This window comes from Sardina pilchardus, chromosome 8, assembly GCF_963854185.1.
Source record: "Sardina pilchardus chromosome 8, fSarPil1.1, whole genome shotgun sequence".
Taxonomy (NCBI): Eukaryota; Metazoa; Chordata; class Actinopteri; order Clupeiformes; family Clupeidae; genus Sardina; species Sardina pilchardus.
Window position 1 is genome coordinate 13,678,206 of NC_085001.1, and position 106,618 is coordinate 13,784,823.

Below are 106,618 nucleotides of genomic sequence, written 5' to 3' on the forward strand. Positions count from 1 at the left end.
TACAAACAGCAGGTCATGGGAAGCATTTTTTCATGGACAGTGGACAGTCAGCTCAGCAGGAAGTCTGTTAGTGGCATTATTTTTTGTTGTTGTGAATACTAGGCCTATAGGCTAAACTGACTACCAAACTTACTTAATAAAAAAGCCTTTATTCTGTAGCCATTATAGTAGATTGGTGGTGTTGCCATAAACTACAAAGTCCAAAATGGTATTTGGAAATACAACTTCAGTTTGATGAAATGCAGAGGTAGACTAATAGCCTACATTACACCACACTACACCAACATTTTTAGGCATGTTTTTTTCATCCTGTGTTTGCACATTTAATGTCTGGGTCAGATCTAAAGAGGTAATGACAGAGCACTAGGATTCATTTATCCTCAGCCAAAATCTCATAAATGTAATTGTATTATCTACCCCCCCTTTTAGCTATCCTTGCCACTTCTAATACAAGCAGCCCTCCCACTACTCAAGTTAATTTCAAGTAATCATTCGAGTAGTAGGCCTATCATGTGATCCTCTTGGGACTCTCAAACACTGCTCCCCAATCAAAAACACATTTCACAAAAACACAAAATCATTCTGGTAGCCTATTGGTTTGAAGAGTGTCTTTGAAGAGTGTCTTTGTATGTCATATGTGTGGAGACATGTTTTATACACGTTGCTGGTGTAACGAGTTCAGAGTAGTCTATGGAGGTGAAGTGCACTAAAAGGTCGCACATGAAGCAGCTAATGGCAGTTTAGGAGTTTAAACAGAAGGCAAGAGGACTCCGACTCCAGACGACCGGGAAAAGCAACTGCATCTTGCCTTAACTGACTAAACAATGGCACCCTTAATAGAGGGATGGCTTGTGTGCAATTTCACTGAGACATAAGCACACACAAAGGGGAAAAACTACAATGGCGTACAGAGACTTCCCTTTATCTGCTACCCATCTTCCGCCATCAAGAGGCGCTCACAGCTCACAGCTGGCATGGGAGGAGAAATTTGGTTACAAACACAAAAGCTCTTCCTCACCAGCGAGACAAGTTGCTAAGCAACCTTGTGGGGACTATTAGCTGCACTAATTGCGCGGAGCCAGTGCAGCCAGTGTCTGGTTTTTTCAATGAGTCTCCTGGGTAAACGGAGCCCTATCACTGGAAATGAAATAAACCGCTGCAAACATGACATTAGATCCGCAGCTATCGGTAGCCCTGTGCAGCTGAGAGAATGTTATCACACAAGTAAATTGTCTTTAATTTCTTCCCATAGGGCAAAAAAAGTGAATTGAACCAGATGTGCCTATATTTCTGTGTCTTAATGTATGACTGAGTTTGTGCATCAGTTAAAACTCCCAGCCTCACAAGCCATATATTTTTGACTACTCTGGGGACTGCTCCCTTGAGATTCAGCTGCTGTCTACTAAAACATAATTATTATGGTTAAAATTGAAGCAATGTGTTGCAATTATGTCATAAGCAAAATACAGATGTGAAATGTGTCATGCCTGTTCAGATGAATGCAGGCTACAGTTTAGCAAAGACGTGTCTATGATTTAAAATATAATGTACTTTATTTCTTTTAATATATTTTTCATTTGTTTTTTTTCCTGTCCCTTCAAAAAGATTTAAAATGCACTGAGTTGCCTTGTGTAAAAGACAGCCTTGTCTTGCTTATGGTCCATAAGGAAAGTAAGCACTTTCAAAAAGCATCACATGGATTTGAACTCATAGACCAGACAATAGACCTCACAATTGGTTAAGTCTTATGATATATGAGGCAAGATGACCCAGTGCTTAGGCCTTTTGCTTTATATTCTATTCACTGTTTCTGATCACATTTGAAGTGCACTGTGTGGTCAGCAGCCACTAGATGGCGACATTGTAAAACTCTTCACCACATTTTGTCCATTTCACCTGCGCTGTTCAGCACAGGAGCCTCATTCAGCCATCCAACATTTAAGCTGCACGAAACCAACGCATAGCATGAGATAACTGCCATTTCCAGTCCACAACACACAATCTCTAAATGAGACCTCAATGTCATCCATTCATTAAGTACACACTGTGATAGTGGATACGTCTTGTCTTGGGCCCCCCGCGTCTTGGCTCGCTGAGGCGCTCGCCGGCCCCGAGGCTCCCGTCGGGGCACTAGGTGAGGGTGAGGCCTGCAGACCGGAGCTGTCAGGAGCATGAGCAAGCGAAAGAGTAGCCAGGTAATCCAAGATGACACCGGCCTCCAGAGCAGATCGAGAGCCGAGAGAGAAAGAGAGAGAGAGAGAGAGACAGACAGAGGGAGAGAAGATGTTCTGCAATGTTGATCTAACCAAGTGCCATCCATCTCTCCGTCTCTCTCTCTCCACTGCCAGCCTCCATCAACAGGCCGGCCGATGCTGAGGTGATTATGCGTGAGTATGTCGTCCAACACAAGACAAGGGAGCATATGCAGCAGATGGGATCACGTCGGTCTGACTGTTCACACGTTCGGCAGGAAGCTGGGCCTTTAGATATGTGCTATCTGACTCAGATTTGGAAAAAAATGGAGAAAAGCCAACGTTTCTCCCTAGTAATATCACCCATCACAGTGTTCAAGCGTCATTCTAGTGCAGCGCGCTGGCTCACAGGCTGGTAGGACTGTGGCGTGAAGGCATCAAGATGGCCACACACAAGAAATACTACACATTAAATGGCCAGCATTAAATAAGACATAGTCCTCTATGAAGGTCAAGTTATTGAATCTGTTGAATCATTATTGATTACAGAAAAATAAAGGAACCCTTTTTTTCAAAGGTATGTCATTTAAGATTTAAGATGTCGATTTCAGATCCAAATGAGGATATATTATCTGACTGTAGCTGTAGAAATGACTCAAGCAAAAAAAGGATTTTGGAGTCAGGTGGTTTCTTTGGTTCACCACATGAATTCTAGTATGAGGCCTGCCTTTGGAATTTTGCTTGATTTTCCGAGGTTTTGACTTCCTGTCATCCAGACAATGTACAACTGTGACAGCACATCACTTAGACACTCGGATAACATAACAAGTATCTCTGCAGTGAGAGTGTGTGCACTCTGCATTGAAGTGTGACCTATGAAATGCCATCTGAACATGGCTGTAACACATTTGCAGGGACAGACACCATTAGACACAACCCTGAGCAGAGGAACCTGAGTGAATATGCCAGTGTCTCCTTTCAAGTTAAGATAAATTTACCTCTAAGTGGAAGACACAAACGTCATAATCAGAATCAGAAATTTAATCACGTTCCCTCAAAAGCTGTCTGAGGCTTTCTGCATTTGGTGGCATCCATTGCCTTCACCCAAGCCCCGTTGCCCATTAAAACAACATTGCCATGCAAGGGAAATAGCCCACTAAAAGCACAGGGGTTGAGTTGGATTATGCTGATCTGATACCACTTTACAACGTAATGGCGGCAGTGTATCCACCATGGTAAAGTCTGATGGGCTCACTTAAGGAGTTGGAAAATGTTTTGTTTTAAGTCTCAGCCATCCCTGATATCATAACTCATATCAGTGTATGAATGGCCTGCCATTTTTGCAATTTGCTGATAACACAAGGCTTTGGTGATTTGTGTGATTCCAAGAGAATCTGAATACTAAGTAGGAAAGAGCATCTGTTAAATGTGAGTAAAACTGTAAAATTAGTCTTACAGGGGATCTTGCTCAATTACAAGTTGTTCCTGTGAAACTATGTACTGTAAATGTGGATAAAGTCATTGTGAAGAAAATACAGAAAAAAGATGGTTTGATGGAAGACCTTGATAATAAACAGAATAAACTAAAGAAATGAAGAGTTATCTTTTTGCACTTTCTGTGTCCACCCGACATGAGCTGATCACAATTACACAACATGAATTGCGTCACTATTCCAGCTGTCTTCGTGTCTGGACACTTGTCTGCATCCTCTCTTCCTCTTCGACCCTTTCCCCTGCTCACCTCTGGTAACAGATCCTTAGTCACAACCGAACGGGGAACATTCCCCATCTTACGTGACTCACACATAAGCATGTATTCGTGTTACAAAACGTGTTAAATGCCAGGACAAGGACTTCTGCTTGAGCTGACACTGATACAACCACTTCCTCACCCAGTGACTCATCAATGATAGTGGCCAAGACTGAGTGACCGTCCGTAACCCCCCCGAAAGCATCCCCCTCCCGGCCATCCCTTCCAAAAGACGACCGCAAACAAGACCCCTGAAGACCGAAAGCATCGGCCCTTGAAATGGCATCGACACTTGTCTGTAATCCTTCCCCGTGTTTAAGACTGAGGTGAAGCCCTGCGAATACGATCGCCTACGTGATGGAGAGGAAGTGTTTGAGGACATAGAGCAAGCGCAACATCAACCCCCCCCCCCCCCCCCCCCCCCCCCCCCCCCACACACACACACACACACACACACACACACACACACAGCCCTCATTAGAATGGACAAAGACACACTCACACAGGGCCACCACTACAAGTGGACACACAGCTGAGAGTGGAGACTTGGAATGCATTAACGTGGCATGGGGGGCAGGGTGGGAGTGAGGAGGAAGACCACAATGACGGTGACAAAGCATGACATGGATGGCAGGATGAAGTGAGTCACCGATTCACCGCCAAATGGTAACTCAGGAGGACAAGGAGCAGAGGGGAGATGATGTGAATGTGACAAGGGAGAGGAGCATACACGGAGGAGAGAGAGAGAGAGAGAGAGAGAGAGAAGCAGAGGACCAACAGAAGGAGGTGAAGGAGAGGAGGAAGGAAAGAACAAAAACAAGATGATGGGGATGATAAAGACGAAGATTGTGATGATGAGGAAGAAGAAGGGATATTCTATCAATAACTAGAAAAGCACTCAGAGGGTGCAAACCTCCACCAAGCGAACACATAACCGCCTCCTGCATCCAGACGGCGATACGGATCACTCCCAAAATATAATCGTTTCTTCATTGGGTCATTTCAGACCTGCCCTGAAATTTCATTGAAATCCATCCATAACTTTTTGATTTATCTTGTGAACAAACAAACAAACAAACAAACAAACAAATTGACAGACAGACAGACAAACCCCGATGAAAACATAAGCTCCTTGGCAGAGGTAATAAGTATGATCATAGGGGATATCCAACCATAGTTTCGAACCAGGAACTGAACAATCACTGTGTGATTGTGAGCTGTGCTCTGGCAGCCAAAAGTGCACCCTGGCATGCTTTTTTGGCACATGCAACAAATCTCGCTCTGTGTCCCCCCCCCCTTCCGCCGAGGCCTGGGTGCCCCTGAGTTGCGCGGGGCGGCGTGCTCAGGTTACTGTGTGATCCGAGTCGACAGCCTCTAATGGCTGCGCGGGCATGTGGAGCGAGGCGCCGTCACTCTGATGTTCCCTAGCCCGTGCTGCCCCATGCTGCCCCGGCGCAGATTGACAGCAGCGTTGATCTCAGATATGTGAACTGTATGCCAGGAGCAGGGTGGGTTTGCCGGGTTGGTTGGTTCAAAAGCTGAGGTTCCCTCGAGGGTTGGGGTGGGGGGGGGGGCAGAGGGCAGGGGGCGTGGGGGGGTCCTCTCGTATTCTCCTCTCCTCCTACACATGCACACACACACAGGCACACACACACACACACACACACACACACACACACACACACAGGGCCCATGTGTTTTTCACCCTGACTGGTCGTTTAGCTCACCAGCGGGGCAAATGGGGAGTGAGCTGAAAGAGCTTGTAAAAAGGTCGCGAGAACAGCAGTGGCACCACTCAAGATTACATGGCTGCTTGTAGCTGCATTATGTCAGCACTCTCATTTGGCAACACCACTAGCCTAGGCTGAGGTGGAAAACTCCAGCTTCAGAGAGTAAAAATCAAGTCATGTGTTGGTTCTACCTGTGCACTTACTGTAACACAGGTGATCTCGTCAATTAGCTGCTCTACCTGGCTGAACAGTTGTGATAATTAGAATTGGCTGGTTTAAGTGAGTGGTTGGCACAGATATGTTATAGGACTTTTACTTTCTGAAGCTGGAGATTTCCACCTCTGAGCCCAGGTATAGCCTACCCATACAAAGCTTTGGCTAATTTAGATTTTTGCCGTCCGGCTATGAGGCCATTGAACCCCATTTCCAATGTCCCTAAAACATGAGGATGAAGATACAATCGCTAATCTGGCATTAACACATTTCTTTGGATTTGACTAAACAACTGCATTAAAACCTTTGTTTACAAATTTGCTGCAGTTCTGAAACAATTTGGTGAGAGTCTAATGCACCAATTTAAGTTCAGTTTCACTGCTAGTTACGTCCCTGCTGGAAGTCAATGAACATTTTCCAGATGCACTCTCAATGGGGTCATCCCTATGTTCCCCGGGTCCTATGTTCCCCGGTTTTCCCAAAAAGGGCCCTATGTTCCCCAGTCGCAATACATACCGGGGAACATAGGACCCTTTTTTGGAAAAGCGAGGAACATAGGACCCAGGGAACATAGGACCTGGGGAACATATAGGTACCCTCCCCTCTCTTGAGAGGGTCTGCGTGCTAACAACAACATCACTGCAAAAACCTACAATCTTAAGAACTCCTCGGTCTCTACTCTGATTGATATAACCCTTATCCTTAACATCAAATGGAAATCATGTTTTTCTCTAATTCAGTCAATGTTATATGAAAATAAAGTTGGTGAGGCTAATGGAAGCACATTAACTGTGGAATTTTTGGAAGATATGAGTAACTTTTTTGCAGAAAATCCTCAATTAAACAAGCCTGATATTGCCAAAAAGAGTAATTTTTAAGGACATGAGGTTGCAGCACTGCTGTAGAAGACGGCCATTCATCCCTGTCCTGTTAACAGATCCATTTTCAGGAGCTAACTTTGTTTAGCTTCGTTTGTGCACTCTAGGTCCATTGACCCATAAGACAACTGCAGTCTGTAGATGCAGTTAGGACTTTTCAGAAATCATCCAGTGCTAAAAGCGGGTGGATTCAATTACAAACTCATTTTATTAGGTTCGGCTAACGAGCCCGGTCATAGCACATAGATGTTATTTTCTGCCTGGTCTCCACTGAAGCCTTGCAGGCACAGGGCAGGCCTGGCCTTCAGAGGACGCCGTTTACACATCATCAGGCAAAATGTCACAGGTTCACACGTGCTCTACACGCATGTCCCCGAGACACACAGCAAAAGAAGAGCTTTGGAGGCAAAGGCAGCCACATCAGGAGCTTGATCAGTTTGTCTGAAGAAGAAGCTGAGGATGATGAGATTTTTTTTTTTGACAAGATTTAAATTTAGGGCTGTAATGATTTTCAAAATGCCTAACAGAAAGATTTGTTCTGTTCTATGTGTGTACTTTCCTTCACACATACATTACATGAAACACATACATTTTGGAAGCAGTTCAGTAAATTATTTTTCTCAGTCTGATTCTGTGTATTTGAGATCTGGGTCACATGATGCCTCCTTCATTTCACCGTTGATTTCAGGACCTCCAGGACCTTAGAATGTTTCAAATGTGGTCCTCAAGAATGCACAAATTTTCTCAAGAAAAGTGACCATAGTCATAAAATCTGTTTGGGCATAGACTAGAAGGTTTCTGAGTTATGTTATGCACTTTGTGTCTTATCTATACAATCTAATGTCCGCCCGCTTATCTCGAAGAAGAATATTGCTAATGGTCTGAAACATAATCTTCGAGATATGAACCATGACTTTTAAGTCTATCTACCATCAAATGTAGCTGCTGATTTTTTTTTTTTTTTTTTTGACAGAAGTCACATTTTCAACCATTAAACGAACAAAAAAAGATGATTCATTATCCTATTGAAGGAAAAGAACCAAGAAGAACAAATAATCCCACAAGAGTGTGAATGCAACGAATGCAAAACAGAAATGGAAAGGGGAGAAAAGGGAAGAAGAGTAAAGAAAAGGGGCTTAGACCATGCCAATTTGATTATTCCGCCACTACTCTTGGATATCGGGGACTTTCGTATTCGGGTACAGTGTTTTAAGTCAGTTCCCTGTGCCATACTGTAACTTCACCAGCCTCTTTGACACCAACTGTTTCTGTACGTGTGTACAACTTTTTGCAGAGGGCATATAATCGGATAAAGACTGGAAAAGCACACTTCTGTGAAAGGCTCGACTGTGGACCTGCAAAAATGGAAGCGCTGTCATGTGCGTTCGCGCACATCTGACTCCGGTAATCTCATTCGTTTGCTGCATGTGCACTCAGGTGGGATTGAGTTCTCTCCTCCACCTTTGGACGGAACTCCAAAGTGCTGCATGCTCTTTTCTGCACACCTCTTTGTTAGTCTTTTTTTTATTACCTCTGCGGGTTGTAAGTTTTTTATTTGAATAATAATATAAAAAAACTTACTTACTTCTTCAGCTTCAGCTGTCCAGTCCACCGACGATGCCTCAACAGGACTCCGTGGCTCTCACTGGGAATCTCTGTGCCCCGGGTGCCTCAAACTCCGGATACAACACCAACCCAGTGATCACACAAACAGACAACCGGGACCGATGGAGCAAAAAGATGGATTTCCTTTTATCTGTCATTGGCTTCGCGGTAGATCTGGGAAATGTCTGGAGATTTCCATACATATGTTATCAAAATGGTGGTGGTAAGTTTTATTTTAAATAATTCAGAACTCAACATGTGGTGGTACTTGAAGGTATACTGGGTAGGCTATCAATTTAGTGTAATATAAAAGGTTGTTTGTTTTCTCTGTCTTCATTATTAATAACAAATTGGAAGATAACAGAAGACTTGCCCTCTAACACCAGGAGCTATCCATGGTGCTGACTGACATAAACGCAGCGACAGGAGCAAGGCGATGGAAACAAAAAAAACCCAACTCCTTAGCACACGACCTAAATTAATATATCCAGGGACGAGATCATTTAACAGAAAAAAAAATCATGTTAAATTAATTACTCAGTGGGCTATATAAGATATTACCGTAATCTGTTTCGAACATCCGTGTAATAATTTAATGTAGCCATTTACTGTCGCCATAATTGTTTAAATGAAGGCTAAACGCAAGTGTCACTTTTCCATGTTATGGAAAATAATCTGGGCTTGTCTGATATGTGATGGTGTTGTCTCCAGAAATGAACTATTTCAATGGTTTCTTCTTAGGGCTCCAAATAACATGTCTGCTCATAAAAGTAATATTTGAAGTGAAAGATCCAGCATGATGTTCTTATCTTAGAAATATTTATTAATGAATGTGATTTATAATTTTACGAACTGGTGCCATCTAATTTGCATGAACATGGATGAGAACAGCCATCATTACTTTTTGTGATTTAAGAATATCAGCAAGGTGTAAAAGCAAAATTGCAAAGTGAATTAACCAAAACCACATTATACAGAACACTCTAACTGTTGTCTCCTGAGCTCTTATGGTCTTATCCTCTACCCACCGCTTCACTCTACACTACCCTTCTCTCTCAACCCTTGAAGTTCGATATAAAGGTTCCCATCCACAATAGATGTAGCACTAGGTTTAAAATAACTATTAACAATGGTCTGAGGACAGGAAGAAAACAAAAAAAAACTGCTATCCGCTTCACCATGACGATGATGTAACCTTAGGCGGTGTATGATAATTCCCATCCGCAGGTGCGTTCCTCATCCCTTACATCCTCATGGCCATCTTTGGGGGAGTGCCTCTCTTCTACATGGAGTTGGCACTGGGACAGTTCCACAGGACGGGGGCCATCTCCATATGGAAACACATCTGCCCCATTTTTAAAGGTAGGCTACCTCATTTTGCATCTCTTCATAGTTGCTTTGCTCACTGCATGCTCATTATGGAGATAGAGTCTGATGTTTGCCATTCATCAGATGCAGCTGAGAAGGCACTCTTCTCTCTCTCTCTCTCTTTCTCTCTCGCTCTTTCTCTCAATCTCTGCTTAGAGTTTGAACTGGAGAGAGTTCCGTTGGCTGCAGGGAGGAAAATTGCATTTGCTCCGCTCACAACACTGTTTGTGCCGTGAAACTGACACCAAAATCATTGTTGATGTCAAAATCGCACTTGTTCTACTTGCCTGCACAGGGATAGGGTTTGCGATCTGCATCATCGCCCTGTACGTCTCGTTCTACTACAACACCATCATTGCCTGGGCCCTGTTCTACTTCTATTCGTCCTTCACCAGCACCCTGCCCTGGACCAGCTGCAATAACCCCTGGAACACGGAGAACTGCACCAACTACTTCGCGGGCAGCGTCAATTGGACCAACTACTCCCGCTCGCCCGCAGAGGAGTTCTACACGTAGGCGTGTGTGTGTCTGTGTGTGTGTGTGTGAGAGAGAGAGAGAGAGAGAGAGAGAGAGAGAGAATGAGACAGAGAATATGTGTGTGTTTGGAGTGTCCATCATAATTGTTGTTCACTTCACTGAAGTTTTACGTGGTGAAACTTTTTTACCATGGCTCCAGGAGAATGAATTGGTGAACACATTAATTGCAGACAGTCAGTATGAGACACAAGCTCAGTGACTTGTGTGTGTCTTGTGCTCCACAGGAGGAACGTTCTAGAGATCCAGGACGCCGACGGGCTCCGCAACGTAGGCGGCATTCGCTGGCAGCTCACACTCTGCCTCTTCCTCATCTTCACCATCGTCTACTTCAGCCTCTGGAAGGGCGTGAAGACCTCAGGGAAGGTGAGTTGAGAGCCAACAGTTCTGCACTAAATTATAGGTATGTATTTGCTGTATAGCTCATCAATCTATAATTGGAGTATTGCCTGAGTATCTACCTGTTAGGACACAAGAACCCTCCCAATCAGAGGACCAATAAGAATCAAGCTCTCCTAATCAGACGACCAATAAGACCCGAGCTCTCCTAATCAGACAACCAATAAGACCCAAGCTCTCCAAATCAGAGGACCAATCAGACTTAAGCTTTTCTAATCAGATGACCAATAAGACCCAAGCTCTCCCAATCAGACTCAAGATTTTCTGAACCGGCTCAACTCTCCCAATCAGACATCCAATAGGACTCGTGTGTGTAGAGGTGCGGTTGGACAGTGCCTGCATGTATGCCCACAGGTGGTGTGGGTGACCGCGACTCTGCCCTACGTGGTGCTGCTGATCCTGCTGGTGCGTGGGGCCACGCTCCCGGGGGCCTGGAGGGGGGTCAAGTTCTACCTGCAGCCCAAGTGGGAGAAACTTCTGGAGACCAGCGTGAGTGGTATCCGCTCTACACACATCTGTCCACATGTGTCATTATGTCTCTGTATTATTGGTTGGTGTTTTTTGTGTTAATGTATGTTATGTGTCCCAATCTCACTCTCTTGATTGCAGAAGGCACATTTCTCCACTTGGAGATAATAAAGGCTTATCTTATCCTACATCTGTGCCTGTAGAGCTGGGAGCAGGTTTATTGCATACTGTACAGTACGTCACAAATCAAAAGCACTATTGGAATGAAAGGACCCTATATGAAAGCACTATATAAAAACATGTATAACAAGTTTAACATGTATACAATGTTAAAGCCAATAGACAGATTTTATCTCAACATTAAATTTATCTGAAAACAAAAAGGATAGCAAGCTGGTGAGACTTCAGGAATAAAGATACAATAATAAATGCCATAGACTTATAAGCGTCACAAACACAAAAAAATATGTACGTATGAACCTATCATGGTCCAAAACCTAAATAATACTCTTAAATACATAAATAACCTAAATACCACTACTTGTATTTTCTTTACATAGGCGATGTATCATGTGACCGTGATATGCACATGCACACACACTAGTATGTATATTGCGGTGTTGCTGCTGTGCGATGAGCCCTGTAGCTCATGGCTGCTCATGGACGCCATGTTTGCCTTTCATGGCAGTGGGGATTAGATGCGTAAGTAAAGCTCAGGAAGCATAATGACATGCGTAATTAGTTTACTTTTGTGTTTTTTCCCTCATCATCAAAGACAGCCTCCACACCTCTCTCTCTCTCTCACACACACACACACACACAGAGAGAGAGAGAGAGAGAGAGAGACAGAGAGACATGTATATGCTATCCCCCCACAAACACACACACACACACACACACACACACACACATAGACTGTCTTCATTTCAAAACTGAGTATAGCTCTTCAGATGTCTTTGTGCTGTTTACTGTCAGTGGGAACAAATGTATGCTGTTTATTCAGTATTTCCTGATCTCTCAGTTAGATTGTGGTCCAGTTAAACCAGTTAAACGCTGCTGATTCCTGTTCGAGAATTATTTACCTCCGCCAAGGAAGTATATGTTTTCATCGGGGACCGGCGTTTGTCTGTCTGTGTGTCTGTCTGTCTGTCTGTTTGTTAGCAAGATAACTCAAAAAGTAATGGATGGATTTCGATTACATTTTCAGGGAAGGTCGGACATGACCCGAGGAAGAGACGATTATTTTGGGAGTGATCCGTAATTCCGTTGGTATTCCGGGGGCGTTTATGTATTTAGCTTAGTGGTGTAATGGCATGGTATGACCACGTGGTGGCGATCAAGGAGGACAATGCAGGCAGAGGTCTGCGCTCTCTGAGTGCTTTTCTATTTCATATATAAAATTTTATTTTATTTTAAGTTACCCAGTATACTATTTGACCACTAAGATCGGTAAATATCATTATAAGAAAGTTGGTAACACTTTGTATCCAAGTAATAAGTACACTGCATTAAAATCTATGATTTCTTAAAGAGATCTTACTTAAGACCTCTTAAAACAAAGGCTGGACCTTTTAATTATTTTTTTTAGATCGTGACTGAATTTAGTTACAGGGAAAATGAATATCATTGTCATTTTTAACTCATGAATCATGAAATCAGAAAGATTTGTTGCCTTTTTAGGACATGTTGCGTTCCTGTCTTTGCAGGTGTGGGTAGACGCCGCCACGCAGATCTTCTTCTCTTTAGGACCGGGCTTCGGCGTCCTTCTTGCTCTCTCCAGTTACAACTCCTTCACTAACAACTGCTACAGGTCAGTGGGCTCCCTGTTCTCGTCCCTCACTGGCCCATTCTCAACCTCTCTCCTCGGTCCTCCAGGCTCGTTCCCACTGATCTATAGCACTGGATACCCCATCATTCTTTATATAGATCAGTGGGAACGAGGACCAAGGAAGGAAGGGAAGGATATATAAAAGGACAAATGAGAAGGCACGACCTGTACAAATCCCGCTCGACGCGTTCGTCGATTTATTCCCCATCACACCCCACCTATGTGACCTGAGCAGCTCTTGTGTCACTCAAGTGTGGTGGGATTAAAGGTAGGAAGACAGGAAATTATGCAGATCCTTGCACGCTGCCTCCTGGTCTGATGTCTAACGGGGGGGGGGGGGGGGGGGGGGAGCAATGTAATGACTACTTTTAATTCCCGCGCTATCTATAGCAGGCCTCGTTCATTTCCATTCTGGTCTGTTGTCTGTACAAAGAAGGAAGAGACAAACACCACCACCCACCAAATCAGGCAGATTGAGCCGGCGAACGGACTGGCCACACAACAGATGCCCTAAAACTCTCAAAGGCAAATGCAATTTGGAGAAAGAGTGATGACGACGGTCTACGGAGACAAATGGGCCTATGGCCAGTCCAGAAGAATAAACGTCATTAAGCTTGCCACAATGCTGCGGTTTTTCATGTGGCTAATGTAAATGCAACTGCCCAGACACACACACACACACACACACACACACTCAAGGAAGTGCTCAGAATGAGCTTTGTGAGACGTGGATGAACCCTATCATCTGCCGTGGCTGTTGGGAGACTGCTGACCTGCTCCTTCTCAGTTTCTCCTGAAAGATCTGGAGGTCCTGGAAATGATGTGTGTACAGTCATGCATCATTCCACATAATGACCATAATATTTCCCCGAATTATGGACATTTTGGAACCAAACCCGACAAACCCGTGTTCGTAACAGTCCTGTTTTTCCTCAATTTACTTGGCATCCGCTTGGCATGGGATTTAGATAGTGGGAACTGGACCCTCGTGAATGTTAGATGTAATTTAGTGCAATGCAGACAGTCTGAATGACCGATGTACTTTAATTAACTTTAACTAGCTTTAACCAACCTACACTCTTGGATTTTGTAGTATTGGTCTCAGCACCCAACCTCTGCTGCTCATTTATTCTGTCAGCATTTCTGCAGTTCTTGTCTGCTAGAAACAAACTAAATCTGATGTTGAGAACCCACACCTGCAGAATGGTGTTGCCCTGATGGTATGCTGTAAGCCTGATAGTCGGTGATGTAGCAGCAGGTTACAAATGGATAAGGACCTTTCAATTTAGTGAAACTGCTTGCACCAGCACAGCTGCATCTAATGCGCACATCTGGTTACTGTCACCTTAACATTACACCAAGGGTTCCATTAATGCGATAGTGAAGGTAGACACTGATCCACAGAATCCGTAGACTTGGAATTCTAATAATTCAAGACATGAAACTGGGACGTTCAAGACATGAAACTCCTTTTCACTTGTAATGTTCAATTTATTTATTATAAACCACTTTTCGGTATGCAGAATTTCAGCAGATTTTTATTTTAAATCTGATGAAAGTCTGGACTGATACCTTGTTTATGGGCCAATTAAATGTAAAGTAAAGTAAAACACACAGAGAGCGTGCAGGAGGTTCTCCATTCAGTGCTCGTTGACCTGTGGTTCACTCCAACATTGTTGACCTAAGATGTGTGCAGAAGTTGAGTTCTTTGAATAAATCTTTAAGACATGGATATTACCAATTGTATATGCAGTTTAAAAGGCATCAGTTTCTTTTAAACACATCGTGATTTGTTCTCGCTTTTCAATTTCCTGTGTTGCAGGGATGCCATAGTAACCAGTTTGGTGAACTGTTTTACCAGTATAATTTCTGGTTTCGTCATCTTCACCGTGCTGGGGTATATGGCACAGAGACGGGGATGCAATGTAGAAGATGTTGCAAAAGATACAGGTGACATTTCTTTGACTCTTGGAGTGCCAAATGAATCAATGTGAGAAGAAGCTTCATTTTGGAAGACCATTAAAAACAATGATTCCTATGCTTTTTGCAAATGGCATCATTACATAAAGTAAGGAAGAAGGAGTCAGTTATGATAGAAACTCTTTTTTTTTCACATTTTCAGGGCCGAGTTTGCTCTTCATCACTTACCCAGAAGCCATTGCAAATATGGAGGGCCAAACTTTTTTTGCCATTTTCTTTTTCATGATGATGATCACCCTGGGACTGGACAGCACGGTAGGAGCTGCTCTATCTAATAACAGGAACACAACATGGAGGATCAGAATTATAATATTACACACTTGGTGTATGTTTCTATAACCAGTTGTTTGTGTAAAATCACTGTATGTACTGTATGCAATACATGTTGTCTCGTTTGTAAACTACATATATTTCCTTGTGATGAACTGAAGCATAATGAACTGTACTGAGTTGACAGGAGAGCATTGTCTTGATAGCACCTGGCAGCAGCAGCAGCAGCTTGAGCACGCACATTTCTAACCTCTGGCCGATCTGTTTCTCCTCGTCTCACAGTTCGGGGGGCTGGAGGCCATCATCACGGCCGTCATGGATGAGTATCCAGACTATCTGTCCCAGCGACGGGAGCTGTTTGTCCTCGTCCTTGTCGTGGTGTGCTTTATGGGCTCTCTCAGCACCCTTACTCATGTAGGTTTGCTAGCCCCTAGTCCCCTCTGCAGATGTGCTATAACTGTAGCATTGGTGAACTTGGTGCATACCTACCGTAATTTCCTGACTATTAGCCGTGGCGTACACATTGATTTAGCCCATTTTCTTCAGCTATGAGGTTAATACAGGGTGGCAGTTAATATGGTGTATGGTTTTGTTTCTTTTAACTTGCATAAAACGCTGTCCTGCGACTTATACACAATGCGGCTTATATGCGGGAAATTACTGTAATGTTTGCCCATGGTCAAGGTCAATGCCATTTTATAAAGCATTTTAAACAACAGAGGTTGTGCATTATGGTTAAAGAAGTGATTTGGGCCCCGGCAGTGGCGCAACTGGCTGGGGCACCTGCACCGTACGCTGGCGACCCGGGTTCGATTCCCGCCCCGTGGTCCTTTCCAGATCCCACCCCGACTCTCTCTCCCACTCACTTCCTGTCGTTCTCTCTACTGTCCTGTCCAAATAAAGGCATAAAAAAGCCCAAAAAATAATCTTAAAAAAAAAAAAAAAAGAAGTGATTTGGTATAGAGCAAACAGGGTATCACGCCAACGACTCAAGGCCTGGTGGGTGCATTAGGTCCAACAGTATCAGTCCTTCAGTCCAAAAGAGAACTCGCACGCCAGTGTTGCCGTTGCAAAGAGGACCGAAAAACTTTGCATCGGCAAAATTGGTGTGCGAGTTCTCTTTTTGACTGAAGGAGTAAAGAAGTGTTTTACCACTAAAAATGATATGGGACATGGGACATGAGCCATGGAACATCCGCATAGTGCATTATAGTGAATAACACACCATATAGTTATTCACTATATACTGTATAGTGCACTAAGTAGTGAAACAGTGGGTGCTCTGAACAGAAGGAAAGAGTTGTGTTTAGTGTTTCCCAAATCATCAGATTGGACTGAGGAGATCCTAACACTTACCATAAAAAATATAAAGAAAATAATTAGTTAGGAAATAAATCAGAGTCAGAATCAAATCAACTCATAATTGTACATACTGTATCTACTACCCTACTGGGTACCTATTCTAGTGTTAACTTACTGTAAAATTTTTGAAAACAGCCTAGCTGTTTCATGTACTCCATGAAAAAGGACAGTAAGCATCTGGGTTGATGAGTAATAGTTGTTTTGACAGGGGGGTGCTTATGTTGTGAAATTGCTGGAGGAGTTTGGGGTTGGCTGCTCCATCATTGCTGTGGGTTTCCTGGAGGCCATTGCTGTTTCCTGGTTCTATGGTGAGTTCATTTGTGTTGTTCAACCATTTCCACTTCATTCAATAACAATACATTCATCATGAAGGAATCACATTATCTTGAATTACAGTTTGAAGGTGCAGAAGAAGAAAAAAAGCATTAGTGTGAAACACAAGATGTTTTGTTTTTTGTTGTGTTCAGTGATGTGTTTTGGTGTCTCACTTGATTTTTTTTGTGCTGCTGTTTCAGGTATCCAGAGGTTCAGTAATGACATCAAGTCCATGTTGGGTTACAGTCCTGGGTTGTTTTGGAAGGTCTGCTGGGTAGCCATCAGCCCTGCCTTTCTGGCTGTAAGTTAAAACAAAAGACCTCTCTAGCAAGCAAGAACATGTACACACTCTCTCTCTCTCTCTCTCTCTGTCTCTCTCTCTCTCTCACACACACACACACACACACACGCACACGCACACTCACATGCACGCACACACGCACACACATGCACACACACAATCTGTCTTCATTAGTTGTCAGAGAGCTCTGGAGTTGCTCTTTTTAAATAGCAGCCAGGGTTTATGCGTGTCACTGAATAGCAGATATGAAAAGCATTTTGGAGTTTGGTTATTCAGCTTAATAATTCAGGTATCACAGAAACGTGTAAACATTATTGACCACAATGGCCCCACTGGGAATAGACTTAATCTCTTTAGTCACTTCCATTCAAAAGGCAACCTTTTGAATTTGTTCTGTGACAAATTTAAATATGGTCCTTCTTAATTTAAGAACTGGAAAACAAGGTACAAGAACAAGGTAATCCCGTTAATGTATTTGCGCACATAGACGTCGTGTCCTTGGCTCAGTAAATATGCGAGTTGCAGTGGAATTGCATGATGCATTGTATCTGCTTTACCCAGATTTCTGAACAGCGCAGTGCCGATTAATCACAAGGAGTAGTCACTCACCGGGATGTCATGCATACAAAGATGCGCAAAACCAAACTTCTCTCTTCCTTAAGCACCATATCCAAGGCTTTATATCCAAAATCCAAAGAATTATAACCAGGACGCTAAAGTCAATGTCAACACACAGAGTTTAAGTACGGTCAGAAACCCCATTTCTACTTCAATGTTTTTACAATGTTCAGAAAGTTTTGTTGAGTTCATTGTCATTTTATGATTCGTTCTGACTAACACAGTCCTAAAAGCGTTTTACTTTTAGAGGCCTGTCTGTCATACAGGAAAGAATACTCAACAGTTGGCAAATAATGGCATATTTTGTGCTCAAAGTGTAGCATTTTTTTTGTGCTAATTATACAAACTGATGATTGCAGTGCAAGAATCTTTGGTTTTCTATAGACAGTAATTTATAGCCATTTTCCACATAAGAGTGAGACATGCCTTCTCCTTCATGGCCATCTTTATTGCCTTTTCTCGATCCTCGTTTTTGCCCCTGTTCATATTCTCAAATCCCATCTGTGGAAATGTCAATTCTATTGCCCTGCATGATTTAATATTTCGGGCTCCACTTTGCATATATGTTTTCTAATTTCCCCTTGATAAACCACTGTTGAAAGGGCTGACATTTTCACTATGAGCTTTCTGTCACACTCCTGGGAGAAGAAAAACAGATCAAATATGTTTACTCTCAGCCTGCAGCCACCACACACATTGACAAACGCCCGGTGTGATTTTTCTTGGGTGCTCCATGATTGTTTAAAAATGTTGCCTTTGCATATTGTGTAGACAAAAGCCATACGTCTTATTGAGAGATGGAGAGGGGAACATGGGCTTCTATAAATGTCAGGAACATGTGTGGGGAAGCTACGGTTCTACAATTTTGTTTTGGAGAACCCCCGTTCTGGTGCCATTTGTACTCATGATTCATGTGTCCCCTTGGCTACAAGTGCAATTCTAACAGAGAGAAAACATTCACAAACCTCCCAAAAAAACAGGCTCCCCATGATAAAACAGAAATTTGAAAATATGGTCCAAACAAATTGATCAAGGCCATTAATTTCCACAGCTTTTGTCTGTGTATGTGTCTCTTTCTTTCTATGCATGTGTGTGTGTGTGTGTGTGTGTGTGTGTGTGCGCGTGTGTAAGATTTTCCCTGTGATATTTATCTACTGACATTTAGCCATTATGTGATGTAATTGTTTTACATGTACTCCCTTATGAGATATATCTTTATAAGTCAGTACTATCCTCTGTGTGTGTTAAGCTAAGATACCTAGAAAGCTTATATTGATTTTTTTATTAAGCGGAATTACTGGCCAATATTGAATAGATTCTTTAACTAAAACAGATGAAATCCCTATTTTAACCCCAACACTTTCTCCCCTCTTCCTCCTAGTACATTATAGTGAGTTCACTACTCAACCCTCAGCCTCTTACCCTGTTCGACTACAAGTACCCTGGCTGGACCATCTCAGTAGGATATATGATTGGTGCCTCTTCCTTTATGTGGATCCCCATTTACATGGTATACAAGCTGCTTTGGACTCCTGGCTCTCTGAAGCAGGTGCGATTTTAATCTTTTTATTGATTATCGAAATTGATGTGTATACATGATTTATCACTATAAAATGATGTGTTGAGGTGCTGGAGGGCATCCTGATATCTGACGCCTGAAAATCAAGCTCTTCAGAGAACATCTCTTCTGCACTACTTACAACTACTGTAGTCTTGCTGATCCTACGGTCAATTGCACTCATTGATGCACTTATTTTTGTTAGAATTGCTCTTAAAAACTAAAAACTTCAAACTTTTCACTACGTTGTAAGTCGCTTTGGTTAAAAGCGTCAGCCAAATGTAATGTAATGTAATGATATATGAGTGTGCAGGTAAACTATTGGTTTGACGATCAATGGAAAACTGAGTGAATTGATTATGTAAAAAGGTATTTGATGTATTGGATTGACCCACCCAAGATTGAACTTTGCCATCCGTGACCTTGCTGTCATTGTGAAACCTTGACAACAGTGTTTTGTTTTCCAGCGCCTTGCAGTGTGTTTGAACCCAGAACGGACATTACCTGATCTCCACGCAGACGCCCTTGGCATGGCCCCTGTCCCATAGTACCGTCCAGCACCGGGCAGTATCAGGCATTCTCCTGGGTCTCTACATGAGACATCAAAGCATTACGATATTGCATACATATCACATAATAAATACAGGCTAGGATGGGCTAAAAACTAGTGGAAAGAATTTTAAGATGTCAAGTTTTCTAAAATCGTGACTCAAATCCATCGACGACAATGAAATTACACTTGTCAAAAAAAACCTAGTGTTCCATCTCAGGTTTAAAAGTCTATTTTGACATGCAAGCAAGGTGCCACAAAAGATGCAGTAAGAAAAGACCAACATTATTTCTTTACCAAATGTTGTTAAGCTGTTTTAGAGTGAACTCAAAATTGAAGTGTTCCATGTAATCATTTTTGAGGACAAATTTTGTAAACTGAATTTTGATGTATTATGTTAGATGTGTCAACTAAACTAAGATTATGTTATGTGGCAATTACAGTATGTGTCTAAAACACTGTATGACAACACTTTTATAAATGTCATGATTAGGTTTTATTTTTGGGCTTAATTTGAAGTACTGCGGTAAACCTGGTCCCTAAAAATCACTCTTGATAAGATACTATTACTATACTATTGAATAAGAAGACAATTCAAGTGAGCTCCTTGTTCATTGTTCTGGAATAAAAGCTCCATTTTGAGCTCTAGCCAAAAATCAACTTCTAAATTGTTTGGTTCTGATGTAAACATGACCAAATCTGGGTTGTTCAATGTTGTTGAAGATGTATTTGTGTATCTTCATGGAAATTACAACATGACAAATTTGAGAGAAATACAAGAGCATATAAGTCTGATCCTATGCATGCATGTTGACATAGGATGAGGATTCCCTATAAATGACGTGCCAGTGAGCAGATTACCTCATCATTAACAACATACAATATAACTATGTCCATTTCTATTACCATTTTCCTGTTATTGAATCAAAAATATAATTATTTTCTGCCTTAAATGATGTATTGTAGATATGTCAAATAATTATAGCCTACTGTTCATTGATATTTTGCCTCTCCAGACTTACACAACTACAGTATATTGCTATTTTCACTATGTAATTTCACTATGTAATTACATGGAAAGACTGTTTAAAGGTTCTTTTGTCAGTTCAGAAGATACTGTTACTTAAATCTAAAAAGCCAAGCATGTATTTAAGATAATATATGTTCAATTGAATCAAACTCTTGCTAACTATGGATGCATACTTTACGTACAAATATATGAATGTGTTGTGTGAGAGGAAAAGTTTTATGTGTGTGTAAAGTATGTTGTGATTTTAAGAATTCCCTTCGTTAAATAATAAATACAATGAAACCAAATCAAATTTCTAGTGAATGAAGACAATGAACAGAACATGCATTCGCTGTCATATCTCCCCAGAGAGCAAAATACACTAACATGCATTTCCCTTCCAGTTGTATTGAATCCTGATGCAGATACATTCACACTTGTGGTTGACAACAGCTAGTTCTCCCTCCCTCTCTCTCTCTCTCTCTCTCTCTCTCTCTGCACTGTGGACACTTGAGCGAGCGCTCTTAATTAACATGTTGTTTTGCATCAAGCAGCACAACCCATAGTGCATCAATTTACAACAGGAGAAAAAAAAGAAAGAGCAGAGAGAGAGTGAGAGAGACATAGACACACACAGAGAGAGAGAGAGAGAGAGAGAGAGAGAGAGAGAGAGAGAGAGAGAGAGAGAGAGAGAAAAGAGCAGCTCGGCTTTAATGCTATAATGAGATGTTTTATTAAAGAGCAGCCCCCTCAGTTACTGGCCTGATCGCACCGGGCATCGGTGGACAGGACCAAGGACCTCAGGTATGGGGGTCAGGGTCCATAAAGGAGATAATGTAATCCCTTATTGAGCTACTTGTGATCAAAGCCCTTTGTAGTAGCAGGAGCAGCATAGGGAGCCTACCTCTGTCTCTGCCACAGCGGAGCCACATGAAAGGACAGGGATCTCAATGGATTCAGGTCCTTCTTCATTATCTACACCAGTAAATGGCTACGGCCACAGCCACACAGATGTATCAGTCCTTAGTCCTGGGATGCACACATGAAGATAGATGCATCGGGACCTAGAACAATACACGGCATAATCATAGTGACTAGTGGAGTGTTATCACTGGATGATTGAAATGCCACTGTCAGTTCCTCATTTATGGGGTGGGGTGGGTGATCAGCTAGGCATGTGGGTTAAAACTGATTATTCAGAATTTACATTTGAAACGCTAAACCAGACTGCTGTTGGGAAAACAAAATTAATGTTAATAGGCTGTTGTATCTGTACAAACATTTTTGTTTTGTTTGTTGGGCTATTCGCTTTTACTCTTCAGTCATAGGCCTTAACTACCTGCCTGTTATCTGTGGCGTATTAATATTGAACAAGGTTGGCTTTAGGACCCTGGGCAACTGAACATGTCAAAATCTTCCAGTGCGCCTCCTCCTGAGTGCTCCACACAGCCTTCCTACCCAAGCACACTCCCATCGTTTGGAATGCCGAACCTGCTCGTTGCGTAACCTGAACAATGCCTCTAATGCCTCCTAACACACTATTTCCACTCTTATTTCTATCCACCATTTGTAGCGTCGTGAACGGTCAACTGGGAGAATCTAGGCTGAGTGAAAGACCTTACGTCGTGTTTCAAAATCAAAATCTGGGTAAGGTAACGTTGGCACCGGAAACAGCAGTGCTCTGTTTTGGCCTATTCCGAAGATTGTATTAGGGCGACACAGCAACAAAATCAACATTTATTCTGTCTTTGACAATGACCTTATGATTTCTCTGTGTTGTTTTACAGTTCTGCTCGTGAGTGTGTTTTCCGTTCTGCTGGTGGTGATGATCGTCATGGCAGTGTGTGTTTACAAACCTGTGCGTAGACGGTGAATCAGGCAGCCATGCAGGAAGCATCATTTGGCACTGGAGGACACAATACAATGAGGGACAATCGCAAGTGCTTCATTCAGCCCCGCCTTTGTGTTATGCGGAGTTCTGCTTCGGAAAGAGTGAATGAAAGCAAGGCTAGACATACATTCCTCTTGTCTTAGTTAAGCCATAATCATGAAATCAGAATTGGGATCAATTGGTTTTACAAGTGTTGCCCTCTTTCTTTCATTCAGTTTGTAGGCCCACCCTAGCATTAATGCAGGCCTAATTTGATTTGTCGTTTCCTTTGAAAGATGTGAGATATTAATTTAATCGAACATATTAGGGAAGCAGACTAGCCTATCACGTAGAATACAGGCGAGATTTCTGTCATTTGATTTGCCAGAATTCTTATGCTGCTGTTCTCTCATTTTTATTTAACTTGTGCACTTTCACTACTTTGCGAGAAGAATGTAGCCTACCTGTTCTTTATCACTGTCTTATTTTGGTTTAAGTATTTATTGCTCAAGGTTTATTTTTTATTTATGAATACCTTGTGTTTGAATAAATGTGGGATGTGTTCTAAGAAATTGGTATAACTGATTCTCTGTATCACTCAGTATAAGCAAGTTAGTGAGGATGTGATTGAAGATGTGAAATTGTTTATTTGCAGGCAGTGTATCAGTAGGTTATAGTAGGCCTATTTTATGTTTATAGTTTGTAGTAGACACTTTTGTCCTAAGTGACTTTCAATGACATCAATAAACATGACATTAACATTGAAATGAACAGTTAAGGCCAAAGTGAAAAAAATACCAATAGGCTATTAGTAATAGGCTAAATGGAATTGAACAGAACAGTAACATTAAACATGAACATATAGCCTACACACTGCAAACTCTGTAAGACATAATTAGATGGTAAACAGCTGAGTCCTTTGGTAAGTTATTCCACCAATAAAAAATTATACAAGGAAAGAGTCCTGACTGTCTGTCACCTCAGTGTTGATGGAAGGCTGACACAGCAGACACTCATCAGAGGACCGTGGTTTGCGAGAGGGGACTCGGAGCTGGATCATGGAGTTTGGGTAGGCTAGTTATGGCCTCCTTACACCAAACATCTTTGACAAGATTTGGGAAAGATTCTTGAAAGATTGGAGTCTACTATCTACTGCCCCCCATTCAAAACTCACTCAAAAGACTGACATTTTTCAAGAATCTTTCCCAAATCTTGTCAAGGTTGTTTGTCGTAAGGAGGCCCTAAGATGCACATCCACTCTGTCCAATACAGTAGGACAGACTGAGCCATCACGTATAGGGTTGCTCTGATTGGCTGTTTAGCTTGCCTACTTGTTGCTAAAAAGCAGTGTAATCATAAGATATTCCCCTACGGAAATGACCAAGATAAGAGATTTTAAGTAAATGTAGCAAAATTACACTGAATATAGTCCAGGCCTCAAAGGGTTAACAATAAAAACTCCAATTGGACCCACCAGTCTCATTTCAGATTGTTTGCAGCGTATTGAGCAGTGTATTCTGGGTGAAATATCATGGTCTACAGTGACTGGCCAATAATAATAATAAAAAAATATCTCTTGCTACCAACTTCATGTCTTGATTAATTACATGTGATTCACACTGATAGGAACTGTTAATTACAGTTTTCCAATACTTTAGTGTAATCTCATACTTCTCACTGTGATTTAAGAAGAGAATAGGTGATAAAGCACATGAATAATACACCCTGTCATACACTCACGTATAAGTATTCATATGTGCATAAGTACAGTATATGTATGAATAATATACAGTCGTACACTCACACATATCTATAGGTATTACCGTAATAACTACCCTTCAGTTTCTTTTGTCTTTTTCTGTGCATGTGCAAGATCTGTCCAAATATAAACACAATTCGCCCTGTAGGTTCCTTTTCATGTGCACAGACTGTGCAAATCATTGTACATTAGCAGTCCTTTAAGTACCCATCCCTCCCCTCCACCACCACCACCACCACCACCACCCCACCCCTCCCCTCCCCTCCACCACCACCACCACCACCCCACCCCTCCCCTCCACCCCTCCCCTCCACCACCACCACCACCACCACCACTCACGCGTGTCAATCAGAACCCCCTCGTAACCAGTTTGTGCTCTCATTAGCGACAGACACGAAAGGTGAGGGAGGAAGAACCCATCCTCCTAATCCAGCGCCATGGAAACAGAGTGCTTCCATGGACTGCATCCTTCCCTAACCCTCATCATCCGCGCTAAAAGAGCAAAGAAGAGGCATGAACTCCAGCATACCTTCAAGTGGCTAAGTTCCCATCCATCGCTATAATACTGATTTTGGTTCTGACCATAAGACATCAGCAGAGACATTTTGTTTCTACTCCTCACGGAATATGTGTATATGTATATGTGTGTGTGGTTAATGGTCACACACAGCTAGAATGATGGAGTGTGGTCATCTGATATTGTATTTCTTGGTATACCTACATAAAGTTTGTGACTGCTATGTAATGCAATTTGCCATTACTACAAGTTGGACACTGTGTAGAGTGCATAGAGCAATGCAATGATTTACAAATAAACTGAGAATAGTGCAAAGACAACATACCAATTTCATTTTTGTATCTGATGCCAGCAACACATCTCAAAAGAGGTATAGGAATGGGGCATGTTTACCACTGTGTTGTTTCACCTCTATAATATAACAACAGTCTATCAACAGGCCATTTTGGCACCTGCACTCTTCAAGTATGAATCCATACTGTAATCTGTGCAAAATGTATTTAACCATGTCTTAATATGATTTCTTCTTTGCAAAGTAGAGCACTTATGGAACTTTTTTCTAAGCCCACCTATATAGAAACAGGACTGTTTTTAAAAGGAAGTTTGTGAGGAGCAAGACAAAATTGGCCACCCAATACAGCCTCATTCCTATCAAGTAATATATTCCCAGCTTACCTGTTCATGTCTCTCTTTCAAACCACCGCCTCCCCTCACGCCTCCCATCTTGTTACGTTTGGAATAGGATAGGAGTGTACACATGGATCCTGCTTGACTCCTGCCTGCACAGAGGACTCCTGCACGATCCCTGCAAAGCACTCAATGACCCTGGCTAGACATCTCGCCAAACACACTTTTCTCATGAATGAACTCATGAAAGCAGTATCATTCAAGGCCACAAAGTATTGCTCAATACATTCAGTATTGTTTTCTAGCTCTGTCTCGTGTTTACAAATGTCTCTGTTTGTTTCTGAATAATTTAAAGGACACAGAATGGAAAACCTTTTTGTCTTGGTCTTTGATGAATTAGGAGAGATTGCGCATAACCAAAGAGCTGTCATGAACATGAACATGAGGCATGGTTGTGCCCTCCTTCATATGAAAATCTTAAACTTAGAAATAGCCACTAAAAAATGATTTAGATTTAGAACAAAGACTACATGTGATGTCAAATATCGCAAAGCCATTGAAGTTTGATTGTGGTTGCCAAGGAGGGTGCCATTTAGTCAAAAGGACCATTTCAATACCCAGCCTAAATATAAGGTTTTAATTATAGTACATATACTTAATTCATCCATTCTATGTCATCTTTAGTAATATTAATTAGACATTCCCAAATTCTTCACATTGTGAGCAATATTCTTACATTGTTGCATTATTTGCCCGCACAGGTTTAGATGGAGGGATGAATAGCTCCTCACTGTTACTCTGTCATTGGGATAATCTTAACCTAATTCATTGTGATATTTTCCTCCTTTGCTTACACTTTTGTAGACAAGCTGCTGGCATCAAATTCAAAATGAGTAGATATTTTTTGAGCAGCAGTCAGATGGGTCAGTTTCAACATTTGGTACATTATGGTCCATGTCCCTTGAGTAACTTATTCATTAAGTTTATGAGGCAGATAGCCACATTTTGATTTTATCTACATTTTACACAGCATCCCAACTTCATTGGAAATGGCGTTGTACATTTCAATGATGAAATTCTATCTTTTACTTGTTTTTCATGACAGAAGTAATTGCTGGTATAGTCCATATTATAACGTGTGGATCGTTTCCCTGACCATGGTGCAAATGTAGAGGGCATGTTTCTAACCACATAACATCCATGCTGAACCTGTACAGATGGGTAATGTCCAACAATCAGTCTATGAATAAGCCAATTCTCTTTGGACCCCTGCTCCATAATATAGACCATAGCAGCATATGTGCACAGTAATATTTTCATGTTGGCCTAACTAGATTAACGTACAGCTCAGAAACTGTAATTGATCTGGGCTGTGTACAATGTGCAGATGTCAGGATCTGACTGTGGGTGGTGGCTATGTTTAGCCAATAACCAGGGATTGCCATGCGAACACACAGTGAATGAAGAGGGCGTCAGGATGCTGCTCCATTCTTTTCCCTTCATTCAACCATTTGTTCTAATCTACCACATGTAGTCTCTGCTGATCTAAAGCGCGCGCGCACGCACGCACGCACGCACGCACAGCCCCTTTACATGCCAAGCTACCGCCACCTGCTGGTGATGGCAGAACACTGCATGAAGGAGAACAGTCAGGACTTTTTCCATTTCTTCCTTTAATATTTAAGGACATACATACATCATACCGTAAATGAAATAAAGTGCTTTTATTTATTTAAGGGGAAAGAAAAGACATTTGTGCCGACACACTGTTTATCAAATGCTTTCTCAAATGTTTCGACATGCCAAGTAAGACCTGCTGTAAGCATGCTGTGGCTTGATTAAGACCTGTAGCTGCTTCAAACCACCACTCTTATGTCTGCACACGAGTGGACACCATTTGGCAATTTGGCATTGAGATTATCAGCAGTTTAAGCTCAGCAAAAAAAATAACAGGAGGAAAATTAGTAAATTATGAGTGAAACAAAAACAAAATCTCTGTGGATGAGTTAGCCCTCACACCCTTGCGTTTTGAGAGCGGAAAGTGTTTCCCTTTAGAAGTTTTGGTCTGCGTTGCACTGCCCAGTAAGTCAGTGCAGATCCAGTCTACGATCGGATGTTCTGGAACATTAGGCCCTTGTTTTAAATAATAATAATAATAATAAAAAACATTAGTTCTGTGCCACAATAAGTTCTCAGGCAACTATAGGAGCACAGCTCTGATTACCTAGACGTCATTTTCCGAGGGAGAAGAGGAAGAACACAACAAGGTAGATAGGCCAACAGAAATCTAGCTGCTGCAAATCTATGCAAACCAGGAGACCTAAGTCTACCCATGCCATTGGTATCAGACAGTATCTGATGATATGCTGCGATTTAAGCTCTTTTTTTAAAAAATGAAAAGGTTCGGGATCAACAGCTATTACTGGGTTAGAGCAGCATCAGCCAATGGACTCAGGTTTGGCAGTTCATCCATTTCGATCATTTATGCTTACGTCCAGACCATGGACATTTGGAAATAAACAACGCAAACATCACACCAACACGTCGTCCGCACACACACCGTCCTGATGTACGACACCGCTGTGGACAAATGATGTCCAATGAGCTGCCTATGCATGGAAAGCATATGCATGTCTGTGACTGAGGAGGCACACTGGCATTTATTGCTGTTTTTTGAAGTTGAGGTGTTGATGCTAGCACATAGCAGTGGAAAAAACACTAAGATCAGGACTTGTTCAAATAAATGCTGCATCAAAAGTTGCAGATTTGTTTTTTTGTTTTTTTTTGGAAATAAAAACAAAAGTAAGTGTGAAAATGTTTTCTAATATGTGTATGTTAAGCCTGTTAAAAACACGACAAAAGATGATATCTGCTGTGTTAGTATTACAGTTTTCTCGTCACATAATCTACTCGTTAACTTCAACACTACCTTGTAAGTATGGAAAACTGGAACCCTGAGATGGTCTGTTCAATTTAAAGGCGAAAACCCTGGGACCCAAACCCGGCCCAAAATCCCCATCCCCAAACTCAAAACTCTTATGCAAAACGCACACTCACACACGCACGCACGCACGCACGCACGCACTCACACACACACATCCGGAACACTGGTACACCAGCAGCACCATCTACAACAACAACGATATCTTGTCTTGTATCCTTTCAGTGCCTGGATGGATAGAAGCAGAAAGAGACCCACACTCACCACACGCTGAAACGAACGAACACATTAAAATCCGACATGGCGGGGGAAAAAGACTGGGTGGAGAGAGATTCAGAGAATTCTGTGAGGCAAGGAAAACGAAGCTTACTATTCACAGGGAGTTTCAAATATTCAAAATAAGCAAAAAAAAAAGTGCCTCAAAATATCTGCTCCAGAAATATACTTCAATCGCTAAACGACTCCATCTCACAAATGTTAACTGACTGTTAGCAGATCTCCTGCTAGTCATGTGGCAAACGATTATGGATTACTTATTAAGAGCTTGAATTAGAAAAAAAACATCTTTATGTGGTAAAATGGCAAAAAAAAATACGGACTCGCTCCCTTTTTTTCCCCTCCTATGTTGTTTTTTCCTTGTTTTCTTTTTGAGCCCTGGCCTGGCACCCAGTCTGTTGCTGCGACCGCTTTACTTCTCGGTGAGGGAGAGCTGCAGTATCCTCTCCAGCTCCTCTTCCTCCTCCTTCCTCCTGCGCTCGTCGTCCTCCTTGGCCCGCGCGGACAGCTCCAGGGCCATGCGCAGCTCGTTGTCCGGGCTGGAGACGGACGCCGAGCTGGCCGTGCTGGTGTCTCCGAGGTCCAGGAGGACTCCTTCAGAGGACAGGGTCCTAACAGGACGTGAGAAATGTCTGGCCTTAAGAGGATTGTGGATAGTCTAGTATACGAGACTACACATGCGGTCACGCTTTGGGTCAATTTATGCATAGTGAGTGGGTGGTGAGAGAGAGAGAGAGAGAGAGAGAGAGAGAGAGAGAGAGAAAGAATGAATGAGAGAGTGCAAGAGCATGCGCAAGACAGAAAGACAGAGACAGAGAGTGAGAGAGTGAGAGAGCGAGAGAGAGAGCGAGAGAGAGAGAGGTCAATGTGTGAGAGAAAGGTGTGAATGAGCGAGAGAAAGTTTATGGGTGAGAGAAAGCAAGTAGAGGAGAGACATCTTATCAGAGGAGCCACTTACCCATCACTTTGGCTACTCCCCATGGGCTCAGGGACCATTCCATTGGCATCTCCCCAGACCACCTCCTATCACACACACACACAAACACACACACACACATATACACACACACACACACACACACACACACACACACACACAGTGTTATTCCTCAACACAATGACTTTCTGTGTCTCTATAAACGCATCTGCATAGGAATAGTCCTATATTTGCATGGAATATTACAAGCATCTAGGAGTCTGTATTTATCGTGTGTGTGTGTGTGTGTGTGTGTGTGTGTGTGTGTGTGTGTGTGTGTGTGTGTGTGTGTGTGTGTGTGTGTGTGTGTGTGTCTGACCGGTGTGGGGCCCACGCTGGACTCCAGCAGGCTCTGGTGGATGGCGTACTGCAGCAGCTCCTCCTCATGGCTGTGGGAGTGCGTGGTTGGCATGTGCCGACTGCCCCCGCGGTGCCGGTAGTGTGCGGGCACGACGAACACCGACGGGCACACCTGGAACGGGAGCCCTCCTGCCAGCGCTGACACACACACACCATCGGCACAGCACATGAGTACAAAGGGCACACCTCAACAGGGTCACACCAAGACACCCTTGTTTCACAACTTCACAGATAATCCTAGCTTTCACTTTTGAGCTATTTTAGCATGAACATCAATAGCAGACATCAGTAAATGAATCAATGTCTTTTGACCTCACTTGTATTCTTCAAAGCAACAGAACTCAAGACACTACATCCTCAATACAATGAACTCAACAACATGAGAACAAGTGTGAGCAACTCTAACTGAATGACCGGCATCTAAATGAAAGGCACTCTACTTGCAGATAGCTCAATGACACACTTTCCGTATATACATTCTAAAAAAAGACAGCACCTGCCAAGCCTAGCCTTTCTTACTGTATTTCATTGTCTTTGTACTCACACAATGACAATAGAGTTGAGTCTAATCTAATCTAACCAAAATTAGATGCCTACTCATATCATAACTCGTACAAGTAATGCATCATGCACAGTTATTTCCACATTTAATTCCCAGAATTGCTTCCCTGCAATTTGAATTTGTCCACATTGCTTTCACTGTGAGTGTTAAGACTAAAATACAATTTCAGAAAGATTAATCTTCTTCTTCTAAAATTGCCAAAAGATTACTTCTTCTTTTTACTCAATTTTACCAGGGGTGGCAGTAAGTAAATGTACAGGGTTAGGGTGCTGTATGTACTTCATAATCTTGACACCAGAATAAATGAGCTACCATGCACTACTGATTGAATTAATCTACAAGATGAGCACATAGCTTTGGATACAAGCACCTGCAGTGCTAAGCAGACATAGACAAACACAAACATAGACAAACACAAACATCATCATACGCCCTTTTACAATCAGATTTTCAAGCAAATTAACTCATAATTCGATATTCGTATATTGAGCGATATTAGAAGCACCAAAATGGTTTTCCATTCAATAGAACGATTCTAGCGAATCAAAATTATGTCATCAGAGCTCCGTTAACCAACGTTACAGTGATACAAGTCTTTTTCCATCACGTGTCGCACCAACTTTTTGATGTGCATCGTTTTTAAGCTAATTAACTTTTCAACGGAAAAAGGGCTATAAACATAAACAACGTAAACACAGGTAACTCAGGTGTCCCACCTGTAGCCTCGCCTTCCTCCCCCTCATCAGAGGGCGTGGGGGTGGCAGCAGGCGTGGCAGTAGGCGTAGGGGTGGCAGCAGGCGTGGCAGAGGGCGTAGTGGCAGGGGTGGTAGAGGGCGTAGCAGCAGGTGTGATGGAGGGCGTGGCACTGGCTGGCTCTTCGGTGCTGCACTTGTTCACGTTCCCGAAGGTGATGCGGGCGTTGAGCACGTGGAAGAGCGGAATCTCTGCCAGCGCAGGGAGGAAATAGCTCACATCTCACATACCAGCACTTTCACATTCCATCAAAGGACATCTGACAACGCTTCAACCCATGCTGAGCTCAGGTTAAAACAAAGGACCATTCATCTTTTAGGTGCAACTGAAGGATAAAGGTGTAAATAAAATAACAAACTCTTGCCTGTACCTATTTTGACGGGGAATCCGGGAGGGAACCTGAGGATGAGGAAGTCGTGGAGGCGGGCAAAGTGGGAGCTGGTGCGAGACATCAGTTCGATGATGGGCGCCACTTGCTCCACCAGGGAGAGCGGGTACTCCTCGCTCATCCACAGAGTACCCTTGAACCTGCGGGCACAGCACAGCAGAGTGCCACCGTTAACCATTCAGTGGGGGAGCAGGTGGTGTTAGGAATGCCCATTAACCCTTGAGTTATGCTTAATGACGCTTAACCTACTTGAGATAGAATTCAAACCGGTAGGATTGGAAGATAGACTGGTGAATGCATTAAGTGGTCGTTAATTATCCGGATTTCTTGTGTTTGTCACTACTGAAAGTCGGCGGTTGTGCTCTGTGTTTGGCTTCTTACTTTTGGGTCCTGATGGTGAGTTCAATTGGCCTGCCAATGTCTCTGTCCTGCAGATCGAAGTCTGGGTTGAAGTACTCCTCTGGTGTGATGGCTGTGGGGTTGGTGGCTGTGGCATACTCCAAGGTGAGATCCTACAAATGCAGTTGCCATTTTAACGGATGTGGCAATCAATGTGTTATTCAAACACCACATCGATAACATCTTTTGGCAGCACAGTTACTGAAACACGTGTTGCCATTTGTAAACCATATTGACCAACAGTAAATACAACTTAAAACAAAATAGAAAACGTATGACTGAATGGAGATAGACAGTTCCAAATGTTATAAGGCAGTAATAGCTCACCCCTTGAACACTGACGTGCTGCTCTACAGTTCCAAGCAGTGACTCGAGAATGTTCCTCTCACCTAGAAAAGGGACCGACAGAGACACATTGTACACCCACAGATAATCTTCACTTTCACTTTTGAGGTATTTGAACATGAAAATCAAAAGCAGCCATCAGTAAATGAATCAATGCATTTTGACCTCACTGTATTCTTCAAAGCAACAGAACTGAAGACACTACATCCTCAATACAATCTGTTTTCACATGCCTCTGAATAGTACCTTTAATTCTGGTCTTTTCTTCATCGGTTAAATGTTCAGTCCTGGTTCGAATCACCACATTCACATTATTTACACTAAAAACCTTTAAAAACAAACAAAGCATGGCAAGTTGATAGTTAATGTGTGACAGCGTGTTTTAGCTTCAGGGCTTAAGTAAAAAATTAAATGAGGGAAGCGATTTACTCATTTTTGGCACCTTACCTTCGCTTCAAATCCATTAACACTCTCTGTTTTGTCAGACCTCCATCCCCAGATACCAGACTTTGACCTGAGGCAGAACCATAAAAACAACAGAGTCAACAGATCTGGCACCATTAAACACAGTGGTGGTTTTTGTTTTTGAACACACCTTTCCTGCTAGGCATACCTCTCGAAGGCAATGTCTTTGGTGTCCAAAAAGGTGTTGACAATGGGTGTAGTCAGCCTCTTGGCAACTTCCTGCTGGTTCGGTTGCATGGAGTCGAGGGTAACATCCTCCATTTCGATGTCGAAACGCTCCGTGTCCACCACCTCGTCGTCATGGTTGATCTCCATGAGCTCTGTAAAGCTGTCTGCAGTGCACATCACGCAATCGGAAAATCACTCTCAGAAATGTCACATGTGCGTGTGGAAGCTAAGTATACTCTGTGGTGGCACTGGACTGCAGAGATAATGAGAGAAGGCACAGATATCGCTCCAGAATGTCTTGATGGCACCAGATAAAGACACTCACCATCTCCCCGAAAAATGTAGCTCCTCCTGCCCCTGATCCAGGTCATGTTTTCGAAGCCGAGCAGGGTGGCATCGACCCGCAGGCTGGCGCCACTTTTCCATACCCGACAGACGTCACTGGGGCACACCCTCGACACTAGTGGGACTGAAGCAAGGATAAGATAACAAGGATATTACCATCACTTACATCACTTTCCCCAAAAAGATACAAAGATGAAAAATTCAGTATTTCTGTTTGTATGGAACAAGGTTTTAACTTACTCCAACTTGTGAACTCCCATTTCATCTCCAAATAAAAGTCTGGCGACTGTCAAAATAAGAGTTGTTAGAGTGAGAGGTGTAACCATAACAACTTAATGGAATGGCAGTCTAACATATCCATATGAGGTAAACAAGGAGACACTTAATCATCAGAAATAAGTCCACATCCATATCTAAAAGGTAGACGTGGGGCTGCCACCATTCTTCAGAATGTGGGAAAAGAAAGTACGGTACAATAGTAAAGAGAAATGAGAATGGATGGATGGCAAAAATAGAAAGTATGTCAAAGAGATGGAAGAAAGAAAGTGTCAGAGAAACAGACTATGTGTGTGTATGTGTGTGTGTGTGTGTGTGTGTGTATGTGAGAGAGAGAGAGAGAGAGAGAGAGAGAGAGAGAGAGAGAGAGAGAGAGAGAGAGAGATCCCCAAGAGGAAATTCAAGGTCCCAGCAGCTTAAGACACGACACACAACATACACTACAATGTAAACAGGATAATACAAAGCAAATCAACAAATCAACATGACTAAAACAGCAGTAAAATACTAAATACTAAAGAAGAGAGAGAGAGTGAGAGAGAGAGAGAGAGAGAGAGAGAGAGAGAGAGAGAGAGAGAGAGAGAGAGAGAGATACCTCTCGAATCTTTGCCAGCAGCTCAGGCACTCCTCCAAGGGCTGTGGAGGCTTTGAGGTAGTCCCGTCGCTGCAGCACCAACTGCACCATCTCAGGATCTCCTGTGCTGACCGCCTCCTGCAGCACTAGACACACACACAAGGGCGGACACACACACACACACACACACACAACATTAAATTCTAATTCAAGCGTAGTAATGATGACTTGATGGAAGATTTCACCTGTTGTGTTCACTCTCTCAGTGCCAGTGAAGTAAAGCGATCAAGTTATAGAGGAGAGCCCCAGCACAACAAGGAGAGCTTACTGAAGAGGGCATTTTGAAAACATTAGAGATAAATAGTTGGGAGGGAGGGAAGAAGGGGTGTGTGGGGTGTGTGTGTGTGTGTGTGTGTGTGAACACAAGCCTAATAAGGCAACTTCAATGATGGCAAAGATATCAAGTCAACTGACACTATCACACCACAGTGTGAAAGCTATGTTTAAAAAGGAAGAAAACAAAAAACAATAAAGTCGTTCAATACACAAGATGGTTGAAGACACAAGTCTCACCTGTCCAATTCTTAGCATTCTCTTTGGTGACTTCTGCGCCATGCCTCAGGAGAACCCTCACTGATTCCAAATGCCCCAGTGACACTGCTAGATGGAGGGGTGTTCGTCCTCTAGGGTCAACCTCCTCTTTGTTATTCTGTGACGCGGAAAATAACAGAACAGAAACCGAAAATTATGGAAACACACAACACCATTCTGAAACAAATGATCGCAGGATTAAAACGACTCAAAGCGGAGCTCAATGAAAAGGCTCAGTTAATTGTCTACAAGAAATCCTAAAACATCACTAACTGTTAGGCTAAGTTCGACCCATCAGTTGTAAACCTAACCTAGCACTGATCAGTTATGCTAGCAAGCTAACGATCCACAGCTTGGATTCAATAACAATTTACATCGAGAAACCATCAGTGAACTGAATTTCAATGACATCTTCAAAGGCCAGCGATAAAGCTTACCACAAAAATGCTCTAATAGAGTTCAGGTGATCAGCAGAAAACGATAGCTAACTTGCTAGTTGTACTCACCCAGCTATCGATAGCTAAGGATAGCAGATGCGTAAGTGACTTCTGTCAATGCAATAATCGAATATGGCTATTCATTTATAGTTGTTGATGGATCACATACCGTGGGTACCGCCTTGTCCAGATTCCTGTAGTCATTCTCCCAAACTAAAGAGTGTAATGGAAACCTAGCCCTGAAATCGTCGTTGTCGGCAGGTAACATTCTTCCTTGATAAACTTCTAGCTTATGTTCCACACCAACAAGCTAGCATAGGCTAGCTATGTGTCGCCATGAAAAATATATCAAACATTGACCCGTAAATGCATCAATGCTAATTTAAATGAATATATCAATTAGTACTATGCAGTGTGATACGAGTAAGGGAATCGACGTTCGGGCAAATCACGAAATGAGTGCGCTAACTTTCCAAAATAAAACTTTTGAAAAACAAGGAAGTGAATGGCCTAAACTATTATGAAGCAGGGGGTGTTTTGATTGCATCACATCAATTGTTCATCATTTAATTTTAACATTAATTCAATATTCGTGTTAAAGCTGCTACATCACTTGCAATTTCTCAACAATATAGTTTAGTCATTGTAATATTCCTTTGAATTTGAAGTTGACCGGTAACTCAACTGAGACGTCACCGCTGGTCGCAACCATTTCAAAGTTTCGAGTGTGTAATGTGGGCGTGTTGAGGTTGTCATGCGCGCTTTGGCTGCGCAGCCTAGGTCCTGGCAGATCAATAACTGTATCAGCTGATTTTGATTAATTTAATGACACCCTGGAAATGTTGATTAAAAAGGACAGGGAGAGATTTTCAGAGAGTTGCAAGGGAAATAAACGTCATCCGTATTTCCATCATCGTCTTTGGTTCCCAAATGGTTCAGTGAAGTGTTATTCGTAAGTAGGGAATAGAATAGGAATGGAAATAAATAAAAATGTTTATCGACACTTTTGAATGTTCATAAATTTTTTTAGCATTTGTGACGACAATTGCTGTCGTGTAATTTATATAATGATGAATGCATATACATACATTCCGGACCCAAGCATTGCTGGCTGTCTTGCTGTTCCCATCCCATCCTGCACTGCAGCTGTCAGCTAGCTTGCAGGCTGCTGGTTGCACTTCTGACTTGCTTCTCAGTTTGCCCTGAGCTAGCCTTCTGGTGAAGAGGGCTCCCGCATCAGTCTGATACATGACACACTTGAAAGGGGAAGAGGAATATATCTGCGCTTTTCTTGGAACCCCGAGCGACCATATGACTTTAAAAATACCAAAACTCCGGACCTTTGGGATTTATTGGAGCTAGTTCATTAGCTAGCATTTCACGCGAAAAGGATGTCGAAACGACTACGGAACAGTGAAGTCTGCGCCGATTGCAGCGTTTCTGGTAAGGATAAAATCTCCAGCATGTCCGTATTGCCCAATATGAAAATGTAATATTCTACCTTATCCACGCAGGCTAGCGAATGTGATAGAGCTAGCTAGCCGAAACCTATTTAGAATCGAGGAGGTAACGAATAGCTACCGCCAGCTAATCTGGTCTATGCAACTACAGCTACATGAAAGAGAATGCGATTATGATAAATTGCCTTCCACATACATAATTATTGAATGCATTGTACATTTTACTTGAAAACATATCCCTATACGCCCTGCTCGTGCCACATAATCAAGGGGGGGAACATGATAGACGATGGACACATCAAAGGTGTCTGTGGTCACGTTGATGTAGCCTAATGTAACTATACTGTCTGCACTCCAACAAGCTGTAAACGCACTGGGTAAAGGGCTTTATAACTTGTCAGCGTTGTGTTGTATTATTTAAGCTGTATTGAAAAAAGGAGGTGGCGTCTTTTGGATATTTGAAAATATTTTGCTATAAATTCTGTTTGTTCATGACAGTAGTTTATTTTCTGTCACGAAAGAACGTTATAACGTTTCACGTTTTAATAATATTCAGCGGTCAGAGCTGTTCTGGTTTGTATCTAATTTACTCTTTGTCCGCGCTTTGACGACAACGCGATGGAATAGACCCATCGTGACCTCTAGCTGACGTGATGTTTACCTCTATTGATTTCAGCTGGCATGTCTAATCGTAACATTAATGTGACGTTTAGGGTGTCATGTACGGCATCTGTTTTTTTTGTCGGTAAGATAAGGTGAGTGGTACACGGACAATCACTTCACATAACTGCCAGGCTCATAGAGACCACTCTGGCTCTGCGATGAAACAGGTTTTGGCGATTCAGTTTGGCGTCAGTCCCCTTCCCCTGCTGTCAAGGGAGCCCCTCAATCAGTCACGCCTCAGACACCAGCTGGCCCAGACTGCCCCATCAAGACAGTTGTTGTTGTGATGGAAAGGAATATTTTTAGTGTTTTTTGGGTCTCAAGGTTTTATTTTAGCCCGGCCTTAACACTTGTTCAAGCGAGAGAAAGAGTGGCTGTCAGCAGCCCTTAAAACCTAGTGCAGCGACACACCAGGTGCTCAGCTTTGGCTCCCGGCCTACACAGCTGTTCCGTGACTGCTATCGCCCCAATATTGTCGTGATGTCTTTCTTGTCAGCCTGCCTCTCTGTAAAGTGTCGACTTTTTGTGTGTGTGAAGGCTTCTTTTATGTCCATATTAAAGACATCTAGGTCTTTATTCATGGTTTGTCGGTTTGGCTTGTTTGTCTGTCAAGCCTGTCCTCCTATCATATCCAAAGATGAATGAATATGCTACTTTAGCACTACGTTTTAACGCAGGGAAAATGATTAAGCTTCCCCTGAACTCTCACACTGAGAGTTGCTTTTGCATTTGTTGTGTTTGGGAGGAAGGCAGAGATCTTTGGTTTATTGAAGTCTCATTTTTTCTATCTTTGAGTAACCTGAGTATGTGTCCTGAGGAAGTGAAATTTGGAAAGGCTGTGCAAGTTCTTACAGTAGCACAGTATTAGTACTTGCTGTGATCCATACAAAGATGTTAGGTTATTCCTCAGGTTGGGGGTTGGGGGTGGTACTTCATGCACAATACAGATTTGTGAGATACCATGAGATGCTTGGAGCTATACACTTACCATGAACCTTGATTTTGCCAAAGGTCAAGTGCTATGATGTCAGTTGCCGAAAAGGGGAAAAAAATGAAAGGAAGTGAAGCTCAGCCCTGGCCTGTAACATTTGGCTAGAGGAGGAACTTAGATAGATAAAGCCATGGAAGAGATGGTAGGCCAAGATCATATGCTTGCAAAGTTCAAACAGTTAGAGATTTCGATGGCTGTGGACAGTAGGGACTGGCTTAATGAGACAACCAGGCTGTCCGTCTCTAGCGAAGGTGTGGCTGAACAGCATTAAAGGGACACACACAGGTGGTCTGAGTAATCGCCCAGTCTAAGCCACTAATTAGGCATGAAGTGGAGGATGGGGAGAGGAGTGTCCACTAATCACTTATCGGTCAGTCTGGTCCGAGAGTATCTCATGTAGACTACTGCTTAGCTCCTTGACCCGGTCACTCACTCACCCACCCAATTTATATAGAAACATATTCTTTTGATTCCTTCTGTTCTTGTTGATGTTGTTGTTGTTCTTCTTCTTCTTTTTCTGCTGTTGACTGGAATGTGTGCACACATGCGTAAGCAAACCTCCATGCCTGTGTGTTCACTCTGACCCCCTTTCAACCCAAATGCACACACACTCACGCTCACGCTCACGCTCACACTCACACTCACATATGCAAGTTGCCGCCGTCCATGCACGTCTGCTCTCTGTTCCGCTTGCTGCCTTTGAAGCTCAGTGGCTCTCCTTCCTAGATGGTGCCTTGACTTCACACCTTGCTTGATTATAGTCAGTGTTCTGCGTATTACATGCGGCTCACCTCTTCGCAAAACAACTGACGCGTCTTGTGTGACGTCCCAAGCTCTTGGCGTCCCAATACCGTGCTAGCACCCAGCCGCCCCCTGTCATTTACCTCCCTGTGACCTACAGGCTAACCAACACCTGCTGCTGTGGTGTGCTGTTGGGTTTCTGTTGCTAATGACAAAGCTCCTGCCTCGCTAGCTCACATAGCTACAGGGTGAAAGCGAGGGAGAAAAAAAAAACAGATGAGATTTTTGAAGCCGCCCCAGTCTAGCCACAGGAGGAAGTAGAGAGGCTGCACATCCTCTTTTCAGTTGGGCTCGCTAGCAGATGAAGCTGGAGGCAGTGCTCTGAAACGTTGAGCAATAGTGAGTCTGCACCATTTTCACTGTTGTTGTCAGTGGCAGTGCGTGTGTTGTCACTGTGTGCATTGTCATTGGGTGTTTTTGGCGGCACTAATGGCAAGTTCCAGGGCATATGCTTTAGCGTAAATTAGAATCCCACTCCATTCTGAACACGTAGTAAACCTTGGAGTAATTTGAGTCTGTACATAAAAGGCCTCTTATTTGGGAGCAGTTTTTTGCACCTTTGCTGTAGAACACCACATGTAGCCTCCTGGTTACATCTTTACAGGATGGCAAGATGAAGACCTTTTACAACGTTTTTCTTTTCAGTCGTGTAAAAAAAAGGCATACTGTAATAACGCACTGCAAGAAATGTTTGTATTGAGGCCTATCCTCTCCAAGTGAAAAAGGTTGATGTAGCCTAATGCTATCAAATGGAAGCAGAAGCGTGGGTTTAGCCCATGTCTTTGACAGCCCTGGAGGCAGATGCCTTCCATGGGTCCGAAGCCTGTAACCCATTAACTTGGTCTTGTCCCCTGTGGATTCATGGCGACAGCCTGCCAGAGTTGAGGTTGATGGGTTAAGTAAATGCTGCCTCCTTCGGAGCCAGTGTGGAGGTGTTTAATATGATGCCAGAGGCGGTTTAGACAAACAAGGCTTTTACTCGCACATCCCAACTCTTTTGTGATCTGACAGTCATTCTTTTCCCTCCTAGTGTGTGGAGATGGTTTCTCTGAGAAGCTGTTTGGGAGGTTATTGATTGTGCCGAGGCTTTGTTTGTTTACATCGCCGCACAGGACATCTGCCAATCACGAAAGGATGTAGGCTAGTGTGTATTGATTTGTAAGCAGTAGTGTTAACGACAAGGCTCCCTGAATCCATACTGATTTGTTTGTTTGTTTGTTTGTTTGTTTGTTTGTTTGTAGATCCTCGTTGGGCTTCGGTAAACAGAGGAGTACTAGTGTGTGATGAATGCTGCAGTGTTCACCGAAGCCTGGGGAGGCACAGCTCACAAGTCAGACACCTGACACACACGCCATGGCCCCCTACTCAGTTACAGGTAAGACACACACACACACACACACACACACACACACACACCTGTCCCAAAGGTTTCTACAGTCCAACTTATTTAGATGTGACACGTGCACAGTGTCCTTACATGCACTTATACCAATGGCCTATAAACAGTTTATGCACACTGAATCTCATCCACATATAGCCCAACAGGGGAGCTACACCAGGCGGGTAACTGAAGCGTTCTGTTCGCAACGTGTATGCTGCGGCATTTAATAATTACTATAATCAATGGAAGTAGCTACACCAGACGCGACAGTGGCACGTACATTCGAAAAAAATAGACTTCTAAAATGGATTTTACGCATCGCGAACGGAGCGCTTCAGTTAGGCGCCTGGTGTAACTCCCCTTTAAGTCTTGGCCACTCACTTGGTACATGATTGAATCTCACACAAACTGTGTATGCAACTCAAATCCATGTTAGTCTTCCTCCAGTGCCCTCCCCTCTGTGTCTGAGCATCCTGTCGTGTAAAGACTGGCCTTGTTCAGCTTCCTTTTGCCAAAAGAAGCCCTGAGCTCATGGTTCTGGCATGTGTGGAGGCTCTCTACACTTAAAACATTGTTTTTCAATTCTGAGATTCAACAACTTTCCATTGTGAGCTTTAAAAATATATATATATCTTAGACATTTGAGTAAGTCGTGACATTTGTGGCATACCAGGCATCCATTAACATAATAAGCTCCATTTAAGACAAACATCCCCCTCTGGCCAGACATAAGACATAAGTACAAATGTAGCAAGCAAATTGAATGCTGAACTCTTAAGATCCAGAGTGCTAATACAGGACAAGCCTATTGGACGAGGAGAGAAGAGGATGATTGCCACAGGGATGAAACCTTGACCCAGTTTCATGACGCCAGTAACCATGGATTTTTATGTTGATCTGTATGTTTATTTATATGGTAGACTTTTGTCCAAAGCAACGTACAATGGCATCAACAGACATTTAATTAACATTAGAATTAACTGTGTATTGTAAAATAATGCTGATTAAATTCTAATAGAATAGACTAAATATAATTCCCATTAACATATTCAAACCACAACCCTGAAAGGAAAAGTTAATTCATTAGAAATGAGGTTGTTAAGAAGAACGTGCCAACACTTTCGAGATGTCCACTGGAGAAACATGTTTTGGAGAGAGGGATGGTGCCATAGAACAGAGGAAGTTGTGGGCTGAAAGGGAATCTCTGGTGAACTCTCAGTTTCTGTTCTTTTCTGTCCTGTTCTTTCTGTACTTTCAGAATTTGCGTTCTTTTTTTTTTTTACCCTTACTCACTTTTACCATTACTCGCACGCCCTACCCAGGGACAGCGCTTGTATCGTTGTTTACGGATCCACTTGTGCGGAACATAAACTCTTTTTGTTTGGCTCTGCTTTGGACAAAGAAAATTGTCCTCATGGACTGCCCTGTCTGATTTCAGATGGTGCAGACGCTCTACAACAACGGGGCCAACTCCATCTGGGAGCACACCCTGCTGGACCCCGCCTCCATCATGAGCGGCAAGAGGAAGGCCAACCCGCAGGACAAAGTCCAGTAAGAGTCACTTCATTCAGTCCTGCTCTGAATGGGGCTGTCAGTGTGTTAGTGTGTCCTCAAGGACCAGGCAGGACACTTACAATCCCCCCCCCCCCAACATGTACAGTATGCGTGTTCATTTAGGAGGTGCTGTCCTCTGAAGCTTTATATTCACTAGAGTGTAGAAATACAGAGTTTATTGTGAACAGATGGCCTGTGGCAGTGGTTTACCCAGTGAGCCATTAGGGATACAAAAGGTCTCTTGCAGGAGCTATTTCATGACCAGTGATCAGAGAAAATTGGGACTGGCCATGAATCTGAGTGTGCTTCATTCTTTATGCTTGATACAATAGTGTCAAGATACATCACCAAGATCTTAAATTGAGCAATAAGCCCCAAGATGTTGTAGGTTACAGTGGTTGTAGAAACGCTGTAGGGGCGTTGTTAGGCACGGCGCGCTAGCGAAGCATTTGTGCTGGATTTTACAGCGGCATCAAACTGGATTCAGCCAATCATAATCAAGGACTGGAACTATCCGTTTTAGAACTTGAATTTTAAAATAGAATTTGATATAGGCTATGGTATCTACCTATATATAACGGACAATGCGGTATCTACCTATATATATCTATGCTATAGCCGCTATAGCATGTATATACTGTATGTCTATGGGCTATAGCTCGTTAATGTATCACACATAAAGCAAACAAGCTAGATGGCCACTGGTCTGAAGAGACGGAAGGGTTTGACAATCACTCATATGACTCATATGCCAATCACACTGAAGGTTGAGGGTTTTGTTTTGCACACTGAAGGTTGAGGGTTTTGTTTTGCACACTGAAGGTTGAGGGTTTTGTGACTACTGCACCCTATTGGTCCATGTTATATCATCATAGTACTCTTGTTTTCTCCCAAAGTCCGAACAAGGCCGAATTCATCAGGGCCAAATATCAGATGCTGGCGTTCGTCCACCGGATGCCCTGTAGAGACGATGACAGCTGCACAGCCAAGGACTTGAGCAAGGTGACAAATTAAGGGGAGCAACTGTTGTGGGTCTCCAGGCTCTCCTCAGACCGTCCAGGCATTCTTGTGTTGTTTGCAGACACATTTGAATTTCCCCTTGGGGATCAGTAAAGTATCTATCTATCTATCTATCTATCTATCTATCTATCTATCTACCGGTATCTATCTATCTATCTACATTTAGCAGAACAGATTAATAGATCAAACCCTCTCCTTCTTCTTTTTCTTCTTCTTCTTCTTGTCTTCCTCCTCAGCAACTGCACTCGAGTGTGCGCACTGGGAATCTGGAGACCTGCCTGCGGTTGCTGTCACTGGGAGCGCAGGCCAACTTCTTCCACCCGGTAAAAACCCCCTTCGCTCGCGTCCAAGCCCCCAGACAGACCACACAGACCACACAGCCTGGGACGGGGATGTAGACGGAGACCGGGGCCTAAGCAGACATTGAGCACACTGGGGTCTCAGGGAGGCAGCTCTCCGTCTCAGCCTGACTCATGCGGAATGGAAAGCCCTGCCTTCCTCTCCTCTTGTTGTTTTTAATGCACTGTGCTGTACTTGGACGATTGGAAAGCTCTGGCCTCCTCTCTCCATTTGATCTTTAATGCACTTAGAAGAGCATGCAGTGGAGTAGAGGGGAGTGGGCATTTTACACCTCCCTCAGTCGATCTCCCATCTCCTCCAGTTGAGCCCCCCCCCCCCTTCTCCACACCATCCCACCACCCCGCCCTCTTAAAAAGATTTCAGGGGCGTTGGTGTGTCTGTCTGATCAAATATTGATTTGGCTGCAGTCTGCTAACTGGCCCCTGTTCATGAATGTTGCATTCGCTTTCATGCCAACAGGAGAAAGGCAACACGCCCTTGCATGTAGCAGCCAAGGCCGGGCAGGTGTCTCAGGCGGAGCTGCTCACGGTGTACGGGGCCGACCCGGGCGCACCTGACACCAGCGGCTACACGCCCATCGACTATGCAAGGTACTTGCACAAGACACAGCCATGACCACACAACAAGACAGAACAAGATGGATGCTCATTTCGTTAATGTGAAGAATGTGTCAAGACGCGAGATGTAACTGTAGTTCTATTCACCTATTGTTCTGCAATGTAATTTGCATACTGTATAATAGTTTTTCAATTTCCTACTCTCTGTTTGAAATACAGCAAGGCAGTATGTGCAATTATCATGATCAGATTCCAACGCTGTATGTCACTGGAAGGGCACATTCACAAAGTTAAAAGAAGCAGAAGCTGTCTTATATCCATTGGGGAGCACAAATTATGATTATATACATGGATGTTGACAATAAACAATATATTGTAATACACTACTCTCAAAAAGTCAGGGATATTTGGCTTTCAGATGAAATTTCAGGATGAACCTAAAATTAATCCACTATATTCTTTACAGGAGAACTTAATGTGACCACCTCCAAATTTTTGAAAGTGCATGTCCTAACAGTTCAATGTTTCAGTACTTCCATTAGCTTCCACCCGAAAGCCAGATCTCCCTAACTTCTCGAGAGTATGGTGCAACAGGGGAGCTACACCAGGCGCGTAACTGAAGCGTTCCGTTCGTAAACGCGTATGCTGCAGCAGTTAATAATCACTATAATCAATGGAAGTAGCTACACCACACGCGACAGTGGCGCGTACATTAAAGAAAAAATAGACCAGTCTTCTAAAATGGATTTTACTCGTCACCAACGGAACGCTTCAGTTGCACTCCTGGTGTAGCTCTCCTGTAGCCTGACAGCTCCTCCAAATACGGGACCGTTGAAAGACACTGTAGCCTCTCTCCCCCTCTCCAGGCAAGCTGGACACCATGACTTAGCGGACCGCTTGGTGGAGATCCAGTATGAGCTCACGGACAGACTGGCCTTCTACTTATGTGGCAGGAAGCCAGGTGAGTCATAACCGCACTCTTCCCTCACTCCAAGGGATGTGAAAGTGATAAGCAATGACTTAATCAAAGCAGCGTGTTATGACATGGAAGTTTGATGAATCCGCATTGCTTTTCCCACCCTGAGTTCGTATTGCACCTTTGTGTGTCTTGGGGGCCTCTCTCATTTGTCTTTTTATCTATCCTCCTTCCTTCCTCGGTCCTCGTTCCCACTGATCTAGATAAAGAATGATGGGGCGGCAACAATGGGATGGTCTATCCAGTGTTCTTTATACTATAGATCAGTGGGAACGAGCCTGGAGGACTGAGCATCAAGGATCGAGGAGAAAGGGTTGAGAATGGGGCCTTGATGTCCAGATTAATGAGGGTTGACTATTAGGGACAGCCTGTGTGTTGGGGCAGTCTTGAGCCAATTACGTATTTGCTGTTTCATGTGTTTTGTTGTAAGGTATTCATTTGGCTTGGTTGTTGATAGCACTCTCTGAGGGAAGTCTCCAACCAGTAGCACAAGGCACTTAACATCTGTCTTGTGCATAGCTGAATAAGCTGATGGATAGAAATGACTGGAATGAAGTGGCAGTGACCCATTTGAATACATATGCAGTGTGTTTGGTGATACCAATGTGAATATGAGCTCTTTTTCCCTTGATATCCTCGCAGATCACAAGAACGGGGAACACTTCATTATACCTCAGCTGGCCGACAGGTAAGGGCTTTTAGCAGAAATCACATAAGCTTTTGACCCGTCACCCGTCACCATCTGTTTGTGTCGAGTTTGCTCAGAAGCAGGTGGCACTGAAATATCAGCAAAAAAAAAAAAAAAAAGGCCAAAAAGCGCGAGTGCAAGAATACCAGTTTCCTGCAGAGCTTGTTCCTGTTAGGACATGGTTTTAGCCCCGAGGCCATCTGGCTCTCTCTCCACAGTGCTGGGCCTCTGGTCCCCCCTAACACACACGTTGTTACTCTGCTCACATACGCTGACAGTACACTCCTTCAGCACAAATGTGGCTAGAATCAAGAACAGATCAAAATGATAAGATTTGGTCAAGTGATATGTTGTGTCTTTCTTCTCACTGCTTGCACATGATTTGGGGGAAAAAGGAACATGTAAGTGAACACCAATGATCACTATTTTAATAGTCTGCTCAGAGTGGAAACTGATTTTGTTTTTGTCTCTTTGCTCTCTCTTAACAGTAGCGTAGATTTGTCAGAGTTGGCAAAAGCGGCCAAGAAGAAACTTCAGTCGGTAAGTCCAACACACAAGTTCTCTCAGCAACACCAAACACTATAGGCAAAAGTATTGGGACAACTACCATTACACCCCACAGGAACCTCCGTAACCTCCCTCTCTCAATCATTAAGTATTCATAAGGAGTCGGCCCCCTTTTTTGTAGCTGTAACAATCTTTTGGAAATGCTTTTTGGGAGCATTTCCAGAAGATTGTAGATGTAGAGTGTCTAGAGTGTTTATGAGGTCAGACACTGATGTAGGACAAGAAGACCTATGACCAATGCCCCAATGTCTGTTCTAGTTCATATATCTTTGTCTTGTGACACCAAGTCCCTTTAATGAATGTGTTTGTGGTAACGGCCCTGCTTGTGTGTGTGTGTGTGTGTGTGTGTGTGTGTGTGTGTGTGTGTGTGTGTGTGTGTGTGTGTGTGTGTGTGTGTGTGTGTGTGTGTGTGTGTGTGTGTGTGTGTGTGTGTGTGTGTGTGTGTGTGTGTGTGTGTGTGTGTGTGTGTGTGTGACCACAGCTCAGTAATCATCTGTTTGAGGAGCTGGCGATGGACGTGTATGACGAAGTGGACAGGCGTGAAACAGATGCCGGTGAGCAAAATCCACGTCAACAACAGCCCTCACCAGTGCATCTGGTTTGGGTTGCTCTGTGCTGCACACAAGTTCAATGGTCACATAGCAGTGTGTGCGAGCCAAAGCCTCTGGTATGTGTCTATCAGACCCATGCTGCTGTCCCATGGATGGGTCAGGAGAAGCCTTTTTCTTCTCGAGTAGTTTAACGTTAACTTGTGTATATTAATGTATGTCGGCTTTTAAACAAAGATGCTTAAACGATAATGGTCAACACTAACTATAAATTGCGGTTTTAATAGCTTGACTGTTTCCTGAAGTTGTTTGTGTATATGTTTGTGTGTATGTGTGTGTGTGTTTGTGTGTGTGTCTGTGTGTATCTGTGTGTGTGTTTGCAGTTTGGCTCGCGACCCAGAACCACAGCACCTTGGTAACGGAGACAACAGTCGTGCCTTTCCTTCCTGTCAACCCCGAGTACTCGTCGACGCGAAACCAGGCAGGCTTATTTTAAAACGTGCTACCCTGTTTCTTTTCCGTCACCCCAGAAAACACGCAGGGCCCACCGTAGTCTTGCCGCTCCACTTCACACTGGCTTACCTAACAGCTAAAAGTTTTCACACTGTGCAACTGGCAGATGGTGAAAGTGCTGCGTGCATGAAACGCAAAAAGCTGTAGTGTTGGGTGAGGAAAGAAGAAAGTAAAATCCCCCTCCCTCGCTCTGTGAATGTGTGAACATCTCTGGATTTAGTGTGTGTGTTTTGTGTGTGTGTGTGTGTGTGTCACATGTCAGTTACTGCTAACAAAGCCCCCCTGATCAGGAAAGGAAATGAGTTGTCCTCTGTGGGTAAGGGTGTGCGCTCCTTTTAAATTAGCACAGTTCAGTGATGCAACCCCCTTGATGTGTTTTTAATGCAGGGACGGCAGAAACTGGCCCGGTTCAACGCACACGAGTTTGCCACTCTCGTTATCGACATCCTGAGCGACGCCAAGCGCAGGCAACTGGGGAATTCAGTCACAAGCCCGCGAGGTACGGCTGATCCACCACACCTACACATTACAGTGATAAAATACCCAACAAAATGTCCTCCGATAGCCGCCTGCTAATATTATGTTCTGTCTGTTTGTTTGTCTGTTTGTTTGTTTGCTTGCTAGTCGATAACGTGGAACTCATCCTGAAGAGCGTGGGCGGTTGTCCAGTGGACGACCGGCAGGATAACGACCAGCCGGACTACGACAGCGTGGCCTCGGACGAGGACGGGGACCTGGACCCAGCCTCAGGGAAGACCGATCGGGCGAAGGTGACCTTTGACCTGCATCTGTGAGGCCAGATGGCAGATGGGATGTCTCATCGAGCCAGAGATAGTGACCACACTCGAAGAATTATCAGATAGCTGCAATATGCCCTTCATGTCACAGATACTGTATATCGTAATTTCCGAACGGTTAGCCGCGGCTTATACATTGATTTTGCTCAATTTCTTCAGCTATGAGGTGAATACAGAAGGGCAGTTAATATGGTATTCATACGGTTTTGTTTCTTTTAACTTGCACAAAACACTGTCCTGCGGCTTATACACGATGCGGCTAATACACAGGAAATTACTGTACACAACTCTCTGTGTATGCCAAAATGTCTGCTTTTAGGATTGTGCACTGAGAGGTTGTTAAATTAGGTTGAGGCTGCATGAGAATTTATTTTCTCTTAAGTTGTGCAGGGATATCCTAGACACTTGAAGCCCTTGTCAGCTTGTTCACTATTAGATATTGTGCTTTGAACAGAGCTAGTTTATGTTCATGTTTGCCACTGCTGAGTGTAGAGGATCTCCAGAAGCTGACCACTCCTACCGTCGCCTGCTCTCCTCTCACCCTAGAGTCTAGACTCGGACCTGTCGGACAGCCCCGTGTCCGTCCAGGAGTTCCAGGAGGTGAAGAACGCGCTGGCCTTGTCCGAGGCCAAGATCCAGCAGCTGCTGAAGGTCAACAGCAACCTGAGCGACGAGCTGCGCCACATGCAGAAAAAGGTACCGGCCGAGATCAAATAAAAAAAAAAGAAAATCAATCCCATCTCCACCTCCTCCACCTCTCCCCTTCTCACTTTCCCCCAAACACCCCCCTCCACCTCCGGCCTGTCCTCCTCCTCCTCCTCCTCCTCCACCCCAGCCATACACTCACTGTGGAGGGGTGTCCGTCCGCGTATCACCCCCACCCTCCCCTTGGCCTGTGTATGGGAGACTCTGTCAGCAAGAACTGAACCTCGTGTCGCTGCACTAATGAGTTATTTTTAACTTTTGTTTAGGTTTTGGTTTTGTGTTTTCGTTGGCCCTGGGGAGAAACCTGAGATTTTATTTACGTTTCATTGAATGTGTCCCTCAACCAACCCCCCCCCCCCCCCCCCCCCCCCCCAACCCTGCAGTGAAGCTGTGTCCTCTGGCTTGGACTTAACCAGCATGCCCCTCTAACACACGAACCCATCAGCTTGTATAACGACCAGTAACATTGACTCACAGCAACAGCCCTGTCAACATCGCTCCCTATTTGTACATTTTGTGATGTAATGTTGATGTGACCTTGTGCTCAAGGTTTCTCGGCTAACACGTTCAAAAACCAAAAGCAGTCGTTAGTGTTCGTCAAGGTGGTGCAATGAATTGTGAACTACAAATGAGTATAAATTCTTGCCAGATACACAGCTTTTCCTGTTACTGCATTTATCATTTTATTTCAGCCACTGGCTGAGCTGTACACTGTTTTCATTTCAGGTTTGATGTTATGTGTGTAGCATGTTGCTGTTATTGTGTAGCCCGGTGTTTGTTTTTGTTTTGGGCGGGAGGGGCAAGGCTGTTGTGATGCATGTCTTTACAAATGGTCAGCATTTCATTGGTTGTGTTCGCAGCATTTCAAAACATCACCCATCTCACCCACAGAGGAAGTGATGTGCATGGTTTATTTGCAGGTAGAACACAGTGTAAATGTGTAAAACACATCCTGTATTGTGAGATATATACGTGTAAAATATCAGCACGAGAGCTGGCATTAGGGCTGCAACTATAGATTATTTTCATAGTTAATCAATCAGTTGAGTATTTTCACAGTTGGTAGTTTTTTTGGTCTGTAATATATCTGAAAATTGTGAAAAATGTTTCAGTGTTTCCCTAAGATGACATCCTTGAATGTGTTGTTTTGGCCACACCCCAAAGATATTCAGTTTACTATCATAGAGGAGCAAAGAGAATTATTTTATTAAGAGGCAGGAGTCTGAGAAAGAAATACTCAAAACATTTCAGATATTATCAAAGTAGGTAGCTAATACTTTGACAGTTGACAATTTAATCAAGTAATTGTTGCCGTTCCAGTTGGTGCTCAATATCCGTATTCAAACAAAATAGAGTATCTCAACAGAGAGTTCAAACTTGTTTGTGAGACACACTGGTGCCTGCCTATGTATGCCTGGTGCCCATCTCATAATTACAGTGTGTACTAATAGGTCGCAGTGTATGATAAACATTGGCGGGCATGAGCTCATCTGAACAGTGCCTGCCATTTTCTGCTGTATTGAATGTAAACCTTTGGGACTTGGTTGGCAGTGATGCCACGGAACTGTAATGTTATATGCCCCCCCATGTTATTTTGCTGTGTGGACTGGCATAAGTGTGTGCCAGCTGGAACCTAGCGCGTATTTAGCCTCTCATTAGCCGTCTACAGTAGTCTGCTAGGGTGCTGCCTCTGGCCTCTTTGTGCTTCTCTTGTCATCACTGTTTACTGCACTACTCATCTGCATGGCTGTCTTGGTTCGTGAATGTGAAGTTGGCTTCGCAGCTTGAACTTGGCCGCTCTTACACTCTACCTCGCCTCTTTTGTTACTGTATGACCACCTCTGTTGCATAACATGTCCAGGGAATCCGCGCCAGTGTAATGCGTAATTGGAGAAGTTAATATTAACTTGTTCAGTACTGAATACTCATTACTGAATCATATCAGATGGTTGTGTTTCTGGTTGGTCTCAAAATTAAACTCCTTGTCAATAGGACATACACTATATTGGCTTCAGATGACAAAATGTAAAGCTAAATTATTTGGCATAGAGATCTAGCTGGCTATGGGACAGTTTGTGTGTGTGTGTGTGTGTGTGTGTGTGTGTGTGTGTGTGTGTGTATGGGTGCGAGTGAGAAAGACTTGGAGTTCGGAAATGGTGTGTGTGTGTGTGTGTGTGTGTGTGGGTGTCTGTTTTGTAGCTTCTGTGTGCTGCGTGATGCTCCTCTGTCTCTCTTAGCTTCTCTCTCTCTTTCTCTCTCTCTGTCTCTCTCTATCTCCCACATTCTCTCTCTGTCTCTCTCTCTCTCTCTCATTCTCATTCTCTCTCTCTCTGTCTCTCGCTTCCCCGTCTCTTTCTCCTCCAGCTTCAGTCTCTGCAGTGCGAGAACTCCTCTCTCAAGCGCCAGGGCCCCGTCCACTCCTCCTCCTCCTCCTCCTCCTACCAGGCCCCCGGGGGGCCCGACTACCCCGACCCTTCCTCGTGCCTCCCTCACCCCCCCTCCTCCTTCTCCTCCTCCTCTTCCTCCTCCTGCACCACCACCTCTTCCTCTTCCTCCTCTGCCCTGAAACGCCGCCCGTCCGGCCGCGGCAGCCGGGCCATGTCTATGTACGAGACGGGCTCGGGCCTGAAGCCCTTCCTCTCCCGGGGGGAAACCCCTTACCCCGAGGACCTCCTCCCCACCCTGCAGCCCTTCCCTCCTCATGTAAGTAAAGCTCTCTCCTGCTACCGGCCCTCTGTTCCTCTGTGTGTGTGTGTGTGTGTGTGTGTGTGCGGGTGTGTGTGTGTCTTCATGCAGTGGTCCTTCTTCATGTTTTTCATCCCTAGTTTACCAGCTGTCTCAGCTTTCTCTGCTTTTTCCTGTGACGACGGTGTTTTTCGGTAGGCTTTCCATTCTTTTTTGGCCATTCTAATTCAGTTCTTCTTTTCCTGCGATCTGCAAGGTTAGTTGGTCTATGTGGTTTGGTATCCATTCATATTTGGACCAGCCTGTTCTAGTGGAACACCAGCCTGGGCCACACAGCAAGTTATCATTCATCAGTGTCTTACAGTGTTGACCTTACACATCTTTGTAGTGTGACTGGACTGTCATAAAAAAGTATGACATCCATTACCATGTTGTGTAGCTGTATCTGTTTGCTATTTTCTGTCCATTTCATTCAACTGAGATCACCTGTAATGTTTCTTTGCACAGTTTATGTGAGACCATGGTGTTCAAGTGTGTTAAGAGGTTGAGCCATGTGCAATGACTCATTAAAGATGTTTTTTCTGGAAAAGACCATTGTTTTAGTCAATACTTTTGTCATAGTTTTAAGATTTGTCAATTTCACTGCTAACTCCTGTGGCAAGAAGTGCATAAATATGATCTTCATCTTGGCATCCTGGAGTCATTTTTGGAAGGCTGCAGCACCTGAGGCGGTTTTAGTTACAGCACGAAAACACAAGAAAAGAATTTAGGTCAAGAATGTATGCCCTGAGGGACTGTTCTGTCTCCAACTTGTAGCTGCGTGTTCAGCTATCTTTTTGTCTTTCTCTTTTCTCTTTCTTTTTTTTCCCCTCTCTTTTTTGAAATACCCTCTATTCCCTGTGTGTGTGTGTGTGTGTGTGTGTGTGTGTGTGTGTGTGTGTGTGTGTGTGTGTGTGTGTGTGTGTGTGTGTGTGTGTGTGTGTGTGTGTGTGTGTGTGTGTGTGTGTGTGTGTGTGTGTGTGTGTGTGTGTGTGTGTGTGTGTGTGTGTGTGTGTGTGTGTGTGTGTGTTGAATGACTGTAACCCCTTTGTAGATTGGCAGGAAGGTATTTGGCCTCCTCTTCCCTCCCCTCCTTCCCCTCCACCCTACTCTGGGTGCGGGACGGGAGTGCACGAAGGGTTAAGTACTCCCCTCGCCCCCTTCCCCTCGCCCCTTTCCCCTCGCCCCCTTCCCCTTGCCCCCTTCCCCTCGCCCCCTTCCCCTTGCCCCCTTCCCCTCGCCCCCTTCCCCTCGCCCCGCTCTGTGCCTGGTGGGATTGTGACGAACTAGAACACCACCTGCGCTCCGTTCACCTCCTCCTCCTCCTCTTTCTTCTCTTCTTTCTTTTTCTCTCTTCATCCCTCCCTTTCTCTGCTTTCCGTCTTCCCTCCATCATTCAGTTGTATTCTCTTCCAAACCCATGGCATGTATGGCCTGTCTCCTTACCGATCAAATATCTGCCAATCAAATATAATTCTACACACACACACACACACACACAGACACACACCCTCCTCCTCACCATCTCTTTTCACCTTCAATCTCATCCACATTCAGACAGTGATGAGACTTGTGCCGCTGCAAGCCTCATTCAGACTAGCCGTGAGTGTTCTGTTCTGTGGGGGGGGGGGGGGGGGGGGGTCCTGTACTGCCCTGCTCTCGCCCCAAGCACATTGTGGATGGAGCACTGCACTGCATGCCCTGAGCTTGTCGGGGCAGACCGGATAGACTACCACTGTGCATCTATAGGGAATGTTCTGGAATGGCACAAGATTCTTTTTCTTCTATTGAAGCGGATCTTTTTTTATCGTGTTAATGGCACACAGTGTCAGTGCCAGTTATTTTTTGTGTGTGATGGGCAGAGATCAGCCGATGGCACAATGGCACAGCGGCACACCTGAGTCTCGTAGTTGGCTCAGGTGTGCGCTGGGAACAGGTCAGTGAATCTGTGCTCGGAGCCAGAGAGGCAGAGTACCAGCCAACAAACAAATGAAACAAGTCCACACATTTTGCAGCAATGCAATATTTAAACCAATATGGCAGGCCAGGTTTAGAGCTCAATTTAGGTTTTCAACCACACACATCAGAATGGCACTCTAGCTGGCTCCCATGAGCATGTCCACAAATCCGAAGTACGTCTTGTGTCCTTTGGTTGGGGTGTGTTGTGTATGTAGCGTGATTGGGTGAGAGACTGCAGGCTGTGAATACTGATTGGTTTACGTGAAAAGCTGTGATTGGACGGTGTGTGAAGGGAATGTGCAGTGATTGGTTGCTGTCCATGTCTCCCTGACTCCTCACCTCAGCTGTCCTGAAAGAATGCAGCCCGCCCCCAGTCGGATGCTTGGACACATTTGGGCTTGGATCCCTTCTTGGGTTCTTGTCATGCTACACCCCCCCCCCAGCCCCAGGCTCTGTGTGTTCCCACTGCTCTGGAATTCACAAGTGCTGTTAATAAATCAAGCGCAGCAGGTGCTAAGCTAAAAAATGCAACGCATCCATCCCCAGAGTAAGTTACTGTTGAAACTGCCAGAGCACTGTGGAATGATGTGGATGCCACCAGATCAACCCTGATGTACTGTAGTCCATGGTCCAGCGCCGAAGTCAAATCTCCTGTCCTCTGACCGACTATCGGGACTTGCTAGATCGTATTTTCATTGGGGTTGTAGACTAGAGCATTTCAAACATCATTTTATTATCATTCATTATCATGGTCTTGTTAGAATCATTTTACTGTCATTTTACTGAAGAAACACTGAACAGTCTACCTGTTTCTGCCTGTTCAGTTTTTGTCTAAGTTCTTGTATGCTTTCAATATAGCTATTCATTTATCACATATAAATCTAGTCAGCCAACAAACACATCTGTTCTAGTTCTCTGACCCAACATTTGGGTATTATTACTTCAAGAATACGTAGAAGCGGTGGATGAATAACTAATATCAAGCAGCTGCACCCTCAACCACAACCACGTTCCAGCCAACGCTTGCCGGGGCTCCCCATTTCTCCCTCCTGAATGCGTGGGCTTCAGAGTGTTCAGTTCATTTCAGGGGAAATCCTCTCTGAACCATGAGAAGCAAAACTTTTTTCAAAGCCAAAATCTTTTCAAGGTTTTTGAGGTCAGCGATAACTAACGCAAAATCAGATTTCTAAATGTCTCACGGTGGATTTTTTTTTTTTTTCGGAAATGGTTGTCTCTTGTTCTTTAGTGTATTTTCTCCGTAAGTCATGGTTTCATGTTTCAAAATGTCAAGTCATGAACTCGTTTGATGTGAGAGGGTGTGTTGCTCCACAGGTGAAGGAGTGGCCCGGTCCCCTGCTCTTGAGTTTGCGTGGAGAGAGCGTGTCAATAACAATGGCTGCCTGTTGTGTTATCTTGTGTCCTCTCCCTGTCCCTTCCCTCCACCTCTAGACCACCAAGCAGAGCAGCATACTCGACGGTGACTATGACAACACGGTCAATGATGCTGAGCTGGAGGACAGTGGGTAATGACCTTTCTCCTCATCTGTGATGTCGCCACGTCGCTGTGACCGTAGTAACTCATCAGTTTTGCCAATATCGGATTCGATCCCACGCTGAAGTCTTTCCGTTATGTTATTGTTCTTGACAGAACAATCACTCTAAACAGTATCATGTCTCAATTTCAAATAGTCGTGTCTCAAATGGATTTTGCATGAACGGCATGAACATAATCTAAAACTGGAAGAGTTTTGCATGGTTTTTTTTTGGTCCAAAAAAGGTTGTTGTCAAGACACTAAAATACAGTACTGTACTTTATTGTAACTACTATGAGAAGAGTCACAAGTTTGTACCAAGCCTGGGGGTTATCAGAGGGTTCAATTATAGAATGGGACAATTTTTTTGACTGTCCAAAGTACAACCTGTTGAGGGGTACAGTCACAAATATGTGATTAGAATGTTCGGTGAACTGAGAGTTCCGCATTATGATGAGACAATTACCCTCCGAGATTTTCCCCACAGACTGTATACAGAACACTGAAACTATAGATTGTTTGCATTGAATTCTAGGAGGAACTTGGAAAATAATTCACTCCTCAGTAAAAATAAACGAGCATGCAACGAAAATGGTGACTAAGAAACGGTTGCCCCTGCTATGAAGTGTACATTGACACTCTGTGCACTCTTTGTTTTTCAGCCGGTTTGTTGATGTCTAGTTGATGCTAACGTCTTTGTGGTGGTCTCTGCAGGGCCGCCAGGAGGGGCAGGCTGAGGAGCAGCGGCTGGCCAGGGGAGACGGGCTCCATGGCCGAGCTGGACGACCCGGAGGCCGAGAGCGACGGCAGCCTGCCCAGCACCGAGGACGTGATCCGCAAGACGGAGCAGATCACCAAGAACATCCAGGAGCTGCTGCGCGCCGCGCAGGAGAACAAGCACGACAGGTGAGCCGCGCCGAGACGAGCCGAGCCGCCCGACGCCACACTCGAGCGTGCGACGCGAGTCCCAGCGCGAACAAAACACTCTCGGTGCGCTCGAATCAACCAATCCGCCATCGCCACGACAGGAGAGAGTACATGACTGATTAGTCCATCTGCTTCCTGAATCTCTTTCTCTCTCTCTCTCTCTCTTTCTCTCTTTCTCTCTTTCTCTCTCTCTGTTAGTGCTGTTCCTCTTTTTTACCTCTCTGTGTGTGTGTGTATCATGCTGAACTTCTGTGGACTTTTTTTTTTTTTACAAATTGTGTTCTTTATTTGAACCTTGTTTCTCATACTTCCCATTGAGTTCTCATTTCTGCTTTTCTTCCCCCTCCTGTTTTAGACCTTTTATTTAAATTTCATCATTTGTTTCTCTTCTCCCACCACCTCTTCTTCTGCATTTCTATTTGTGTGCGCACTCTCACCCGTCTCTGTTCCTCCCTCTCCCTCGTGCCCCCCCCCCTCCCCTCCCTCTCCCCCCGTGTGGCTCTCGGGTGCGTGGTGCGTTGCGGTCGCGGGATGTTCCGTGCGTGCTGACCCCCTACCCCCCTCACCCCCCCTCCACCTTCCGCTGCGTGCAGGACCTCTGAGCGGGAGTGCGTGCGCGGGCTCAGGCACAGCCTGGGCTGCTTCAGCACACTGGTCCCCTGGGCAGAGAAGGCCCCCGCGTCCTCCCCGAGGCCCCTGGGCCTGCAGACCCCCAGCCCTGCCTCCTGGTACTCTGGCCTCTGTCCCTGTCTCCCAGGCACAGTCTCTCCTCTCCTCTCTCCTCTGGCGCTCTCTCTCTCTGGCTCTCTAACATGGTCTCCCAGGCACAGTCTCTCCTCTCCTCTCCTCTCCTCTCTTCTCCCTCTCCTCTCTTCTCCTCTCCCCTCTCTCTCTCTCTCTCTCTCTCTCTCTCTCTAACATGGTCTTGGCCTCTGGCTTTCTCTTTGTATGTCTAACTCACTCACTCACTCACTCACTCACTCATCCAGACTTTTCTCTGCTGGTTTCTGTGTCAGGTGTGGGTTTGAGGGAGTTTTACAGCCAAGGAGGGGGAAAAAAGGAAAATGATTGGATTTTAATGATTTGCTGGCAAAAAAGAAATTGTGTTTAAAGGAAAGTTTTTAATTTCAGTGCAGTTAGTAAATGGAGCCAAACATCAACTTAAAGCTCCAGTATGTGTTTGGTGTGAGTCCATTGCTCTTGTTTCCAAATCTCTCATGTCCAGCCCTGCTTTTGTAGTTTTTCTGCAACACGTCCCATATTCGGCTCGAGGGGGTGGATCATGAGGCTGCCTCATGAAGTTAGTGAGCTAAATTTGGTCCGAAAAAAAAAATAATAATGAATAAACAAATCGTCTACAGACTCTGAATAAATCCCCGAGGCATAGTTTTCATTTCACAAACAGGAAGTCGTAAATAATCTCACTTGTTGGAATGACCTCAGACAGCCCCGAACAACAACAAAACAACTTTGTTTTTCCGCAACTTGGCCGACAGACAGAGTGTCACGCATTGTGCTGCTCCGCCACCCTGACTCTCCTCTGCTGTTGTTTCTGTCTTTGCTTGTTTTCTCGAACGCAAACACATCAGGGCAATCGTCGCTCCTTCAAAACAACTCTGACCCCAGACTGTAACATGGCAGGTACTCTCGTGTAGAGACTAGTGTCTGTGCTAAGTGACGTACTGTAGGCTTGTGTGAGTGTGCCGCTGGTGCGCTGCTTTCTAGCTTCTCCTAGTGGTAGCTGTGAAACCTGCTTTTGGGCTGAATTTTAGAGTCGTTGTTTTTTTAAGAGATCTAATGCAATGGTGTTCAAACTGGAAACTAACAACCATCAGGTGTGTCATTCCAAACCTTCACATACGCATGTTGTTAACTGAGTAAGTTGTGTTGCAACATTCAAACTCTAATGGTCTTGCAAAGTTCAGCTCATAGAACTTTAATTTTGTATTTATCTAAAATTTAAAAATAACTGCTTTAAAAATAGATGCACTTAGCACCCTCTGTGATTGTTGCCCTTGAGACGTTGTGTGTTGCGGTGGCTAATGCAGTGATGTGTCTGAGTGGACTGTTGCTTGGTGTCACTGTAAACCGGTCTGACCTCCTCTCTCCTTGATGTTCTCCCTTTACAGTTTTGTACCCTGCGCAGAAAGAATACATGTGGCTGTGAGTGAGATGGCGGCTCTTTTTCCCAAGGCAAGTACACGTCTTTGACCCCGTTTTTTTAAAGGGCATCTCTTCAAGTGATGCTTGAAGATAGGCTGGGTGAACCCTGCCTGACTTGCCGGCGAATTTGGATTTCGCCCGGCAGCTCAGGCTGGAAACCTGCACATCTATCCCCCCTGCTTCCTGTCCACAACCTTTGGCTCCAATCACAAACTAGCTTATCCAAAAGATGCACCGGATCGTTGGTCTGATTGGTTGAAGGATTATTCAAGCATACAGAGTCATTTGAATGATGCCAATACAGCTCGACAGTCCCGCCCCTCCTCCGAGAGAGCACACATCTTGTGCCGTAGAAATAAAGGGCAGACTCCCCATACTAATAGATAGATGGATGGATAGATAGATACTTTATTGATCCCCAAGGGGAGATTCAAGACTGTTCAATCTTAAAAGATTGAGTTTAGTATGGTGTTAGCCAGACTAGCTTGAAGATGCCGCCCCATGCTCACTGAGAAGCTGTTTGAACCTAAGGCCCAATTCACACCAAAGAGCCGCGATGAGACGAAACCGCTGCAGAAGAAGGGGTGTGAATTAAATGTTGCACGTTACTGCAAGCCGTCGCAAAGCATTCAACATGTCTAGTTGCAAGGTTTTAGAACGTCTCAGCTCGTCTCGTCGCGAAGCTTTGGTTTGAACCCCACTTAACAGCAATCAGAGACTGATTCAATGTTTCTGTGCTTATTTGCGGAGCATTTTGGAATGTGTGTGAATTCTATGCATGAATTCTATGCGTGTAATGACCCTAACCCTGCCCTCCTCAGAAGCCGCGCTCGGACACGGTGCGAGGCGCCCTGCGTCTGCTGACCTCCAGTGCCCAGCGGCTGCAGAGCGAGTGCCGCAAGGCGGCGCCGATGCCCGAGAGCGGACCGGGCCAGTCGCTGGGGCCCGACATGCAGCTGGTGACGCAGCAGGTCATCCAGTGCGCCTATGACATCGCCAAGGCTGCCAAGCAACTCGTGACCATAACAACCAAAGAGAACAACAACTGAATTCCGCATCAGCACCCCCCCTCCAAGCAAATTCCCTTCCTTTGGCAGCGTCGGACCACACCTTTCAGCCAGCACCTTATAGCTCCTGCCCCCTCAGACTCCATCTCCCAGTGGATTTGATCTCTGTTCATCATGTCTGCTTGTTTGTTAGTTTGTTTGTTTGTTTTCTTACAAATACAATATCCTTGTTTGTTTTGTATTTTGTATAACTATTTGAAGCATATGCATGATGGTATTGTATTTTTATTTTGTTTTGTTTTGTTTTTTTACTTTGAAATTATTGTGAATATAATATATTCATGTATAGGAAAAACAATTCCTGGCGGGTTCCTTGCCTAAAAGCCATAGGGCAAGGAACTGCTTTGCCCTTGCAGTGCGCTGAAACTGAAGGATTCAGTTAAGAGGCAGAGTATGTGTTGGAGGATGGGAATGATACAGGATGTATGATTAAGTGGGGCAGTTTGCATGGTCTCATAGGTTGTCAGAAAGGACACCCTAACCTTTTGCACTAAATGATATAGGTAGTCGTGCAGTAAGCTATGATGCAATGTTTAGGTAAGGGTAAAATTATGTATCACTCAGGCCATAAAACTAAAGTGAAACAACTAGCCAACTTGAAAGATAAAATGTTGAAGAATGTTGAAATTATTATCTACATGTTGTCAGCTGTAAACAAAACAGAAAAGTAGCTCTGCTACAGTATTCCTCTCACTGTTAGCTGTGAAGAAAGCCTCAGTGTCGTAACGTTTCAATTCATTAAGTCTTCATGGAATTCCACATCATATCAAGATCCATGACCCTTTTCCCGGGAAGTTTCAAAAGGAAAATGTGGGAGGCGGCCTGCCCTCCTACAGAGTGACGTAATGCAAAGCTTATATACCTCATCTAGCCCTATGCGCCATATAGCAGTGGTTTGCCTCCCTCCAGTAGTACTTAAAGAATGTAGTTCAGATGCTGTTTAATGATAGTGGTTCCCTTGATGTGATAGTAACCTTTTTTTTATCAGGTATGTGAACATTGTTATTACTGCCAACATACAGTATGTTAGACTAGGGAAGGAATGGAAGATGGGCCATTCTTCTTGTTTTCATTTTCCGTTGTCCTACAACTTTTTTGCGAAAAGCATTCTGAACCTTGTACAAATATCAACTTCCATTCAAAAGGCACTTATAGCAGAGATTAATATATCAGAATAAAAACATTCGTGCAGGGACTATCTAGCCGTCACTCCTACCAGCAAAATACAGTGTGCTTCTACCGAGTAGTAGTCCTTGTTTGGTTTTTATAAATGTATTTTTCTTTTTTTTTTTTAAAAAAAAAAAGCGAAGATGCCAACCTAAGGCTCACTGTTGTGCTAGTTCTCTGTCCTGCTTGTCTCTTATTCAGTAATGGTGCCTAGCTCATCAAACCCCATGTTAGTGGAAATAGTTTCAAATGTGATATTGCAGTGTACGGAGAGAGGATGGCATAAGATATGGATGTCTGGCTCTGTGGGCAGTTACATGTGGATGTATCCAGATCAACCATGTTCATAAGTTACATTTCAATGGTACTACAAGTTGTGTATGCAACAGCTGGAGAACGGACTATTTTGAGAGTTAGCCATCCTATGAGGTATAGGAATGTCCACGGTGGCAAATTGATGGGAGGTTATACATTTCTACACATTGTCTCCGAGACCTGTGCTATCCTGCCTTTGGTCTTCACAAAGGGATCATGTAAATGCAGGTACCTGCAGAACAAAACAACACCTGCCTTTTATTTTTCAAAAATAAACTTAATTTATAACTGTAGCCGTGTGTGTCGGGTTTGCCGTGTCTTTGACAAAGCATGCCAGATGGTTTGCTCCATTAGGGCTGGGATATTTTGAGAAAGTAACTGTAGATCAAGTATGGTCTATATGTCAAGAGGTAATTAAATCACGCTCCACTCTTGGTTGATCCAACTGGGACACCACCAGGTTGTAAATAGCCCATTCCTGTTTTATGGAGCTGCTGTGAAGGCGGGCAGACAATGCATGCTGCCCATCTGGCCATTCACTGCTTCAACCACACTCAACCACTGCAGTTGTGCAGTAAGAGGCCGACGTCTGTTTGTCTCTCTTCAGATGAGATGAGGCAGAGTAAATCACATTACACAGCTTCGACTGACAAGTATGGCATTACGTGCTATAGTCTTTGTTATTTTGGAACTTTTTTTCTCTAGCCTTTACTTGGAGAGCACTGTGTATAGAGAAAGAAAGAGTGGGAGAGAGATGGCAGAGGATTTGGGAATGACCACGGGTCAGACTTCAGTACACGTACAGCGTTTACTTTCACTTGGCATATAACAGCATAAACCTGTGTCTGGCCTACACTGCATCTCTAAACCAAAGGTAACTACACATGGAATGAAATGGAACCAAGCTATCACACAATCAGAAAGCCTGTCAGATGCAAGACAGAGAAACTGAAGGTAAAGAATGGGGAATGGAGGGCCTGCACCGGATACAAATCTATTTTCTCTTTTTTTTTTAAAAAAAAAAAGGTCCTGAATTTAAAAAGAGAAAACAAATATTGTTCTATTTTAAAGAGGAACTACAGTATGCAGGTTTGGCGTATTCTTCACTGTTTACTCATTTTACACTTAAAGGTTCCTCTGCAGAGCTTCCCCTACAGCTTTCGTGTGCATATTTTACAACATAACTCAATCGATAAGTCTACCTTTTCATGAGCATGATCACGAGACTGCAAAACGTTCTGTTTGTCAGTGCCACTGGTGGCACAAACTTGCAAGCTTGTTTTTTTCCGCTCACAGGCACTAGGGGGAAGCGATCGTTCAACCCGAAATAAGTCAAATAACCATTCCAATGACTCGGAAGCTGATCAGTTAAGGCAAATTAAGCAACAAAAAACACTTGCATAGTTCACCTTTAAAGCGTTCCAGTGTGCCATTCCTCTTCTCGTCTTTTCCTTTTTTTTTAAACAGGCACAGGCTGGAGCTGAAATTACAGCTCATGCTGTTTACATCAGGAGCAGAGATCCCATATTCATTTTCTGGTTACTTAAGAGGCAGGTAACATTAAACAGCTCCTGGCACGACCTCCAGTGTAATTCAATGTTAATTCAGAGTTTCTGAATATTGATAAGGTGTGTCGACATGAAATGCACCCCTTTCATGCATGGCCAGTTTTCCACCACGGGTATCAATTCAATCCCTTTTGTAATTTACACGAGATAGCACTAGTTTTCTTTTTTATTAATAAAAAAACATTATAAAATTCATCTGGTAATTGTACAAAAATGCTTAAAACAACTATAAAAACACACTTCCACAATTCCTTCTAAAAAAATGATCAATAAATTAAGGACTGATAAGAACTCGATCAACACTAAGTCCCTCTAGAATGTGCAAAGAACTGATCAGAGTAATGCATATCCATATAAAGCATAGCCACTTGAGCTCGTCTCCATGAGCAAAGTGTCGTCATGACGATCAGGTCCAGGCAGAGCGTGGCCGTCCTCGGATCTGTACATTCAGAGACAGAAAAAGATGAATAGTCTTTATTGTCCTATAAGGATAATCTTTTTCACACATATCATTTACATTCCAATGAGACAGCAGCATCTGATGTTAACATCTCACAAAATATACACAGCCTCATACATATAGCAAATCACATATAACATATAACAAAGGGATAAAAGGGAAAAAAAGTCATTACGCACCTTGCTTTTATAAAGTTTATCATTTTGAAACAATACTCCTGTTATGTGCTTCACGTTTTCTAAGTAGTGCTTTTATTTACTCACATGGCGGTTTTTAATCCGATTTAAGCAGTGGTAAAGCCAAACTCTACAGCTGTAGGCTTTAAACATGCCCATAATTCTATAGCTGATTTGTATAGGAATCCTACTGAAGTGTTGCTCACATGACGTGAGCACTTTAAGCACTGCTTTACTGTAACAGTGAGGCCTTTACATGTGGAGAAGTAGCCAAACAAATTAAGGTTCTTAAGGAACCAAGCACACTTGTTCTCACAGAAAAAAAGCTGGTCAGAAAATATGGACAAAATTTCATCTAGTCCAGCTTGTAAGGTGTACATGTAGTACATGTGAATGTGATGCAGTAGTGTAATTGTGTGTGTGTGTGTGTGTGTGTGTGTGTGTGTGTGTGTGTGTGTGTCCCTCACCCTGTCCTGGTAGCCCTGCTGGGCGATCCTCTGGGTCTCCTGCTGCAGCTGCTCTTCATCCAGCCTCAGCGCCACCTGCTCCTCCTCCTCCTCCTGCTCCCGCCGCCGCTCCTCCTCCCAGCGCTCCCTACGCTGCGCCTCCACCTATGGAGGGAGCACACACACACACACACACACACACACACACACACACACACACACACACACACACACACACACACACACAATTACACTACTGCATCACATTCACATGTACTACATGTACCGTCATTTCCTGACTATTAGTCTTAGCTATGAGGTAAACACAGGGGGGCAGTTAATATGGTATTAATACGGTTTTGCTTCTTTTAACTTGCATAAACCACTGTCCTGCGGCCTATACACAATGCGGCTTATATGCGGGAAATTACTGTATGCACATCATGAACTTTTGTCAATAAATAGGAACATGCAACCACCTGTACACCTGTCCTATGAAAGTATGTCCCACCCCCTACATACACACACACACACACACACACACACACACACACCTGTGCGCTGATCTCCTGCATGCGTACGGTCTTGTGGTCCTCCTGCTCCTGCTGCTCCTGCAGTTGAGTGAGGCGCTCCTGCTCCAGCTGCTCCATCAGCTCCTCGCGCCGCTGCAGAGACTCCTCCTGGGCCTGCCGGTTCTCCTGCATCTTCCGCTCCAGCTGCTGCTGCCGCTCCGACAGGACCTGCCGACGAGGAGGAGGAGGAGGAGGAGGAAGAGGAGGAGGAAGAGGAGGAGGAAGAGGAGAAGGAGCAGGAGGAGATGGTGGAGGAGGAAGAGGAGGGGGGAAATTAAATACATTCACACACAAGCATGTCATTGTTTGGGTGACTTTTTCTCTCTGAGTCATGGAGACCGCGGTCCCGGGCCGGAAAGACGGAGCGAGTGTTCTCACCTCCTGCATGAGTCTCTCCCTGGCGCGCTTCTCTCTCGCCCACTCGGCCTCTCTCTTCTCCCACATCCGCTGGGCCTCCTCACTGTGGGAACACCGCAGATTAGTGGGCCACGTTCACAATCATCACCTTCATTCTAGATTTCCTCTCTTTGAAATGGCACAATATGTACATTTATGGACAATTACACTCATTGATGCGATTACTACACTCATTCATGCCGTTATTGTGGTTGTTGTATTGTTGTAAAATGTGTTGTTAGAATTGCTCTTAAAAGCTTAAAAATGTTTTTACCATGTTGTAAGTCGCTTTGGTTAAAAAGTGTCAGCCAAATGTAATGTAATGTAATGTAATGTAATATAATGCAATGCAATGTAATGTAATGTAATGTAATGTAATGTAATGTAAATACTCTGCTATGTTTTGTGTTTACAGGAGCAAAGACCACACATCAGGTTCAACACATCAACACATCGACCTCTAGCCAGATCTCTCTTCTGTGAGGGGCCCTGCTTAGCTCTACGCAGCGTCCACTCTTCCCTGCGTTCTGACCTGTAGAGGATCTCGAACTCGGCCTCCCGCTGCTTCTCCAGCCGGAGCTGGTCCTCCAGGACGCGCTTCATCCAGGCGGCGTCCGCCACCGCCCGCTCCCGCCGCGCGCTCTCCAGCGTCCGCTCCTGCTGCTGGGCCTCCACCAGCGCCGCCAGCAGCCGCCGGTCAGACTCCTGCAGCCCACCAGAGGGCAGAGGTCAAAGGTCAGTTGAAGCTACGAGGCACCTCTGGAGGCCAAAACCAACCTCAACAGTAACCCCACCTATAATCCTAATTAGCACATTTTCCACAACTAGTTCCAGGCACTACAAGACTACAGCCACTAGACATACGCTATGCATAACACCAGTCTAAATATATAATAATGTACTGTATACGTCTATATGCTTATTCAAGTCCAATCACAACTCTTAAAGTTTTTCAACTTTACATAACCCTCCAAACCTCATCCTACTGTAGTTATTGTCCCACAAGGTACACTATACATGTTTACATATGGCCTGATAGACTTGTCCTACCAACCAACCCTAATGCTGAGTGGATGTAATATGATTACAACAGTTTATAACAGGATTATGAGAATATTCCCTCAACACTCATTCATACATTCCAAACATTGAGCCTTGAGTGTGTGAATACAGCACCAGGTGTAGTGCAATGCAGGTGCAGTGAATAGGCCATATGCACGGAAGGCTGTTCAGGCGCCTCGTTTATTTCCGGTGGAGCGTTAACGGTGTTGTAGCGGCATCTTTTTTTATGTTCTGCTCCTGACACCTTCACTCTGCTCATTTACTAGGTGCAACACTCAACCGTGGTTCGTGTAGACACTAACCACATTAACAACAGCGGCAGGTTCAAACACACCTGGCTGGCTCCATGGGAAATAAATGAGCTACCTGAAGAGCCTTGCGTGCATGCAGCCTAATCCCGCAGGTAAACGCAGGCCACTCACCAGCTCCTCCTGCACCTGCTGGGCTCTCCTCTTCAGCTGGGTGCGATACTGCCGCGTCAGGATCCGCCTGCAGCGCGCACACACACACACACACACACACACACACACACACACACACACACACACAGGGAGACACACGGGACATTTTCACCTCCATGTGCGCTGTATCATACACCACTTGCAGCGCAAATAAAGATGGTGCATAATAACTTAATACATGCTTAAATTACAGGCATTTTCTGTGTATTAGCCGAATTGTGTATAAGCCACAGGACAGTGTTTTATGCAAGTGAAAATAAACAAAACCATATTAATACTATATTAACTGCCCCCATGTATTAACCTAACAACTGAGGAAATTTTGCAAAATCAATATATAAGCTGCGGCTAATAGTCGGGAAATTACAGTAACGACTTTATACATGCTATGCTTCAACTAGTCTTTGAATTATGAAGAAATACTCTCACGGGAGTTACAGTGACTTTCTCTACACACAAACTAAACCCCTGTGAGATGTCCAGAACACCTGAAGGACCTGATGGCTTCCACTTGTGTGTCCTACCCCAGATTGGCTTTCTTCCTGTCCTCCTCTGCCCTCCTTCGCTCCTCCTCCAGCCTCTCCACCTCCCAGTGCTGCGCCAGCAGGGCCTCCTGCTCCTCCTTCAGACGCTTGGCCTACGGGGAGGCGCACAATGGAGCACGATGAGGTACTTTTTCCTCGTCACAAAGTGCTCCTCATCATAGACCGCATTTCATTTCATACATTTAAATGCTTGCCAAATTGCAAAAAGAGAACATTTGACAGTCAGCCTGTACAACATTACATTTTACTATATATTGTTATGTTTATAAATGCCTAATATTGTACGAATTATTAATCAATTAATTCATTTTTGTTTATTCATATGATATACCCGTTCTATATATAAACAACCAAATATATGATATATTTATGAGAAAAGCATACACAAATGGCAGTGTACAGTATACAACACAGAGTACTCTCACTTCACCCTGGTCAAAGCCTCACAATGATGTCGCTTAATTACAATGTGGAGGAAATCTCTGGGCATATGGTGCCGTATCTTCACCCTCAGACTGCCTAGCATATGGCTCTGCCGGTGGGAACATAATGCTGAGGGGACGCTTTCTGCCCACGTGGCCGAGAGGTGTGAAGACCTGAAGCGGTAACCGCTCATCCTCTCACCTCATCTCATCTCATATCACCTCAGCCCACTTCCTTTTCTCCGCTCATCTCTGCCAACCTTCTTTTCTCACCTCCTCTCTGCCAACCTCCTTTTCTCTTCTAATCTCTGCTCATCTCCTTTTCTCCTCTCCTCTCTGCTCACCTCCTCCTCCCGCAGCTTCAGTTCCTCCATCTGCTGGCGGAGATCCTCGGCTCTCCTCTTCTCCTCCTCTTTCCGCTTCTCCTCCGCCTCTTTCATCCTCTCCAGGGCCTCCCGGCGCGCGCGCTCGTACTCGTTCTCGAAGCGCCTCTTCTCCTCCACGGCCTTCTCCTCAACCTACAGTAAGAGTCAGAGTCGGAGACGGAAAGAAAATAAAAACTCAATGTTTGATCTCGCACTCTTTTCTCTCCATCAGCACAAGGGTCTGGCTCTGTGAAACAAAACAAATCATGGCACTTAAGCGCATTAAGGAGTTGGCTCAAAATGAAGTTTAACTTCAACTTCGAGTGCCTTGAGTAATCAAACCTCTTGACTCTCAGTCAACACGGGGCTCACATGGACGAAACTCTATGTCCTCAGCGGTCACGTAATACTGCCCGTTAGGGTTACCTGTTTCTTCTCCTCCTGCTGGACCTGCCACTGGCCCACAACGTGATCTTTGTGCAACGCCGACTCGACCTGTAAACACAAGCGGGCCACAGGGATCAGAGTCAGGTGCAATTGAGATGACACCGTGATGCTATTGCTATTGGGAGAGAGAACAGCCACTGGGCGTTGGGGAACCACACCCAGGGCTCAAGTGAGCAAGTGCGCACGGAACAATAACATCACACCTATTAACTTCCAGATCAAGTCCTCACGCCGAGCTCCATTAACTCTCTTATCAGGCCTGTCTATCTGACACCTCTCCTTCTCCTCAGATGTCACGTCACTTAAATGTGCCTTAAATGTTCTGAGGTTCTGCCTTAAACATCACAGAACTGAAACTGTTTGGTCTAGATTAGCTATTAAACCTGCGCCACTTTTCTACCATTCAACTTCTACCAGTGGCACTGGCCAGCACTGCACAAAAGAACATTGGGTTTGCATTAATGCACTGTATGCATTCATGATGGGCTGCATTACAGACATTTAGTAACTGGTATATTACTTAAAACTAAACAGCTCAGATGGACACACACTTTTAGGACTTTCAAACTTTTTAGGACTTTTAAAACATGCTCTATCTGTTGGCCAGAGGCCGGCCATCAGCACTAACCTTTCGCAGCTCAGGGTTGTTTGTCTTCCAGTGTTCCCTCAGCAACTCCTGAGCAACCTGTGGAATCCAGAGTGAAAGAACTGTCAGACACCACAGGGTAACTTCACAGCATTGACTTCTCGCCCAGAGAAGACAACTTGCAGCAAACTGTGGTGTTTGCATCATAACCATATAAAAGCTGGAACACTACAGGACCGGTCAAGCTCAGCACCTTTCTCCTGCGCTCCTCTCTGGCCGTCCGGAGGCTCTCCGTCTTCTCCACCAGCTGCCTGGTCAGGGCGCTCCTGTCCGGGATCACCTGTCGGAGCTCGGCCTCCAGCATGTCCCTCTCCTCCTGCAGCATGGCTCTCAGGCGCTCCCTCCGCTCCTGTAGACTACGCTTCTTCTCCTCTTGCACATGCTCACGCTGGTATGCACTCATGCTGTACAGTAGGTAGATCAGTCAGATGTCAGAACCAGTCAGTCAGATTTAAGTCTGATGTATGAGATACAACTACAATAATCTAAATCTTTTTATATTTCAAAGACTATTTTTGAATGCAATAAGTGTAAACATAAAATAGAACGATACAATCTGTCATCTGAACAGCAATGAAATTAGTAGATTAAAACGACTGGGTTTCTGTATGGGAAATGACTGCAACGGCAACAGAAAAATGCTTCCATCAGGCTATACAGATTTATCAATGAGTAGTGATGGGGGATGAAATTCCACCTCTGTTCGTATGATTGACGGGAGCTCCAATGTGCCTGCTTGCTGGTACGAACGTGCTGCTCTTTCATGTACTTGGAGTGGTTCTCCCATTGCTGCCGCCAGCGGGCCTCTTGTTCCCGTTGCCGTGCCATCTGTCTCTCCAAAGTCCTTGCGCGACTCGGCCAATGAGCAGTAAGCGTTGGCAAAGCCATGGTCCTGGTTACAGATGTAACAGTAAGCCAAGTCAAGTCAGCACTTTCCTTCTGATTTAACTAACAGTAGATCTAGTACTTATGCCTTCCTACCGTAGGTGTCAACATTAACAACAACGATAACAGCATTGCTATTAGCCTCTGATGTGTATCAACAAACATTAAACACAACTATTCAGCTAAAAGTTAGGTTGCTACGAATCCTTCAATCTATCGATAACGTTTGCTTGCTTGCTTGCTAGCAAGCAACAACAATCATCGTTGCTCAAAATTTACCACAAAGGATTAAAAATTCTCACCTCTGAACAAGCAAATCAGTTACTATTATAAAGAACCTCTGCTTCGAGGCACGTACTGCACAAAAAAAGCGTTATGTTACTTTGTTGAATGGACAGTTGGCTTCTGGCAGACACAGCAAGCTTTCAAAAACTGGCTTCCTGTTTCTCTTGGTTACGGAGCCTACGGCATGTCGTAAGCCTCAAAAAGCGTTTGGAAAAAAAGTCAGTCATGTGTTCGCCAAACAAACAGCCTATCACTCACACCCATCAAATAGCTTTAGTTGAGTAACAGCAATCCATGCAATTCGGTTATATACTCAATCGCACATTCCCTAAAATATTTATATTAAAATGCATTCTGCCCCAAAGAGTAGGGGACCCAAATCTGTTGGGATGGAATGGCCTAGCCACAAATTTAGCCTAGGTCTAGGTTACACCACAAAATAAGTTTCGTGGGTTAGGATATTAGTGTGTATGGAAAGAGAAGGCCACTTTGTTCTCCCTGGCTTAGTTGCATAGTCATCAGATAAATTATGCATTCATTAAAAAAGGTCAGTGTTAGAGATAACGGTGTCAATTGCACTTCTGGAGGTAACTCTGTATTTTAACATAGGCTACGGGTTAAAAGCTAGGTAATTGAGCGTAGTGCATATTGACCTAAAGGCAATATAAGCTTCTGCAACATGTATTTTAATAAATGCATATTATAGGCTACATGAATAAACACAAACAAACAAATAAATAAACATAAATAGGCCACTTCTGGCGTTGCAACATGTGCCAACATGGCCTAATCTAAAACTGCAATATGTTAGGCTGTCTATTAAACATATCTACATTTTAGGAGTAACAGCAGCCTGCAAACTGTTCATTGTCAGAAGCATTCATTAACACACCCAGGCTGTCAGTTAACATAGACCTAAAAGACAGTAGTAGGCTACTATCAAAATACTTTTGTCCCTCCTCCTCGTATATGATTGGCTCTCTCACCCACCTGTGGAAACTGGCGTGCCGTCTGCCGGTGGCGTTGTAGTCAGCTGTTAGTTGCTTAGATTCCTGAGAGTTCTCTGAAACCCGCAGTTCCGGGTTTTCGCTCCATCACTGTTTTCTGGGCAGCGTTATTTTGGAGGCTAGCTGAGCTGTCACTGTGCTCTGTCAATAATGGCTGTACTGTTAGAGCACCAGTTCAGACAGCTTCCAGCCGACAAGCAAGTGGAAACTCGACCGTTTTTGGAATCAGTGTCATATCTTCCGCCATTCTTTGGTAAGTCCCCTGAACTAGTCTAGCTGTGATTTGTCTGGCTGTGATCATGAGACAGACAACCCCCATCCCGGGGGAGTAGCATAAAACAGTAGGCTAGCCTAAAGAAACAACAGGCTATACTATTTGACATTTGGCTACTTTATCAGGTAAAGTTGAGAGTGACAGTGTCCTGCAACGTCAGTGTCGTCGATCTTACAGTGTCACAGCAGCACTATTGCTAGTGCAGTCTAGATCGATTGGACTGTTTATAAATGAATAGCAGAAACATGACGTTAACTGTGATGAATGGATGTGATGAAAACAGTGGTTCACATGAATAAGGAGCAAAGCCGCAGTCAACAAATGCTATTCTTTAGTGTGCTATATTCTTTTAGTCAGGATGTAGACAGAGACTTTCATTCACGATTAGGCTACTTCTGTGTTGCCTAAGTTGACGGACTGTTCTTCAAAACAGTGTTGTGTAAATTAGACTAAAGGGTTCAATTTTATAATGGATCATATTTCTCCCTCCCAAGCAGACAACAAACCTTTTGCATAATTTAATCTCCTGCCCCCGATTTTTAAGTTGAGAAAATTGATTAGTGTGGTGTTGAGTTGCATTTGCCTATTCACAGACAACGAGGGGTGGTTAGACTCCTTTGTTGAAGCCTTCATTGGCATTAGCCTAATTTACAGTAGGCCTAGCTACTTATATTCAGTTGGCCTCTTGAAAGGCCAAGATGCCAAGGGTTGTTTTGATTAACAACATACTTGGAAGGTTAATATCTTTGTGTTCAACACAATGATGCATTTAAGCACAACTGAATAGACAAAAGCCAGGGAGAAAACAGAGGTCTATTGTTTTTCTATCAGCTCCACTTGGAGTTAATGTAAAATACACAATCCTTTAAAATAACCATGTCTTCTAGATTCACAAATACAAGATTGGGATGTGATGTTTGTTTAGCACAAAGCGTAGACCTACACTCTCTTTCTTGCTCTCACACACACACACACACACATGCACAGACACATTCTCATTCATTCATTCATTCATGTATACCTAGGCTGAACACACAAACAATCACAATAGAACTGACAGGAAACCCAGCTTTATGTAATTTCTAAAGAGACAATCATGTCATTTTTCTTTTGATCCATGGGTGTGTGTGAAATAGCGCATTCAGGCCAAAACGAAGAGACACAAACAAACAAAAATGAAAGAGTTGTTGCGTTAAAGGCTGCTGTTGAGTTCTCTGTTACTAGAGACGTAACCCATAGCCTGTGATTACAATGCATCGCTTGCTGAGAGGGGTGGCCTGCTGATGCTTGTGCTGCCTTATAGAGCATCCACCTCCAGCATCGACTCCACCTGTGGGGCCAAACTGTCTGTCTGCTCCTAGTTAATTCCCCTGAGGCCTACCTAGCTGGTGGCTTCTCCCATTTAAAGCAATTATAGAGAGTGCAGCTCTGTCAGTCTTCAGTTTGATTCAGTTGTGGTTCGGGGAAATCGACTAACGAGTCTATTCTAAAATTACATTTGCAATGAGGTGCACAGTATTTATCCACAAAAGAGAAAGACCTCCTCAGCGTTCAGCTAGTAACAGACATGCAGTCATCGTTTCAGTTTTGTTTATACTGTTTTGAAGCAAAGTAATGTCCTACTACTCATTTATATGCTTTTATATGCATTTTTGTTTATATTTATACAATCTGAAATAGATTTTCTTAGAGACAAATGGCGAATGAAAAACAATACAATACAATACAATACAATACGATCTTAGTTGTCTAGTGAGGATGGAAACAGATTGCTATCAACTCCTCCGATATCCTTTGTAATAATAGCATTTCCTTTGATACACTAAACTGTTTGGTGTAATGTCAAGATCTGCTTAAAATTTCATGAGAGGTATTGTCGCTTTCAGAAATCGCCCATGCCTTCTAAGCATACTAAATTATTTAAAGTTCCTCTTTTTAAAAGCTGGAAATCTCATAGGTCATTGGAAGGTTCTCCAGAACTGACCGGTGAAGTTAATTAGCCGGCTATGATTTAGGAAAAATCATCATGCTCCATGAATAAATCATGTAATAATAATTGAAAACTGGTTATAACAAATTAGTATAACGTGTGAAATATATAATGTGCAACACTGAGTTCATATTTAAAAAAAAAAAAAAAAACACTTATATTATCCCCCAGAGAATTAATCAGCAGTATCAATACTCCAACCATTACTAATGTTTCTCATTTTCATCTACTAGACCTCCTTGGCTCCACAGTTTTTGCGCCAATCAAGGCTGATATTGCTGGCAACATCACAGTAAGTGCAATACCCCCACCTACTGGCCAACTGTATAGACCAGTCATCATCATACATCTTATTAACAGACATTAAAATGGCTAAGTGTTATATTAGTTATTGTCCTTATGTTACTCTTTCAGAAAATTAAAGCTGTGTACGACAGCAACCCAGGCAAATACAAAACCCTTCAGCACATTCTAGATGCAGAGAAGGAGATGCATGGAGCTGAGTGGCCCAAAGTTGGAGCCACTCTGGCCCTCATGTGGCTCAAAAGGTATCGTTTCCCTTCTTTACACAACAAACAGATTCCAAGTGCAAAAATGACAGTGTTTTGTGTGCAAAGTTCTTTGCTTGAATAGCCTATAATAGTGAGTGACCACTGACCAGCTCGAATTGATTTATTTCCCTTCACCCACCAGGGGTCTCCGGTTCATCCAAGTCCTCCTGCAGAGTTTGGTAGATGGGGAGAAAGATGAGAACAACCCTAACCTCATCCGTGTCAATGCCACCAAAGCCTATGAGATGGCCTTGAAGAAGTACCATGGTTGGTTGGTCCAGAAGCTCTTCAAGGTAAAGCAGAAGTCTGATTCAGTTATGATTCAATAATTATTTAATTTCATCAGTGGAAATGAGCAAAGTATAGCTAGGAGTAGAAGTCCAAGTTAGAGTGAAAGTTGATGTTGACAGCTCTGTTAAGTTTTATGGTTTATGGTTCTTGAATATAGGCAGCGCTGTACGCTGCTCCCTACAAGTCAGACTTCTTGAAGGCTCTTTCAAAAGGCCGGGAGGTCAAGGAGGACGACTGCTTGGAGAAGGTGCGTCAGTTCCTGGTCAACTTCTCCGCCACAGTGGACGCCATTTATGAGATGTACTCGAAGATGAATGCTGAGTTGGATTACACGGTGTGACTGCTGCTTTCTCCACAAGCCCCCACCCCAACTCTCTCTCTCTCTCTCTCTCTCTCTCTCTCTCTCTCTCTCTCTCTCTCTCTCTCTCTCTCTCTCTCTCTCTCTCTTTCTCTTTCTCTGATGCATAAAACCATCTGGCCTTACATCTCAAATCATGTTTTCAGTTTGCTCTGAAGACTGATATCTCTCAAAATAGCTGTTTTTATTCATTATTTTTTTGGTATTAATTATATTGGTGAGTGTGTGTGTGTGTGTGTGTGTGTGTGTGTGTGTGTTTGTATCTATGTGACTGTGTGTCTGTGTGTGACTGTGTCTCGGGCACACAAATATTTGTGTGTCTCACAGAACTTACAGTATAGTGCCTTAAGAAATTCTTTCTTTATATTTCACACCAAACACCAACGCCCCACACAGGTTTTAGCTTTTTAATGTTGATGAAAATGGGTTAAATACACACTATGAATTTATCAGAACTAATGCTTTATTTGAACTTGCAATGTTCAAACGAATAACAATGAAAGGCCAAACAAACGAACGGCAGTAATCAATACTTCAAAACCATATTTTATAATGATAGGCTTACCGTGCTTGAAAAATGATGGCAATCATAAAGAGAGTCTTAATACAGTTTTCTATATCAGAATATAATAGAGCTGGCTTTTTTCTATTGCATGTTATAATGGCTGCGTTTAGCAAGTTTTTCAGGGAATGACAAATGTTCTGTCAAAACTCCACATCACACCAAAAATAACCTGCATTTCTGAAATCTTTTAAATGTTTGAGCAGTCATGTTTACTGTACATCACGATGGAATAATCAGCACCTTTGAATGCACTAGTATCACTAGACATTTACTACTTACTTACTACTCACTCATTCATTCATCTATTCATTCATTTACAGATTCATGTATGAAAGCAGAAAACAACTGGTACTATTAGTTCATGTATGTTTCTTTATTTTCATATAATGACACTCTATACATTGTTTCATTACAAGGGGAAGAAGAGCAAACCAAAAGAAGACATTGGTTTTTAAGTCTAAAATATTTATTAACATTAACACTTTATTTATAATATATTTGTGTTATTAAGCAAATTAATTTATGCTTACATATGATCAGCAAACACTTTTCTAAGTGTCCAAAGAAAAAATCCAAATGAAATAGTTTAATATTGCACAGCACTAAATGCTAATAACTACACTCAACTTTATTTGCAAATATTCATTTATTCAGTGGATTGCTATACATTTCATGATACATTATTTTATAATGATATACCAAACTACTACTATATAAATACTACTTGAAGCTTCATTCATGGTTTAGTCCATACACAACCAAAAGGAAGACATTTTTTAGATCACACAGCTTTAACTGAAGAACACTTTATATGACTTAACATCCAACAGCAAGAAATGAAAAGATATTAAGAGTAATAGTGATATCTGAGTTGGATTTGCTTTTTGTTTTTCAGATTCTGTCTCATAAACAGTAACATTCTGAAGTTAGGTCATTTGAAATCTACTAATGATTCAATGCAAAACTGAGCTAGTCAATACTAAAGGGCTATTAAAGGAATGCAAAAACATTTTTCTATGGCGAAACAAGCTTGTTTCTCATGGCATTCAGTGCTCGAATTGTTTGATTTTATTAACTAGAATTCAGAAACATCATTTCGGGAAACCAATGGAATACACATGCCATTGCCATACATCTGGAATAATGCAGCAGCAGATTATTATCTCCACTGAAGTTACTTAGGATGAATTTACATCCAGTAAAAACTACCTGTGCCTTAGTCAAGAGATAGAACAGTGATTTGTTTGTACAAGTAATAAGGGTATACACTGCAGGTTAGAGGTCATTTTGCCTTTTTTTTTTCAGATTTTGGCTTTGGTATTTACATTCTCTTCATTTAATGAGGTTCTCTGCAGTGGCCTTATCTTCACAGACAAAAACCCAGAATGTGTTGTGTGGCCTCTTAAGTTAGTCTAAGTCAAAACAAACACTGTATATATTTATTGTTATTATAATTTATTCGCTGACAGAATGTTACTTCCCCAGCCCTGAACTATTTCACAGAAGTACGTCATAGAAGTAAATTATTTTGGGCAGTTTTCTATGAGTTTAACAAAAGCAAATGTAATGCTTAAAGTAGAATCATTATGTTTGCACATCTGATTTATCACACAATGACTGCACAGTGATATGTAGATAAACAAGGATATCCTTATGGTATTTCAGCATGCAGTGTGTATGCTGGCAGTTATGTCTCTGCCATATCATTATGTGTGTGTGTGTGTGTGTACGTGTGCGTGCCTGTGTGTGCACGTTTGTGTGTATTCATAAATGCTTTGTTTGATTTTATTTAATGCAGCTCCCTCACAGTAAGGATTGGTCTTTGGTATGATACAAGTTGTTTGTACTTGTTTTGCTTGTCACTGACTGAATGTTTACACATTCATTAATATGAAGTCTTGACATTTCTGTTTGAAGTGTGAAGTTGTCCATGTATATAGAATTTTTGAAGTGAATTTCAATACAGATTTGAAGAATGTTCTGTTTTAATTTGAAATTGTGATGTTTTGAAAATAAATGACTATTTTGTCAATACTTCTGTGTTAATTTCATGCTGTGTAATACAGTAGGCCTAGCCTGGAAGCCAGCCCGAATTTAACCCCGCCACATATTTTGAGGTCCGGAAATTCGGTCTGGCATCCATAGACAGGAAAATCAGCCGTCCAATCAAATCATCCAGGCGGGATTTGTACAATGATTGATTGACAGATGCGCAATGGTGCCTATTCATTCACGTGACCTTAGCGAGCTTCTGTTGACCTTGTTTCCAGCCAAAAGCTTGTCGCTAGAGAAGCTAGACATTTAGATGTCGCTATCATGCCTGTTGTACTAGATATTGACTACGCAATAACTTAAAAAACGATCAGAAAACAGCGATCAAGGCATTTGTGGAGAAGATTGAGAATGATGTTTTGGTTGTTCTCCATACAGAATTCATGGTAAGTTTTTTCGTTGCTCTTGGTTAGGTTTATCCAATAGACCTGGCTAAACCACCTACTGGGTCGGCTGCCCTGTTTGTCCGAGTGAGGGGGCAGGGCTTATCAATTGTGTGTGCAGAGGCATTTTCCCCCCTGTATCAGTTGAGACACCCCACAATCACGTCCCAATGCTCCAGTTCCAGACTCAAATTCTGAATAGAATTGAGTTGCCTACATCAGGTTACATCAGGCCCAAAAAACATGCAAACCCTAAAAGAACCTTTCTCAGGCCACAGGAACTAACAAACATGAAAAAATGTAGGGAACATTCCCTAAATGTACACTAATGGTTTCAGTTTTGAATGTACACGTAGTTCAAGGAACGTTCTCAGAACATTGCACAAACATACTCCAAACTATATTTGACCAAAGATGCACACTCTGAAAATGTCCAGGAAACATTCCGGAATTTCCTGCATCCTTCAGCAAATGTTTGCAGAACATGGAAGGTAAACAGTGTGGGAACATTCCCCTAACATAGTTCAGTAAAGTTTTCTTAACATTCCTGGGACAGAAAAAAATGCAGGGAACATACAAACATTTGCTGAAGGATGCCAGAATGTTTGCTGTGAATGTTCCCTAATGTAATTCAGAAACATTTTCTTAACGTTCCCGGAATGTAATGTTTAGTCAAATATATGGATCTGCATTTGCGCAACATTCTGTGAATTCTCTTGGAACTCAACCTGGCATTGTTAGAGTACCGTAAGGGCTCGCTCTATGAATGTTCATCAAAAGTTACAATGCACAAAGATATTTTTAGACATCTTATTAAGACATCTGTGTGTACAGATCTGATGTCTAGAACCTCAAGATTAATCAGGTGTTCAGAAGTATAGTGCTGTCAATATGTTCTACTCAAGGGAACAGCCATTGAATGTTTGTTAAAGGTTCCGGAAACGTTCTCTGAAAGTTCCATAAAAAAATCTTTGTACAACCTTCAGATAACCAGGAAATGTTCCCTGAAAGTTAGTGCATTGGGTGGGTAAACTCTTCAATTTGTTATGAAAAGGAGAGCAGAGGGCACACCAAGCAGACAGTCAGTACATCTGATTTTTGAGTGCATCATAATACTCTCTACAAATGGTGTAAAAGTAACAGGGTCATCCCTTTGTTCCCAGGGTCCTTTGTTCCTATGCTCACAGGGTCCTATGTATGTTCCCCAGATTAACATGTTACTGTAGGTAATGGGAACATGGAAACGGGTCCTATGCAGGGACCTAGAGGGTCCTACAGTGGGTACGGAAAGTACTCAGACCCTTTCAAGTTTTGGAGTATTTTGTGTAGATTGATGAGGAAAAAAAATGAGTCCAATCTAGTCTGAAACATAGCAAAATGTGGAAGACTTGAAAGGGTCTGAATACTTTTCGTATACCCACTGTATGTCCCCAGGGTCCTATGTTCTCATGGTATGCTCCAGGGTCATATGTTCCCAAGACATGGTAACATGGTAGATGATGGGCACATTAAAAAGGATTGTTTCAGGGCTCTCTCTTTGTGTTCCTTTGACAACAGGTTTTCACATCAAATCCATAATAATTAGATCCTTCCTATCAGTCTACATACAAATACTGTACATATTTCAGATATTACACAGGCACATTCACAGTATGCCAGTGAAGTTTTCTTTTGTGCTTTTTTTTTTTCATACAAGAACTAACAAAAAATAGCATCTTATGTTTAAGAATTTTATTTGACCCAGAACCCCAGAATCCTGACTCCTATTGGAGCATTAATGACTGAATCCTTCCTCAGTCCCCCCCTCAGGTCTAAGCTCTGAGCCCCAAAAACGTTCAAAACGTTAATAACAGAAATGGGACATCACCTATACTGTTCAATTGACAAGCATGTAACCTCCTTTTGGCTAACCCTGTTTCAAGTAACAACATTATGAATTGTTGGGTAGGCTAGACTTACTGTATGGAAAGGGCACAGAAAGGGTGTGAGTGAACCTTCGTTCACTTCACAATTGAATTCCCACGATAGAAGCCCTCACAAAGTTAGCGGGAATCAAAATATGTGAGGATGGGACATTACATTCACATTTTTCTTTGTGTTGGCAGAAAATTTGACTTAGGCCTATTGGCTGGAGTGTATTCAGGGTTTTATACTTTTGCGTTGCCTTTTTGGCATCATCACTAAAAAGATGGGAGACTGCATCAATGACATGACTAACCTGAACAGGGGGAAAGGTGAACTCAATGGGCCAATTGCTCTGTCAGTTAGCATTGTGCTAGCTGTGCTACGATTTAAAACCGTGCTCCTTAAAACGGAGGTTTTGGAGTTTAACACGCAGCTGCGCACGAAGTTTAACGTGATTGCTGTGTCAGAAATGAGACAGGATCAGCTGATTCCTAGTTACTGGGGTTAAACTGCCTGGAAGCCGGAAGTACGCTGTTTTGAGTTTTACCCCAGCAGATGCAGTCGTAATTCAACAGTCTTAACGCTTTTCAGGATTTTGACGGGATACTTATGACTCTTGTGGCTAAATGCGCTCTAAGTGCCAAAACACTTTGGAAATGTAAAGTACATTTTAATAAAACGCAAATAATGTTGAAATATATCATAGTCTAGGCTACTTTTGTGGAAATCTGAATCTGAAATCTTATGCAGTAGGCTATGCTATTTATAACATTAAATCAGTCAATCAATCAATTGTCACGAATTAAATAGAACATTACACGGAGGAGCAAAAATAAGCCTTTTAATCGCCACACTTCAGCCCAACTATGGACAAATTGTGTTGGGCACTAAACCCACATTCCATGGCTCCGTGCGCATTCCAGCCTTCACGAATCCATGTGGGACTAGGCTACGTATTTTGTCAGCCTAAACAGGCCTACATCATGGCCAGGCAAAATGCATCTGTGCGGTGTAGGCTACATAATGTCACAACTGTCTTTAATGCCTGTGAAATGCATGTTAGTGTGTCGGATAGGGGCAGACGATTTCAAATCATACTGCTCCCCAAGCGCCGCTGGTTGGTTGGTTCTCTCACGGGATGAAACAAGTGCCTATTCTATTCTATTCTATTCTATTCTATTCTATTCTATTCTATTCTATTCTATTCTATTCTATTCTATGTAAGGGATAATCAACGACGCGCCCTGTGCGTTTCTAGGAAAATGATGCACTTATCGAAGTGTAAAGTCCCCTCCGCCTGCGGCGTCGGGTCCTTATTACCACTTCGAACGTGCATTATTTTCCTATAAACGCACGGCGCGTCGTTGATTATCCCTTACATATTCTATTCAGTCATTGAATGAATGAAAGCGCCTCCCACAAACAGCGGGTGGAAATCCCTTTCAACGACATGAAACGTAATAGTGAACCTTCAAATATAATAATATTTCAGTGCCCATCAGTCTCTACATTTAGCAACATCACCAAACAGTCCAAAAGTAAATTAAACCCCAAACTAAACTGAAAACTACTGCTTTTAATAGCCTGCCGGTGCCACTAACAAAACGCATGTCTCTCTGCCTCACAATAAAGCGCACGTAACAAAAGTTCTTGCCTGGAAGTCTGCCTCAAATAAATGCTTTGCGCAGCCTAAGTAGCCTAAATAAAGACCATAGTCTAGGGTTGATGGTACGATCTACCGTGCGTTAGGCTATTTTACGAATAGGCCTACTCGTTCTTTGTACATTTGTAGTTAGGCATTTGCCAACTTAAGCAACTGCTATCCTGTAGCCTTTATTGTAGCCTACTGTGTAATAAGTACAAACTAGCCAACAGTGTGTATATGTGTCGGTTTATGAAGCGTAAGCTGTCACCTATCTTGCTATCCTGCAAACTATGGTTTAGTCTACCGCAAAACCATGTCCTTTCCGAGATTAGACTAACACGCATTAAATGCGCCCTCTAGTGGGTGATTTGAATTTCCTTGAAGACACAGCAATTGAGATCAAGGTAAAAACGCAGCAGCAGGTTAAACCACAGGTGCATATGACACAGCAATGGAGCTTAAGTCGTCACGTGACTTCTTGCGTCACCACCGAGTTTAAAACCGTGTTAAACTCCAAACTAGCGACAGAGCAATTGCCCCAATGTGTGTGATGATCGAGAGAGGGCGAACAAGTTTAGTTTTATAAAAGGTTTGACCCTGATGATGGCAGGGACTTTTCAGTAAACATATTCTGCAATCCCTATAAAGATAGAATAGTAATTGATACAGACACGGTTGTGAAGGCACTTACAGTAGGCCTGTAGGGCTTTGCACACAAAGAAGGCCAGTGGGCTTTACATAAATATCAAGGCATGACATTTGATTCCCAGTTAAAATGGGCCCAGTATGTTGAGGTTCTATGTTTAAGGATCAGCCAACATCTTCATTTTTTGAGAAGGCTTAGAGTATTTGGCATAGAGGAAGACATCATACATCATACAGGGCTGCCATTGAATCCATCATAAGATGGCATCATAATATGGTTTGGGAACCTGTCCGTGAAGCTCAAAGCTCAACTGCAATCCCTCATCAGGAGAGCAGGGAAGATAATGGGTATGCCCCTACCTACCTCATTGCAAGAACTATATGATACAACAGTCAGACAGCAAGGAAGATAGCAGAGGGCACAGAACATGTATGTATGGGTGGAGTGGCAGTGTGTGTATGTATGGGGGGGGGGGGGGGGGGGTGGCACTAAGTGTATGTGTATGGATGGAGGGGTGTCAGTATGTGTATGTGTGTGTGTGTGTGTGGGGGGGGGGGGGTTGGCTATGTGTGTGTGGATGTGACATTAGCTTCATATTTATATTGAGTTGTCTCAATTGCTGTAATTGGTTATTGGTGTAAACTATCCTTTTTGTGTTAGTGTATGTTTTTTTTTTTTTTTTTTTGGTCTAATCTGTGTTAATCTCACTTTCTCGATTGCCCAAGGCAAATTTCTCCACCTAGGAGACATTAAAGACTCATTTTTATCTTATCTTATCATCTTATTCCAAACTTATAGGGCTACAGAAGATTCTATTTGCTCGTCCAAAGTATTTCCTTTGACCCGGGTTGTGGCGTTCCGTTAGCAAACCTACACACTGGCGGTCACTGTCGGAGCACACCTACCTTGGCTGCCACATAAACTCTGTCGTTGACTGGTCCACACCCTGCCCTTGCTGCATAAAGCTTGTTTTGTGAGTTGTTGAGGGCGGGAGTAGACACGACAGCGAGTCCTGGACGTGCGTGCCCAGACTGGGAAACGGGTAGCCTTCTTTGAATGCCTGGACGGAGAGGATGGAAACAGTTACTGCGCCGTTATTTTCCTGATATCGATTAATAAAAGGGGGAAAACATTAAGAGGTGAACGTAAGTGGGATTAATCTGTATTGGATTCTTATTCTTGTATGCTCCTCGCATCAGTGGAATACAGGTCGACAGGAGGAAAGGTAATATAGATCTAGCTAAAGTAGGCTAAACTTTCCGAAGTGGATGACTGAATCTGCCCTGGCGGATGCGATTTCCATTAGGATAAAAATATTAAATAAATAAAAAAACAGCCATGTCTTGGTAGCCAACGGTACTTTACGCACGGAATACCTTTCTTGTAATTGTAATTGTATAAAATATAATGTCATTCAAATGTCACTGTTTATATGAAAGGCATGCCAACTTTAGTTTTACAAACTTACAAACTACCAAATGATCACTGACAGATGTCAGTATTGATAAGTCTGTCTGAAGTGTTAATTTTGTCCACCTTTATCACGATGACAGGCTACGAAGAAGGTGGGTGCTTAATAATTGGTCCTTGACATGTTGAAGAATCTGAATGTCACCTCCCAGTTTTGCCATGGAAATCATTAGGCTATGTAAACTAATGGCATGTAGAAAATTGGCCAAAGAGGGATAAACTAATGATATTTTAAAAGAAACGTTGTCACATGCATAAGAACTAAAACTTTTTCTCCTGTCCTCACCTAATTAGTGTAGATTTGGGAAGTTTCAGCTGAAACATTCATTGTAATGATATCACCTTTGTTTTCGCTGTTCTCATTAGGACATAGGCTAATACTGATATTGCAAAAATATGTAGTTTTGAAGCACAAACCTACATTAGCATAATGCTGAAGTAGGTTACTGCATAAGCTACAGATTCAACAATCTCTCTCACACACACTGAAGAACTTCGTGGTTGACTCAGGAATTATGAAATTCATTCTTTTGGCTGTAGTTGTGGAGTAGTTGTCACCGCTAAATCAACAGAACTGTGGAAATGTTTCTGGCAAACCATCATTTTCCCACAGCTGCGTGCATCATCTCTCCCTTGACAAAATCTCCCCCTACTCCAGGGGGCCTGCATTGTGTCACATCTACTCTAGTCACTGGAGGAAAACACATTGTCTGTCCCGGGAGAGAGGCTTAACGTGTGGGCTTCCCAGCACACATGTGACTGAGATAGCCTTCACTTATCACTGCAGCCCATTGGCTTTTGTAGCCCCCTCATCCCCACACTGGCCAGGGTGGTCAGTCACACCATCATGTCCACCCCCTCTAAAAAAATTCCCCACCATGACTCACCATCACGTCTCTTGTTGAAGAGTCTACATTGAACAAAAAAAGCTGCTTTCCTTGTCTTTCATGGTGTTCATTTCTCCATGGTCAGTGTGCAGTTTAGAGAGCAGATTATGGGATGCAGTATATTTTTCCTGGCTGGATGGTTAGTGTCTGTGTTTGCACTGTCTTGGGGTCAGGACCAGTGGCTCTGGAGAATGGAGATTACTTGTACATGATTGGATCCACAGCCACTCAACATAAACACTGAGATGGCCCCAAAGACCTGTTAGCTAAAGATAATGAAACTAGATTACTTCAAATCAGAGGGGAAAGTCTGCCAAATTAATGAAATGTCAAGTAATAGTGGGAAAAAGTGGGTATTAGGAGTATCAGTTACTTGACCATCTATCACAGCATTACTGTTGCTACTATTCTGTAAATTAAAGCTATGTGTTTATAATCAGAACATATTAATTTGTGATTAGCTTTTGCTCATGGTTAGGTCAGGTGTATATCCATTGTGTTTATCCATGTACAGTATATCCACTGGAGTTCTAGGAAAGGTGAACCTGACCGGGCCCTTAGACAGACAGTGTCACATTCCTTTCTATAGATCTGGTCGTTGATGAGCTTTTTCATGTTACACAAGCTCAGGTTTTCATGGAAGTGGCAAGTTTGATCATGAGGCACTATTGAGCGCTTGGCAATATGCTTGACACATGCCTTGACATGAAATGTGTGTGTGTGTGGGTGTGTGTGTGTGTGTGTGTGGGTGTGTGTGTGTGTGTGTGTGTGTGTGTGTGTGTGTGTGTGTGTGTGTGTGTGTGTGTGTGTGTTTCCGTTAACAGCCCCTTCTATTTTGTTTGGCCAGTCAGTCATTACTCGTTCCTGTCTTTTATAACCTACTCTCAGATAGATCACACATCCACATCTTCCTGCCCACCCAAAACTTCCTGTTTCCCTCACTTTTTTGATTAGCAGATGTACACCTTTCTATCTCATTTGTGTGTGTACTGCAGATAGCTCAGCTCAATGTGATCAACATCTTTTCAGCTATTTATAGACTAAAAGATTCTCACTCTGAAATCTCTTGGCTAAAATCTTGTTGCTCGCCCATTTTTTATTTATTTTTTTGTTTTTTAAAAGGGAAACACATCCACAAGCACTGTTCTTAACCTTCTCTTAATCTTTGATACCGGACAGGCCCGCTGCATGTTCCTGCGCCTCACCCTGCTCCTCCTCCTCCTCCTCCTCCTCCTCGCGCACTCCCCGCTCAGACGTCTCCCACCGCAGCCTGGCGAGAGGGATGAATGAGGTAAGTGAAGTGAAGTGAAGGGGAGGAACTAGGAGAGGAGAGCGTGAGTCTCCCAGACCTGGAACGTGTGCAAACATTACACTTTTTTTTTTTTTTTTTTTAGCTTGTTTGGGGTCTGAGTCATCGTATTTGTAGCAAACTGTGTGTAAATTGTGTAGAACAGGCGGGGTACGGCTGCCATGAATATGCAGGTTCTGAGGTTCTGTGTTGACACTTTTAAAGGAGTTTATGTCTTCCTGTGTTCAATTTCCATACGACCTCTGAGTTACTGTGTCTCTCTTTGGTGAATCACAGTCCATCACAATCAACTTTCAAAAAGCAGTTTCAAACAGTCGTAGTGGGAACTGAAGTATCAGTATATAATTCTCACATCTTGTCTGGCAGTGTTTAGAAGCTGCCTGAAGATCTGTGCCTCTTTATAAAGTGGCCTTCTGTCAAGGTCACATGGAAAGAACCCGGCCAATAAAATCTCAACTCTTTGATGGAAAATCCCAAAAACGTTGTCCAGCTCTTTGACTTTCTTTTTCTTTTTTTTTTTTTCATTCACTAACTTGCTCACTCTCACTGCCCACACAGACATTAAGTCACTGGCTTGAGCAATGCGGCGGTTAGTATTTACAGATGACTGGCTCAGGCTGCCAAGGGCTAGCAAATGGCTGACTTGCAGCCTTTCTGTGCCATCCATGCCCACAGGCATGAAAGGGCCCGCGTTTAATCCCAGATGGCGGTAGGAATCCATCAAGTCTGTGAATAATTTTGGGTCTGTTGATCATTTGGGTTATTATGGCTTGTGATGTCTATACCTGCTCTTAAGGCAACACTGTGAGGAAACACAACGCAGTGATGAAAAGGGGAATACAATGGGCTCGTTACCTCCACCAAGGATGTTATGTTTTCATCGGGGTTTGTTTGTCTGTTTGTTAGCAAGATAACTCAAAAAGTTATGGATGGATTTTGATGACATTTTCAAGAAAGGTCTGAAACAGTTACATAATGAGAGTGATCCGGATCACCGTCTGGATCTAGGAGGCGGTTATGTTTTCGCTTGGCGGAGGTCTGCGCTCTCAGGGCCAGATGTACTAAGAATAGCGCTCATAACGTTTTTTGCGCCAAGGCCAACACGCAGAAAGCACACGCTAAAATACTTCAGTTTACGTCCTATTTACCAATCCTGAAATTCGTTGGGTAATCTGCGCCGTTCTCCGCCCCCTAACGCAGTTTGCGAAGGACAACAACTGAACGACACTTCAATCAGAAGCGCAGTTGAATGAAGTTAACTGATGACAACATTAAAAGGAATCCGAAGTTTAGCGATCATGAAATAATACAATGCATAATGTCAACAAGCAGGAACATCATTTAGAGCAGTAGTTCTACTCAAACTAGGCTTACTTGTGCACGTAGGCTATGGAAGATTTATCATAACAAGTAGGAAAGTTTAAGCGGATGGCGTGAAAGTGAAAGTAAGCATTCGAAAAGCCACCGAAAGTTAAGGTTGCTTTTGATGTAGTACAAAGACGCAAAACTGGTGGTCTAATGAGCGATTTTGTTGTCTTTGAATGATTCTCTTATAGATGCATTTAACAGCAAATCGCATTTAACACCTGCTTTTACAAGGCGGAAATATTTAGGCGCAAAATAGATGTGCGCTTTCATGGGCAGTTTTAGTACATACAGAGGAATACATAATTAGGCGCATTTAACGCTTCTCCTCCCATCTTTTTACACGAACCTCCTACTATCAGCTGACACTCCCTTAAATCCATATGCATGAGACGGAAAAGCGCAATTTGCCATTTTCAGCTCCCGCGACAGGCAGTCTGCGCCTTCACGTCATTGCGGCCCGTTAATACATACCTCGCCATCTTTCTATGCGCACGTTGCGAAACAAATACGCCTGAAGTGGGCGCAAAAGCGTTAGTACATCTGCCCCTCAGAGTGCTTTTCTAGTTTAGTTTGCTTCTGATATGAATCATTTAAGAGTATGACAATTAAACAGATAAGGCTTTAGTCTAGTCTAGATTCCAGAAAGAGTACCATCGCTTATTTTGCCATAATATCCCCCTCTGAACTCTACTGTATTGAATAACCTATGGTTCTGCGTTACAAGCTGTGTTTGCAGTGACGTGCTTTGTTGGTCAGCTACTGCCTCCAATCCTCAGAAGTATGTTGCCGTTGTATAAGAGAGGATAGTGTAATACTAGCGAGCATTGAAGCAGCTTAAGCTGGCTAACGCAGACCCACTCCTCTCTGCTCTGGCCCCCCTTCAGGGTCGATCAGTCGCAGCCACCCTTCTAAGGCGCTACCGGGTCGCCATGACGGAGGGGGAGAGCCCTCCCCCCTCCAATGCCGCCCCGACCATTCAGCTGTCGTCGGGAGATAGCCCAGATGCCCAGCGGGACGCGGACGGCCACTTCGCTCTGGCGGCTCTGGACCATCTGTTTGAGAGCGAGGAGGGGAGCTCGCCACCCTCCCAGGATCCGTCGTCCGGCAGACCCGCGGCCGGCCAGCAGGCAGCAGCCGGAGACGGCAAGCAGAACCTGCGGTACAAGTTCCAGGGCGCCTTCAAGAAGGGCATCTCCAACCCCATGGACCTCCTGGAGTCCACCATCTACGAGTCCCCCGTGGCACCGGGGTCCAAGAAGGCGCCCATGGACTCGCTCTTCGACTACGGGACGTGCCGGGAGACAAACAACCAGAAGCGCAGAAGGAAAAAACTTCCACGGGGGTAAGAGGACAGATGTTGGTGGAGGGAGGGGTTCTTTTCAGGGACATGCATTGTAATAATCAGTTAAGAATATTTCTAGATTTCCAAGATTTTTCCTTAGATTTTCTAGATCTCCTAAACCTCACAGCTTTTCTGTTCATTCTCTCTCTTTCTCTTCCTCCTACAGTAGTTCATGATAATCTCTGTTGATGATATGGCTTGTGTAGGGATAGGGAATCTTCACTAGCGATAACATGGCCTGCCCCACAGCATGTGCCGTAGGCTGTAGTGTGGAAAGCTGTTCAGTTGGAGCGTGAGATGAAACACAGAGGCCCCGTTGTTGTGCTCCCTGGTCGGCCGTTGAGGTAATATTTAGGTTAGGGGCTGTTCCTGGCTACTCTGAGTCTGCGGCACACAGTGGGGTGTATTATGGCCCATTGGGGAGAGTCTTCCATTAGGTGTGGACCAAGCTTTTTTTTGGCTGACACCTCACCTGCACTCCCGTCTAGCTATTTCTGAAAATGAGCCCATTTTCCTGCCAGAGCCAATAAGAAACGGTGAGATATTGATTCTAAGGACATTAAGCCAGTTTAATTATGGCTCGTTATCAAATTAAGTAAGCTTGTGATTTACTTCAAGCAGTTGCACATTGTCCACAGCTCTGAAATGTCCCCTGGTATGTGCCAACTCTTGTTTAATTCTATTAAACATACCTCCTTAAGAATAGCACATACAGTTTGTCATCATTCCAGAAAAAAAACTGATCATGAAACATGGTATGTACTCATTATGGGCAGGACTATCTTTGGAGGACATACATGTACATGTACACTTTGGCTTAAGTTGATGAAAGAGAACATCAGTGGTCCTGAGTTTTGTCACAGTACTCAGTATACTGTAATTTCCCGACTATTAGCCGCGGCTTATACATTAATTTTGCAAAATTTCTTCAGCTATGATGTTAATACAGGGGGGCAGTTAATATTGTGTTAATAATGGTTTTGTTTCTTTTAACTTACATAAAACACTGCCCTGCGGCTTATACACAATGCGACTTATATGCGGAAAATGGCTGTATTTGTTTTCACAGGAAGGCTGAGGAAGTTTGCGACGATGACCCCACAACCGATCCCCCGAAAGTGGTCAAGATCTTCAACCGGTCACTTCTGTTCGATGCAGTGTCGCGAGCCGAACCCGAGGCTCTCGACGGCCTCCTGGAGTACCTGCAGAGCCGTGACAAGCGGCTAACCGACGAAGAGTTCAGAGGTAAGGCCCGTGTGGGAAGGAAATGGGGGGGCCGCAATGCCAAATATCCCTCCTGGTTTACACATGCAGGCCAGGCAGGATTCACAAGTCACTGTCAGTAGAAAAGGTCAGCGAGAGAATGGGGATGTTTGTTTGGATAATGAGGGTTCTGTGTGCGGATGTGTTTGAAAGAGGTTTGGCTTCCCAGACGTAACACTTAAAGGGACTGAGAAGTGGTTAGGTGTGGAGGTAAAAAAAAAAAGTACAAGAGAAAAAGAAAAGAGAGAGTGAGATGATCTCATTTCCAAAGAGAAAGTATCTATAAATATAAATCTCATATGCTGAAGTGGTGAGTCTGTCACCAATGTAAAAGCGCAGCAAAGTCGAGTGCCAGAAGCACAGCGCGGTGTCTGATGGGAGCAAAAGCTCCCCTCCACCCTGTGTTGATTCAGCAGCTCATTTGATAAATCACACTGTAACACATTGTGTCTGGGGTTATGCAATTACTTCATACTTTATCACTTTTTGGCAGGAAGTCGTTACCAAAATAGCTGGAACCTCCCTCAAGCTTTCACTGCCAGATGAATTATAGTATATCGCGCGGTCTTAATCGCGAGCGGATGCTCCTGAAAACAAGCAACGTCTCAGTTTTTCCACTTTCTCTGAGAGCGACAACATTTTTGTGTGCTGTTTAATAAACCGCATAGTGACAGATATGGATCATTCAGTAGACAAAATGTATCATCTTGCTTGTCACAGGATCTCTTTAATTTTGTACAAGCTGATGCATATTTCAGCATTAGCTGTTTAAAATAGCATGTTGTACTCTCACACCTCCAACAGAAATGCTACTAGCCAAAATACGCCCTGCGGTTTTATTAACAAATGGGTTTATTTTACAACCTCAATTGTAATCTTACAAAACTTGAGCCGTGGCCAGCCCAATGTTGTTTTTGGCCCTCAGGAGTACTGAAGAGGAAGCTGGAGTGATGTCAGAGCTTTGTCCTAGCAAAGGCGGGCCTGTTTCCTGTCGGCCATGGCTGGACACCCCGGAGCATGTAGCACGGCCCAGCCAGAAATCACAGCAAACTGTCCCAAATGGAAAGAGGAGGCTGACAGGCATTTTGAAGATCCTCTCTCAGCCTGAATGTAAATAGAGAGTGAGAGAAAGAGAGAGAGAGAGAGAGAGAGAGAGAGAGAGAGAGAGAGAGAGAGAGAGAGAGAGAGAGAGAGAGAGAGAGAGAGAGAGAGAGAGAGAGAGAGCAGAGCAGAGCAGTCCCACGGATTGTGTTTGCTCTCTCAGGCTGTGTGGGACTATATTTATCCCTCCTCTCCAGCTCCCCAAACAGTGGCTTTGAGCTCTTGTTAAAATGGGTGGTCTTCTAAACCTTACATCTCCCATACAGCTGAAAACCCCACTGCCTTAGATGCATATACCATACCCTGCCTCTGCTTTGTCAATCTTTTACTCTTAACTGAAACATTAAACCATTGACTGTTTTGACTGACTGTTGACTATAAACCATTGAAATGTCGGGTGTCTGTTTAAATGAGAAGCTCAACCTCCCTTGTTTCCTTTTTGTTCTAGAACCTTCCACAGGAAAGACATGCCTTCCCAAAGCCCTGTTGAATCTATACAGTGGCCAAAATGACACCATTCCTCTGCTGGTGGATATAGCAGAGCAGACGGGGAATCTGCGCGAGTTCATTAACACGCCGTTCAGAGATGTTTACTATCGAGGTGAGGCCTCTGGCCTCCTACAGGGCCCCACTGGTCGCGACAACACAGCACACACAACACGAGGGGACACAGTTGCCCGGGGCACAGTAGCTCTTTCACAGTGTTGGGCCTACACAAAAGAGACGACCAATTAAAGTGGTTAATGGAACGAGACATGTTCCAATGGTTGGTCTTGTGCCCTTGTTCTGAAGAGCAATGTCATTTCCACCCTGGGACAGTGTTGTGCGTTTGTGTATGTAGCCTATACATCTTCCACACAGACATGCGCTATACATCTTCCACACAGACATGCGTTTACAATAGGGCAGTCACAGTATATGTGGGCTACCACACAGCTTTGTCTGTAGAAAGGTTTGGTTTGGGTATAGTCTAAGTGTAGTATTGGAAAGATCCTCACACAAATAGTTCAACGATGTGTGGACATGTTGTTATACAAAACTGCAGAGGATGTCCAGCTGGCATGACAGCCTGTGTAAAAGTCAAAAGTAAACAAGCGCAAGTGTCTTTCGTAAACATGGAGATAAAGATGTAACAAGGAGAAGGCTGTCATGGAAGCTGTACTTATTAGGCCATAAGCAGCATCAGTTCATGTCCACCCACTTCAGTTCACTGAGCTACTGGTCTGACATCTCTATAGTTTAGAGTTGTAGCTTCTCACATGTTACAGTACCTGTGTATTTAAACTGAGGTAAACGTGTTGAAACCAACTGTCCTTTCTTTAGGAAATAAAAAAGCCCTGTGAATATGTGTTGGTGATTTACTTTTGTGGAGGCATCTTTGTGTGGCATTGCTACTGTATGTTCTGAATCCAGCTTTGCTGTGGTCCCAGGCCAGACAGCGTTGCACATAGCCATCGAGAGGCGCTGTAAGAAGTACGTGGAGCTGCTGGTGGAGAAGGGTGCTGATCTGCACGCTCAGGCCCGGGGACGTTTCTTCCAGCCCAAAAACGAGGGGGGATACTTCTACTTTGGTGAGTCTCCTCTCTGGCTTGGTTAGGCCACATCTAACGCAAGCCTTTATAGGTCTACAGCCGTCCACTCTTTAGATTGGATGCCCCCTTTTTATGATGGCAACTGCTACTGTGCTATTATTTTGTCATGATTACGTTATTGTGGTTGGCTGTGTCATGGCAACACTGTTTGATGTAAATTAACTCCATACCAGTGGTGTTAAAAGCTCTCAGCTGTGTTTGCTGTTGAAGATATGGTTTCATTTAGTTCATTCTTGGTACAGTCTCCTGGTAATGTTTGACATTCAGGCTAAACCAGGGCTTCAGCTCAGTGTATTTTCTTCCTTTCATTTTCATGTAATTATATGCTGTGAGGTAATCGAAAACTATCGATATTGCCATGAATCATCTCAGATGTCCTTCACGATGCCTCCAGTGTTAATGGTCTCAGATATATAATGCTGTAGGAATAGGAAATGCTGGTACTGTAGTGTGGAACTGCAGTGGAAAGTAAAGTGAAGTGTTCCACATGGAAAGGTGCCCCTGTTGCCATGGTAAAGTCAGGTGACTCTCCCCTCACCCTTGAGCCAGTCCTTGTTGGCAGAGAATGTGAATGACCACAGACAGTTGAAGTATTCATGAAAGGGTGCAGCCCAGCACAGTTAAGGCAGGAGGTGTCTGTGGTTGCAGGGCAGGGCAGGATAAGGAAAATAACATCACAAATAAGGACATGAAGTCACAAATAAAATAGGTTGAGGTGAATGCGGCGAGGAGAAAGGACGCCTCTGTCTCTTTAGTGGGCCTGCTAAATAGACCAACAGCTTCAAACCTCATGTTTGTTGACCTGCCTGAGGTCCTCAGCCTTGCAGACATCTGAGGGGAACTTCCTGGTGAAATGCCTTGACCCCTCACTGCCCTCTACTGGCAGTAAGAAGGAATTAGACAAAGAATAACTTAGACTGCATGACTGTATTTGTGAATGGTGTAACACATTGGATGGATTATTTATTTATCCTGCCTATGTACTGAATTTCATATTATTCAGTCAACTAGTCAGGCCCTTGCATCAGAATAAAGGTGAATGCTGTAGTAGTCATTGCAAAAGCTATAGAAACGGACAGACTCAATGAAGCTGGTAAGAAAGGGAGGTACAGAGCACGGGAGGATGGAGGAGAGGGAGAATGGCTTAGAGAATTATCTATTTTCATCTGTGCTGGCGAGCTCCCACAGTCCGGCTAATGCAGAACCCTCCTCGCTCCCCTCCTATCTGCGTATGGTAGCCCAAACAGGCCTGACACTGACACCTGAGCCTCGCTCAGATTGTACAGTAGATTTGCTTTAGCTGCAGGGCAATGAGACTGAGAACTGGCCCGGGGCCGGGCCTGCCTCGGACAAACCGCAGATGTTAGCGTTAGCAGCACGGGTGTCCGTGTCAGGGGGCTGCGAGACTGACATCTGGGCCCAATCCGGGCCTGCATGACAGGTCCAGCTCCGTGGGTGTCTGTCTTGCAAGGCTGTTAGACCAGACCATGCTGTCTCTCCCACCGTTAAACTGGTAAGACTCCTCCTGAGCCCTGACAGTGACGTGAGCGAGCGGCAGAATCTGGCAACAGCGAAGCTGGTTAATGTGCTTTAGCAATCACGCTAATGCCTCTGAGCGCTCATGCAAATCAACAGAAAGAAAGAGAGAGAGAGAGAGAGAGAGAGAGAAAGAGGCTTGCTCAACAGGGGGGCTCACACGCGGGCAATCTGTCGCCCCTGGCAACCACTTATTCTCGGCATCAACGGCATCCCCTTTTTTTAGGGCACCTCTGTGGAAAATAGAATGTTTCTTAAAGCATGAAGAGGTGGGAGTTTAAGAGATTAAAAATGAATGCCCTGCTGAAACTGTGAGAGCTGATTAGAAGCGGGAGGCCCCCCACCCTCTGTGGCAGGCCTCACAGCGGCTAGCTAATGGGATGCTGCTTAAAGGAGCAGTCAGTGTGATTCTTGTCCAACGCACTTAACTCAAATGCAGCAAATTTAGACTCGCTTTCTTGTAGAGATGCTGTTCCACCTAATCAGCCCGTTGCCTTTGGACAGGCTGATTTGCTGCTGAGTCTCTAGGAGCTGGGCGAAGGGTTATATTGCAGAGTCTGGCAAACATTAGGGATGAGTTACTGGGGCAACAGGGTCGTTACATGGGACATGTGATGGGGTCATATAGAATGTATAGAATGTTGAGTCTGTGTGTGTGTGTGTGTGAGAGAGAGAGAGAGAGAGAGAGAGAGAGAGAGAGAGAGAGAGATCGATCTGTAATGCATTCCAAACCAGGATAACTGTGTCTGTCTTTGGTGTATAGAGTCTGTAGTTTTCATAGGGAGACTCTGGTAGAGTGAAGGTCAGTTAAATTTCTCATCTACCTTCATCATTCAGGCATTCACACTGTGCTCCCAGCATATTGATGTAGGAGAAGTTGCTTTATCACATGAAAGACACTAACCACTTTTTACAGTTCACATTTGGCTAAGAAAACGGACAAAACTGACAATGTTCAGTTTGGTTTTGCAGCTCAGGCTGATTCCAAATGAAACCAAAGTACACCTGAGCCTGCTTCCGACGATGTCTTCTCCCTAACGTCCCTGTTTCTCTCGGTCGTCTTCAGGTGAGCTCCCCTTGTCTTTAGCCGCCTGCACCAACCAGCCGGACATGGTGCACTACCTGACGGAGAACTCGCACAAGAAGGCCGACCTGAGGCGGCAGGACTCCCGGGGCAACACCGTCCTCCACGGCCTGGTGCACATCGCCGACAACACGCGCGACAACACGCGCTTCGTCACCAAGATGTACGACCTGCTGCTCATCAAGAGCGCCAAGCTCTACCCCGACGGCAACCTGGAGATGATCCTCAACAACGACGGCATGTCCCCGCTCATGATGGCCGCCAAGCTGGGCAAGATCGGGGTGAGAGACAGATAGGGCTCTTCTCATTCGTCCTTTTGATCTATCCTCCCTTCCTTCCTTCCTTCCTTCCTTCCTTCCTTCCTTCCTTCCTTCCTCGGTCCTCCGGCTCGTTCCCACTGATCTAGATGAAGAATGATGGGGTGGCAACAATGGGATAGTCTATCCAGTGTTCTTTATAGATCAGTGGGAACGAGCCGGAGGACTGAGGATCGAGGAGAGAGGTTGAGAAGGGGCCTTTGTATCCAGTGGCGCTATCCTTCCTAGGCAACACTGGAGTAAGAGTCTGGCTCTACTGAGATTGGCGAATATTAGGGTGAGATTGCTATTAAATGGTTTAATCAAATAAGTATGTAAAACATCAGAGTGACACAGCAGCTGCAGCCCAGAAGAGCCAACTCTACCCAAGTAAGCGTGTTTGCTGTAGCTAGAAATGAGAGGGTGGATCGTTGGATGATTGGTTCATTTGTCGTGGAGCTCAAGCACCATGCAAAGCCCCGTGACTGTGATGTGTTAGTGAGGGCAGCGCTGTTGATAATGAAACAGAAAATCGCCTCCTCATCTCCTTTCATCTCCACAAATGAAACTAGAAAAGCACTCAGAGAGCGCAAACCTCCGCCAAGCGAACGCACAACTGCCTCCTGCATCCAGACGGCGATACGGATCACTCCCAAAATGTAATCATTTCTTCCCTGAACATTTCATTGAAATCCATCCATAACTTTTGAAGTTATCTTGCGAACCAACAGACAGACAAACAAACAAACCAACAAACAAAGCAACAAGCCCCGATGAAAACATAACCTCCTCGGTGGAAGTAATAAGCCAGTGACTGATCATTTCCTCTGAGGATGAACTAAGCCCTTGTTTTGGGTGGAACCCTGATCTCCTCCCTCTCTCTCTGACTTCAGGTGTTCCAGCACATCATCCGCAGGGAGATCAAGGACGAGGAGGCTCGCCACCTGTCCCGCAAGTTCAAGGACTGGGCCTACGGGCCGGTGTACTCCTCCCTCTACGACCTCTCCTCTCTGGACACGTGCGGCGAGGAGGTCTCTGTGCTCGAGATCCTGGTCTACAACAGCCGCATAGAGGTAGATGTGTGTGTGTGTCTGTGTTTGTATGTGTGTGTGTGTGTATTTTTCTGTTTCTGTGTGTGTTTTTGTGTGGGGCGTGTGTTTTTCTTCCAATTATTATTCCTTTTCAAGGTTTACTTAAGGATTTAAGATGAAATTGATCTATAATTGAACAACTCATATGGCTATGGACGAGCGGCATCAACTCGTGTATTGGGTACATGAGAGGATTTGATGCAGACAGAGAAACAGAGAGAGGGAGAGGAGGGGGGGGAGCGTAAAAAAGGATATGTGTCACTTTCACCTTTTCATGCAGCTTGTCAAGCTCGGAGCCATTTCTCCCTGGCTTTTTATTATGTCTTCAGATCTTCATTTTTAGATGTCCTCGTGCCTCCTCCTCCACTCCCCCATCCCGGCCTTTATAAAAATGCAGCGATGCGCTCGCGGCTAGAACGCGGTGGTTCTTGGGGGCTCCAATCACTGGTCACAGAAGGACAGGATTAAACAATGAATGTAAAAGAAATATTCCTGCCTCGGGCTATTTTGTCCCCGCGTTGCCTGTAGAGGCATACACTTGCGGAATAATAGCTAGCGCTCTTACCATTCTAGTGGATGGCTATATGAGCGGGGGAAAAAAGACTCGCTAGCAGATGAACTCGTTGGAGGGTCCCTTAAAAGCTCATGCATAAAGAATAGTAACCCCCTTAGACTGCCCACACACAGGATTTCTGGTAATGCAACCTCAAGGAAAATGGCTTCTTTTTTTATCCATACAAATGTCATGAAGAGACAAAGAAAAAAGTCAGGTTAAGATAAGTGCCTGGGGTGACACATCAAGCTTAAAACCATGTATTCAGCTCAAATGGTGGTGTTCCACACAGGCCTCATGTCATATCTACTGCACATGCCTGGTGCTCAGCTCACAGTTCTTTAGCCCTACACACAGCACCATGCTATTCCATTAGACAGACAGCTTCAGAAATAGCTTGAGAGAGCTCGTTTCATAGTGAGACTCTCTTTAAAGAAGAGAATCCACCCATTTGAAATGTCTTCAGGATTGCTGTTGCTGCGAGTCAGCCTCTGTGTTGGGATGATACGTCTGCAAGATGTAAGATTCAACATTCAACATTCACGAGTTGTGCTTTTCTAGACGAGTCAATAATCAATATGGATGTACTACACTTGATCCTGTTAGTGAAGACCAGGAGTACAAAACAATAGACACACACCTTATGCAGTACGTGGGAGCAGAACATTCCCATGGTTTCATACAGTTTGGGTTCTCCCAGCAGAATCGTCACGAGATGCTGGCCGTGGAACCCATCAACGAGCTGCTCCGGGCCAAGTGGCAGAAGTTTGGTGCCGTTACCTTCTACATCAGCGTCATCTCCTACCTGTTCACCATGATCGTCTTCACCCTGGTGGCCTACTACCGGCCCACAGAGGGACCGGTGCGTTGATGTGTGTGTGTGTGTGTGTGTGTGTGTGTGTGTGTGTGTGTGTGTGTGTGTGTGTGTGTGTGTGTGTTTATGTAAATACATGTGCTATATACTGTGAGCTAAAAGCAATGTATAGACTGTAAAGAGAGGTATCTGCTTAAATGTGAGGCTTAAATATCTCTGAATAACTTTCATACGGTAAACCTTTAAAATACATTATTTGTTTATTATTGAGCTGATTATCTTCATTCGGCATTATGAAGACATTTCTGAAGTTTTTTATAGCAATAGGTTGTCTTCATAAGGTTTATGCAGTTCTTCTTACACTTGAGTGTGAACGCATGGTATGGTGTGTCTGTGTGTGTGTGTGTGTGTGTGTGTGGTACCATGTGGATAAGTCACTGAATGTGCTGTGTACGTGTCAGAGTTGAGTGTGATCTTCTGTGTGTCCCCAGCCTCCATACTCTTATGTCACCAGTGCGGACCACCTGCGCCTGGCAGGGGAGCTCATTACAGTTGGCTCCGGAGTCTTCTTCTTCCTCAGCAATGTGTGTGGCAAACACTGGCAAGACACACACACACACACACACGCACACACGCACACACACACACACACACACACACACGCTGCAAAATCTGATGCCAAAATACTGTGTTTTCATCAAAAGGATTGAGCTTGGCAATAACACGTTGCAGCTCAAATCTCATTATTCTGCCAGCGCTTGCTAGAAATGTGCTTATTAAGCTCTGGTCTTAGCTTAACTTTCAGGAAATTTTTGCTGTACTTCCTGCTGTCCTCTAAAGGCCTGTTAAATATGCTAAAAGTCTTCCTCTCTCCATCCTCTTAGATTAAGGACCTCTTCCTGAAGAAGTGCCCGGGGGTCAACTCGTTATTTATTGATGGATCCTTTCAGCTACTCTAGTAAGGCTAACACACATACTTCCTTCCTCTTCTCATCTCTCTCGCTTTCTCTTCATCTCTCTCCCTCTCTTTTACTCCCTCTCTCTCTCTGTTCTCCTCCCTCCCTGTCTCCCTGTCTCCCTTTCTCTCTCTCTCTCTCCCTCTCTCATTCTTCCGTCTCCTGCCGCATCCTTCCGCGCGTCTTCTCCTCCGGCTAATTTCTCACCCTCTTAATTGAGCTGTCTAATTAATTCTACAACCTCTTCTCTGGCGTGTTTTGGAGTTTACATCTCCTTTAATAAAAGCCCCAACAATCCAGCGCGAGGAGAGAGGGGAAAAAGGGGGGGGAACACGCGGAGCTCTGTTTATGCTAATCTGTGTTGCTAAACTGACAAGGCCTGCAGCGCCACAGTCGCGAGTATAAAAGAGGTGCGGGGTGGGGTGGGGTGCGGGGGGGAGCAACGGAACAACTCAACGCACTTTTGTACGAGCACAGACTGTCTGTTGCTCTGAGGCTCACACACACACACACACACACACACACACACACACACGGTGGAGTGAGGTGTTCTCGAGACCTGACGTGACTTCCGTCTTTTCTTCTCTGTTTCTTCTCTCTCTCTCTCTCTCTCTCTATCTCTCTCGTCAGCTTCATCTACTCTGTGCTGGTGCTGGTGGCTGCCGCGCTCTATCTGTCCGGCATCGAGTCGTACGTGTCGGTGATGGTGTTCGCTCTGGTGCTGGGCTGGACCAACATGCTCTACTTCACCCGCGGCCTCAAGCTCACCGGCACCTACAGCATCATGATCCAGAAGGTACAGTGGCCTGAACTCACCGGTCAGTGATGACCGCTCAGACATCCGCTAGTAAATGGCCACGATAATGGACGGTAGTCTTCAGCAAGTTGTGGCTGGCTCAGCGAAAAAAAGGCCACGAGCGTATTTTTCCCTCTCCTCCTCCGTCCTCGATGACTCAGAAAAGCTTTCACACCAAAAACCACAAAGGCTCAGTGACTGTCAAGCCATTTGCTCATTACCCCCCTTATTTTCCTCTCTCTCAGATCCTCTTCAAAGACCTGTTCCGATTCCTGCTGGTGTATGTGCTCTTTATGATCGGATACGCCTCAGGTACGTACGGCGCGCTCGGATCCCGTGGAGAGCGCCCCCCCCCCCCCCCCCCCCCCCCCCCCCCGCTGTGATGATAGATGCTTAGGAACACCCTGTGCCTCACAGTTCACTGCAATTCCGTTCGATTGGATTCAGTTTAGTAAGCAAACCTGCGACGGCAGGGGTAAAACCCATCGGAACGGATTGGAGACAGTATCTCCCGCTCTGATAGTGGTTTCTCTTTCAAAGGTTGACTGCACACTGCCCCCCAACAAGCTCCAACAAACGCCAAAAGATGGAGCAGTGTGCACCAACCGTCTGTGTTTTGTTGGATGGAGTTGTTGGATTTTGATAATGTCCCCAAAGTCATTTCTTTTGATTACTGTCTTTGGGGCAGTTTGGAGCTGGAAGTTGGTTTTCTGATCATTCTAGAAAGGTCTCAAAGACCGCAGCCAACAACTGCCAACTTTAGAGTGTTGGGATTCTCTGGGCATCGTCTGGACAGTGTGGAGGTGCTAACTCCCTCCCTCTCTACCCCACCACAGCCCTGGTCTCCCTGCTGACCATGTGTCCCCCTCCTGGGACTGTCTGCCCCGAGCCGGAGGGCTGCCCCACGTACCCCAAGTGCCGCGACACGGACACCTTCAGCAACTTCCTGCTTGACCTGTTCAAGCTGACCATCGGCATCGGCGAGCTGGAGATGATCCAGAGCGCCAAGTACCCCGTGGTCTTCCTCATCCTGCTGGTCACCTACATCATCCTCACCTTCGTGCTCCTGCTCAACATGTTGATCGCCCTCATGGGGGAGACCGTGGGACAGGTGTCCAAGGAGAGCAAGAAGATCTGGAAGCTGCAGGTGAGAGACCGAGACTGCGGGCCGGGGCGGACTGAGCAGTGCTCCATTCATTCAGTATCACAGTGTCCTCAACGCCTTATTAGAATTCCAATATAATATTACAAGCAGTAGCCAGAAAACCCAGGGGCTGAATTAGATATTACGGTCACAGTCATTTCATGTCTTTGTATTAATCATTCTTTTCTACATTCTCTACTCTATCTCATGTTTTAACTGAGATGGTGTTCTGTTCAGTCGTGTGGAGTAGTCTAGTTGGTTTTAGTAATTTGTGTGTGGCTTTTCCTGAAACTTACCAGTGGGCCACAACCATCCTGGATATCGAGCGATCCTTCCCTGTGTGCCTGCGCAAGTCTTTCCGGGTGGGGGAGATGGTGACAGTCGGCAAGAACTGGGATGGAACCCCAGACAAGCGCTTGTGTTTCAGGTAGGAAGGGTTTCTGTGCGACACACAGGTATAAATATGACCTTTTCCCAGACGGTTGCTGAACATCCCTTTTTATCTTGTAAATGGTTTAGGGTGGATGAGGTGAGGTGGTCACACTGGAATCAGAACTTGGGGATCATTAATGAGGACCCTGGGCAGAAGGAGCTCAACCAGGACTATGGGATTCCACAGACTGGTCGAGGCCTTCGAAGAGGTGAGCTTCTAAAACTTCTAAAACAGGAAATATTAAAGGTATAGTCTGTCATTTTGGCAAAGGTTGGTTGATATTTGAGTTCAGCTTCAAATCACAACTCAGATCACTAGACCTATTTGAAGGGTGTTATGAATGTTGTATATTTTCTTACAAATGTGAACAGGTTCATATTACTGTACCTCCACCACCACCACCAATCCTCACATATGTGCACATAGTGATGCATATGCGGGCATGTCACATAATCTCTCTTTTGCACCCCCCCCACAATGTTAAGACAACCACCACTTTGAAAATCAAGAGCACACACACACACACACACACACACACACACAGAGGCAGAGTCATACTTCCCAAAAAAAAACCAGCACTCAGTCACCACCACTCTGACCTGACCTGACCCCCCCAATCTCTCCCCTCCGGTCAGATCGCTGGTCCACTGTGGTGCCCAGGGTTGTGGAGCTGAATAAGACTCCTCGGTCCCGGGACCTGGTGCTGGAGATGGAGCCGCTCACCCCGCGGCATCGCCTGGAGAGCTAGAACCCGTTCCGAGGCCTGACCGCGGCCTCTGGACAGCCCTGGACCTCTGCCGCCGCTGGCCACATTAACATCCCACTCCTGGCTAGTGTGGTCAGTTGCACCTACGAGCAGTTAAGGGTTTGTCACCTCATCAGTGCTGTGTGTTGAAGCTGTTCAGAAAGAGCTTGAATGGAATAGTTGATGCAATGTTCACTGTGTTAGGATAGCTATAGACGCACAGATTAGACACAACACTTTCACTTCCCCACCCCATCTACTAGAGGAGCTGTTAGCTTACCTCCGGGCCACCCCATTGGCTCAGGTGAGCAAAGGCTGGGAGATCACAGGTTTGAATGGACTGTTTGTCGGCTCTTGGGAGGATTCAGCTTCGAATCATCGTTGCTTGGGCTAATCGGCCGCAGGGCCTGGAGCTGGGGTTGGCTCGGAGTCCTGAGGTAAGCTGGCGTTCCCTCTGGGTGTTTACATGCAACAATTAGCCTCGTACACTCACACTACTGCGGCTACACTACACACCAGACCCATTAGGGACCCATGGCAGGCAGTATTTCCATTGTACCCCATAGACTGTATTGTGTTATTGTGTTTGGTTACTGCTGCTGGTGGGCTTCCTAATAACTGCTACAAAAAGGAGTCCTTATATTGGTGCTTTAAGACACTAGGCCTGTATTGAGTGGAAATGTAATATATTTTCGACCTATTTCCTGACACACAATATGTGCTCATCTTCCTGAATGCTGCTTTTGTAAATGATATGCCATCATAAATGACAGCTGTCGAGTTGAATGACTGAAATGATATGGAACGGAAAAAGAGTGGACTGCACTGGGCAATATGGGGTTTCTGAAAAGCATGCACCCCCTCACCTTTCATTTACCGGCTCTGCTGTCAGTAGTCCTAATTCAAACGCAACAGAACTGAAAGAGCCCTTCAGAAGGGAAAAATCCACAGACACATTCGCAATGACTGCCAATAGCATTTGCTTTGAAAACCGACTGCCTTTGAAGTTATTTCTCTGAACATCGTGTGCAGGTATTCTTGGCTCCGGAGAGCGTATTCACCTTTTTATAACATTATTTGTAGCATCATCATATGACTCAGTCATGGTTTTGAAGAAACGGAAAAAAACAGAAACCAACTGCCAACAGGTCCCTGTGTTGTGTGTTGTGCTATGATGGTGCATAGTGGCTGGGAACCAAATAGGGGTTACAACAGCAGCAGCAGCAGCAGCAGAAGTAGACACGGTATTTACCACATCCTGCAACGATAGCACACCGTCTCTCAGCCTCGAGACGTTTCGAGGGACGCTCGCAGCGCCCGGGAGTTAAAGGTGCCAAAAACCTGTCGAAGTCTTTGCACGAAACGTTGCCTTCGACCTACCCACAGAAAGTCAGCACGAGTCATTTTGAAGCTCAGAGCACCGCTGTGGTCTCAGGTCTATAACAGATAGTTGCTCTTGGCGCGGCTGCGATGCGGCTCCCGTAGTGCCCCCCATGTGAACTCAGGGATTTCTTTAAGACATCAGACCTAAAGTGTGCCTTTAAATCCAGATCAACTGCCATGAGAATGTGCTCGATCTCTATGTAGGACTTATTTCTCTCAATCTCACTGCCAAATGGGCATTTCTGAAAGCTCCTGGCAATAGTGCATGTTTGATCAAATCCCTCCATATGAAGCCATAAAATAAATGTATGAAAGCTAATGTAGATTTAGGCCTTTTGTAGAGTTTATTAAATATATGTGAAATATTGCAGTAGCCTACGTTGTTTTGGATATGTCCTCAGTTGAACACCATTGTGTATAGCTTGGAACAGTACAGCCTTCTGATGGGTTCTCATAAAACTCACTCAGCCACTTCACACTCTTAAAATGATTGTGTTGAAAACAACACAACTTGCGTTGTTTTTAAACATATCTCTGTGTCCAGATAGGGACAACACAACTTGTGTTGTTTCCAAAACATTTGTTTTAAGAGTGTACTCAATCTGTTTGAACTCTGTGACACGGGTTGACCTCTCTCTGGCCCATGATACCACTGGGTTCTCAGTGGTCATTGCTCGTTGAGATTTCAAAACAGAAGGTGTACTGCTATTTTAAATATTCACTTTTCAGTTTTGCCTCGTTGTAAGAGAATGTAGTTTGGTGGTCTCACAAATACTGAGATGGTTTTAAACAAAGCTGTATAAAAGTAATATATTCTTTTTATCCATGTTCAGTGTTAAAGTGGAGACTTGACGCTGATTATTTTACAAATGCTACTGTAGCATACCAGGAAAATGCCTTTCTGTAAAGATCTATTGAAGAGGTTGTATGTGCTAATAGAGTCCACTTGGTATCCAAATGCAACAATGTGTTTTATGCTCTCATCCCTTATTATGGACTGGATGGACTGGATGAATTTTTATAAGTCTGTTTTGTAATTTTATTTTGTATTTTCTTAATAAATGTCAAACAACAGGTGGAGTGGTTCAGCTGCTTTCTCTCTGTCTCATTGCCTTTCTCTTGCTTACAGAGCAGAGGTCCCAGAGGTTTGTTACTAGCCAACTGCTTGTAGTGCCCACTTAGCCCATCAGATGGCAGTAGACTCACAAGATCGCATCACTTATTAGCACTACCCCAAGACAAAGTAAAGAGCACATTAATTACCATCCAATTATCATATGAAATTAAAAACTCTAAGGATATCAATAATGTGCCCTTCCTGAGTTTGTCTTCATAATGAATGATTTTCTCTCTCTCCCCCACACAAGTATTATCACATTTAGAGCTTGACATTTAATACTTGGCTTCGTAATCTTGTTAGAATCTTTAATTTTATGCTTTGTGTCTCCATTACATATATTAACCAAAATAACGTCTTTTCTTTTTAGGAAGATATATTTCACTCCATGCTGTAGTTGTCAGCTCAATAATGTCCATCTTGGTACTGTAGATGTGTCAAGTGTAACACATTTTGAGAGATGGCAGTATATTGCCACGGTATTGTCAGCACTCTAGACCCTTCAACTTGATTTGAGATGAAGGTGCATTTGTGTCAGGTGAAGGTGTATTTGTGTCAGGTGAAGGTGTATTTGTGTCAGGTGAAGGTGTATTTGTGTCAGGTGAAGGTGTATTTGTGTCAGGTGAAGGTGTATTTGTGTCAGGTGAAGGTGTATGTGGTCCATTTGGTTTGGTGTGGCTGACTGAGCCTGTGTGGGCAATGCCCCGAGTCCACAATGTGTTAGCACACCTGGACAATTTCCTGACCAGATGACACTCCAACTCAACTCCAGCCACCCCCCACCCCTCTGTCCACCCCCACCCCTGGCGCCGTCCGAGCGCTAATTTAGCCGCGCCCCCCTCCCTCTGTTCCTCTCCCCGTCTCTCCATCTTTGTCTCTCTCTCCGTTCGCTTGGGTTGAAAAGTCCAGGCCTCGTCATGTGGTGACATAATTGCTTCAGGACCCCCAGCCGTGAAGCATTTAGCTGCTGGCCAAGACCTCACCTCTCTTCCCATCCCTCCCTCCCTCTCTCCCTCCCCTCCCTCCTCCCTCCACCCCCCCCTCTCTCTCCCTCCATCCCTGCGTCTCTCCCGGAGGGGCCTTCTCTGTTGAAGGACGTGTGGAATCTTCAGCCACCTCGCCCTGAAGGCTAATCCTCTTTGCCCCAACTTTAACTGGGCCATTAATCCCGGAGGTTTATCTAAGCAGTGAGCACCTAGTGCTGCTGACAAGCCTGCCTGCCCTCTTCTCTTTCCACACCCCCCCTTCTCTCTCTCTTTTTCTCTCTTTCTCAATGTGTCTCTCCATGTCTCTCTCTCCATCTCTCTCTGTGTTCCTCCTCCATCTCTCTCTCTCTCTCTCTCTCTCTCTCACTCTTCCTCTCTATCTGAGCGGAGACTTAAGTAGGACGAGGCTGGGGCCAGTGAGTGTCACCGTCAGCAACTCTGCAACCACAACACCTCCACAGGAAACGTAAGCTGCTCAGCTCGCTCAACACACACACACACACACAAACACACACTCTCTCTCTCTCTCACACACACACACACACACACACACACACACACACACAGACGTGCGCTCACAGACACGCACTCCTCGCCTGAGCACTTGTCAATCCAGCTCTGAGACCTGAGATAAAGAGAAAGAGTGGGAGATGTATATTGAGAGAGAGAGAGAGAGAGAGATGGAAAGAATGAGGGAGAGAGAAAGAGAGATGGAGAGCGGCTGCAGGGTGCAGGCAGGCCACCCGCTAAATCGCTGGCGGGCGACACATCGGCTGTTTCCACTGTTCAACAGCCCGACTCGAACGGCCCCGCTGTTTGGAATGTGTGTTTGTGCTGTTTGGGGTCGGAAAAAAGACAAACGAAAAAAAAAAGAAAAGACGAAGAAAGACAAAGAGAGAGAGAGAGAGAGAGAGAGAGAAAAGTTGTGTTCTGAATGCCTGCCATGCCTCTGCACAGATGGCCTCTTTGCCTGACCGCTAGCGCCATGTGAAGCCAACAGTCGAGTGCCCTTTTGTCCTCCTCAAGCTCACTAAATCACTGTTTATGCACACGCCAAGGGCCTAGGCTCGCCGTTGCCAAGGTGACAAGAGACCCAGGGACTGTTATAATATCCACAAACCAAACAGTGGCTGGGAATAGATTATAATGACATAAAATAAGGTGAATGTCAGCCTGTGTGTGTGTGTGTGTGTGTGTGTGTGTGTGTGTGTGTGTGCGCACACGTGCGTGTGCATGCATGTGCACCCTTAGTGACCACAAGTTGTTCTGTTTTTTTTTTTTTTTTTTTTTTTAAATATCTAAACATTTTTTTTGGTAAAAAAGCCCTCTTTTCCCATTATCTATCCACTTTCTCTCCACTCTCCAAAGTGGCAAAAACCTGAAGTGGACATCAGCAATTTTCCTGCCCAAATAGCCTCGTATTTTTGGTAGACCAAAATGAGGCTGGTTAGCTGAGGAAAGACATTAACCTCGGGGAGCGGGGAGAAGCTGTTTTAGAATTAGCTCCTTTTATGAGCTCAGACTCGCTGAGAGTCTGTGAATGATTTTGTGGTGAAAATAAGTCTGTGGGTTGGAGTGTATGGCCTAGAATTTCAGACCACAGCACAGAACAATGTTTCATACGTTTGGTTTCAAACATCCGCTCATGTTTATGGTGAGGTGAATTAAGTTCCATCTTCCAAAGGTATTTACATAAGAGTGACATAAACATGTGTAAAGAGTGACATAAACAGAGTGTCATAAACATTATAAACAAGTCATACATTTAGGGTTAGGTTTAGGATTAGAGGTTAGGGTTAGGGTTAGGTTTAGGATTAGAGGTTAAGGTTCGGGATCATGTGTCACGACAGTGTCATGTGTTCATGACCGTGTCATGTCACTCTTATGTGGACACCTTCAAGTAAAGTGTTCCCAAAGATTGAAAGTGTATTTTTCTCAGACAGATTTTTCTCTTTCA

At 44.1% G+C, this 106,618-nt stretch overlaps 6 protein-coding genes and 1 long non-coding RNA gene across 10 annotated transcripts; 5 read left to right on the top strand and 2 right to left on the bottom strand.

Annotated features, from left to right (window-relative positions):
• Positions 1 to 8,380: 8,380 nt before the first annotated feature.
• Positions 8,381 to 19,917, top strand: slc6a4b (solute carrier family 6 member 4b). The gene is made up of 13 exons (XM_062544001.1): positions 8,381 to 8,591; positions 9,596 to 9,730; positions 10,032 to 10,248; positions 10,498 to 10,636; positions 11,024 to 11,158; positions 12,844 to 12,947; positions 14,788 to 14,915; positions 15,088 to 15,200; positions 15,498 to 15,629; positions 16,786 to 16,885; positions 17,093 to 17,193; positions 19,193 to 19,360; positions 19,837 to 19,917. Exons 1-13 carry the CDS (start codon positions 8,381 to 8,383, stop codon positions 19,915 to 19,917), a joined length of 1,764 nt encoding a protein of 587 aa, XP_062399985.1.
• A 2,461-nt stretch (positions 19,918 to 22,378) lies between these two features.
• LOC134089548 (uncharacterized) lies at positions 22,379 to 23,379 on the top strand. Its single transcript, XR_009940073.1, has 2 exons — positions 22,379 to 22,575; positions 22,716 to 23,379. It is a non-coding gene; the product is annotated as an uncharacterized LOC134089548 (long non-coding RNA).
• Positions 23,380 to 27,357: 3,978 nt separating this feature from the next.
• Positions 27,358 to 36,167, bottom strand: ankrd13a (ankyrin repeat domain 13A). Its single transcript, XM_062542811.1, has 15 exons — positions 35,727 to 36,167; positions 35,103 to 35,238; positions 34,551 to 34,675; positions 33,920 to 33,965; positions 33,660 to 33,803; positions 33,315 to 33,498; positions 33,149 to 33,215; positions 32,948 to 33,029; positions 32,684 to 32,745; positions 32,339 to 32,469; positions 31,940 to 32,097; positions 31,533 to 31,760; positions 30,214 to 30,392; positions 29,877 to 29,941; positions 27,358 to 29,529 (listed from the first exon to the last, which is right to left on the bottom strand). Exons 1-15 carry the CDS (start codon positions 35,823 to 35,825, stop codon positions 29,331 to 29,333), a joined length of 1,905 nt encoding a protein of 634 aa, XP_062398795.1. The 5' UTR covers positions 35,826 to 36,167; the 3' UTR covers positions 27,358 to 29,330.
• A 223-nt stretch (positions 36,168 to 36,390) lies between these two features.
• Positions 36,391 to 60,797, top strand: git2a (G protein-coupled receptor kinase interacting ArfGAP 2a). 2 transcript variants are annotated; one of them, XM_062542808.1, is made up of 19 exons: positions 36,391 to 37,000; positions 40,714 to 40,847; positions 42,292 to 42,404; positions 43,304 to 43,409; positions 43,664 to 43,750; positions 44,247 to 44,377; positions 45,211 to 45,305; positions 45,963 to 46,008; positions 46,497 to 46,548; positions 47,057 to 47,129; positions 47,507 to 47,604; positions 48,024 to 48,135; positions 48,261 to 48,406; positions 48,980 to 49,129; positions 51,503 to 51,841; positions 55,271 to 55,344; positions 56,068 to 56,259; positions 58,410 to 58,473; positions 59,265 to 60,797. In XM_062542808.1, exons 1-19 carry the CDS (start codon positions 36,949 to 36,951, stop codon positions 59,490 to 59,492), a joined length of 2,292 nt encoding a protein of 763 aa, XP_062398792.1. In that variant the 5' UTR covers positions 36,391 to 36,948; the 3' UTR covers positions 59,493 to 60,797. The 2 variants fall into 2 exon arrangements, with proteins under 2 accessions (XP_062398792.1, XP_062398793.1); XM_062542809.1 differs by lacking the exon at positions 51,503 to 51,841.
• A 1,920-nt stretch (positions 60,798 to 62,717) lies between these two features.
• On the bottom strand, positions 62,718 to 69,886 carry tchp (trichoplein, keratin filament binding). Its single transcript, XM_062542812.1, has 13 exons — positions 69,746 to 69,886; positions 69,256 to 69,450; positions 68,752 to 68,962; positions 68,541 to 68,597; positions 67,892 to 67,960; positions 67,445 to 67,618; positions 66,658 to 66,770; positions 66,095 to 66,161; positions 65,143 to 65,315; positions 64,593 to 64,674; positions 64,197 to 64,382; positions 63,664 to 63,807; positions 62,718 to 62,999 (listed from the first exon to the last, which is right to left on the bottom strand). The coding sequence occupies exons 2-13, from the start codon at positions 69,444 to 69,446 to the stop codon at positions 62,967 to 62,969; spliced, it is 1,500 nt and encodes a 499-aa protein (XP_062398796.1). The 5' UTR covers positions 69,447 to 69,450; positions 69,746 to 69,886; the 3' UTR covers positions 62,718 to 62,966.
• A 929-nt stretch (positions 69,887 to 70,815) lies between these two features.
• Positions 70,816 to 76,798, top strand: gltpa (glycolipid transfer protein a). The gene is made up of 5 exons (XM_062542813.1): positions 70,816 to 70,988; positions 73,233 to 73,291; positions 73,414 to 73,547; positions 73,693 to 73,843; positions 73,999 to 76,798. The coding sequence occupies exons 1-5, from the start codon at positions 70,886 to 70,888 to the stop codon at positions 74,179 to 74,181; spliced, it is 630 nt and encodes a 209-aa protein (XP_062398797.1). The 5' UTR covers positions 70,816 to 70,885; the 3' UTR covers positions 74,182 to 76,798.
• Positions 76,799 to 82,401: 5,603 nt separating this feature from the next.
• Positions 82,402 to 103,632, top strand: trpv4 (transient receptor potential cation channel, subfamily V, member 4). Of its 3 annotated transcripts, none has more exons than XM_062542814.1 (17): positions 82,402 to 82,540; positions 84,932 to 85,043; positions 87,314 to 87,771; positions 88,841 to 89,016; positions 90,584 to 90,736; positions 91,566 to 91,706; positions 94,330 to 94,628; positions 95,537 to 95,716; positions 96,988 to 97,149; positions 97,593 to 97,685; positions 97,986 to 98,059; positions 98,688 to 98,853; positions 99,099 to 99,165; positions 99,690 to 100,000; positions 100,297 to 100,424; positions 100,517 to 100,638; positions 101,066 to 103,632. In XM_062542814.1, exons 2-17 carry the CDS (start codon positions 85,035 to 85,037, stop codon positions 101,176 to 101,178), a joined length of 2,652 nt encoding a protein of 883 aa, XP_062398798.1. In that variant the 5' UTR covers positions 82,402 to 82,540; positions 84,932 to 85,034; the 3' UTR covers positions 101,179 to 103,632. The 3 variants fall into 3 exon arrangements, with proteins under 3 accessions (XP_062398798.1, XP_062398800.1, XP_062398799.1); XM_062542816.1 differs by having other exon boundaries at positions 96,991 to 97,149; XM_062542815.1 differs by having other exon boundaries at positions 82,435 to 82,534.
• Positions 103,633 to 106,618: the final 2,986 nt, after the last annotated feature.

What these genes read in the sequence shown, in the direction of transcription:
- ankrd13a (XM_062542811.1), bottom strand. Translation starts at nt 35,825, where the DNA reads ATGTTACCTGCCGACAACGACGATTTCAGGGCTAGGTTTCCATTACAC. An exon ending in TTAATGGATTTGAAGCGAAG is followed by an intron (nt 33,030 to 33,148) that starts GTAAGGTGCCAA and finishes TTGTTTTTAAAG; the next exon opens with GTTTTTAGTGTAAATAATGT. An exon ending in CCAGCGTGGGCCCCACACCG is followed by an intron (nt 29,942 to 30,213) that starts GTCAGACACACA and finishes TGTGTGTGATAG; the next exon opens with GAGGTGGTCTGGGGAGATGC.
- git2a (XM_062542808.1), top strand. Translation starts at nt 36,949, where the DNA reads ATGTCGAAACGACTACGGAACAGTGAAGTCTGCGCCGATTGCAGCGTT. An exon ending in AACCCGCAGGACAAAGTCCA is followed by an intron (nt 42,405 to 43,303) that starts GTAAGAGTCACT and finishes TTTCTCCCAAAG; the next exon opens with TCCGAACAAGGCCGAATTCA. An exon ending in GGAAGACCGATCGGGCGAAG is followed by an intron (nt 48,407 to 48,979) that starts GTGACCTTTGAC and finishes CTCTCACCCTAG; the next exon opens with AGTCTAGACTCGGACCTGTC.
- slc6a4b (XM_062544001.1), top strand. Translation starts at nt 8,381, where the DNA reads ATGCCTCAACAGGACTCCGTGGCTCTCACTGGGAATCTCTGTGCCCCG. An exon ending in AGATGTTGCAAAAGATACAG is followed by an intron (nt 14,916 to 15,087) that starts GTGACATTTCTT and finishes TCACATTTTCAG; the next exon opens with GGCCGAGTTTGCTCTTCATC. An exon ending in TGCTGTTTCCTGGTTCTATG is followed by an intron (nt 16,886 to 17,092) that starts GTGAGTTCATTT and finishes CTGCTGTTTCAG; the next exon opens with GTATCCAGAGGTTCAGTAAT.
- trpv4 (XM_062542814.1), top strand. An exon ending in CCAAGCTGGGCAAGATCGGG is followed by an intron (nt 94,629 to 95,536) that starts GTGAGAGACAGA and finishes CTCTGACTTCAG; the next exon opens with GTGTTCCAGCACATCATCCG. An exon ending in TGGTCGAGGCCTTCGAAGAG is followed by an intron (nt 100,639 to 101,065) that starts GTGAGCTTCTAA and finishes CCCTCCGGTCAG; the next exon opens with ATCGCTGGTCCACTGTGGTG.
- gltpa (XM_062542813.1), top strand. Translation starts at nt 70,886, where the DNA reads ATGGCTGTACTGTTAGAGCACCAGTTCAGACAGCTTCCAGCCGACAAG. An exon ending in ATATTGCTGGCAACATCACA is followed by an intron (nt 73,292 to 73,413) that starts GTAAGTGCAATA and finishes TTACTCTTTCAG; the next exon opens with AAAATTAAAGCTGTGTACGA. An exon ending in TGGTCCAGAAGCTCTTCAAG is followed by an intron (nt 73,844 to 73,998) that starts GTAAAGCAGAAG and finishes TCTTGAATATAG; the next exon opens with GCAGCGCTGTACGCTGCTCC.
- tchp (XM_062542812.1), bottom strand. Translation starts at nt 69,446, where the DNA reads ATGGCTTTGCCAACGCTTACTGCTCATTGGCCGAGTCGCGCAAGGACT. An exon ending in AGCAGGTGCAGGAGGAGCTG is followed by an intron (nt 65,316 to 66,094) that starts GTGAGTGGCCTG and finishes GGTGGGCTGCAG; the next exon opens with GAGTCTGACCGGCGGCTGCT. An exon ending in AGCAGGGCTACCAGGACAGG is followed by an intron (nt 63,000 to 63,663) that starts GTGAGGGACACA and finishes CTGAATGTACAG; the next exon opens with ATCCGAGGACGGCCACGCTC.